At 40.2% G+C, this 121,896-nt stretch overlaps 4 protein-coding genes across 4 annotated transcripts; 3 read left to right on the top strand and 1 right to left on the bottom strand.

Annotated features, from left to right (window-relative positions):
- Positions 1-1,949: 1,949 nt before the first annotated feature.
- On the top strand, positions 1,950-62,415 carry angpt4 (angiopoietin 4; the record flags this gene model as incomplete). Its single annotated transcript, XM_084543463.1, is given in 12 exon segments — positions 1,950-1,997; positions 2,000-2,050; positions 2,056-2,463; positions 45,609-45,764; positions 45,847-45,968; positions 51,009-51,093; positions 51,334-51,481; positions 51,568-51,680; positions 52,257-52,358; positions 52,450-52,616; positions 53,155-53,288; positions 60,648-62,415. Coding segments are annotated over 12 exon segments (1,695 nt in total). The 3' UTR covers positions 60,809-62,415.
- Positions 62,416-65,962: 3,547 nt separating this feature from the next.
- Positions 65,963-69,559, top strand: cox6c (cytochrome c oxidase subunit 6C). The gene is made up of 4 exons (XM_084542183.1): positions 65,963-66,053; positions 68,679-68,793; positions 69,158-69,290; positions 69,417-69,559. The coding sequence occupies exons 2-3, from the start codon at positions 68,689-68,691 to the stop codon at positions 69,281-69,283; spliced, it is 231 nt and encodes a 76-aa protein (XP_084398309.1). The 5' UTR covers positions 65,963-66,053; positions 68,679-68,688; the 3' UTR covers positions 69,284-69,290; positions 69,417-69,559.
- Positions 69,560-71,301: 1,742 nt separating this feature from the next.
- Positions 71,302-100,026, top strand: LOC311486765 (serine/threonine-protein kinase 3/4-like). The gene is made up of 12 exons (XM_084542757.1): positions 71,302-71,387; positions 71,474-71,713; positions 75,091-75,171; positions 77,298-77,426; positions 78,484-78,598; positions 79,046-79,210; positions 80,164-80,331; positions 80,485-80,622; positions 80,846-80,971; positions 81,857-82,058; positions 90,921-91,072; positions 96,818-100,026. The coding sequence occupies exons 2-12, from the start codon at positions 71,670-71,672 to the stop codon at positions 96,974-96,976; spliced, it is 1,479 nt and encodes a 492-aa protein (XP_084398883.1). The 5' UTR covers positions 71,302-71,387; positions 71,474-71,669; the 3' UTR covers positions 96,977-100,026.
- Positions 100,027-102,874: 2,848 nt separating this feature from the next.
- Positions 102,875-112,928, bottom strand: LOC311486806 (delayed-rectifier potassium channel regulatory subunit KCNS2). The gene is made up of 9 exons (XM_084542817.1): positions 112,375-112,928; positions 112,149-112,282; positions 111,524-111,688; positions 111,266-111,437; positions 109,295-109,378; positions 109,048-109,209; positions 107,249-107,332; positions 104,733-104,825; positions 102,875-103,821 (listed from the first exon to the last, which is right to left on the bottom strand). Exons 1-9 carry the CDS (start codon positions 112,543-112,545, stop codon positions 103,369-103,371), a joined length of 1,518 nt encoding a protein of 505 aa, XP_084398943.1. The 5' UTR covers positions 112,546-112,928; the 3' UTR covers positions 102,875-103,368.
- Positions 112,929-121,896: the final 8,968 nt, after the last annotated feature.

The following is a 121,896-nucleotide window of genomic DNA, read 5'->3' as shown; positions in this document are numbered from 1 at the left end:
GCTCATCGTCTTGCTGCATGTCCCATTTGCTCTGAAGATGCAGCTCACAGACACTTTCTTCTTGAATTCGCTGGGATAATTCAGTGGCAAAACAGGCCCACACAAGGACATTACCACCCCCATGTTTCACATACAGGATGAGGTTCTGATGCAGGAATGAAGTGTCTTTGTTCTTGCCGCTCTCTGCCATGTACACCATGGTTGTTCAGTGTTCTCCTGATGGTGGATTCATGAACATTAACATTAGTCAATGTGAGAGAGGCCTTCAGTTGCTTAGAAGTTACCCTGAATTCCTGAAAATTAACTTGTGATCCAGAAATTATACAATGTGAGGATTTTGAGCAGGAACAGCCACTCTATGTGTCACAGCTCTGTGCACCAGACTCTCTCTCCACCCACGTTCCCATGAGAATGATCTCCAGTTGGGGCAGAAGCCATTCACTATGTAACCTCTCTGCTTTCCCCCAAAGGACCAACTGGCTCACATTAAGTGAGCAACCCAGCAAAAATGAAGACGTATGCCGCGGCAGAAACAGAAGGGTGAGACCAGGCCATGCTGAAAATAAGACTGTATCATGTCAAAATAAAGAAGATGTTGGAGGTTGAGAGCAGATTCTTATCTTAGATGGTGCAGAAACAAGAAATATATCCATTACTGCCTCTCTTGACATCATTTTATCATCTTTGTCTCTTATCTCCTGTCTGCATTTGCATCGGTCAACTTCTGCAGACCGGTTTATCACTGTGCAAAGAGACTCACTGACAAACTCACATTGTCCCTCCACATGTAGCGTTTCATAATCCTGGGACAAGGCCATCTGTCTGGAACTAATCTCTGTATATTGCTTCCATGCAGAGTGAAAAGCAGGACAGATGAGAGACAGTGAGGAGGTACATCCTGTGACAGTCTGAGGATTTTTTTTTTTTAAAGTCCATGGACCCTCTGATATCCCATGATGCCCCAGAACAAGTAAAATCTTCAGCCTCTATTGCCAACTCGGTCTGGATGACCATACAAGGCTTCAGAACTGAAAGAAGATTACAGCAGCTACTGGACTTCAGTTAGATTCTTATTCAGTTTCTCTCTGTCTTTCCTCTTTCTGTCAACATAGCAGTTTCTTTCTCTGCCCTCCCATTCTCAGCCTTTATCTCTTATCTTGCTGTCTCTTTTTACTGTCCCCCCTCTCTTCTCTTCCCCTTTTTCTTTTTCTGGCTACTTCTCATTCCTGCTGTTGCCTCGCCTCAGCCCACAAATAGAGAGGGTGCTCTAATAGACCTCCCTCAGCTCTCCTGTCCCTGCACTCCTCCCTCTCCTTCTTTCGTCTTTTCTCTCTCCTCCTCTTCCCTCCCTCCTCCTTCCTCCATCCCTCCCTCCCTCGCTCATTCCTTCTTTTCTCAGCCAGCCCCAGATAAGAAGAGGGCAGAAGTAATTCTCCCCAGCCACTTCTGAAAGTGGAGCCACCAGAGAAGGGTGGGAGATAAAAAAAAAAAAATATTCTTTTTAATTTTCTGTTTTCTTTTATTTTTGGATATTTGAAGATTATTTGTCTTATATTTTAACTTTTTTTTTCTATCTCTTTAATTCTCTCAATTTATTTGTACATCATTAATTCGCATCCTCACTTCTACTTTATTAATTTTCCTTTTTTTGTACACTTAACTTTCTCATCCATATTTTTGTCTTGGTTGGATTTGGATTTGTAGCTGATACATTAGGGCAGGAATTTCAACTAAACCACGAACTATCAGCCCAATGTCAAGCCAGTGGATCCATCCTGAAAAATCTTCATCATCAAAGAACACAATTAATAACGAGAAGACAAAGACGTGCTGAGGTGATCTGAGAGGACAGCGTGAGACCAAAGAACAGGTGTTGATGTTTAGGAGCTGAAGAAACTCGTTGCAGGATCTGCCCCCATGGATTAACTGTTAGATGTAGAGCCTTGTGCATGCATCCTGCGCACAGATGTTTCCCTAAGGTAAACTGGGGTCAAAGTGTGTGAACGAGTTTCTCTTGACCCTTGCCTCACTGAGAGAAAACACTTTCATATAGCTGAAGAGAGTGTCATGAAAGGCTTAAGTCTCCGCTGGGGGTTGCTGGTGCTTCTGCTGCTTTGGACCTTGTCAGTCATCACTGATGCAGCCGGCGTTGCGAATGCAGAGCGAGGACGAGCTGGAAGAAGCCAGAGAAGAGGAGGAAGTGGCGGCGGCGGGGTAGGAGGAGGTTCAGAGAAAAAGAGGAGGTTTCACCGCATCCAGCATGGCCAGTGTAGCTACACCTTCATCCTGCCGGAGCTGGACTCGTGCCAGGGCGGAGGATCACAGACGGAGCAATATGGCGGCTCTCGTGGCGGGGCAAGTGTCGTGCAGAGAGACTCGCCACCTGTAGATGCCGATTGGTCGACTCAGAAACTACAGCGCCTGGAGAACACGATGGAGAACAACACGCAGTGGTTACAGAAGGTAGGACACAAACTGATATCTTCTCTCTCTATTTGATGTGATGCACTAAACATAATCTGACTGGTGTGTAATAGAGGTAAACACGTGCTATTTATGTTCACCAAAAACTTTGTCAAACAAAGTAGTAGAATTCTGTCGTAATTATGTAAGAGCTTATGTTTTTATTCCCACATTTTTCACGTTATGAAAGAAAAGCCTCACCACTTTGTGATTTCATAATGGTGCAACCCAAATTACAGAGTGGGTTTGTCACCAAATGTTGTTGATGGATGCCATATTGTTGAACCCTTTAATCATTTGACAAATGAAAAAATACTACAAAAATATGAACTGAACTCCCGTCAAACAACTCAAGATGCCTTGAGTTCTTGAGTTGGCAGGTCGGTGATCTCTAGGACAGAGATCAGTGTTTCTGGTTGTGACTCTGGAGATGTGGCAGCTGATTTCAGTCAGGGCCATTGGCTGTATATACAGGACAGAAAAAATGACTGTGTTCCCTCCTATTATCCTGACGCACTGTAATGTTAACGTTTGAGCAATAGTGGGCCGCCAGGGCCAGCAAAGCCTTTTCTGCTGACCTTTATCAGTCACTGACTTATATTTTAATATTTTCCCATTAATCTTATTAAATTATTCCCAATAGCCTATTCTTTTCATGTTATGGCTTGTCTGTCTCTCAGCTGCGGTGCTTCTGGCAGTGTAACTATGCATTAGAGCTTTTGTCCAGTCATATTTCAGCCAACATGTGTTGCCGGAGTCAAAGGAATCTATCTGGGCCTTCACAATTAAAACTGCAGGTGGCTGAAACTTGAAATACATTGTAATGACGCTGATCCTTTAACCAGTCACATTTCAAGTACGCATTCCTAGGCCTTCTCTGTAGCCTACGGTAGCATCAGTGCTTTAACGTCCTCTGATTGGAGGGTTTAATCCTCTGTTTAAGCCAAGCTAGTGGTTCACGTTTATCAGTTGCGAGTTGCACAACCAAATCGTCCCTGTTAACTTTTTGATAGTTATTTTTTAATCCCGCCATGGTGGAAGGAGGAGAAGCCTTGTTGTAGGTCTTCTTAGAAAGCCATTTCACAGCAGACTTTGAAGGGAAAGTACGTCCAATCCCGGAGCTAGCTAGCCTGACCCAGCCGGGAAAAGGGTGTGTCCCCCACTTTCAGGAACTACGCATGCTACTGTTGGCTGACAGGCTCCGAGGAGAACTCAAAATTGTTTCTTAAGTTCTGGTGAGTAAAATGAATTATATTTACATCTTTAATGTATATTTTTGCCATTTTATTGGGTCGAAATGGATGCTTCTGCTGGATTTGATGTGTGTGGTGCTGCTGCACAGCTGTGGCTGCGGTGAGTGAGAGGAGACTACTTGAATTGTTCCAAGTGAGTTTCCTGCTTTAGTAATGGCATTCATCTGGCCATATGAGATACCTGTCTACGATTTTATTGAGTATCCGTATCGTGTTCATGGTTTCTAAAGCAGTGGCGTCATAAAGATCGTATTAAGAGGTGTTTTGAACAAGGTTGGAGGGCCTTGAAGGATTCAGACTTCTTGCACCTAAATGGATTTTGGTCATAATCGCTCAATTTCAGAGTTTTTTTGGTCAATTGGTCTTGAGTCTCTCCACTGGGAACTCATTCTGCTCCGACGAAGTTCTGCCGGGCCAATCAAATCATTTGGGCGGGGCTTCATGATGGACAGAATAGTAACAGTGAGGTCATATGAACGCTGTGGTGTTGAATTCCTTTACACCTAAATGACTCTTATTGGTTGAAGGACTATCTAACTGATGCAGAGGTATTTTTCTCTATATCAACTGAAACATGCCCCGTAATGAAATCCAGATGGAGCGTTACCAGACTCTGATAAGAGTTGAGGCTAGCTACGACAGCCTGGTATGTAATAGCAGCACTGATGTGGACATGCCCGACTCCGACACAACTAAATATCTCCTAAGATAACTTTCACTTGAAACTATGGTGGAACTAATTAGATGGGAAACACTGCAGCATTGTGTTAAAAGAAAACGTTTGCTTGTATGAGTGAACCTACAATTCAGTGGACAAACCCTTCATTCACTAGTATTTGCTTATGATTTTCAAAGTGAATAAACAGTGATAAGTTGAGAGCTATGCTAATTTGTGTGCAAACATGAGGAAATACAGAAGCCTCTGCAGACTGTACACATTCAGACCACACAGCGTCCTCCTGGATTTCATCATCTCCTGACCCTTCAGCCTTTAGTCAGACTCCTGCTAATGTGCAGATTGAAATGATTTGCGTGCATCAGGTGATTTTGATCCATTAAATCAAATTAGTGAATCATTTCTGAAAGGAATCTGTGTGCAGAGTCCCCATTCATCATCATTAGAATAATTTAAACCTTACGGAAGAATGAGAGCTTCTGCATGAAAAATCCAGTGGTTTTAGGATCATAATTTACCAAACGCACATTGACTTAGCAGCAGATTTACAGTATTTACCTCCCTGAAAATGTTGGCTAAATACTGTACATCATGGTTGACATACTACTTTCTTAACTAATCACATGGAAGATAAATGTTAATGACTTTTGTACACAGATCTGTAGGTCTGTAGTGTATTGGCTTTTTTTAGAAAAAGAGAAGCCTGCTGAGTCTTTCTTCAACTTCCCAAACATTTGCATCAGTTTCCCCTGGTTTCAGAAACACCCAGGGTGGCAACTCGAAATGAACAACCACAGCTCTTGGAGTTCATAAATAGTGACACCATTGCTTAGATGTGTTACTTTTAGGACTGATCACATCTCTTTACATACGCATAAAAGCTGACACACCAAGCTGATGGTTGTTCATCATGTTGAATCAGCGGTGGAACTTCAGTCAGAGAGAGATCATTCTGATTGGATGATCAGAGAACAAGAGCACGAGAAGAGAAACAGGAAGTAATGAAAGTAAAGCTAAAAGTTCACTCAGAAGACTTTATTTTTTCATCTTCTTCATTCTTCAACATTCAAATCAACAAATGCAGTATTTCCACAACATGATAATTAGCATAATTCAGGACAAGCCAACTCTGTATGACAGTTTGTAGCTCTTCCTAGCTTCCTAGCCTCCCAGCTAATAGTAGCTCATCCTAGTCTCCTAGCCTACCACCTAATAATAGTTCTTCCTAGCCTCCTTGCTAATAGCTCTTCCTAGCTTCCTAGCCTCCAGGTTAAAAGTAGCCCTTCCTTGCTTCCTAGCCTCCCAGCTAATAGTAGCTCTTCTTAGCCTCCCACATAAAAGTAGCTCTTCCTAGCTCTTCCTAGCTCTTCCTAGCCCCCTAGCCTCCCAGGTAATAGTAGTTCTTCCTAGCCTCTCAGCTAATAGTACCCTTTCGTAGCTTCATAGCCTCCCATTTTATAGTACTTCTTCCGAGTTATTTCATCCCAGGTGCAGAATGTACCAGCTGGTAGTTAGCTGCAGTCTTTGTGGTGTGTTCAAGTGCAACATTTTGGTCCAGACACAGGAGACGTCACAGTTGGCCTTTGCTGTCAGTAGTTACCTGATGTCAGTTTGATGTATCCAGGCCTTAAGTGTTAATACTTGTCAACTAAACAACTGCAATCTGACAAACACATTTATCAGTGGCACAGTAAATCTAACATTTAGTGTGTTATCACTCTCATCCTATGTAAATGTAATTTTATATATGGCGCCATTTTGTTGAACCTGTTTTTTGTACATAAGAAACTGAAACCTATAGATTAAATTTTTTTCATCACTGAGAAAGTACACTCACAATCGCTTGCAGGTCATTCATACACTGTCTCTAGTCTACTTACTAGTTCAGTTAGATGTTGTAATATCAAATCTCTAAGGTCCAAAGGTCATTTTGTTCCAATTTTATTCTGGTATCTAAATGAATCCACATTGTTTTAGTCTATTTATACAGACTTTTATATTTGTAGTTTTTCAAAGTCTGCACATTTACAACCAAAGAAATAAAATCTCCTCGTTGTTACAGTTTGATGGAGATCTGCTCAGATTACATAGATACATGGATTTAGATACATTCCAGAGTCAATGGAGCAAGTGAGAACTTCATTATTTCTGCTGCCCACCAGAGCTGATGTCTTTCTTCTAGTGGCTGAAGGAGGATTGAATTACTTTCTGTAAAGATGTTAATCTGGACAGAGTGTGAATTCAAAATGCTTCACTGGATTAGACCACAGGGACTTTTAACTTGTGTGAGGTCAATGTGTGTCTATAAACGCCTGAAGGCTTGTGTGTGTTTACCACCCACACTGTTAACCCTCAGAGGAGATGTGGGTCAAGTCCAGAGCTGAGGTCTGCAGCAGTCTGACAGGAGACAAGAGGGTGACCTTTCACCTTCAGGGTTCAGTGACGGCCCACCATCAATATCTGATCAGTCTCTCATTCTGAACATCAGTCATGTTTGTCACTGTTGTCTCATCAGAGATAAATCCATGTTCTTATCAGATATAACTACATCTCTTCTTACTTTCTTTGCCTTTCTGTCTCGGATTCTGTCCTTCCCTTTCTCCTCCTCCCTGATGAAAGTAAACCCCCTTACTCATAGATTTAACCCTTTAGAGAAAGAGAGCTCTTTCTGTTGTGTCTTTTATGCTCCCGTTAATAAGATATTCTGAGATTTCTTTTCTCTGTTTAGCCAGTTCAAAATCGAATTTATCTGAACTAGGGCAATAACATAAACTGTCGATTTTCTTAAAATGTCAATCCTCAAGAGACTGTTTCAGCAATAGATACACTTGTTAATTTTTATGCACACTATTTAACGGTGTAAAAATATTACAGAATAGGGTTAGGGCCACGGTTATGGCTGTTATGACTGTGTCTGAATAAGAGTTTAATTTGGGAATATTTCTGTGGCAAACCAAATTAATCAACAACTTGAGAAAATAGCTGATGGATTAATTAAAAAAACAGTAAAAAAGTAAATCAGTAGGTTCACTGACTAATTGAAAAAAAAATCAATAAAATTATCGAAAAAAATCTATAAATGAATCAACTGTAAAAATAAAAAAATAATCAACTAATTGATAAAACACTCAATAAATTGATCAACTAATTGAACAAATAATTAATTGATTAATCAATTATTAATACAAAAAAAACCCAATAAAAATTTAAAAACATCTATGTACCAGCATCAGTGAAGTGAAGATTTGTTTGTCTCAGGTTTTACCACTCACTTTAGTCTCTGTTTGGTTTCACGGGGAAGTGTGGCCTCTGCAGCGGTTTACAAGTTTTTGAGGGAGTGGGTCTGTAAACAGCAGTAAGTGAGGTAGTTAACAGGGGGCTTGTTTAGTTTTCTGCCAAATGACTGACTTCAAATGGACCCGTGCCTGAGAGACTGAGGGAAACAGGAAAGCTGGTTGGCTAGATCACAGGCCACCTATCAACTGCTGCTGCTACACTACACTTTGATGTAGTCAAAGGTTATACTGATGATAACCCTCTGCAGAGACAAAGACAGACTGCAAAAAAAAAACCTGATGGATAAGACAGAGGAAAGTAGGGAAACTGAGGTTTGTGAGTGTAGAATAATATTCATAAAGTCAGTCAGACGTCAGAATATTTTACAATTTATGGGAAATATCAATTCATATATTGTGAAAGTACTCCATATGGGCCTCATTATGAGCCCAGTTACAAGCATGTTTATGATCAAAACTGTTGCTAGTAAATGATTTCATTGTAATTTAACTGCTGCGGGTAAAATGTTTTGCTTAAAGCTAAATATCTACAGACAGAAGCATCTGTTCTGCATCTGTATGTTAAGAAAGGGTAAGGAAATACCAGAACAGATTCCACAAAATATGTAATAAGAAGCAGAAAAGACCAAAACTAAAAATTTAAATCAAATGCAGTTATAAATCTTTATCACAGTTTATATTTGGATGTCTTTAAATGTTTTACTCAGTGATCCACAACTGCGTCCATAGTTTTTATATATGTTTTAACACATGTGTAATGCTCAAAACAACACCTTATAATACCTTAAAACTACACAATGCTATTTTTTAATGTTAATAGTGAAATGTTTAGGAGATAACTTGCACTGGAAAACTGAACATGGAGATTAACATGCAGCTCAGTGGAGCTTTTTGTTTGACTCGCATTGGCTCAGAACTATTTTGAAGTAAAGAAACATTTACTCCTTGGTAAAAAAAAAAATTAAACAAAAAATGAAAACTCAAACTGGAATCCACTGCACAGCTTGACCTTGGTGGTAACTGATATGTGATATTTGTGCAGGTTTCAAAAATAACTAATGTCAAGGTAGGGAAAAATAAATAACGTGTGGGAACTCAGTGAGTGACAAAGACTACACAGCTCGTTCCAAAATGTGTATCATCTCCTTAAGTCATGACGCACACACCACAAATAGATGATTGTAGTTTTCATACAAGAAAGTGTATACAGTACATTTCTCTATTTTTGCAGGAGCTGGTGGAGACTAAAACGGATGTAAAATGAAACAGCTGGCTGTGAATTGGGAAATGTTGAGTGACATAACAAAAAGGGCATCTGTTTGTGCTGGAGTTCTTACGTCCCAGCTTTTTTGGTTTTATTCTTCCACTGTTTGGCGTGTACGTCAAATGTGAAGGAATTAGACAGGATCAGGAAACTCAAAGGGAACTTTAATGAAAACATATTATCATGATGAGCAGGTAATCCAAAAACTAAAAAAAAAAAGGCTAAAAATACAAAGAACTAAGAAACGCCTACTAGGAACAGAGAGCGAACACCGGTAAGGAAAACAAAAAAATATGTAAAAACATTCCAGGCCAGATATGAGCAGAATAATGACCAATTATACTGGAGAGTCTTTTGTAGATACAGTTTGACCTCCGTCTGGAGAAACACCTGGTCTGTGAGCTGCTGCTCTGTGCTCCATCATCCTTCACAGCCTCACATCAAACAGCTCTGAGCAGAGTCCACTGACAGCACTAATAACAGCCTAATGACGGCCATTATCTGCCAGGCAGCCTCCTTCAGTCTAAACACAACTGCTCACAATTCAGCTCTTATTCTGCTGCCACTGGCTCTCAAATACACTGTAAAAAGCTTGGTGTAGAAACTCAGTAGAACTACCGAGTGGAAGTAAAAGTAGTTAGTCAGAGGTTTTCTGTAATTGATCGTTTTTATAGTTTTTCTATTGGTTCAGCGGGGATGAGTTCGACTAGAAAACCACGAGCAGTGAAATGATCATAGTTTCACCGACAAACATAAAAAAAACCTTTCCACAATTTGTCAAAAGCCTTTTTTCCAGAATGATTCTTTATTCATATTTATTTAACATCCTGTTGAGTGTTTGTGTTTCTTTACCCATCGTATCTGACTGTTGACACTGTCTCCATCAATGGACCAGATGAACAGTGTTATGGTGCGTTCACGCTATGGGCAACTAGGCTACAACTCAGTGTCAGTGACACCGTCACATAGTCGCCATTGGAGTGACACTTGAGCAGTCGGCGACGTTGTCAGCTTTATATAACAAATGCATTACGTTGACTGAAAATATGTCGCACGTCCCCGAGTTATGGCCCACACACAACCAACAGCTGTTCATGGTTCTGAAACAACAGTAGGCAGAGCTCCATTAGAAACGGCAGCTGTAATATTCTTCAGCAGGCATTGACTGTAACTATAACACGGCAACAGGTAAAGCAAACACATTGGTTGACACGTCACCACGTCGGATGAGCGACAACAGAAGTTGAAGCCAGTTTATCAATCAATCAATCAATCAATCAATCTTTATTTATAAAGCACTTTAAAAACAACGAGGTTGGCCAAAGTGCTGGACACAGACATGAGAATATAAAAACACAAAGAAAGATTAAAACAGGATTTAAATCATAAAACCAATCAAACCACGTAAACAATAAGAACTAACATCTCATGCTGAGTTAAAAGCCAAAGAGAAAAAATGTGTTTTAAGGGAGGATTTAAAATGAGGAAGACAGTCGGCCTGTCTAATGTGCAATGGCAAGTTGTTCCACAGTTTGGGGCCAGCAACTGCAAAGGCCCGGTCACCTCTCATTTTCCTTTTTGTCTTTGGGACAACCAACAGTGACTGATCTGCCGACCTAAGAGAGCGTGAGGGAGTGTACGGCTGGAGCAGTTCGGACAGATACTGAGGAGCGAGGCCATGAATACATTTGAATACAAATAAAAGAATTTTAAAATCAATCCGGAAACGGACAGGGAGCCAATGAATTTCTGCTAAAATTGGGGTAATGTGATTGTGCTTTTTGGTACCAGTTAAAAGTCGAGCAGCAGCGTTTTGAATGAGCTGTAGTCGAGACAGTGACGCCTGGCTAAGTCCAACATAAAGTGCATTGCAGTAGTCTAAACGAGTTGTGATAAAAGCATGGATTAAAATCTCGAAGTGGTGGAGAGAAAGAAATGATCTTACTTTGGCCAGTTGTCTCAGTTGGAAGAAACTGGACTTAACCACTGTTTTTATCTGTGCATCCAGTTTCAGATCACTGTCAACTCGTACACCGAGGTTAGTTGCTGTCTGTGTTAAATGCTGATTTAAAGGCCCCAAATCAGCATGGACCTTGGAGGCCTCACTAGGCCCAAACAGCATGACCTCGGTCTTGTTACTGTTCAAGTGTAAGAAATTTACAGCCAGCCATGCTTTGATTTCTGCCAAGCACTCTAGCAGTTGATTTGCAGAGTAGTTGTCTGTTTGACGGAGGGGCATATAAATTTGGCTGTCATCAGCATAAAAGTGGAATGCAATGTCATGTTTTCTTAGAATTGATCCAAGAGGATCCAAGTAGAGGGAAAACAGAAGTGGGCCAAGAGTAGAGCCTTGGGGCACTCCTGAGCTAAGGGGCGCTACACTGGACTCAGCTGTTCCAACATGGACACAAAAACTTCTTTGGGTTAGGTAGGACCTAAACCAATCTAGGGCATGACCACGAATGCCCACCCAGTTCTCCAGGCGAGACAGGAGGATCTGATGGTCCACTGTGTCGAAGGCAGCTGTTAGGTCCAACAGAACCAGAACAACACAGTGACCAGAGTCGGTGGCCCAGTTTATATCATAGTCAAACAAATTTGTCCCGTTTGCTTTAGGAATCCTGAGTTTTTGGATTCAAAGATTTTGTGGTGAGAGTTGGTCAAAATATTTATCAGTGAGCAGATAGGACCAATATCATTTTGAAAAACATAAAACATTACAGTACTGATGTTTTTGGTTTGTTTTGCAAAGGACTATGACCTCAGTGCATTTTACGCTATAAAAGTTTTTCAGTGCTTCGATACGGAAACGACACCAACATGTCTGTACCAAGGTATCAGCTGATATGGTGACATGAACTATTTGTCATTCTGCTGTGAAATTAGTTTAAGTTCAAGATTTGCGTGAGTTAGAAATCTGAATGACTGAAGTAAAATGTCCGGAATCTTGAGTTCAAGAAACAAAATCCTGCATCTATTTTAGTAAATATTTGATCCAGGCTTCACATCCCAGTGGTGACTATTCAAAAAGCAGCTGCAGTATTTAAAATAAGCTGACAGACGAAGTAAGTAAGACACTGCAGCCTAAACCAACATATTACTAAAACAATAGAACTAATAGCTTGCAGTCTTGTCGTTAAGTCCTCCGCAAAGTCTGAATTAATAGTTGCAAGTTTTTGTTTCTGAGATCCTCTCAGAGTTTATTGCCCTGCTGGGAATAACTGGGAAATGATTATTGAGAATTGGAGGCAGCGATGGGAATGTTGGGGAACGGTTTTAACCCTTTATAGGGCACTCATTGAAATACTTGGAAATGTTAAATTTCATAAGGGCATAAGAAGACTTTTTCACTTTTGAAACATTTGTCAACATTCTTAATTTTGATGTAGAAAATCAAGGTCAATGAAATTACCACATATTTACCATACCATATACCTTTAGAAGTACTGATTCAGGTACTTGTCAACCTACACCTTATCACATTAGGCAACATTAGGCCACTTCTTCATGGTACCTAATAAATCACTTATGCTCAGCGTTCATGCAGAGGTAGACCTTGCAGCCCACATTTGACCCTGATTTGACCTGAGAATGATTCCTTGACCTTCTCTGACTGGCTGCTGGGAAACCCCACACTTCTAAACCTCACTGAGGGACACAGGGACACAATTTAAAGTGTGCGCTGAAGTTACCAAATATGTTTCCTCGCCCCATAAAATATGTTTTGTGCAGATCTACTGGGAGGTGATGGGAGTGTGTTGTGATCTGTTTTAAACCAGATCGCAAAGATGTTTGACCTCAATGGCTGGAGGAGCTGGTGGTTTATAATATGATAATGTAAAAGCCGGAGTCTCAGCCATGTGCTTCTGATACACAGTTTAGTGTTTGTGACATTGAAACAAGAATAAAATCAGCATTACAACTACGAAAACTGACCTCAAAACAAAACACATCATTATATGAGTCTTTTTCTGTTTCTGAGTATTTTTAAAATCATATTACAGGGATGAAGATTAAAAATGACACTGAATTGCACAACATAATAAAACAAGATCCACAAGCTTTGTAAGTAGAAATTAGAAACATGAAAATCAGGATATGAAATCGCAAGGGATATGACTGTGGACAGAGAATGTTTGTGTCAGTGTTAAAAGAACACAGTAGAAATGTAAAAACATCGTGTGCAACATGTCATTCTGCAAACTGGAGTAGATTTGCACATGTGGCTATTAAATTAAATCAGTCAATTAGAACTGGGGACAACTGTGTTCTGCTAAATTGGTTAACAAATTTGAATCCTGGGTGGGTTTGCAAATAGATACAGTACATCAAGATGCCTGACAATGAAAGAAAAAAACAACACAATGAGGCTGTACACAGAGGCAGAGTAGAACTTACCTCAACTTTGGGGCGATGACAAATGAGAGCGACTGTTACAGCTGACTGACATATGACACAAACACAGAGTTCCTCATATGATTAAATCAAGGAAACACCGTATGATATGAATATGATGGCAATCAGTGAACCCATTGGTCTGATAACTTAGATGAAGGCCTGTTGCATGTACTGATCATTGTTCAACGTCTGACCGGCAACTTCAGATGCAAGACTGGCACTGAAGTTGAGAGACGACGACAGTTTACTCATAAAAATTTCTACAGGTGCTCCATCTAAGGTGTAGTATTTGCTTGACAAACATTGCGTGTTAGCTTGTTTGCCATCATGGTATGACAGGGCTTACTGCCTCTTTTGCTGAACACAGGTAGGAAGGGAGCCAGACCAACCCCGAAAGGTGGTCTGGAGTCTCTCTGTTGGTAAGTGATTATGCTCCTGCAGAGATCTGCCGGACCAATCACCTCGTTTGGGCGAGGCTTTATGAGAGGATAGACAGAAGAGTAACAGCGACGTAGTCATATGCATCATCTGAAAGTTTTGTTAAAAATAAAATGGCTTGCACAGAGGTATTTAATCCTTTGTATCAGTTGAAACAGGCCCCATAATGAAATCTAGATAGTACCAGACTTACACAATGTAACCGGAAGAAATTAAACAAGAAATGAGTTGCCAGCATTAAAAGATATCATCAAAGTCCAAGTACTGCATTGGAATCTTTGGCTGCTACTATTTGCATCTCTTGTCAAGTTATCAACAGCATCAGTGCAAAATAACTGCAGCTGCTTTTTGGACCACATGTGGCTCATTTTCAGACCTGGTTACCGAAGGATTTTACTGCCCTGTGAAGAGGAAAAGGATGAAAAAGAAACACATCAGTTTACAGGAGTTTCCTTTTAGCGGGAGCCAGGTCAGCTTCTGCATCACTGCAGCTGATTGCGAGACTGTTATCAACACAGTGAATCTGACTGGAGGCACACTTCAAACAAGCTGGCGGAGGAGCACATGGATGGAAGGGAAGAAAGAAACAGAAAAGGAAGAAACTGTGGCTCCTTTAAAGGACTAGAGTCGCATCAGAAAGTTAATTCCCTTTCACCAAAAAGAATAGAGTTAAAACTCAGAGGTGATCTGTTAAAAAACTGCTGATTCAGCACTAAGTCTTCGTTGCATCTGAATCACAACAGATGAGGACACAATCACAACTCCCAGACTCTGACCACCAGCCAACAATCAGACTAAATTCAATTCTGCTGACTCATTGATCGCAATTAAATTTAATACAGTTCAATTTTATTTATATAGTGACAAAAACAATACAAATGGTCTCCAGACGCTTTACAAAACCTGGCCCGAAACTCCCAGAGATCAGATCTGAAGTCAGACAGCTGTTAGATTATCTCTGTTGAGATGCTTGTTCATAGCGGCTGCGGTGTTGTTGTTGGCTGCTTCATTTTCAGAGAGCATCCATTTTGGGAGCTTAACAATGCAATGGGCGGTTGCAGGAGCTGCCACTTCGGTATAAATGTAAACACTGGGAGGAATTACATTGTTAATGGTCCATGTAGCTCTAGTCTTTGCTTCTTGAACTGAAGTAACATGCTTGACAATATGTAAAACTCTGCTTTAAAACGTGGTAGAGTTAATTATCTTGGCATCTCCTTGTTACGTGATGTTCCTTCCCTGGAAGTCAGGCCAACTTCTTCTATCTACAATGTTTTTGTGGCTCCCATTTGGTCTGGAGTCTCTCAGTTAGGAGCTGATTATGCTCCAGCACAGATCTACTGGGCCAATCAAAACGTTTGGGTGGGGCTTTATGTGTTGACGGACAGAAGAGTAACAGAGACGTAGTCATACACGTCATCTGTGGGACATGAAGTTGAGTTTGTTTCCAACTAAATGGCTCTGATTGGTTGGAGGACTGTCTAACTGATGCAGAGGTGTTTTATTGGTTGAAATGTTCAAATGTTCAAAAAAGATGCAAAAACCTATTCTGATAAGACTTGAGTCTGGATACAACAGGCATTTTACTGAAAATTCATGTTCAGACTTTCTGAAATACGCATCAGCTTTTCTAATCAAGTCACTGACAATAATGATTCATATAGAAACTAGCCTGAAAGAGTCACAGGGAGAGGCTTGTTTCTAATAAGACTAAGCTGATAACAGGTTCTGCAGAAAGTGCTTAAGTATCACTGGGGCGTCTACATTTAGTTACTCTGAATTCAAGAGGAGAATAAGACGTGTTGCGACTCAGCTTTATGTCACAATGAAACTGCTGATTGTAGTTCAAAAGGGAAAGAGGCAAAGCAGGACAAATAGAGGAGAACAGTTAAAATATAGGATGAAGTGTCTGAGACAGAGAGAAAGCAAATAAAGGATGAAATAAGGAGGAAGACATAGTTCAGCACTTCCAGATTAGTTGACTCTTTACCCATAAATCACTGCACTGAAGATGGAGAGGAACAAAGAGGGTGGGAGAGATAAAGTTAACTTAGATAAATGGAGGGGAGGGAGGTGAAAGGAAACATAAGACAGAAACAAAGGGGAGAGGGAGTGAAAATAAAGAGAGTAGAGAAGTAGAGATTTTATTTACGACTGCAATGACCCAATTATAATTGTTTCCTAAAGGCAATTACATTTCTTTCCAGTTGTTTCATAGTGTGAAGTTCAGTCTGTACTTAATGTGTCTGTTAGATCAGTTAATCCTGCAGGGTGCTCTGAAGGCTTTGCTCTTTCGTTGTTCTGCCACAGAGGAAATAAATTCATGACAACTGGAATCTTCTGAAGTTAATGGCATTTTGCTCAGTCTTTAATGTCGATGATTAAATGATTATTCTTAAAATTAAGTTCAGTAGAGAAAGGGCCACACTGTGTTAATGACATGCTGTACAGTAGTAGCCGACAGATGATTAAATAGCAAGAGAGAAGAAAGTAGAGGACAGGTGCTCAGTGCATTATGGGAAGTCCCCCAACAGCTTAGACCTATAGCAGCATAACTAATGGATGGTTCAGGGTCGTTTGTCAAAAAAGAACTGAAACTGGGAGCAGGCTCCACGAGATAGGGGTCCTATAGCTGAACCGCTATCTCTAATTCTACATTAAACCACAAGTAAGCCTGAACTTTGAGAGCAAAGTGACCTATTGGGGTGATATTTCTATAAGGTGTTTAAAATAAGATGGTCTTTACAGGCCTTCATTTTAAATTCTCATCTGGATTTTACAGGGAGCCAATGAAGAGAAGCTAAAATTGGAGTAATACGGTCTTTCTTGGTTATTCCCGTCAATGCTCTCGCTGCAGCATCTTAAATCAGTCGGAGGCTTTTTAAAAACGGAGCCAAGAATTACATCCGTCACAGATCATAAGCTCAAATAGACAGACAGGACTAAATGTTTCTGACAGAGAGAATCTGTTCCTCTGTGGACAAGATTCACTAACGTGGGTTTTATGTGTTGCTGTATTTCATGTTTCACTGAACAAGAGCACGAGAGAAAAAGAAATGAGATCTCTATCAAAGTGTTTCCATCTGCTTCACAAAAGCAGATGTTGGAAAAGAAATGCTGTGTAATATCCACGCCAATACAGTGTATCAACGAAATATTAGCAAATACTGAAAGTTAAATCAGGAAAGCAGAAGAGACAGATATGGGGCCTTATCAGTTTATCCGATGGATAGTGATAGCAGCAGTTTACTGTAGAACATCACATGGGCCGCAGACTCTCCATCTACTGTCCACCAGCTGCTAAACATCTCAGCTGTAAGACAAACACACATATATATATGTTTCCACCTTTGTGAGGACCTTCAGTTGATAAAATGGATTCTCTAACCCCACAGCCCTAACTAAAATTTAACCTTAACCCTAAACCAAAAACCAAGCCTTAACATTTTTAAACCCTCAAAACATTGCGGGGCCTTTTTTTTTTTTTTTTGTACTATTTTCACTATTTTTATTTAACTTGTTCCTGACTTAGCAGATCTTCACATTTGTAGCTTAGGTGTAGTTTGTCTGTGAAGGTTCTCAGTCATTCAGCTCATGGTATATTCAAAAAACAGGCTGAAACAAGGGAAACTGGACTTGTTGGGTTTACTGAAGGCGTTTCATTCATGTAGCTTCTGCGTTTTAAAAGACTTGTGGGTAGTTGGGGTTTAAATAGGAACATGTGTTCCTATTGGGACATCTTGAGGCAGCGAGTTTGGAAATAAAGCACAACAATGCAACAACACAACTTATAAATACACACAGATCTATAACAACTTCCTCTACAGCAAGGTCCAAAATCACAGAGGCTTAAAACAAGGGCAGATGTCGCAGTTACTAGATCCTTTATTTGACTATAGACAAGGCACAACAACTACTGGAATAAAAATATCCTTTAGTCTGTTTGACATGCAACCAGTATAAAATGCACAGAGGACATGGGTGGGATCAATCATAATCTTATAGGTCTTCTTGAGGACATGTTTTAGTGTGTAAGGGCCCCAACTTCCTTTTGTGGACAGAAATCACCCATATTGTAAATTTTAAGATTGAGGTTATTATTAAAATAGATTAGTTTCCATAGAATTAATATATCTTCACGTCAGTGAAGATTCCCAGTTGCCCAGGTCATATATCCAAAAACAAAACTAAAAGAAAGGCAACCAGATACAGGCGAGTATCTGGTTGTTAATGTCATGCAATTTTCAGGTGGACAACACAGAAATGTTCCATGTAAACCCTAAACTCTCCGTCAGTCATTTAGAACCAAAGATTTGGATGAAACATCTTCTAGAAAAGTCAAACATTTCTTTTGTTTCAGCTGTTTATTTATTTATTTTTTTGTTGATAAATCAAGTTGATATAAAATCCTATGAAGTGATGCAAACACAACTGTGTGTGTGTGAGAGTGTAACATAACTTCTAATAATTTCTCCACGTTATGTTCTGCAGCTGCTTTTCGTCTTGCTGATTTTTAAAAAGCCTTTTTTTTCAACAAAGCCTAAGTAAACCCAGATACGGAGATACGTTACGTAAACACACTTTTCTTCTAATCAACTCATCTGTTGCACAAGGAACGACCATGATTACACCCATATATGAAAACACCGTTAAACACACCAATACGCTCCCTCTCCCTCTCACTAAACCATGTACGTACACATGAAGTACAGATGGACTGACATACAGTCACACATAAGTTTGTGAGAACAGAAAAACAAACACACAAAGAATGCTCGACGGATCAACACATACACACACACGCACTCACACACACGCACAGCCTCCGTCTCCAATCAGCTGTGGTGATTCCCTTTGGATGTCCATATTTACTGGGTTCATTTGTAACTTAGCTTTTCCCAGGGAAACACTGCTGTCAGCAGAACAGCTGGAACAGAAACAAACACACAGTCAGCAACTTTCCCATTACTGCCCTCCACTCTGTGGATGTGTGTGTGTGTGGGGGTGTGCACATAAAATACTATTTGCATGTGTAAAAAAAGCCTTAATATGGTCATGTGTTTGTTCTCAGTCATCCAGGTCATGGTGTATCCAAAAAAAAAAGATGAAACAAGAACAACTGGACCTGAAGACAAGTCTTTTAGTCAAGTCTTCAATTGTAAATGACTGGTGGGGAGTTGAGGTTTAAATAGGTGCATCTGTTGGTGTTTTCACACCTCTGGGGTATTTATATTAATGACCAGATACTCTTCTGGAATATGAGGAAACTATTTTCCAGTCTTAACATGTGAATGGGGATGAAACTTCTTGGGGACAGATGTTCAGATTGTGATGTTAATTGATGTCAGATTATATCTCAGTCCTCCTCCCCTGTTCAGAGCAGTCTTCCATTCTGACATCTCTTCCTTTACTCCCCTTTCAACCCATCTGTCTCTGGCTTAAATTTGGATGTTGTCTTCAAAGGAGTGTCTTCTGTCCTTCAGGTGTAGGTCGAATGATTTTATGTATGCCAGTTGACACTTACAGAAGTCCTGTTTGGAGTACATGCCAGTGTCTCTTGATTATCAATATAATCAGTCTCCATGGTGACATGGGCGTTAAGTGTATTTATAACATGACAACCGGTGAAACAATCGCACATGACTGGTTGATGCGTCACCACGTCAGATAAACAACAAATAGAGCCAACTCAACTTTCATGTTGCGCACCTTGCCCGTCATGTCGTAAGTGTTTGACGTCCACTTGTTGCTTCATATTCCCCGCCTTTCAGTGAAATGAGTTGTAGTCTGTTGCTCTCTCGCTGCGAGTGTGAACGTAGCATTAGCATGATGGCTTCGAGATGGAAACAGTTGCCTAGTAGCAATGTAGCCACGACTTTCAGCTTTAACGTCAGACATTCACATGTCTTGCCCAGTGACTGGGATGGACTGCAGCTTCCACACGACCCTCCAGAGGATAAGCGGTTGTCAATAATAAACGAATGAATGAAGAAGAATTTAGATTTTGAAAGTTTGATTATTTGATTATAGTTGCTAATTTACGAAAATAGTTCACGTTCTCGTCCTACTTTTGTTTTTGCTGCTTTATATTATTACATTGCAATGCCTCGCTTTATAACTTTCAGTCTCAGTGAGATTCTTTTTTTGGGTACATGGTATCTCTTTCCCATAATCCCCATTTGAGCCGCCTTGGTTCTGCCAGGTTTCCTTCTTCACAAACACTATTAAAGGTTTTATTGATTCTAGTTCAGTCTCATAGATGAACGGCAGAATGTAATAGAACCAACTGTGGCGCTTCAGGTAGCAGAGCTGTGAATTAAACTGCTCAGTTTAATTTCAAATTGGATCAAGAAGCCCTGCTGGGATAGAATCTGCCTCTGCTTCAGGGACAGGTGGCCAAATCAAACAAAGATATTATGTTATTTAATCAGGATTAAGAGCAGCACTAAGGGTGAAAGTGGTTTTATTTGATACCTCTGGCCAAATATGTGCTTAACTGAATACAAATGAATAGTGTACACATAAAATGCTATCCAATACACACTTAGACAAACAAACACAGCCTGCCAACTTTCAAGATAGACGCTGATATTTCACCGCTGACGTCTTTTGGAGAGTGTTTGTGTTGTTGGAGTAAAACAGTACGTGCCGTTTGTGTTTGTAATGATTATTCAACCTGTCACCAACTCCTTAAGCCATTAATTCAGGCCACTCTGCGCTACGTGACAATGCCAGCAGCAGAAGGCTCTCATTAAGCTTTCATTTGGTCTAATTATATAAACAGTTGATAAAAAAAGATAAGACTAATTTTTTTGATTCCCCTGAGGCAACCTAGGAGATTCTAAGCTGACGAGATGGGTTGGTTGGAGTTGGTAACGTCCGAACATTTAGTTCTGCTGGGAGCACAGCTTTATTTAAAACAGCTTCAAGGCTCCTTTTCATTGATGTTTGAAAGCGTCTTTCCCTAGAATGTTTTGGACTCTATACTCCACTTATATGACCCAATGAGGACCCACATGTTTCACTTACATTCTGACATAGGTTTTCATCTGTTTGTAACTGTTGTTTATCGTTGTGTTGTGTATTTCTACTTATTGTGTTTGGCCATTGAAGTGCAAAGCCGAGCTTTGTGAAAAAGACAATAAAGTAAAAACAACTAAGTAGCTACAGCTCAGATCTGGTAACAGCTTGATGAGCAGCATCCAAAGCTGTGAGCTGACTGGTGACAAGGGGTTGCACAACTCCAGATTTTTTAAAGTCAACTGTTATGTGACGACAGTCAAATCGACTACTGGCTGAGGACATCACTCATAAAAACAAAGAAGAAACAATGAAATAGGTTCTTGACCTGAATACATATGAATTCCAGTTCTTACTGTGTGCAGCAGATATGTATAGCTTATATGAAAACAGGCTGCAACTCAGCACCATCGCTGATTTACAACCTTCTTCTCTCTGTTGTTAATTGACTGCTGTTGAGAGGATATGGACCATTCCTCTGCTAGCGTTAGCAGATGCCTTGTCTTGATTAACAACTGCTAGTTTACTGCAATAACCCACTGGGCTCCTCACCGGTCTTCTCTGAGGCGTCCATGTTGTTACTGTCACATGATCAGTGGCTAGTCAACATGACAACATCGGTCAACATGTCGACAAACTGACTAGTCAACTAGTACAACCGCTACTAGTGACCGGTTGTGTGGGTTGTTCTCTACACTCATAACACAGAGTAAGTGGAGTATGGAGTCCAAAACACTTGGATATTGTTGGGCATACACACAGTCACAGTTTGTGACAGAGGGCATATTGGAGAAACAGGTGGAACAGGAGAGCCAGATTGGTTAAACAATACTTTCGTACACCAGAGGACAAGGTTTTCAGGTAATATGACAAATAGTCACATCCACTGGCCTATTTCACCCTCAAACTGATGTGTAGGTCCAAAATTTTTCATTGGTGTCCAACTGGGTTTAGTATGACTGTGAAGACCATAGCATACGATACATATCATTTTCATGCTCATTAGGCCATTTGACTCCATTGGCTTTAGTCTCTCCAGTGGGACATTGTTGGAGCCCAGACCTGAATCCTACAGAAAACCTGTGGGGGACCTGAAGAGAACCGTGTCCAGGAGATGCCCTCACTAGTTGACAGACCTGGAACGGTTTTGCAAAGAGTGGAAAAATATTCCCAAATCAAGATGTGCCAACCGATGGACACTTCACCAAACAGTGCTGCAATAAAATCAAAGTATTCGTTCAGGGGTGTGCACATTTAAGCAGTTACTTAATTTTTTTCTCTATGAAATGTTTCTTTGATTTTCAGTAGCATTGCATTGTAGGATGAAAAGTGCAGATATGTCTGATGTTTATACACATCTTATATCTACAGTACTGTATTTTGGCCCCAGTCAACAAAAAGGTCCTCTAGGAGTTAATCCTACAGACCTAAAATTAATCACTTAAACAGGGATGAATCTGTTTAGAGGACATGCTGAAGGCTGTTTTACTAATACAATAAGGGAAACAAGGTCCCAACATCTGCTCCATCTCAACAACAGATAAAGAGGTAATGCTGCCTGGTCAACATGCTAATCCATGGAAGGGTCTGGTTGAAGGTTAGAACACATTCTCAGTAATGGTGAGCAGACACACACATACTCAGAAACACATGCTCAGCCAACTCCTCACCCATAAACACACAACCATCCAAACACATTCGGGTGGAATTTGGAAAATCATTATTTGGTCATTAGTCTGGTGTTCTCAGGGGGCCAAGTGATAAACATTGGCTGCTTTAAAAACGTCTTCACCTCTCTGATCCAAAGAAAACCTTGTGTTGAGTTGACAATAGACAGAGTGCAAACTGCGCAACACAGTTAATCACATGTAAATATGTAAATGGGACATTTTGAAGACTTCAAATATACATATAAAATTATTTGTTTGGCGACCATGGGGAGGTTTAAGGTAGCTACAGAAATTAATTGCTGCTGCTAAAGCGGATGAAACTGTTGTAGTAATGCACTGTTGATATTTAATGGTGTAATACTTCCAGGAACAGGCGTTATTTCCCAACAGCTGTCGCTAAGATGTGTGACTTTAATCAGAGTTTAATCGAAGACAAAACACAGTTTAACTGGGGCGTGTGTTTATTCCTCTACAAACACTATACAGAGACTTCACAGTTGGATTTGTCTTGTTTTTGATGTGCCCCCACCCCAACGTATTCAGTTACCTCACGGTGCTGCATGGTCTACGTGCTTCGGTGGCCACCACTCTAGTAAATCTCATGTTTTACTTCCAAAGACTTGTTGGGGTTTATTGCAAATGTTTCTGCCACCAACAGATGTTTCTCTTGTCATCTTGTCCTCCAAAGGAAGTTTATGTGACTGTTACACCCCTCTCCACTGGTCTTGCAGAGGCAGTGGAAGTGTTTGACTTGTGCTTAATTACCCGAACCGGCTACACCTAAGAAGACTGAATACAGAGTATTGTTGCAGAGCATTAATGCGCAGTTTATGTTTCTGCATCAATTTGACACCGTAGCTGCTTCTCCATCTCCGCAGTTTTCGAACTGATTGTTTTGGATCAATAAAGATGGAACACATCGAGAAAAGGTTAACTGGGGAGGTTAGGAGATACAAACATTTGTATGACTCTTCTTCGGCGGCAAACAAAAATTAGTGGCAAAAAAGACACGGTGCCAACTAGTGTTTGGGAGGCATTTTTACAGAGCGAGCCAAACTGACGAGCGCACAAGTATAAATGGCTCGCATCGGCGTAGACTACGTGCGTAGGTTATGCCGTCTATGTCCCGCAGAGGCATAAACCGTGGTTAAGACACCACTTTTCAGCAGCAGAGGCTTAGCATGTCTCACCTGTCGCCTTTATGTTTTTCTTTTTGATGAAATAAACCCTTATTTTTTTTTAACTCTGTCATGTGTCTCTCTACTTCAGGTCATAACACTGAGTATTTTTACGTGTATTCCATATATGTATGTGTCTTGTTGTTGCACATATAAACATCTCAAGCTATAATTATGTTTCTGCATCAAACCTACACCGCAGGCTTCGGCGTAACTCCCTAAACTCTGGCATAGACGTTTGCATGTGTGTTGACATAGACCACCAACAACTGGGATCGGTCTGAACTGAATTTCCTCGTCCTCGTCTCTCAGCAGCAACAGAAAACTCTGCCTCCTACACAACATATATTCAGATGTCTACTTTCTTTTCTGGCTTGCAGTGATTTGCAGTGAGTAGCTGTTCAACATTTATTAACTTCATCTCCAACATGAGCTGCTCAGTTTGAAATGCACTGACCATTGCTGAAGGCTGCAAAATAGACTCTGTGCAGGTGCTTAGCTTGATTGCAGAAGCCTGGATATTGTAGCTGGATTAGTGTGGAGTTGTTTGGCTCAGGGGCGGTACAGTGGCGAGTTGGTTAGCGCTGATGCCTCACAGCGAGAAGGTCCCGGGTTCGAATCCATGGGCCGACTGGGCCTTTCTGTGTGGAGTTTGCATGTTCTCCCTGTGTCTGCGTGGGTTCTCTTCGGGTACTCCGGCTTCCTCCCACTGTCCAAAGACATGCTCATTAGGTTAATTGGTGATACGTGCGGCCGTAGGTGTGAATGTGAATGTGAGTGTGAATGGTTGTCTGTCTCTCTGTGTTAGCCCTGCAAAAGACTGGCAACCTGTCCAGGGTGTACCCCGCCTCTCGCCCGATGACAGCTGGGATAGGCTCCAGCAGACCCCGCGACCCTTCACAGGAATAAGCGGTTACAGGAGATGAATGAATGAATGTTTGGCTCAGTTTAAGATGGAAGTCATAGTCAATGTCTAGTCATATCTAGTCTGAGGTGACTGAATTGTGCAGGGAAAATGGAATGAGAAACACTTACATATACTGAAATGGTCTGTGGCTCAGATAAAGTTTTTTGTATCGTTAACTGGAGTGCCTCAGTGATGAGCTGATAAGATGGCCCACTGGGTTATTTGTATGTTTGTGGGCTGTGGAGAGGATATTTTATTGTTTTTTGTGCAGCAGGTTGGAAAGAGTATGTGAAATGAAAAGCAATTACTCTTGATCATGGATGAAGGACAGTACTGTATCACACACGCACAGACTCCACATTGTCAGCTAATGCATGCTTGTTTTTACAGTTTAACACACCAAGACCTATATAGCATCACAAATAAGCAATGTGGCACCCAACGACTGAGCAGGACGCAGGACTCACACTGAGGGAAGCATTTCTTTTGGAGAAACGAACACACAGCTGACTCACACTTACGCAACCTTTAAATAGATGCAACAACACATGACATGTGTGACTCTTACGTGTCTGTGAAGGTTCTCAGTCATCCAGGTCATGGTATATCAAAAAAAAAAACATGATGGTTTTCGTGAAGATGTTTCATTCAAGTTTTAACTTCTAAGTGACTGGGGGGAGTTTGTGTTTTGGGTGTGTTAGGGTGTGGGTTTAAACTCTTGTGCCTAGGGTCTGCTAATGATCAGTTACTCACTTGTAGTTGGAAGAGAATGTTTTGATCCTTGTTTTCAACGCCCACAGATGTTTCTGTGACGGAAAATAATGTAATTATTCCCTCTGTAGTTGTATTTTTTACAATAATGGTAATTGTTAAAAGTTATTTAACATCATTTTCTTTGTTAAAAAATAAGGTACATAACATGGATGCAGTAGGCTCCAAACCAATATACAATAAGTACAGAAGAGATCAATAAGTAAAAAAAAAACGGTCATCTTTACATAAAAAAACTAAACAAAATTAAGTAAAGGGCTGGGTTTAAGTAATTTTATTAATCGAATTTCCGAATGCTCGGACTGATCTTTAATCTCAGCATGTCATCTCCTGCATCATCTGAAATAAAATTTCTATGCAGTCTCAAAGGACAAATATCACAAGGCCAAGAAGCGAGATTAGTCTATGCGTGAGGGAGATCCAAAACATGACAGAAGCTCCAACTATGACAGAGAAGAGCTGCACAAAAGCAAAGAAAGATGTGAAACTACAGGGAAAATATTGTGGAAATACCACAAATCTCTGGAACCCATGATGACATCAGCTTTAGTTTTAAGTAAAATTGTTCCAAAACTGAAATCCAATCAGGACCTTGTGAATCAGATTTAAATTGATTCAGGAAATCAGTAATGATACCCAACCCTACGTCATATGCTCCTTATACGCTGAATGCAGCTTGCTTGTATGAATGGATTGTTTGGTTTAAAGGTAAAGAGCAAATCTCCTACTTGTTGAAAAGAAATCCATCTTAAAGACTCTTCTTCTATTTTCACATCCTGTTGCTTTCTGATGTGACATTACTTCTTTATTTCCAGTACTTTCTCCCAGTTCTCCCTCACTCTGCTGTTGACCAGTCACTGTTTGTTTATGCGAGTCCTAGAGAGGAGTCTCTCCTTCTGGCCCGCCGCTGCTCTTTCCCTCTGAGTCGCCGGGTCAAAGCACTCAGGCCCAGTTTGGGGGAAGCCAGCACCATCTGAATTGCAAAGAAAACAGAAAATCCACTTCAGGCTCGGTCCTAAATTTATGATAACACATAATTAATCGGCTGGAATCTGCTGGCGCAATCAACTGTAGCCTTAACCCTGCACCTCCATGTAATTACAAGTAAAGGACATGAGTATGAAGCGTGTTTTGGGGGGAAATCAGTTGCTCCACATGAACAAACAACGCAGAGGAAGTGTTTACAGCTCGTCTGGTAGAAAATCTTGAGTACTGAATTTCTGTGCGTATTGCAGGATGCTCGGTTTATTGATTTGCTCACGGCACTTTCTGCAATAAAGTGTTTGTCTTGAGGGTAAACAAACAGGACAGAGAGGTTTGGTGTCTGTGTTTCACTTTGTGAGGACCTCAGGGAAGGTTGCTTCTGGACAGTAAGTGTCAGTATCAAGTGGATGCTTAACCTACAGCAAAACCTCTAGAAGCCATGCAGCAGGCTTAAAGGATTAGTTCACACAAAATACAGAAATCTGTTTTACCTCATTGTGATGTCAACTGGGCATGTGCAGGGGGCAAACGATTCTGAGGGGGCCTCAGAATTTTCTACATTTCTGGATAGAAATTACTTAAAACATCAGTGGATTTTCAGCACTGAAAGTTGACAAAGAGAACCCAGTCAAACCAATGAAACAGTAATATTATACTTGTGTATTTGTTTATTCAGGAACATGAATCATTTGTTGTATCTGTGAGTTGCAGAAGTAAGTGAACGCTTGTTTTCAGTATCTGGTGTGACCCCCTTGTGTAGCAATAACAGCAACTTAATGTTTCCGGTAACTGCTGATCAGTCGTCTACAGCGGCTTGGAGGAATTTTAGCTCATTCCTGAGAACAGAACCACTTCAGTTCTGAGATGTTGGTGGGTTTCCTCAACATTTTTATTGGATTAAGATCAGGACTTTGCCTTGGCTGTTCCATTACATTCATTTTGTTCTTCTTTAACTGTTCTTTTGCAGCACGACTTGTGTGCTTGGGCTTATTGTCTTGCGGCATGGACCAGTTTCTCTCAATGTTCAGCTCACAGACAGATGTCCTGACATTTTCTATTAGAATTTGCTGGAATAATTCAGAACTCATTGATCCATCGTTCATGGCAAGTCATCCTTGCCCAGATGCAGCAAAACAGGCCCAAACAAGAACATTGTTTGAACAGGAATAGGTTCTGATGCTTGAATGCATCGAGGTCTCTTTGTCTACTTGAAGGACTTGTGTGAAAATCCGCTGATGTTTTGAGTTTATGCAGAAATGTAGAAAATTCCAAAGGGTGCAATACTGTATATGCTTGTAAAGAACGTAAAACAAAATAATCACTCAAGGTAAAACAATCTATCTATATTAGTCTCATAAGTTAGTTTAGAGACAGGAGCACCATCACAAACCCATAATATAAATATGACCTTTTAGGTTCTAGTTGAGTTTCATTTGGGCTTGAACATGATTCACTGAACTCCACACAGAATGCTAACCAACATGGACTCAGGAGGAAGCTTTGTTAAACTTATTACAAATGATGAGTTCAGACTCTGTGTTGTTTCAATTTTGTAATTTAGGCTGACAGGTGTATTTGTCCCGCACAACATCCTTCCTGCAAAATATCGTGCTGATTTGTTGTCTGATGGTATCAGCATCCTTGGAGCAGGTGGGGGTTCAGGAATGTGATAATTTCATTGACTGCTGTGGTAAAGCAAACAGAGCTGCTTCTCTACAGGCCACGAGACCACCAACATCTGAGGACTAAACAAGATGCTTCAAAACAAACAGGACAGCAGAACCATGAAAACCATGAAAAATAACAAAGGATCAGTTACTGTCACACTGTACTGTTGAGGTCTTGAGATGATGAAGTGATGAGTGCTGACTATTGTACTTTGCCCCAGTGTACCCAGCTCTGGCCGAGTTTCTTGAACATGTTTTATTCAAATTTTAAAAGATGTGGTGGAGATTTGGGATATAAACAGGAATATCCTATTTAACTACACATTGGTACATCAGCTACTCACCTGTACCTGGAGGAATCTGTTTTGTCCTGTTTCCAATGAACAGTTCTCTAACATTCATCAATGTACTGAGAGTCCAGTCTCAAGGTGTGACAGATGTTCAGACTGTGTTGAGAAGTTTTTCAATTTTTGGTTTCCTTTACTCTCTTTCAAACTATCGGACCACACAGACAAAACACAAGATTAGACAGGTGAAAGCTAAAGACAAAGATGGGAAGTAAAAGAGACACAGGGTAAAGGATCATTTTGAAAATAAAACAGGAAAACATATTTAATTAGAAAAACCTAGAAAACACAAAAACATTCCAAAATGGTGATCCTCAAACTCACTGGGAAAACATCTGTCGGCAGCCATAAAGATTTTATTTGATGTTTTAGAGCTGTGTAATTTTGCAAGAACATAAGAACCAATAAATACAGACACCATGACATGTGTAACTTGTGGATTAGATAAAATGTCTCTGATTAGTAGTTGGACCATCCAGGTAATGCAGAGGTATTTTTTTTCTCTGTACCGGTTGAAACACGCTCTATAGTGAAATCCAGATGATAAGAATAGCAGCTGCCTTTATGACCAATAAATGATGAACACAAATGATGATGTGACTGTAACAACAAAGGATAATGTTCCTGAATCTCCCCTGGAGGACTCATCTGCCCTCCAAATTGTTGACCTTATTTTTGATTCATCTCTGCCTCACCTGATCTTTCCGTCAGAGAAGCTTTCTTCATGCTGCTCATCACGAATAAAAGTTTAATAGTTTTATATCCAGAGTGGATCAACACATGTCCAGGGGTGAGTGTAAGCATTTAAAAACTTTAAAGCTCCCAGACTGTGAATAAATCTGCTGCTTTTCCTCTAAGAGTTTGATGAGTGAGCTTACGGCCATCAGTTTCTCTCTGATAACAGCTTCCATTAGACAAATATTGGACTCACATAACTCCGTGTTGTGGACCTCACAAGATTATAAGAGCAGCTGTCAACAAGATTTGCAGGATTTTGTTTAAAATGTCGTAAAAATTGATGTAAAAAGCTCCCTTTACTGATTCTGAGACTCAGTCGTTTCATGATCGTGATCTCAGCTGATGGTTTTATTTTTTCGTCTGCTCTGTGAAGGAAATCTGTGGCAGCAGGAGTTCAACGTATGATAAAACCATCAGTCAACACTGTGTGGTCTGAGCAAACATTATTCTTCTCCTCTTCCTTTTCCCACATAGTTTTCTAACATATTAGAGAAAATAAACAATATTATTGCCACATGAATTTAATTTAACTGTCAATTGTGGGCTTCAAGAATTCTGAATTTGTTCAGTGATTTGAAACAAAGGTTCCACCAATGTGTTTAGATGTTTGTAGCAGTTGTCAGGATATTTCTGGTCAAATGTAAAATATACTGCAGTTATTTGCAGTTCAATTCAATTGAATTTATGTCAGTGACAACCCGAATTGGGACAACATGCTTCAAAGAAGTGCTGATGCTGTGTTCACCCTACAAGCTACAGAAGATTAAAAACAAGCGTGGCCAGCCATGTGTCTGTGAAGGTTCTCAGTCATCCAGGTCAAAGTATATCCAAAAAACAAAGCTGAAACAAGGGAAACTCAACATGTAGAGTTTCTCGGAGGCATTTCACCACTTATCAAGAAGGATCATTATAATACTTATCATTAGGGGAAGGAAACAAGATGAAAACAACTACTTAAAACTACTGGTGAGTATCTGGTCCACCCAAGTAATAGAAGTTTGGACAGATGTTCCTGATTAAAACCCCAACTCTCCACCAGTCAGAAGAAGCTACTTGGATGAAATGTCTTCAAGAAAGTCCAATTTCTCTTGTTTCACCGTTGTTTTTTGGATATTTTGGCAACTCCATTGTAGTCAGTGTGCTAGGCTAAGTAAGTGATAACTGTTTCAACATCAACTGAACATGAAGGATTTAGGACTGTTATATTTGAATACATTTACTAGTGCACCTAATGAGCCGGGGCGGCACAGTGGTATGGTGGTTAGCACTGATGCTTCACAGCGAGAAGGTCCTGGGTTTGAATCCATGGGCCGACTGGGCCTTTCTGTGTGGATTTTGCATGTTCTCCCTGTGTCTGCGTGGGTTCTCTCCGGGTACTCCAGCTTCCTCCCACTGTCCAAAGACATGCTCGTTAAGTTAATTGATGATTCTAAATTGGTCGTGAGTGTAAATGGTTGTCTGTCTCTCTGTGTTAGCCCTGTGATAGACTGGCGACCTGTCCAGGGTGTACCCCGCCTCTTGCCCAATGACAGCTGGGATAGGCTCCAGCAGACCCCGCGACCCTTCACAGGAATAAGCGGTTACAGAAGATGAATGAATGAATGAACCTAATGAGCTGACAAGCGGGTGTAGCCTCCCTGTAGCTGTGTGACTCCTCTGTAAGTGTAGATTATTAATAATAAGTAGCTGAAAACAACACAGATGCCAAAACCAAATACAGATGTTCGTTTTCTGTTAGTGCAGTTTTACCAAGATGTATCTGAATATGTTTTCTTATGGAATCAGTTGTGTTAAAATACTCCCAGATTCAGATGAACTGCTGAAGTATTTTCAGTCTGGAAGCTAAGCGACATTTTTTTTCTCTCACTAGTATACCTAATGACAAGTGAGTTTACTTTTACTTTTTTACTTCATGTCATAAAGAGACAGTATTTATTTCTGCATTTTTGTGTTGCAGCATAAACTGTTTACTCTGAGGTTTTTGTTTCTTTCTTTATTTGCGTATATCTGTGGAAGTGATGCGCTCGGGTTTCTCCGGGAGGAAAATAACTGCACTGACTGAGCAAACAAGAGCGCCCACATTGTTTGACTGACATTTAATCACTAAGATGTGCAGCGCGACAACACCAGAGCAAGAACATTTACATGCTAAAATCTAAACTGAATCTCACCAGCAACAAGCTCTCATTTCTTAAAATATGTGCTGACCCCATTGCCCAGCTGCTGTGTCTCTGTGGGCCTTGTGGGGCCCCGAGCCAGACTTTGAGACCCACCACATGGGATGACAAACAGTCAAGAGGAGGACAGAGAGAGAGAGAGAGACTTTAAGTGAGATTCATCTTGTGTTCAAAAGGCCACTGAATTTGTTAGTGCAGCAGACAGGCTTTTATCAGCTGGACAGGGATGAAGAACTCCTCCTCCTCCTCTTCACTGTGTCACTTTGTTTTCCAATCCCATTTTAAAGAGTCATTTGTCTCCATACAGCTGTGAGTTGGCATTGTGGGGGATTTCAGTTGCCATGGAAGTCGACGAAGGGAGGACAGACAAATAGAGGGGTAAGAGAGACAAAGAAGATCATAGGAGAGGAGGGGGAGGAGGAGATGGAGAGGAAATAGTTGGTAGATGTGTGAAGGATTGGAAAGATGGTGGCTGAGATTTCAGACGAAAGTGAGGAGGTGTGAGGACTGGATGGAGAGATGGAGAGGAAGAAAGAGGGGGAGGAAAAGAGGGAGAGAGTCCCAGTGACTTATGGCCGAGTGCCAATCTGACCACAACCACCCAGAGCTCCCCTCCACCGCAACCAATAAAATACTCCCACAGCAAAGATCTCACACAAACCTGTACCTCTGCCTTTCTGAGGACTCTCGTTGGCATGATGTATTCCCTAGATGCTAATGCTAATCTTAAAGGTAAAGGAAGATAGTTCCATAGTGTGTTCAACTCCACTGTTGTCAAAGTACTGAGCTAAATGTAATACCCTGGTGCTTCCTCTTTGCCCTCTGAGTCATTGCTTACCAAGCCAACAGTAGAATGGTTTCCAGTTTTAAGACCTTCACAGGCCAGTGTGTCCCATGGGGCTGGCACTAGCTGGACATCTGCCAGTTTTGAGAACCACAGCACAAGAAGAGAAACAGGAAGTAATGAAAGAATAGAAAACCAACAAAGTTCAAAGGACGAACCCAAGGCTCTTCTCGTTCTTCATCTTCATATCGTCTGAACATTCACAAATATTTCCACAACAACTTGATGGTCTAGAATGAATTAACGTGTGAACCAACAGATCAGCATGATTCAGGAGAGGATGGCTATGTACAACGGTCTGTAGCTCTTCCTAGCTTCCTAGCCTCCCAACCAGTAGCTCTTACTAGCCTCCCAACTAATAATAGCTCTTGTTTCCCCCTTTAAATGATGTATATAGACTTGCTGGTAAGAAGAGTTATTTCCTCTCAGGGACAGAACATATGAACCAGCTGGTTATTGGCTGTAGTCTTTGTGGTGTGTTCTTGTGCAGCCTTTTGGTCCAGACACAGGCGACGTTGCCGATGGCTTTTGTTGCCAGATCTTTGTTGGAGCATAATCAGTTCCCAACGGAGAGACTCCAGTCCATCTTTCACCTGCAATAACTTTGTTGGTGGGAGAAGTCAGGAGAGCGGAGAACAATGTTAGTGGATCAGTAGTTGTTTTTGGTCTTGTCATGGACTAAGAAAAAACCCTTCGAACCAACTACAAAAGCCAAACCGTTATCCCAAAACTATATCCAACCTGAGATATTAATCCAAAACTTAAGCCAGGACCCTCAATAGCATAATAACACAATCACTCATGCTGGCGTGAGGGCAAGCACCACATCCACTGAGACTCAAACTTTCCCTTTTTATTCCCCTTAAAATTAGCCAACTCAGAACTTTCTCTCTCTTCTCCCCTTCCTCGGTTCTTTGGGGACTGCAGGTAGTCAAAACCAAAACCCTGATTGTAATCAGACATATGAAAATCATTTGCAGAGGATGTACGGCTTTTTCTCCTTTCTTAGTTTGACAGTGAAGAGAAACAGAAAGAATGGAGGAGGAGAGTGTGAGGGAGAAGACGTGTTAGACAAAAGTTTGGACCAGAGTCAAGCCCAGGACGCTGCAGTTACGTGATTAGAACAGGGGATCTTACACAATCTTTATCCGGCCAATTTGAACTTGAAATATAACTGTTTATAAAGTGGTCCTGTCATTTGTGAACTCCTCTTTGGGGTCTCTGTCCTACTGTATTAAGACCCAAATCTCTGTCTTCGATAAGAGGCTTCATTTTGACCATCATAAAACATGCATTTCTCCGATTTGTATGCTCTTCAACATCTCTGTGTTTCAGTGAAATTATACTCATCTGTCATTACTACTTGTTTTATTTCATCTGTCTGTGGGAGGGTTATGGGGAACCTCTTAAACTTTAGGGTGAGTGGAGGTGAAGCTCACAGAAAAAGACAAAATGAATCAGGAACACTTCATAAAGCATCAGGTCCATTTGCATGACCCTAGTCTCCATGGACAGGTAAGACTTAGGGGAGTTGATTTCCATTATTAGTAACACTGTGGCTGTTCCTATACCGGATTAATTTATGATAAACCAAGAGACAAAGGTACATTTTTTTTTACTGTAACCCAAAGTGTGCCACATTGAGTTTTTACGTCTTGAAAGTGAATCTGGCAACAAGATACTACTTGTTCCAACTACAAGAGGCAATGTACACACAATTCAACCTTTGGCCATTTTATTTAGCCTGGAATCATCAAATTCTACCACTGTGCACATTATAGAATCCATAAAAATACTGATATTTCCTGCTTCAAAGAAATAGGAAATGAAACATCTGCAACAACTTTAAGTCGTGTTGTTGTACCACTGGAGTATCTGTCTTTTTCTTCTATCTCCTCCTCTGAGAACATCTGCGGCCACAATCACTTTTTTCATCTTGCTTTACCAAACCAATTTCAACCACACTGTCTATCATCCAGAGAATGACTCCTTCATCGAGTGGCGTCCATCCAGCACACATCTGTTCATACACAACCGATCACGACAGCACCGGGCGTTAATATAAAACACCAGCTTTATTTATTGTCATAGTAAACGGATTAGGACATGCAGGTAATGTTACAGACTTATCTTTCAGCAGTGCCCTGCTCTGGACAGTGAGCGCGGAAACTACCGCTGCTTCTCTTCATTTATTTATTCACCCTACACCTTTCCTGCAGCCGTAATTCAGGGCTTAACTACATTTGTAATCCAATCAAACTGTTTCTCTGTTTTCATTCTTTTCCTTGTTTTGAAACCCACTTTTGACATGAGAGCATTAACCTCCTGTGGGTTTTTTCATACGCTTTCCTTGAAGCAGACGTCACACAGCAGGACAGGTTGTGGCCTTCATCCGTTGCAGTAACCTCTTTTCAATCAGCCATTCCTCTCCCCGCTGTGTGTTTGTCCTCAGATTCTCATGACTTTCATGAAGCGCAAGCCTCTGCAGACTCTGCAGTCATACTCACCCCTCTGTGAGGCTGTACTCTTCTCTCACATTTTAAAAACTTGCATTTGCGCACTTGCACAACTTCATACACACTCGCACACATACAGACACACAGCACAGTGTTGACTTAGTCCATCTGGTCCTGATTGTGGTGAGATGATTGAGATATTTGTCGTGGCTCGTTTGCGGGGGCGTAGTGGTGACCCGGCCAGCTAACTGAGACACACACAGGCATATATATACCGTAGATGGATTTACTCACATGCACTCACTCATTCATGTATAAACACACAGCTTTGACTGTTAGTTGTCAGCGTAGGAGATCCAGCATGTAGCAGACAGTAAGGAGGTCATTATACTGTAATATTTAAGTCAGTGACACAGGAGAGAACTATGTTGGACACATAAAGCTGTGATGAACTGTATCTGAAACACATTCAGGAAGCTTTTCTTTTGTTCTCTTTTTTTTCTTATCTTTTCCCGTCATGGGTTTCTTTATTTTACAGCCAGTGAGTTATCCTGGCTGTGACTTTATCTCCACTTACAGGAATTTTAAGTGAGTCACAGTCATGATCTAAACTTCTTTAGAAGACAAAGTATAAACTGTTATTTATTTCTGCCCCCTCCATGTATAAAGTACCTCTAAAGAATGACGACAAAAGGACAATTAGAGTCTGAGTTCTTAATTAAAACGACAACAGTTGTATTAAACATCATCTGCTGTACACACCAGAAACCAAAGATTGCCTCTTATTTTCCCCACCTTAAATGTTTTCAAATGAAACTAGCAGGATGTTAAACTATTGCTAGTGTATGGACGGAGCTTGCTCTTCCTCTATTTGAAAAGACAGCTCCAGCTGGGTTCACCCCATGCACCAAGCTGCTGATCATGGTGAATATGGTGGTAGGAACCAACGTGGTGGACGGTGCTTCCTTTAGGTAAATGTCTGTGTAGAACTCTGTGTTTGCACCATATGTCAAATCAATTTTACTTGATCGGTTGGCCTTTGGCTGCACCAAACCAGAAACACAGAAATGAAAATCTGAAAATGGACAAAACTGTTTGTTTTCTCTTTAACCCATTGAATGCTGACTGTGTTTCAGTTTGATGGATTATTTCTTTAATTACAACAAACGAGTCAACTCTCCACTTTTAATAAGAGGACATGCAGTAACACAGAAGATTCAGACTTCATTTGCGTAGTTCTGTGCATTTTATATGGAACTATGCGGTTTGTGTTTGTCCAGTGTTTGGTGCCTCATGTCCTCATGTTGGCATCCTTTGGGAACAAGATTTGAAACAAGGGGCCATACTTGGATCCTCTGCGCTGCTTTCCCACTACTGCCTCCTTTACAAGTTTAGCTTTCCCATAAAAACAATTAAAAGCTACTTAAGAAGTGAAAGTTGAATCTGCATCTGTTTGTCATTTCACTCTTCCTACAAACCAGAGAGGAACACTGGTACATGAGTTATGTGCTCAAACAGCTCCAGACCTCATTCTTACATTTAAGTGTTAAGACATTACCTCTGAGGGATCTTTGAAGGCTTGACAGTTTTTGCAGGCGGCCAACATAAACACATAGTGGTCTGTTAAAAAGCGGCTGAAGAGAATGTCGTCCCCTGGAGATTTTTCCATTGGACTCCTTGCGTGGTACCAAAACAAGCAGCTGTGAGCTCCATGAGGATTTAAAAGACCCCCAAGTGACCCTGAGGTCCCACTGACTGACTGACTGTCTGACTGAAAAAGACTAACTAATATCTTAGTCATGTTTCTTTGTGTCATAACTACAGTCTATTGTAATTAGTAAATTATCTGTGCAGCTAGGCGAGTCCAATCAGCATATCTGCAGCCAATCTAATCACAGGGTTTGACTGTAGCTTCAGAAAATACTTATTTTGACTCATTTCTATTCACAGTGTGTCTTTCAAGGCGTAACAAAAAATACCCTAATGTGTTTTTTCTCTATCAGTTCCTCAGGGTACACATTGAGAACAATGCAGAACTAAAATGGGCACAGAAAATAAATAATACCGAAGCCACAAAAATAAATTTCAGTAGCTGACAGAATAAACTAAAACCAGTCTTCTTGTCTTGTCCAGTCAGAGCTGCAGAGCTGAAAAGTCTCTCTCTATCTCCACTTGGTCACGTTGCTCAGACGTAGACTTGTGCTGCTTCTGATCAAAAACAAGTGTCTGTCCCCTCAACTGGCTCTGATAGGTCGATGTTCATCAGGGATGATTCTCGGCTGCTAATGCAGCATACAGAGCATGCAAGGAGCCAGTAGATGAGTCTTTCTCTGGGGGCCCGGGACAGCTATGATCCGGTCTAGCGGCCAAGACGTCACAAAGCATGCCATGTATCTGGGACTGTAGGATGTTTTGGGGAATTATCTCCTGAATCCTGTGATCATGTATTGATCAGAGCACCCTTAGGCGCAGCCACATCATAAATGGACAAAGTCCTGTATTCATTCATTCACTCTTTTACTGTAACCGCTTGTCCTCTGGAGGGTTGTGGGGTAGCTGGAGCCCATCCTAGCTGTCACTGGGCAAGAGGCAGGGTACACCCTGGACAGGTCTCCAGTCCATCGCAGGGCTAACACAGACAACCATAAGTCCTGTATTGAGAATTCACTAATTCCCTCCTGTAGAGTGCCTAAAAATTCCATCGTCTACACAGAAAGTGTTTTGTTGCATGTTTGACTGAACTGTAAACTATGTTTTTGGATACAGCTGTTGTTTAAAAATGTAAGTTTACTTTTCTGTCTTGTACATGAAGTACAGTCATAATAGTTTTGGCTCTCAAAACTTTCAAAGCTTCAGGTGAGTCTGAGTTTCATGGTTCCAAATGAAACATGTTCAGAGGATTTTTAAATTCTGACTGGGACAAGTTCAGTATATACAAGCGCGCAAAGTGGCTACTACTCCTATAAAAAGGTAAAAATCACACTTGGTGCATCCTCTGAACTAATCCTAAATTCTAAACGTGATGTTTTCCCAAAGAGGAACATGTGTAGAGTTTCTCCTCAGTTGGCTGACGTTTTAGAAAACACCTGTCAGGAGATGAGCTAAAGAGGGAGCAGATGAGGCACGAGGAATGAAAAACAGCAGGTCAGTTTCCCGATGTTAGGAACGTCAGAGTTAACGCTCACAGGTGAAAAAACATGGCAGCGCTTTCATATGATCAGTATCTGACACGAAGAGAGGAATGTATCGTGGTTATAGGAGACATGTGAGACATAAAAATTCACTGGAAAGAACATTAATGTGAATGTCTGAGGGTTTCAAGTTGGAAGTTTCCACAACTCGTGAAGGAACAGAAAGAAAAAAACACATACTCAGATGTCTGACTTTATTTTATTATGTACAACATTATTAGATTGTTTCATACAATGATGAAAACTGTTGTTTTGTTGTCACAGTTTACATCTGTTAGTGCTGAATGATGATGTACATATGTAGGGCTACAACAGTTGTTTTAATCCGTGGAGATTTTTTTAAATTTTATTATGGTTTATGTTTTGTATATATATTTTTATATAGTTCTAATTCAGCCAGCAGTTGACGATCCAAATATATTCAGTTTATTCAAGAAACCTGAAAAAAAAAATCACATTTATGAGATCAAAACCAGATGATTTTGGCTTTTAAAATATTATATTACAATAGTGTAACATTATTTACAATAATGTCTTAAAATTTTTGTTTAATTGCGACAGATAAGATATATGTTAGAAGGACAACTTTACGCTATGTCCTCTGACCGTATTCATTAAGTCAAAATACCATAACTGCTTTAATTTAAGGTAAGTTATTTTTTTAGCTGGCTCAACTCACTATCACGATCACATTCACTAACTTATAACCTATAACTATATAACCTTTATATATATTCTTTGCTTTTAAATAACCTAATACAATTTTGTTGGCAGAATAAACTTAATCAAAGTCAATGTTTCATTTTATGTAGTATGTAGTAGTGTAGTATTAGCGCATGGAGTCGTGGAACGGATATTTGTACCTCCTCCAAAGAATTACAGGGTTGATCTGAGCCTTTAGTTCATGAGAAAACAGAAGAGATTAAAAATATGAAAAATATCATGATTTTGGATCTTTTATTGATACTTGGATTGGCTCTTTGGGCTTTAAACAGATACTAAATGAAATCTTTTGGGGATTTGTTTGAACTGGGAGGAGTTATCACTTCTGTGATGACTTTTTCTCATTTTTGTCTCTTGTTTTGGCTGTGCATATAAATGTATTTGCACTTTTGGAGAGCACAGTGAACTATAACCATAACTCTTGCAGTGATGATGCTTGGCTCAAATGAAAGATGAGTTGGGACCCAGTCATAGTTTTACCGCCCTCTGAATTCAGTGACTGTTTTATAAATCTGCACAACAAACCAGAGGCTGTGCTGAATCGACCTGGAAAGAGTGTCTCAGTTATGTTTTAAAACAGCAGCTAAAATCCTTACTGTATACTGAGAATCTTTTTTTTTCCCAGTATACGAGTTGGTTAGTTTGAGGTCACGTCCTCACATTTGGCCTAAAAAAACCCAAACATTTTTGAGACAACTTAGTTTTAACGTAAGAGCTCCTTCCAGTCAGTCCTCATCTGAACGTTTCCTTATCTGCACTGTGTCTCTTTGAGCAACGATGCTGTGAAGCTTCACGAGGAAATGAAATCTGTCAGACTACAGTTAGGGATTCCTGTCTGAAGCTTCGGGCACACACAGAGAAAATCTTCACTCATCAGCTCATCGAGTAAAGATCCTCACTAATAAACACAGTACATTTATTTAAGTTGTCCAATCCAAAGATAGACATTAAGTAAATACTCAGACCTTCAAGTCGAGTTCATACATGAGGCAAAGAGAGGAAGAATGATGAAAGCTGGTGAGGGTTAAACTGAGAGAGTAAAGCTCTGGCACCACACAGGCAGATGTTTCCCTGTAGTGCATTGAGTGAAACAGAGCCTCAGGCTGTTTTCTTGTTCTGCTTCTTCATGACACTCTGATTTGCAGCCAATACATCTGCGTTCTCTGTTACTTAAAGAGACGCTGCTGTTACAGAACAAACTCTGCACGTATGCATTTTCATCCTCAGTTCAGTTTGAAGGAGGCTCAAGACGAAGGGACGCAATAAAAAGATGTGAATTAACAGAAGCAGGAGTGATGGCTAAAGGGGCTACGAGTTGCTTCCAGTTGTTTAGTTTTATAGGTCCATTTGTGAAACAAACTGCTCACAACTTGGAAATTCATTTTAAAAAAGCACTTTTGAAATTTCAGACAGGTGGTTGCAGCCCAGAAAAGACCTAAACCTGCTTTTAATAAGGTTCGCTCAGCTCCAGTTTCCTCTACAGACTCTATGGTCCCACACGGCCCTCTGTCCAACATCTGTCCCACTTTTCAGGGCAAAGGTACGGTGGCCTAGAGAGCTCAACTGCACTGCAGCTAAAGAAAACACATGCAAATAGACAAAACACAAGCAAACGAAGAAAACATCTCCATCAATGTGACGACACATGCTCTGCAAATACTCACAACAACAAAAAAACAGAAACGCTCTGCAAGAAGCAACAACAGAAATGCTTCCAGGGGAATACAAGAAGTGATGAAGAGGTTTAGAATAAATGTGCAGACATTATTAATGCTGTCGACCTGTAAATGAACTGTGTGTTGTCAGATTGATGGAATTGAGAAGTAAATAAAAAGCAAAGGCTGATAAGGAATCATGTGATCAGGATGTCTGTGAAGGTGTGAGAAAGTCTCCAAGTCTAGTTGCCTTTGTTTTAGCTTTTTTGGACGAATGATCTGGATGTTAAAACAAAAGCAATCATCAACAACTCCAAAAGACCCTGAGCCTCTACCAACATTTTTCTGGGTTCCCCTGGTAACATTCCTGTTGTCGTTTTTGCTTCTTGCTGTGCATTTATTGAGTATTTGCAGGACACAGCATGTATTTGCAGTTGCTGTGAGTTTTGCTTTTGTTTTATCTTTTTGCATGTGTTTTCCTGCGGGATTTCCAGAGTTAAACTCAGGAGGTTACTGAACGGTGTGTTGTCTGACGTATCTTTAATGAGCACCCGTTTCTTTCCGTAGGGTTTGTATGTTTCAGTCACACTGAGGTGAGAGGTTGAGAGATGATAAGATTTTCACGGAGTGTGACATTAACCGCTCAAGCTTGTGAAAAGATTGTGGTCATGGGGAAAGAAACTGTTCAGAAACAGGGAGGCGAGGCTATCTCTTTGTGCAGCCGACCACTCAACGGACCCCTGCACCTTACTCTCTCTAATGTCACTTTCTTCGCTGGCATTTAACATCAGTCGTTGAGTTCAGACCTTCACGTCCTCAGCTCAGATCCTGGCTCATTGGTACTTACAGACACTCTGTGGTAACAGAACAAGACAAAAGTGTGTCTGCATTTTTATCTTCAGTTCAGTTTGGCGAGGTTCAAGTCAAAGAAAGCAGGGAATGGTGGACATTTAGATATTAAGGAAATGTAAGTCCACTTTGTTTGGTCTTTGATGGTTTCAGCCTGTCTTTAGGTGTTTCCAAAGCATTAAAAAAAATGCTGCAAAAGATTACTGTTCTTTTAAATAAATCCATTTATTGATTTCCTGAGTAGTGGATTAATCCTTTAATTCCCTTGCCACTAAATAAAAACCCTAACTTCCACCATTAGAGATTTTCTCATGACGTATTTGAGCATGAAACCTCTTAGTGAAGATTCAAACTTTTACCTAATGAAACAGGACGGTGAGTTGGTCTCTTTGTGTAGCCGTCCACTCAGCCGCCCTCTGCACCTCTTACTCTCTGACATCATAGCGCTTCCTTCGCTGGCACTAAACATAAACCGCTGCGGTCAGACCTTCACGTCCTCAGCTCAGATCCCGACACACTCCAGCGTCTCACGGTGCACTTGTTACCCCAGATCGTTATCGGCGCTACTTGCCTCTGCGTCAGTCTCGTTATCAGGCCTATTTGGTGACTCCCCCTACTCCCCTCCACCCCGTCCCCCTGTGAAGTCCCCCAGAGGGCCAGATCACAGCAGAGCCAACATGTGGTTTGAGTTAGCATCTCAGAAACAAGCCATCCATACGCGGGCCTGTGCGCGTATCCCAAGAATTCAGTGGTGAGCCTCGGCTTGTGTTGGTCATAATCCTGAGTGTGTGTGTTTGGATGCCAGTTTGTGTGTCTTTGGTCCGAGAAAAGATGTTTTATGTGCTGTGTGTGTGGTTCTACAGAACAGGAAGTAAGGGTCAAATCAAAGGTTAGCACACTTTGTCTCTGGAGACTCAACAAAGAAGAACTTTAATTTTCTTGTTTGTTTCACTTTCTCATTTTAAACCTCAAATTTATTCACTCTCACAAAGAGACGGCATATTTCTGTTCAGCAGCTATTTTCTAGTTCTGTTCCTCTGTTCTCTCGCACAGCCGCCTGGACGGTGCAGCAGCCAGGTGGAGGTTTTGGCTCTCGTCAAAGTTTATCTGCGCAGCATCTCAGGAAGCAGAGCAGCAGGCAGAAACCAAGCGGCTCGTTCCATCTATTTTCCCCCTCGTTTGATTATTTCATTAACTTCTCCCTCTTTGTTCCAGGTTTGCTCAGGCCGCTCTGATACTCATCTCCCCACTAGTAAAATCATTTTCTGATTGAACAGAGCGATTCTTGTTTAATCTGAATCTCAATTGAAGCAGACTAAATATAATAGCACTTAAATGGCTTTAAGTGGTTAGTGAAAATGAGTAATAGTGGCGTCAGCATGCGTGAAGAACGATGAATGTGATAGGGTCCGTCAGAGTGGATAAGATCAGCAGCAGAAAGGAATAAAACCAAGAAATAATAACGTTGGTGGAGCTGAAGGTTTAGTCAGCACAAAAATGAATCAGACTGTCAGAGTTTAGCAGTCAAAACAAAAGAGATCAAGACAAACAAGGAGAGTTTTGGTCTTATATGTTGTAAATTCAGATTTTTTTTTATATTTGGAGCCAAGTTTGGCTGGAAATCCAGAAATAACAGTTGTTTTTGGTCCATATCCATATTTATTTAAAGGAATTATTGACATTATGAGGTCAATAGTTGGATAAATTCAGCATTTTGACATTAACCTCTTCAGACTTGCACTAATAGTAATAATTATTATAATAACAGTCATAATAATCTTTACTCCATTTTCAGACTCAGAAAACTTTATTTGGCAATTAAAGGCACATGTGACCACTGCAGCACGACGTGGAAAACAAGATACAAAAACAGCTCAAGCAACGGATTGATCAGTTTTAGAAACAGGCAGATAAAACGAAGATAATAAAAACTATTGAAACAATTAAATACACCAATCAATTGATAAAACTCAGTGAATACTCTTAAAACCTTAAACCAGGAAAGTCTCTCTGAAAACAAAATGAATGAGTTGAAGACAAACAGCCTGTCACATGACTGTCAAATTTGTATGTTGCATTATCATTTGACATTATGATATTAAAAGTTGGATTCTTATCACATTTTGCTGCACATCTGATATGTCATTAGTTGTACATTAAATACTGATATTAAACATTTTGACTTATTTTGACTTTACCCTCCTGGGGCAGATCATTCCACGGCCGTAGTGCCTTAACTGCCAATGCTTTAGTTTTCAGCTGGGCCTGTGGAACTGAAAGTAAATCTCTGCCTGAGGATCTCTAGGTACGTGATGGCCTGTGTGGTGCTAAAAGGTCAGTTACATAGCCAGCCTTGCTTCCGTGCGTGTGTCATTGAGCTCTTTAAATCAATTTTAAAAACATACTGGAAGCCAGTAGAGGCTAAAACTCCTCTGCAAAATTCTGCTGCTGTGCTTTAAACTAACTTCATGTATTATTATCACGCATCATTTGAAAGCTGCATTGTTTTCCTGACTTTGTTTTTGATGTCAACCTTACAGCTAAATTAAAATCTCACCTGTTTAAACTCAAAATGCGACCCCCCTCCCCACATCCATCAGTCAAATCAAGGGCAAATGTTTGAAAATTAAAAGCACAAATAAGTTTTCCATGGAAGAAAAGTGATATCAGATTCGACTGTGGTTTGGGCGTAGTGGGCTGAACTTTGCCTCACTGGTTGCTGGCTGTCCCACTGGGACCAATCTGTTTGTTGGTCCAGCGGTATATTTATCAACTCCCTTTGCTTCTCAGTGGCACTGATATCCTGAGGACGTGGTCCTGAGGCATGAATAGATGGCTGGATGGATGGATAGATTATTTATTTGTCAGAGGTTGAGGGTTGCAACGTGGCACTGCGAGCTGGCATCGGCTGACGTTCCCAGAGATGGAGAGACCTGCTTCTTTATATACCAGACCCTCTGACATGTTTCATTATACATGTCTGATTTGGTGAACTCGCTGGACTGAGCGGGTGATTGTTGCGCTCAGAATACAGCAACTCAGCACAGAGCTACTGGAGAGACTCAACAATCTCACTTTATTTTACTTCGTCTGTTTGTGTTAAATCCAAAAGACAAAACTGAAACATTCACCCATGTATATCTATATATTCGAGGATGATGGTATTAAGACTCTGTAGTGGTGCACACTGTTAGTTTTCATCAAAACTGGACTCAGATGCAGAGACTGACACACAGCCAGGCGATTGAACAGTTTAATAGCAAGAAAAAAAAACAAGAGGTTGAAAATGGTCAGAGATGGGCATCCCTGGGCAGCTGTAGGCAGGTAGTAGTTTCAGTGAGGTCTGGAGAGAGCAGGACTGAATACAGAGGTTGGAACAAGTTGATTTGACTCACCAAAGCAAACTGGAAACAAATAACAAAACAAAGGTCAAAAAGGTCAAGCAGCAGGAACTAGAAAAATCCTACAAATCTGAAAGGCACTGATGAGTAATTACCACTGAGTGAGAAGAGAAACCATGAATGTTAATGAAATTCAGAGTTGTAGCGATGAAAACCACTGCAGATGTGAAATGGGCAAAGTTGAACTCATCTCAATGGAGCACCTGATACGGCTGATCGACTCAAACACAAAGCTCTTCAAACTTTTACCGTAAGGAAACATCGTTCACAATTAATTTGATTCCTGCCATCAAATTCACAGACTTTTCTATACTAAATATCATGTACAATAACTTTACACTTTATATAAATTTATGTTATTCTTTATTCTTGTATGTGCAATATTTCAAATCTATTTTATATTACAACTTCTTTTGCGTTAAATTTACTGATATTTGTACTTATTTAATGTTCACTTCTATTTTTATCTCCTGTGCGCACTGTCCTTGTACTGTTTCCCAACTGTTGGATAAATAAAGCCTCATCGTATTGTATCGTGTCGTATCATGTTGTGCCGTGGCGTGTCCTGTCCTATCCTGTCCCGGCCTGTGGCAGCGTGTCGTGTCGTGTCTTGTCTTGTCTTATCTCATGCTGATAGAGGACTTGGAGCTTCAGGTGAACACAAATCAAGTGGTTGTGTCACTGACGGTAATTTCTTTTCAAATAGAAGAAGCGCTAGCTCAGTTTGACCAATGGAAGGAAGTGTGGAGGCGTTGTCCATATTGTATACAGTCTATGCTTCTACGGTGTAGCCTGACATGCACCTCCCCAGAAATGTAACTGCGCAATGCAGCGATGCAACCTGTGATTTGTCTGCAACGCATTTACTTGTTCTCTCAGGGGTCAGACAAGCACAGAAAGTTTTCCTTTGTATTGTGTTGAACCACATTTACTAACTTTAACTGCAACGTGAGCCACTCATTTCCACTCACCATTGTGTGAAGTACGGAGTGAAACTCAATCCATTTTGTAATGATTTGAGTAAAACAGGCTAAACGCACCTTTAAACACATCTGACTGCATTTTCTGAACATGTGTCACTCACTGTCCATAAATCGGACTGCATGTGACATACAGTAAAATTTATGATTTTATGATCATTGTTGGACGAAGTTTGGTTTGGTTTCTTTCGGCCTAAATCTTCCTCTCACATTCAAAGTCACTCCAAAGACTCACGCTGTGTTTATCACTTTTTCTCTGCAGCTGGAGAACTTCATTCAGAAGAACCTGAGGCGTGACGCCGCTAACATCCCGTCACACGTCGTTCACAACCAAACAGCCACGATGCTGGAGATCGGAACGAACCTCCTCACACACACTGCCGAACAGACACGCAAACTCAGCGTGGTCGAAGCCAAGGTAACGAGTTAGCCCTCTGCTAAATGTGTCACTTTAAAGCAGATGTTCTGGGTTTATTGTTCAAAGTTTTGTCTTCCACCAGGTGCTCAACCACACATCTCGGATTGAGATCCAGCTTCTGGAGAATTCTCTATCCACCAACAAGCTGGAGAAGGAGCTGTTACTGCAGACCACTGAGATCAGCCAGCTGAGAGACAAGAACAGGTAGACAACTCATTATCAGTATTGGTTAAACTGGAAAATTTATTAAATTTGTACGTTATTATTCAAAGTCCTAAAAAGATCCCAGACTCGAGAAAACGGTGGATTGGTCTCTTTGAGTTTCTGCCTAAAGCAAACCAGTTCAGTCCAGATACTCGGATGTATACTTGAACCACCCATTATATTGAGGACACGGGTGGAGGTAACTTGTGTGGACTTAGGACAACCAGGTATTCCAGAATGCATTTCACAGGCGTCATCATGTTCGTTGCTGGTCCATTTGCAGAATGACCATCCCATGATTCAGAGTCTGTACTTCATACTCTAACTTGTCAAGTCCAAACTACCACTGGTCTCCAGTTTCAGATAAGAGGATGAAAATGTATGGCCCCAGATGGACAATGATTTGATCCAAATCTAATAATTAATAATCACACCATCTAATATACAGTAGTGTTGGGTTCCAGATAAATATTATAGAAAATAGTTTTGTCTCCAAAATCCTTTGGTATGTGCTGACATTTCAGAAATCTCCTCTACTTCTGAAGCAATAGTCCAGATTTCACTGGACTATAGCTCAGCCCTGTTTGTGAAGCTCAGCCGCAGCAACATATTGCTGTTATTTTGTTTCCACAGAGAAAAATTAACATTGAAAACACGTTTCTTTATGTAATCCTCTGACCTAAATATGAGCCGGCTCTGAAGGAAGAAAAAAAGACAAGAAGCTTATCGGTGAGAACATGTGAATTACAAGCAAGTCATCACAGATGTCTGAGACACGTCCACAGCTGTTGCTGCGAGACACCAATATTTGGAATCACAATATTTTGACTATTTTTCATCGAGTGGTAAAGTTGGACGGTGACCCGTGTGGTGAAACATGCAGAGTAATTATCAACTGTGTTCTCGGTTTACATTAACAGATACAGGACAAACAGAGAGGCTCAGAGCGTGTGTGTGGCTGCGGTGTGTGATTTTCTGTGTGTTAATGCTTCTGTCTGACACTGGATCAAGTCAAAGTCAGTTCTGCTATATGTTATTCATACAGGACACATGGAGGATTGAACGTGTGTTGCTGGAAGCCACAACGAGGAAGACAAAATAAAAATAAATACAAAAATTACAAGTATGTACAAATAATGCACATGGGGTACAAAATACAAAAAGAAGGCACATGAAACGTTCTGCCTTCTGATTGTAGATAAGATGTATGAGGCCTTTAGTGGAGTAAGAGCTACTGCTGAAACAAAGTGCCATACGTTTCCATCGATTAAAGTGTCTGTAAACCACAGACTGTATAAAGATGGACGGTGGAACAGCCAAAGCAAGTAGAGCTCCCCCTGGTGTCTGGCTACAGTATAGATCATAAGCTCCACCTCTTCCATGTTAGTGGATGGGACTTGGGCCGAAATAAAAATAAAATACACGTGAAATAATTTTTTTTTTTCAAGGATGGTTTCTGGTAGTTAATATAATGTTGATGAATAATCAAGTGACAGTTTTTTGTGTAGGTTTAATTTTAGTTAGTTATTTGACGCTAGAAACAGGATGTGACATAATGGCGACCACCAGTTGCCATGCCAGCCGTGCCGTAAAGCAATCCCGTGGGACCGTGAGAGTCGTAAAAACAATTTTTAAAAAATAAGTACAGTGTATAATCCAACATTTCCGTGTAACTGGTGGAGGTAGAGCAGAGCGTAGTATTAATTAAATGAAAACGCAAGTGAGTCTGGCGAAAGTGTGGCCGGATCTTCGATATCGTGATTCCACCCACGTGGCTTCACCCTCGGACCGTACTGCTCAGACTCTGGCTCCAAGGTCACAAGATGGCGCTCCCCGTATCCCCAGTGCAAGGTGGTGACCATATACAGTCAAACACGCACTCCACATTTATACAGTGTATGCTTTAAACGAGTTTTGCCCGAACATGGATGTAGCAATTTACACGTGCATTCACACATGCCACAACTAACAGTATGCACCTTAACAGAGAGCCAGGAGCTGCTGCATCCGTACGCGCCGCCATCTTGGTACTTGCATATGGTCAGTTGCTATATGTAGATTAAATTTTAATGAGCAGGCAGTGCAAGCATGCTTGCAGACCGACGTTGTTGTTCTGAAACTGGGACAGAACTCTGGTACATGAACCACAAGACGGTAATAAATACCAGTGTGTGTATATGTTTTCACCTGTGGAAGGATTATTCTGTAAGAAATATGTGTCTTGTTGTCCCTGCAGCTGGCCTTAACATCCCTTCCCATAATGCTTTGCTGTTTGCTGTTTTTTAATCACATTTAAGAATATTAGATTCACATTTTTTGATGTTGTATTCATTTTACTCAGCCATCAATGTATAAAGGTATATACTATGCAATACAGGCAGCCGTACCAGATGCTTGAGGAGCAGTTTTAGTGGTTAGGGGTCTTGCTCAAGGGCCCTTCAGACAGAGGGGATTCAAATCAGTGACCCTACCGTCTGAAGTCCACATCTCCAACTGCTACTCCACAGCTCCCAGTCTGCAATATGAAGCTGCAAACACACACGCAAACGTACACACCGCACAAACCACAGCTCCACGACAATCAGTAGCTCCTCATCAGTCTGCACCACATTTAATAACGTTTCCTTGTTCACCTGCAGGTCAGCATGTTGAAGCGATCAGAACCAGGAGCTCACAACGTGCTGTGGCTTTTAATGTGACCAAAGTCTCACCTGCTAACGTCAAATAGCATCACTCACTGGTGTAAAAGAGCTGCTTGATACCCAGCGACGGAGGGTCACGTCCAACTCTTGTCAGCTACACTTCAGCAGAAACTGAACTGCTGGTGCTCCAGTTTGGTTACAAAATATCATTTTAGCAGATGTTCTATTCGTTGGGTGTTAAAATACTGATATTAGGAAAGTCTTAATCCGCCTGAATGAATTCTTATTTGCTATAAAAAAAATACTTCTTATTGGGTCAACATTTGTCTACAACATGGTGGTGAACATACACATGTTGCCATTGTGAAGACTTGCGTACGCCCCTATAGAGTCACTACTGTGGTCTGTCAGTCTGGATTTAGTATCAGAAGCTCATTTTTCACAGGGAACTTGTTGCATTGGGACCAGGTTTACAGTAAACTACATTAGTGTCTTCAAGCAGCAGGAAATAACAACTTTTGAATGTGTGTAAACATCAGCGTGAGACACCCTTTGAAAACTGACGACGAGCCTTAATCACTAAACACTAGAGAGGGTTTTCCCACCCGCCTACTGCAGACCGTCACTCTCTGTACTCCCAGAAATGTGTTAACTGGACATTTGGTCACGTCCTCATCCGAAGCCGCTGCCACTCCTTCATCAGGTTTCATTCATTTGGCTCGTACGGTGTTGATCTAACTGTGGGCCGGAGGCTATTTTCGGCGGCTGTACTGCTGGTTCAGCTGCAGAGATAACGGGAACTGGGGTACGATCTTGGCAGGAAGAATGACATCCAGTTATTAATCTTTATTTCAGTGTTTTCTAATATGATGGAGTAATTCAGCAGTTCATAAAGGACAGATTTGCTGTACAAATAATTTGGATTTGTGATTTCTCCATGTTTAACAGTCTTCTTTTTCTTCTTCTTCTTTGAGATATAGTCACTTACTACTTTGTTCAGAAAACCTATATCTTCGTCTGTATGTTTCCATGTGTGTGTGTAAAATCAGGAAGTACATTTTACAAGGTTAACAAAAGTCAGGGAGGAGGCTGGGATGGAATGATGGGTCAATAAAACATCAGACTTTAACATTAGAGAACACTTCTGACTTTCCACTGACCTTCTTTTTTCCAAAATAGCTATAAATCTTCTTGGTGATGCTCCACTAACCTCGATTAAATATTCATTTTAATTTAAACTTGTCATATCCAGCTCTGCAGCACCTGGACATGGTCAACTGTATCCTTGTTTTTTGGGGCATTTCCTGTTTTATTTTGAAAATTCCTTAACTCTCTCATTTCAGATTTCAGTTTCTGCTCCTGATTGTTTGCCCTGCTTTGATGTATCTCACCTGTGTCTCATTGTTCCTCTTGTATTTGGCCTCTGTGTTCCCTTCCCACTTCGCCAGTTTGTCTTTGTACTTGGTGCTGGAAACGAACCAGTCAGTTCCAAGTATGCTTAGTGCTTTCCATCTGTTCCTTGTGATTTTTGGACTTTGTTTTTTCAAGTAAAGCCTTTAATCCACCACCCATGTCTTGGGTTGTGCGTTTGAGTCCTCCTCTTCCAGTATGTTGTTTCAAAACTAGGGTCTGTTCCCAGTGAGTACTGTTTCTTATGTGAGGAAAAGTGGATAAAACCGCACAAAATCCACCTCAGTTGATCAGTGGGGTGCTCTGATCAGTATTATTGCAGCCGGTCACCGACAGCAAAAAGCTGGAGGCGCTATTGGCGGTCTCAAGGGTCTGTCTGAAGCTGCTGAAACAAAAAATACTACTTTTGACTCATTCATATTCAGAGTGTGGTTCCAATAAGTAATTTAAAAAATAAAAAATCAGTTCCACAGACATGCTGAACCTGGATAGTTGATGGAAAGTAGATCAGCATGCACATTTATAACCCATGAAAGCAGAACAAATAGAATCCTGCTTTCCATTACAATTTAAAGTAAAATGAACAGAACACCAAATTTTACTGAAACCACAAAAACAAATTCCAGTAGCTGATAGAAGAAACTAAAACCAGCCCTCTTGTCTTCTCAAGTCAGAGTTGCAGAACTGAGAAGTCTGTCTCTATCTCCACTTGGTCACGGTGCTCACGCGTAGACGTGCTGCTTTTGATCAAAAAGAATCTGTCCACTTTGAGGGACGACTGGCCCTGCAGTAGATGTTAATCTGTGATGATGCTCAGCTGCTGACACCAGCATACCTAACATGCAAGGAGCCAGTTGGTGGGACTTTCTCTGGGGTTTCTCTTAACTATACCTTTACCTTTCACAGTGGAAAGCTGCTCAGCTAAAAGTCTTGTCAATCTGCCACGAGTTGAGGGTTCAGCGTCTTTTGTCTTTTGTTTGTGTTTCAGCCGTTTGGAGAGTAAAGTTCAGCTGCTGGAGTCGCAGCAGAGAGGAGAGCTGGAAGGCATGAGGGTGGAGAAGAACAGGCTGCAGGTGATATGAAATGACTTCTAAAATGTTTTAAGACTTCTGTTATCTCATTATCTTAGCATCGGACAAGAGTGGTGTTGATGAAACTGAAGTGATTTTAACAGTGAGAAAGAGGAAGTGATGATGAGATTGGAGATGAAACTGACAGTGGAGGACCAGCTGACTGATCTTTCACCTGAGATTCATTCATTATCTCATGTGTTAGTTCAACGTGATTAAACAGGAGAAACCGTTCTGTCTCAGTCTGTCATCAGGACTCAGATGGCGGCCATCGAGTCTTTAGAGAGGCAGCTGAGAGTTGCCAGCAGCAACAACACGGCTCTGCAGAGGCAGCAGGCTCAGCTGATGGAGTCTGTCCACACTCTCATTAACATGGTGGCTACTACCACAGGTACAGGGTCAAACTTTTCACACTGCACGCTTACATGTAATGAGAAATGTGCAAACACGAGCTCTGCTGCACCGTCTGCTGCACAGGATCACCTCCCAGGAACCAGATGTGGAGGGACTGTGCGGATATTTACAAGGCCGGTCACTCTGTCAGCGGCCTGTATCAGATCTACATAGGCAACAGTACGGAGCCTGTGCAGGTAAATTCAACTGACCGGCAGCCATGATGTTTAAATATGTTCAGTTTGACTTATTTTAGACAAAAGTTCTGTTAACTGGTTCCTCCAGAAGAGCCAATAGAATTTATTGCCACATGGCCACACATACAAAGAATATCTCTTGAGTTTGGTGCAATAAAGAAAAGAAAAAGAGAACGTATTACAATTCCTGATCTCTTTCTAAAACCAAATGCATTACATTGACTGGAAAACTGTCTGAACGGATAGACTCTAATTTGATCTTGAAATGAACTTGTAATCCTAGAGGAGCACTTACTTTTGATCCTTACAAATATATAATATTGTCTAAGTTTCCTGAAAAAACAGATGCACAAGTCAAATATTTCTGTTTCATCCGCTGATGTCTTGAGTCATTTTTATACAGAAATGTAGAAATTTCTGAGGGATGCAAATACTTTTAAAGGACACTGAAAGTGTAGTTAGTTACTAAAGCTTGATGCAGCAACTGTAAATATTTCTAGTACCTTCAGTACTTTCATATAGTTTATTCCTGCCATATTCTATTTTTGATCTAAATTCTTTTCGTCTCATCTGAAGGTGTACTGCGACATGGAGACGAGTGGCGGAGGGTGGACGGTCTTCCAGCAGCGATTTAACGGCAGCCTAGACTTCCAGAAGAGCTGGATGGAGTACAAAATGGTTCGTTTGTCTCAGGAGAATCACAGCAAAGTTTAACGCGACAAATTCTTTGGTCCAGTCTGTTCACACCTCACCTGACCCCCCCCCACAGGGCTTTGGCGATGTGTCGGGAGAGCACTGGTTGGGTAATGAAGTTTTGTACCTGCTGACCTGTCAGGGCCAGTACTCTCTGAGGGTGGAGCTGAGGGACTGGGAGGGAAACTCGGCCTACGCCCAGTACGACCGGTTTACGCTGACCGGTGAGAGACAGCAGTACAGGTAACACCTGCAGTAAACGCACAAACTGACTCATGTGTGTCTTACGTTGAATAAAAGCAGGATCCTCTGCATATCTTGCAGTGGATTCATGGTTTTCTCAAAGACAGAAAACTTCCAAAGGAAAAGAGGACGCTGATTTACTGTAAATGTTGGTCCACTCTGATGAAGACACAGCAGCATTTAAGTATTAGACTGTTTTACACAATCAAATAACGGTATCAGAGTCAGTGTCCTCCAGGATTGGTTACTTCTCTGAATGCTTTATCTAAATCTTTACATCTGAAATCATGATTGTGATTTTGGACTTTCAAAATAAAGACAGGAAAAACAACAGAAACCTAACAGGGTTATAGTCATAACTCATGAAGAAAGGTTCTAAAGTCAATTTTATTGATTCTATTTAGGTACTGAACACCTTATTTATTTGTTTGTGCCCAGAAGGAGATAACATTCAGATGATGCATTAACTCCCTCATGCATTCTGTCCATAAGATTCAATCTTTTACATTCGGTTGATGGGTTGTCTTTGCTCACTCAGGTTGTATCTGAGAGGCTACAGCGGGACAGCAGGACGGCAGAGCAGCCTGACCACCCACGGGACCGGCTTCAGCACCCGAGACCAGGACAATGACAACTGTGACCACTGCAAATGTGCCCTGATGCTCACTGGAGGTGAACCTTCTCCCTATGTCCTTTACATTGAGCTGGGTAAAGCAAATAGATCAAAAAAAAAAAGGGAAATATTAGGAAAGACAAGCTGAACAAGATTCTGATAAAACAATTGAATTCAACTGGGAGGAACATTTCTAAATGTGATTTCAGGGGGCGGAATCCCACAGATAATGAGGGTTTGTTAAGGTTTATTAAATTCTCATCAGACAGTTTCTCTCTGCCATAAATCACGGCAAATATCAGTAAATACTTGATGAGTCCAGAAATACATATTTTGCTGCTGAGGATCAAAATAAGCGATATTTTCCCAAAAGCTTGGCCCTTCCAAACATGTCTCTGTCAGCCGTCAGTGCACTGCCCCTCACCTTGCGTCAACGCCAAGACAAACAGCTCTGTAGCCTCCCCTCAACGAGCCGGGAATCGACGATTAAGTTAATCGTTCCGGCAAAACCTCAAACTCTCTGGGGGAAAGACTCGGCCGGTTGCCATTACTCAGTGAGTCATTTAAAATCTCAGCATTTCACAGAGAAAGAGTGAATAAAAAAGAGTAGCGGAGATAAAAGTTTGCATGAAGGGAATGAAAGAAAAGAACAAACTCAACCACAGATTTTCTTCAAGTTTTACCAGAGCCGCTTCTTGCTATAGGCGAACTAGGTGAATGCTTAGGGCCCCCAAGCCACCAGAGGGGCCCCAAAGCTGCATGTTCATCCTCATCTGAGGAGAATTAAAATGTCCTGCCTTTTGACAGCTACTCATCATTCCCGTTGGCGTGAATATTAAACAAAACAAACACAATAATGGCATCAAAAAGAAGTTATCTCAGTGGCGCAGAAAAATGGTAAAAGGATAAAGGTAAGACATTTGTTGGTGATGTGGGCTGGATAGGTGTTTTTTTAGCAAGTTTGTTTATTTGTCCAGCTAGCCAGCCAGCTAGCCCTGCTTTGATCTGTAGAATGTTGCTGTGAGTTTAAATAGGGCTCAACTCCTGACAGCCACAAGTTTTTAATCGGTACCTACCACAAGACACACAGCGAACGAATGTGAAGATTATTTCATATTCAACACAGTGACAGTCAGAGAATCAAACAGTAAACACTACTCGATTTCAAACGGAGACCAGAGCTACAAACCCTAACCTCAACAAGGTTCATAGAGGTAAATTTAAAGTCATCCTGCGTGACTTTAAGCACCAAGTCTTCATTCCAATGAAGTCTGCCGCGACGTCTGCAGAGGAAAACCAGGAGATGTGTCAGCCAACAAACTCCAGGAAAAAACTTCTAACTTCCAGGAGGAGGTTGAGCAAAACTTCAGCATGCAGCTCAACAATGAAGACTTTCCAGTGCTCCAGACAGAGCAGACTCAACCCCCCGCACAGGAGGCACAGAAGAACACCAAGGCCGCTGACCTGAAAAGGGGACTCCGAAAACAAAAGGACAAGATGGCAGTCAAAATCACCTTCGCTTTGATTGCGCCAAACACACAGGCAACCAAACCTGCATGGCTTGTCACATCACCTTTACTGTCCCCCACAGCCGCCGAGATACCACCCACAGCAACTGAAGTACCTACCACAGCTCTCACAGTACCTGCTGCAGCTCCAGGGATTCCTGTCGAAGCTCCCACAGTACGTGAGTCAGCTACTGAAGTGCCTGCCGCATCTCCAGACATGCCTGACACATCTCCAGAAGTGAATGCCGCATCTCCAGAAGTGCCTGCCGTGTCTCCAGATATGCCCTCCCTATCTCCAGACATGCCTGCCGGCTCTCCAGAGGTGCCTGCCGTATCTCCAGATATGGCTGTCGCATCTCCAGAAGTGCCTGCCGCATCTTCAGAAGTGCCTGCCATATCTCCAGAAGTGCCAGCCGCATCATATATGGCCCTGATGGACATGAGACCTAAAGTCCAACCTCCCACGGGGTCATATAGGATGGACACGAGACATCAAGACCAACCTTCCACGCGGCCAAATAAGATGGACACAAGACCTAAAGTCCAACCACTACCAAAACTGATGGATTGGACACCTGACATGAGACCTAGAGTCCAAACACTACCAAAACTGATGGATTGGACACCTGACATGAGACCTAAAGTCCAACCACTACCAAAACTGATGGATTGGACACCTGACATGAGACTTAAAGTCCAACCACTATACCAAAACTGATGGATTGGACACCTGACATGAGACCTAAAGTCCAACCACTACCAAAACTGATGGATTGGACACCTGACATGAGACCTAAAGTCCAACCACTACCAAAACTGATGGATTGGACACCTGACATGAGACCAATCCAACCTTCCACACAGCCAAATAGGATGGACACGAGACATGAAGACCAACCTTCCATGTGGCTTAATAAGATGGACACAAGACCTAAAGACCAACCACTACCAAAAATGATGGATTGGACACCTAAATTACAGCAATTCACACCAAGAAAACGGGCTGAGACAACACCCAAAGTGGAGCTTACTACCATGCTCCAATGTGCATCTCCAAAAGTGCCCGCCACAGCCACCCTTTTACATGGGGCAGCTCCACAAATTCCTGTCGCTGCTCTCAACGTACCAGCTGCACTATCATAAGGATTGATTTGCAACCTTCAGCATTGCCAAAACTGTTGGAGTTGACACCTGAAGTGCCGTCGCCGATAAGGCCTCAAACTGCAGCTTCAGACATACCTGTCACTGCCAAACTGCCTCCCATGGCAGAGCCCACACAGCAGCCTGCAGCAGCAGCAGCAGCTTTTTTTTTATTTATTTATTTTTTTTTTTGCGGCGCCGCTGGCAGCTGCTTGCAACAGCTCTTACTCAATCTCTCTTTTTTTCGAATTCACTTCACTTTTTGCTTCCCTTTTTGTGGAGATTACTTTTGTATATACATTTTCAGATAGCATTGCACTCTTTTAGTTTTGTTTTTTATTGGGAGTCTCGCCATAGCCAATATTTTTAACAACATCCAGACCGGCCGGCATAACTATGCAAGAAGCGGCCAGCGTGTGCATTGTTTACAGGAGGGAGTGGCTGATCGCCCTGCGTAGCGCTGTAGTGTTCCCTAGGGACAGACATGAGATCCCCACGGAGATACTTCGTATGACCCGCCGTAGATTTAGAGCAGGAAAACAACATCAAGAAAAGAAGAGATGCTTCACTTCTCAGCGCTGTTCTCCCCTCCGTTACCATGATGTTCGAACTGGCCGCACTCTGCAGGCTCTGTGGTGGCATCGGTCATCCTGTGTGGAGTGGTCTGCTGGAGCTATGGCATAGCAGAGAGGGAAAGGAAGAAGCTGGATAAGATCATCAGGAAGTCCAGCTCTGTCCTGGGCTGCCCCTTGGACTCGGTGGGGGAGGTGGGTGACGGGAGAGTTCTGGCTGAACTGTCCTCCATGCTGGACGATGATTCCGGCCCCCTGCATGGTGGCCTGGCGGAGCTGAGGAGCAGCTTCAGTGACAGACTGCTTCACCCTCGATGTGTGAAGGAAAGATATAGGTCTTTCCTTCCTGCTGCTGTTAGGCTCCACAACAAGCACTCCTAATATGTGTCTGTGCAATATGTCTATCATCTATTCTGTCTCTGTCATTTCTGCATGCTGTTGCAAACTGCAATTTCCCCATTGTGGGACAAATAAAGGTTTTCTTATTCTTATTATTCTTATTAAAGAACATCCGATTCTCCAAATGCTGCACGAAAACACAGCTGAGACATTTCAGCCTGTCCAGCCTGAACCCACCAGTGCTGGGATCAAGAAAAACACTCTATTTCAGATCTCGGAACTGGAGTTTAACAAAATTCTGGCCGAAAGGACAGACAAGATCTCTTCACTGGAGCAAGAAAAGGCTGCTCTAAGAAAAGAGTTACAGTAGAGCAATTGAAAGAACAGCTCACAGCCCAAGGAAAAGAGGAAAAAGAGGAGATGGCTGTTCTTCATCAGGAGCTCAGCAAGAAGGCGAAGATGCATGAAAATGTGTCCCTGCATGGTAAACGGTTAGAAGAAGCTCTCAAGGCAGAAGAAAACAAAAGGAAGGAAGCAGAGGCCTGTCTTCAACAACAAGCGGAGGAGACTGCTAAAGTTAAAGCTTCACTGACTCTCATGCAGACTCAGATGGATGAGCAACAACGTCAGTGGAAGAGGAAAAGCTCCACTACGTTTCTGAGAACATAGCGACAACATCAACAATGACGGCTGCAGCCATCAAGATGCAGGAGGACCTGGAAAACGAAAAAAGACAGTGGGACCAGGAAAAGGCCGACCTCCAGCACCGCTTACAATCCATGACCGAGGCCATCAAGAAGTCAGAAAAGAGTCAATGGACAGACTGCAACACCTAGAACAGCAGATTGAGGAGGCGCCAAAAAAAGTGAAGAAGAAATCTCTGAAGAAGCGAATCCTCAAAAATTTCAAAAGAACTTGAGAGACCCAGCCTCAGCCTGACCTCAACCACAAGCCTATAACCCCTCTCCACCCCCGCCATCCGTTTCCCCTAACCCAAACCCCCATTTGTGTTTTTGTGTGTGTGAATGTGAGTGTAAATGGTTGTTTGTCCCTCTGTGTTTGTCCTGTGATGGCGAGGAGCCCCGTCCAGAGTGGCCTGGTGTCTCTCTGTGTTAATCCTGTGATGTACCTGCAGCTTGTCCTTACGGTATTGGACAAAAACACCTTTTGTCCATTTCCTGCTGGAATAAGCTCCAGACACCAATAGCAATATGCTCTAGCCATCTACGGACAATGAATGAATGAATGACTGAGTGAGTGAGTGAATGGTTGTTGTTTATTTGTCGGTGATGATGTGAAGATGATGAAGGAAAAGATCTCCGCTGACACTCTCTCCATTGCATATAAGAAAGGTTTATTACAAAAGATTACAGCGTCCAATACAAGCATTGCAACTGCTTGGAGAGCCCCTCTGCCAAATGGAGACTCTCCCGATCTCCTCCGGTCGTCTCCTTTTATACCCAACATGTTTATCTAGATACATAACATCAGGAAATAAGGTCATCGCTCCACCATATGGAAAACATACAGAATTCCTTACTCATGGAAAAGATATCTTTACACTCAACTTAATAGTTACTTTTCTAACTCCAAAGTTCCTGTCTCCAAACATTAACCTATACATTTGCCGTTTCCACACCTGACCTTTAATCGCTTGTTCTTCAACTGTACCTTATCTTTGCTTCTTCTTCTGTTCTTAATCTGTTGGACCGTCTATTTCCTAACCCTACCATACACACTGACTGCTTTATCCATTGCCTTGGTCCACATCTTATGAATGGTTAACTTCACAGAATGTTTCTTTTGAAATATACCTCATGGTTTCATTAACAGCACAAAAATAAAAAAAACAACAACATACACTAATGTTTACACATCTCTTCTCTAAGTTGAGTTATAAATTCTGAATATTTAAAGTAGCGTGACAGAATCTGAGTTTAAGAAAAAACAAAGCTGAAGTTGTTTTCATGCATTTGTGCAAATTATAATTCATAGGTTTATTCTTTTATGGTATGGTTTTGTTCTTTTTTGAAATCGGTAATCAAAGATGAACATGTAACTCACTCATGGCTGATTAAACCTTGCTATAGATTCATGAAGAGTACTTCGGATGTACAGTTCCTTCTGCACAGTGTTATTGCTAGTCTTATGTGTCTCTTTACTTTCTTATTAATGTGTTTGGACATAATGAGACCCCAATGTCTGAATTCAAATCACTCTTTTCTTAAAGATAACACTAAACCTGTTTGACTTCAACAACACATTGTGGTGGCTTTTGTTTCAGGCAAACTAAAAAACTAAATCCATTACACAGTCACAAAGACTGACGGTGACTAAATTGTCTGTGGGTGCTTAAAATGTCAAAGTAATACCATGGAAACATTGTTTTGACATATAGACAGAAAGTCATGTTGCTAAACATTTATTTTTCTCTGAGAACACAGAACGGTCTAAAATGATTTATAAACCATATTACAAAGTGTCTAAAAATCAGTCATGGTATATCCAAAAAGCATTTAAAAAATGCAACTGGCTTGTCTTCTCAAAAACTCTACAAGTCCTTTTTAGATAAATAGGGAATTAATGTTGAAAATGAAAATGAATGAAAAAATTTTAAAAAATATGCACAAACTAGTATGAATTTGACATAACAATGATATAAACACTCAGGGTTTTTATTTATTTTTGGTGCTGTCTGTTCTATTTGTGGTTAAAACAGATACATTCATCTTAGTTTGCATGGGTTTGATCTTTTTTCAATAATGGTTTTAAACATATCAATATTTCCTCAGTTTTCTTCTCATCAGAACCTTGAAGGTCATGAAACACTAACTACCGATCCTTATTTACATGGCCTACCATTTAATCAGGTGGTTGAGCAGTAGTGGCAGTTTTATCAATAGCAGTTGATGCAAAGAAAGAGCAGTGGCCAGGACCACAGATGAGAAACATACAGCTCTGCAGATAAGAGAGTCCATAAAGTCCATTAAGTCCATATGTATTGTATAGCTTTAATTTCAATATATTTTGGTAAACAGCTAAAATAAAAAAGTCTCCCAACCATTTATAGACCTATCTAGAACATGCAGTGGTTAGTATTTTCAATCTCCAGACAAATTAAAAAATATGGAGATTAATAAGAGTCAAATGATCAAAGTAAAGACTAATAGGGCAATAAAAATTCTTTGCTTGTAATGAATTTGTGGGGTTTTGGGATTTGGGTACTTCTATTCCATACTGGGTACAGATGTTCCTGTACTCTATTCCAGCCACTTGGTTGTGTCTCTCCATGTACGCTGACCCGGCTAGCATCTTACACCCTGCCACTATGTCCTGGACTTTCTCAGGGGCATCTTTGCATAGTCTGCACCTTGGGTCTCATCTATTCTTGTAGATCTTGGCCTCTATGGCTATTGTACCTAGGGCCTGTTCTTGTGCTGCCATGATTAGTGCCTCTGTGCTGTCTCTAAGTCCAGCCTTTTCCAGCCACTGGTAGGTTTTATCAAAAAATCAAAAAAATAAAAGGAGGGAAACAAAAGGTGAAGAAAAGAGTGCACGAAAATTGAGGGACAAGTGATTTCTTTTCTGATTTTCCACTTTGTCTCTTTGTCCTTTCATCCTTTACTCTCTCTTTTGGTGACACTCCTTCCCTTCCTTTACCCTCATCATCCCTTCCTCTTTCTCCTTTTCTTTTCACAAACCTGCAACAGTTCTTCTCCTCCATCCATCTCCTCTCAATTGTCTCTATTCCTTCCTGTTTCCAATTGTCTTACGCTCACCTCATTCTTCTCCTTCTCCTTCACTGAACACATATTCCCCTCCATCATCCTCTCTCCCTCTCTTTCTCTCCCTCCATCAGGTTGGTGGTTTGACGCCTGCGGTTTCTCCAACCTGAACGGCATCTACTACAACGTCGGCCACAACATCAGGAAGCTCAACGGCATCAAGTGGCACCACTTCCGAGGTCCCAGCTACTCCCTGCGCTCCACCTCCATGATGGTACGACCCTACGACTTCTAAAGTCTAACAGCAGCCCCTCCTCCTCCTTGGTAGTTCGACCCATCTGTCCTCTAAAGGCCTTCCTCAAGATGTGCACCATGCACCAGCACTGTGATGGTACAGTCCTAGAACACCCATTGGATCTAACATGGCACTTTCCTGACCTTAGCAAACTCTGCAACTCAAGAGATAACTGTAAAACATTAACTACTTCTTCTTCTGTCTGGGGCTTTGTTTTCATAACCCACCAAGGACGGATCACTCTAGAAAAGAAGTGGTTCTCATCTGAAGACATTTATAGAATCCAACACCGGAGAAGCTTCACGGTTTCTTCTTCTTCAGAGCCTCTCGTACATTAAAAATGTCATCATCAACAGACCTGATCAAAATGCCTTTTTTTAACATGACAGATTCCGTTACAAAACATATTCAGGTACACCCTGCAAAAACCGCGCTGACTAGACAGAAAACTAATCGACAACTACTTTTACACCAGCTGCTCAGATAATAATAAAGATTTACAATAATATTAATAATCTTCATGTACAGAAGATTCACATTGTTTGGCAAATTAAAACAAAGGAGTTACCCTCACAGTTAACTGACTGAGTGAAGTCCTAAAAGTTGGGATCTCCTGAAGTTGATGAAGAACTCGTTTGGTTTTCCAGTGTTCAGAGAGAGGTTGTTTTCTGAGCACCAGTCCACCAGGTTCTGTATCTCTTAGAAAATATGCTAAATACCAGAACATTCATGAAGACAGGATTTAGAGCAGGACTGTTATATTAATTCACTAGTGTACCTAATGAACTGGCAAGTGAGTGTATATTAACACTGGCTGTTAAAACAGATTTATAAAACATTATAATTCTCCATAAACATCTGTTTTTAAAAGAGATTTCAAAGATGTCCCCTCTAGTTTTCAACTACATTAAAGGAATCTAATTAATGAGCTCGTACTTTTTTGTACCGACCAGAAGGTTATGGATTAAGTGATCAAATAATTAGCTGCTGTCTTTAACAGTGCTGATTCTTGGCAGAAGGCACATCACACTGTCTTGTAGTTTTAAAATAAAAATGAAGAAGAACACAACAGACCAACAGCCCTGGACAGAAGAACTTAGATGTAGAGGTTATGAAATGATGAGGAGGGGCAGGACAGTCGGACAGTCTCTGTGGATTGTATGAGAATTGAAGAGGATGAGAACTGAAGAAAATGAGAACTGAAGTGTGAACTATGAACTTAATATAAACACAGCTCTATTCATCGATGAACAATGAATGGCTGACAGCTGACAACTGTCACCACAAGTTAGACAGAGGATTGATCTAATGAGCCTGGAAGCAACTTCCTCCACCCACAACATTTTTATGGTGGCAGAACTTGGTCTGGAGTCTCTCCATTGGGAACCGATTATGCTCCAGCAAAGTTCTACTGGGCCTGTCAAGTTTTTTTGGGCGGGGCTTTATGTGTTGATGGACAGAAGAACAACAAAGACGTCATGTGAACACCATGGAGTTGGATTAGTTGCCAAATAATTAGCTCTGATTGGTTGGAGGACTATCCAATTGCATGCAGAGGTATTTTTTTTTTCTCTGTTTAAAACACGCCCCGTAAGGAAATTCAGATGTTACCAAACTCATATTCTAATAAGCATATAAGAGTGGATGCGTCTGGCTACTGATAAACTGGAATATCATCAGGAGCAACGCGACATGACGTCCTGCAGGAAGAGCTGTCTCTCCCCTGAGCATCTCCTCCTGTGGTTTGGGTTTGTTGTAGAGCTCCTGGAGGGTCCACATATTAGACTGGACCACACCGTCTTCTCCATAGTCTTCTTCAGACACTAATGTTACATGGACATCAGAGATCATGAAACAGCTCACCAGCTAATCCCGAACTCTCTTTTCTGAGTAAAAGCAAAGCTTTGTGCCTAATAAACAGAAACTGGTGGATAGCTACTAAGAGACACACAACTGGAGAGAGATTGAACATTTTAAGATGAATTATTATTCAAGAAATAATGACTAACAGACTGAATACATTGATGGACGCAAAATAATGTTTTTGTTTATGGCAACGTTTCAAGAAGAAAGAAACAAATGAAATGGACAGAGAGGGAAATAGCACACACGAAAAGCTTTTCCCTGTTGTTTTATGTAGAAAATCTGGACAATGAGTAAAGAATTCTATGATTTATGAGTTCAGATCCTGACACAAAGAAATCTGGCTCTAATTCCCTTTCCAATCCAAACCACCTGGACTTGTTTGATTTTGGAGTCCAAATCAATCCTCCCTTCATCACATTTAAAGAGTTACAGGACACGTTTATGTTATCCAGTGGTTGGTTGTAATTTTCATCTGAACTTTTCTGTCTTTACACTTGCCCATGCGAGACATTGTAGAATAATATAGACAGACACCGATCACGTCTCCAGATGAATGGGCGATTGAGTCTAAAATTTATCTTATGACAAAGTGTCGTAAATTAAGCTAGACTTTATAATGCTGAGACAAATAAAGTTGACTCTCTAGAGGAAAAACTTCATAAAGATAAATTAAGCTTGTTTGAAAGGTGGTTTCCTGTCAACAGTTTACAGGCGCCTTATTTGTTCGGATGCAATACCACAATTGACCACAAGGGCAACTTAGCTACTAAAGCTTCTTATCTGCCCTTTTAATGTGTCCATGCACCAATATCAGAAAACTTTTTTCCCTTCATTCAAGAACGAGTAAACCAGGGAGCTTGATGAGAACATTGTGTCTCATTTATTATAATGCTAAGTTTCTCAAGTATCACACAGACTCCATAAATGTCTCGGCATATTTGAATAAAACATTAAAAAAAAAAAAAAAAAAAAAAAACTACGAAAACAAAGCTGAAGCAAAGCCAACTGTTACTTGGATGAATGGTAAAAGGTCTTCAAGAAACACAACAGTACCATCCACAAAGGAAAGAAAGCAGGCTCAAATCAAATTTATCCAGTTCCAGGAAAGTATCTGGACTCAGATGAATTTCAGGTGGATAACACCCACAGATGTCTTTATTTAAACTTAAACTCCTTATCTGTTAAATAACTTTTTTTGTTTGTCAATTATATTTATATAGCAAAGAAAACAAAACAAATAAAATAGCAGAAAACTAGAAGAGAAAGTGAATTCTTCCAAACCTTGTTTTCAGGTATCAGTTAAGCCTGATGTCCCTATAATATTTAAGGATTGTACGTTTTTCCAGATGTTCAAAAAGCAGCCTTTGGGTTTGCAAAATTTTAAAGGAATTATTCAACTCTTCAAAATCTTCTGGCTAAGACGTGGATGAAAATGTTGAACTGCAAACACGTAGCTGGTGCCAGCAGCCAGTTAGCTTAGCTTAGCATAACGACTGGGAACTAGGGGAAGTAGCTAACTCATAACTTTTCAAATTAACCAACATTTTACCTAACTGCACCTCTGGAGCTTACAGATTAACGTCTATTATCTCATTTTTCACATGCACATAAATGTGTTGGAAAAAAACAGCAGTCCTTGATGGTATGGGAGTTTAATTCTGTGTCTTGTCTTTACGCTAAGCTAACTGATGTTAACTGAGACTTGTATCTCTTCTTTCATCTCAATCTTTTCAGGAGCGCAAACAAAGGAATTTTCCTGCTGAACTGTTCCTTTAACAAAAAAAAGTATTTAGATAATCTTCATAGCTATGAGTTTCCTCACAAAATGTGGTGATTCAAAGTTTGCGTCTTCGTCCAGATTCATTCTCCTTGAAACTGTAGTAGATTAAGTTTGTTACATGACAACAAAACATTTCTGAGTGAAGTTATCATGTTTTATTTGTTTGCATTAACACTTTGCTCTTATTAAATTGCACTTTATGGAAGAGAAGATGAGGACAGATGGAGTGTGTGGTGTAACTGTCGCCCTCAGTGTTACTGGGTGTTGTTCTGTGTCCAGGCTGCTTCAAGATCATAACAACAGTTTTCACCTTTTCTGTGTTAACCTTGTTTTTTTTTATAGATATACGTGTGTGTAATGAAACTAAACAATTTTCAGTATTTTGTATAATAAAATCTGTTATAAAATCTGTTGTGTCCAATTTACTTTTGCATTTCAGAACATACAGGACGCAGCCAGTCAGTCTCATGACATGCGGAAGCTGCAGGTTGAATACAGGTTCCAGTATATTAGATTATACGACACATTCACTGATACATGATGATTTAAGCTTTTCCTGATGCACAACTATTCAGACTAATACCACAAATTTAAACAACCAGAGAGAGAAGAGAGATAAAAATAGTGAGAGGTTAAAAATGTGAAGCACAAAGGAAATTACGATACTTAATCCTACATGAACTGACTCTATAACAGTGCTTATGAAACTGCAGAGAAAAATCTATTAGTTCGAGAGATTTTCTTTTAGGTTTACAAGTAAATTACTGTAACCTTGTCTCTATTTCCATCTGTGGTAGATGTTGCTTCAGAATATTTGCATAAGTTATCATCTGAAGAGATGTAAAATTTAAAAAGTGTGCATCAGGTATTGATTAAGCCCAGAGGAGATCAATAAAACAGAGAAAATATCAGCAAAACTCTGCATAATGAATCTGTCCCAGGTTTGTTTTCAAAAGAAATCCACTGTTAAAAAAAATAAAATAAAAAAAAGTACACATACATGAAGTGCCAGCAATTTTTTTTTTACCCCTGTTATTTGTCACAGAAGACCAGGAAATACAATACTACACAATACAATATATATATATATATATATATTCCAAATTAAAATATAAAATTTAAACAGCAATCAAATAAACTATCAGAAAGCATGTACGCACATATATATAGTATGATGATACAAAACACAGCAGAGGTAGGAAAATTAAATAAAAAATTCTGAGTATTTTCATAAAGAGAACTTAGAGTAAAGCTTCCGTGTTTCTCTGTCTCCCTCTTGTGGTCAGAGTGTGTTACCACATGTTAATAATACACTGAAGTCAATATAAATTGTTACGCAGATTTATTGAGAAACACGTCAGAACCCAAACAAATATCTCGAGCACATCAAACAAAACAATTAACATGAATGTGTCAGGATTTTTTTATTTCTCTTGCCTGACTTCGTTCTCGGTGTCCCCCGTCCCCAACCGTCCTGATTGGACTTCGCTTTTACTCGATTAAATTTGTCCCTGTACAGCTCCTATAGAACCACTTCCGGTACAGAGAGAGGCAGCTGAATTGTGTTAGCGGTTTTTGTGAAGGTCGTAAGTCCAACTTGTGAGTATTTCGCAGAATGTAAACTGTTTAAATGTAGGATATAATGTCCTGCCATTTCAAATTAACAATGACTTCAGGATTTTTGTGTTTCCCCCTCATTTTGCCGCTTTTCTCCTCATTTGTAGCTAGCGACTTAGCGGTTAGTTGTTATCGACCTAGCGAACATTAGCTCTTCATGCTGCCCACGTTAGCAAATGCTAACAGGAAACTCGTTATGTTCGTTAACGTCAAGGCAGAATATTAATGTTACTTGTGCATATTGTGTAGTAGTATAGTTTATATCTCTCCCCTGTTATTGTTATAAGTCCCAACAGTAAGAATATAGACGTCGGTTTTGTGGTATTTTGTGTCAGGTGTTGTGCTAGCTACTATCACTTTGACCCTGCGCCTGGACTGCGTCTATTATACGTACGTTTTTTACATTTAATGGTCACCATTACTCTGTTGAGTGACATTCTTAATGTTAATATATTTAAATACTTGTAGCGTGTCTGTCGGTATGAAGCAGGACACACGTTTTTAGGCTGTTCTTTAGGTTACACTCTCACTGACAGGAGGTCATACGATCTGAGTGCTGACCTGACTTGGCAGCCGTGAATGATGGCGAACAGCCTTCACACATACACACATGATTATTACAAATGTGGCTCGTTATTGATATCAGTTTGTACCAATTGGTTCATTGTGTGATTCTCAAAACGTGCGGAGGAAGTGTTAAAATAAAAAGGCAGAATTCGTTGTGGCTAAGGTTAGTTGACCTTTAGATGACTGAATTTTTTTGTCACTTTTTTACAAACTGTATTTGACACAAAGATAGTCTGTAAATAATACATTGTATGAGTGATATTTTTTGGCAAAACTAACTTTGTAGATTCATCGTCCCAGATGAGAGGAGAGGATTTGTGGCTTTTCGTCTATTTTATGTCCTTGTAAAATGAATATTTGGCTCTGAGCAAAACTATATATTTGAAGGATTTGCCTTCACTACAAAAATACTTTTAAAAGTTATATCTGAAAACACCCCAACACTTACTCAGATTAATTTGGTGATCGATCTGTTTGAGGCCAGTATAGGAAATAAGAGTCACAGGAAGCAAAATCTGCCACAGTTGACAAATCTACACCTGACTGTTTTAAGACGGACTTGAAAAAATAAAACCATCATTTAAGGTCGACTCAGGAAATTATGCACGGGTGTTTTCTGAGGTTTGGACTCTGACCGTGAGCTGTTTTCTTTCTCTGTCTCTTCCTCCTCATTCTCTCTGCTTACTTTCTGTTGTCTAATAAAAAAGTACCCAAACTGCACCATGACCACACTGCTAAAGCGTTTGAAAATGAAAGCAATCATGATTATCAGTCTAAATGTGCAGAAACAAACTGCTGGAAAGCAGTGCTGTCATGCTAGCTCAATTCTCCTTCCAGCACTTATTTTAGGGTACTGTTCGAATCACTAAAGCGCCTTTATTTTGGACCATCAAATTCTTTCTGTTAGGGATGCACCAAAATGAAAATTCTTGGCCAAAACCGAAAATGACGTAACCAAGGCCGACAACCGAAACACCGAAAGAAATTATTATGACAGTTATTAGTACCATTGCATTTATGGCTATGACTGTGTACTAACCTCACTAAACTCAAGGCATTACAATTGCATAAATTAATAGTAAAGTTTCAAAGAATAAATCAGTTACAAAATTAGGAAAATATTTATTTAGCACATTCCAACAATGCACAATTCAAAATAAAATGTTTAACTTGACCCCACTCATGTGTACATTAAATAATAATGGAGCAGAAGCTTTTGCAGCTGGAAATCAGCATCGATCCACTGTGCAGTTAGACTGAGCATATTTGTTTTTTATTTTTATTAAGAAAAATTGGTGAAAAAAAATAGCGCTGTCCCTTTAAGAAACACGGTAGTCTTAATTGAAGCTGTGCATGGCTGTGGGTGTGTGCCACCAAATGGGCATGTTGCAATAAAAAGTGAAAAAGAAACAAAACAAAAAGATGAACGTTTGTCTTGCTGTTTGTTTTGGTGGTGCAACAGATAAATGATTAGACTAATATTTAAAACTTTTTTTTTTTTCAATGGCACGCGATCTACCCGCACGATCGCAATCGACGTATTGGGCTTGGATGTTTGGATTTCAGGTGATAAATTAAACCCGACATGGAGAAATTCTTTGCCGATGCACGCCTCTTGAAATTTTAGCATTACACGTTGCAAATTGCTATCAGTGGGTCTTTATATAATATTTATATAATACTTTATATATTGAACTACGTCCACACGGCAGACTGGCCCATGTTGGCTGCGGTTGTTGCTTGCGTCATCACAACATCCTATTTTGGCCGTGTCGTTTCGGTGATAAAAGTCTTTAGGCCGAAAACCGAAAATGCACTTTTGGGCCATTTTCGGTGGCCGAATTTGGTGCATCCCTACTTTCTGTCAATTTCTACCTCAGCTTCTCTCCATGGTTCACTTCATAAACTAACTGGCCCAGCTTTCATCATAAAAGATGTCAGCCTTTTGGGGCAGGTTAACATCTATGTTAGTTCATCTGGTTTTGTCGGAAGTAGGTTTCTCTTGGTTGTGTGCTAACACCTTTTGTCTTTTCTGTTCAGGACATCAGCCATGTCTCTGCCAAAGCCAGTGATGAGGGGGATGCTGGCAAAGCGTCTGAGGTTTCACCTGCCCCTTGCTTTTGCTTTGGCTATTTCTGCTGCAGTAGCCTTTAAGGTGAGAGGAAGACACAAACTATTAGTACACAAAAAAAGCTGAAACAGCACAAAACCGAAATTTCTAGTGCTAGGTGGAATTGTCTGTGGAGACACCTTTTAATGCAAGGTCTGACCACAGGCACATAGAGCTGGTTGCGTAAGGTCGGATTTTAATCCAAGGTCTGAACAGGACCTCAGTGTAGAAATCCGGGCCAACTTAAATCTCTGCGAACTGTGAAACCAAATAATCTATAAATGCTGTATTTACTACTTTTATTTTAGTCAAAAGCTTCTCTCTTGTTTCAGATCAGTGTTTGAAGCTTAACATTAGCATTTTCCCTGCTAGCTAACTGAACAAACCGATGTGTCTTTTGTTCCCACAGTACGGGGTGACAGAGCCAAGAAAACAGGCCTACGCCGACTTCTACAAGCAGTATGATTCTGTCAAAGACTTCAATGCCATGAGGGAAGCCGGCGTCTTCCAGAGCGTGCGGCCCTCTGGGGAGTAAAACCACCGTGAGTCTGATTAATGGACCACCAGGTCGTCTGTGAGGCCATGTGCATGTTAAATATTGTTCGATGTGAAACATTAAGAGAAAACCATTTAGATCTGTGTCTCATATCTCTCGTTCTTTCCTGCAGCTCTGGTTCTTTGTCATTCATTCCTGTCTGAAGATGGTTCCCTCTCATCCCCTCTGACATTATTTACCGATCAGACGTGAACATCGCTCTGATGCTCTGATGCTTTGTTGCTTTACGTGAAATAAACTATTCTATGAATGTGAGAGCCAACTTGTCTTTGTGTTAGCTCTATGAACATTAAGCTCCTAATCTCATCAAACATACTCCTGTCTTTTCTGCCTCAGCTTTTATAACAGTTAACTACCAATGAGTTTGGTTTGAGGAGCAGAAATTCAGACTTTGCAGTACTAAAATGTTTATGTGTACTACGAACCAACACTTATTATAAAAGTGAGAATATACTTAAAATGTTAATCATATCCTGAACATGTTGTCTTAACAGTCAAAATCCCCAAAATGTGGCACTTACTGTCACAGAAAAGTGAGAGAAAATCCACATTTGCTTTAAAATGTCTTAAAGTTTTGTAGTTTAATAAAAGATTTACTAACTAATCATTTCAGCTGCAGAGTGCTGAAATGCCCAGGTTTTAGTCCAGAACCAAAAACATAATTTAAAATACCACTGACTTTTTTCAACATTTAAAGTTAACTGAATGCTCTACCTTGGATCTGAACCTTGAGTGGTATGTGGTGTTCATTCGATATCCCATAGTTTATTTAGTAACTATCTCAACCACAGGAGGGGCATGTCAGCGACTGACTTGAAGGTTATATCAGCCCTGTCTGTAATCAGAGGAGGGAACTGTGTGGACAGTGTCAGACTTCAGAAATTAAAAGTTAAAAAAAATAAAAGAACCCGCTGGCTGTGTCTTCATGCACATAATCATTTGTGTACATGTAACATTTGATCTAAGTTAAAACAATTTAATGATGATGCAGCCAAATACTGACTAAATATATGCAAATGACCCACTGGGAATGGGATACATAAAAGTTGAAATAAGACTTAATTTATTATTAGTTATATTCTGACAGTCATCAGAAAAAGAAAAAGAAATAAGTGATCCTAACTGACCTAAGACAGGATTTGAGTCGTCTTGTCTTATCTGTCTTATTCTGGTTCTTAAGAGCAATATTAGAGTTGTCAATACTAATTATATTTATTTGTGTTTTCCCAATTTAGTTTAGTTATTAAACAATGACTGTTTTATATATTTTTTCTAACCTTATTTTATTTCTATCTTTCCACTACCGTAACCTGCAATTGTAACCCCTACATTTCCCCTTGGGGAGGGTCTTATTATGAATAGGGATGTAGTGCACTACTGTTATATTTGAATGCATTAGTTTTCTCTAGTGTACCTACTGTAACTGGTTCCAGTTTAATAGATTATCAAGATATTTTCCCATGTACTTTCCCATAGATAAATGGATAACATTACATAACCAGCTCTATATTAAACAGACTAACTGATAATTAATGTACAACATTAAGGAAACACATTCTCTGCAGCTCAGCTCAAGGGAACATTTTGGGTTTGTCATTTTTTGACTAAAATGGGTTGAAACAGGTAAATAAACTGCAATACATGAATCTTTTCTTGATGGTTATGCGAAAGTAACATCTTCATGATGTATATTTCCATAAACAGTCTATAAACCCAATGATATGTCATTAACTTCCTCATATATCAAAGAGAAAACACATTTTAAGAATCAGAACATGCGATAAATGTGCTAGTTAATAAATTATGAAGATATTTTATGTTTTGGCAAGTGAGTACGCGTCAGCCTTCAAATGCAGAAAGACAAATCTATTTACAGCTGCTTTTTTTTAAACAAAAAAAAATAAATATATGAGTGTTTGTGGCGCCCCTCTGGCACCGTCCGGCACAGCAGCCTTTGTTCGCGCCGCCTTCCTGCCCACTCTTCACTTCCTGGTTTCTTCTACTGGATGTCAGAGCGGCTGCCAAAGGGGTCTGTCAAACAAGCCTAAAGTTGTGCGGACACGGGAGGAGGATGAACCCAGCGGTGAGGATCCGTCATCCGAATGAATCCCGCACAACCTGTTAACCCCGAGCTACAAAATGATAAAGAGACGTTGTGTTTTTTCGCAGCTACCAGACAGCGGCGGCAGGAGCGTTAGCAGCCTGAGCGGCTAGCCGTCCCGCGAGCTGCTGCTAGCCAGTTAGCGCGCTAGCAGACGGAGCTAGTGTTAGCATCGAGTGTCTAGTTAGAAACGTTGACCACCGCGGCTAAAGTTTGACTGCAGCCCGGACTTAGAAGAGACCGGAATCTGCTGAGGAGGACAGCATGGAGAACAAGGACAAAGTTCAGATGAGGAATCACCCTCGCAGGTAAAGCTATGCTAAAAATGAAATCTCGTCTCATTGATTATATGTAACTGTTGGTGAAGTTTGGTGGTGGTCTGAGAATTTGCCAAATATCCAGCCTTTAACATCTTATTATCTAATAAAAACGTTAGCCAATATAACATGACCAGCTCTAAATTGAACAGATTCACTGGAAATTAATGTAAATGTTAAGAAAACATGTTTATAACAATCCAAAAACAAAGCAGAAACAAGGGAAACTGGAGTTGTTGGGTTTGTTGTGGGTTTGATGTTTCCTATAGTCTACAGTTCTAAATGACTGGTGGGGAGTTTAGCTTTTTATTAAGAATATCTGTAGGTGGTGCTCACTCGAAACTCTCATGACAAAATATACAAAATATCTGTCATTTTAGGAATTTGTTTTGATGCCATTTTCTTTCCCTAATGAGTGGTTCTCTACCAACCCATTAATGACCAGGGACTACAGTACCAAGGAGATGTGCATTAAACTCCAGATATTTAGCTCTGCAGACTCGGATGAAACTTCTTCCAGACGCTCTACAAGTCCAGTTTCCCTCTTTTCAGCTTTGTTTTTTGATTATACCATGAACTGGATGACTGGGAAGACATATGTTCATAATGTCTTTCTTTGGCATGTCCCCTTGAATAACAATTCAATCTTATTTGCTCTTCTGTAAATGAAATACATTTTATTATAAGTGGATAACATTACACAACCAGTTCTAAATTAAACAGACTCACTGACTATTAATGTAAAACATTAAGAAAACACATTTTCTGCAGCTCAGCTCAAGAGAACATTTTGGGCTTGTCAACGGAACATGAGGGTTTAGAAAACTTTAATTTCCCATGACAATCTGGTCTTTTTCTTATTGGAGTTTTAGACTGAAAGAAATGAAATGAGTATTATGATATTCCCAAAGTAACTCCTCAGAATGTCTGTTTCCACTAACTATGGCATGATATTTACTTATCTTCCACAAAAGTCAAAGAAACAATTCTAGATGAAATGATTATCAAGATATCGGCCCATAAATTTCACATGAGTTTATCTCTTATTAAATTAGCGGAGACTTTGTCACAAACAGAGCCGTGGAGATCTGTCTTTATTCTGTTTATAGGTCTCGTCTTTTAATCTCAGCCCCTTTATTTGAATCAGCTCAGAGCAGCTACAGAAAGGTTGGTGTGTAAAACCAGATTAGAACACACCTCTGGTGTGGCAGAGAAATTAGGCCACTGGAACGATTTATGTCAGTTAAAATACGAGATACACCTGAATCTAAATGAGAAAGAAGTGTATGTGTGTGAGGTCAGTCCTGTCAATTTGTTCGCAAATAATCGGATTCAAAACTAAAGACAAGGCATAGACATACAACAATCTGCCATTAGATCAGTCATAAAGATGGAAGGCTTTAGCGTAGGTACCTAATATTTTGACCAGTGAGCGTATTTATTTTTTTGGCCTCATTTATCTAAAATGTTGAAGTGGTCTTCTTCCGGACATAACGGACGTAAATAAGGTGTTCAATACCTAAATCAAGTCACGCAAAATTGCCGCTCTCATCTCAGAAGTGACCACATTAGTTTATGTAATTTAACCTAAATCCTAACTTGTTCTTGCTTCAGTAAAAAGGGATCAAATTAAAACCACCACTCTCATGTCAACTCGATGAGGAAACAGTGGACGAGTGAGTGGACACGATAACAACCGAGCGACGTGGTTTACTGACATCCTCTTGATAAGTGGACAGAAAAGGAACTCCTCAGTTCCTACTGTCAAACACACTGAGCTCGCGAACAGCTTCCTTCAATAAACAATAAAGCAGCATGATATTCTATTAATGAGCTTCTCAACAGGCACACACACACATTTGATTTGTTTGACTTCCATAAACAGTGGGTTTGTTCTTAAAGACAGAGGAAAACAAACACATATTTAATAAGTTTGAATTAGGTGTGGATTAAATTAGTTTTTTGTTTTATTTTAGACAAATGCGTTCCCAATAAATAACAATTCATTATCAATTAATCTCTAAACTCAACTTGTTTGTTCTGTAATACGTCACCTAGTTAAATGTTTTGTTTTTGTTTGATAAATTCTTTCAAACTGAATACAATTTATTTTATTCGTAGTCTTGATAAATGTTTTAAAAAATATTTTATGCAGAGCAATTATCGATGAATGATTAAAAGAGCTTTAAACCAACAGTTGGCAGGATTTTTAATTAAATATGTATAGGGAATAGAGAGAGGATCTATGACCTAACTGTCTGTGATCAGGTTGCATTCTGGGTAATGTAGGTGCCAGATTTTTAGAAGGGAAGGCAATACTTGGAATAAAAGATGACACCGCAGTAGGGCTGCAAGAACTTGTCAACGTCATCCACGACTTAAATACATCAGTGAGTGGCAATGCCTGCTGAAAAAACCTGAACCCAAATGATCAAAACAATAAATTAATAAAAAAATGAATTAAACAGAGACCCTGACACTCAAGAGACACTTATGACTGGTTGTCAAAACAATAGGCTCTCTTAATTATTTGAAACTAATGCTGAATACCAGAACCTTCATAAAGACAAGATTAATGCAAGACTGTTTTATTTGAACGTTTTCACTGGTGTACACAATAAACTTCACAAGAATTGTGAATCTATATTTATGCTTTATTTTCTTCGTGCTAACTTGATATTTAGTAGATGTTATTTACTTGTCACTAAACAGCTGAGACTGACTGTAATTGTTTTTTTTTTTTTTACGGTGGTGGTCCGACTGACTGTACGCAGCAGTTTAGACTTAATTTGATATTTCCTCCCTCCTTCCTGCAGCCATCCTAAGTCATCCTCGCCTTTCATGGGTTTCATCTAGGACACATTTGGACCTATTCCTGTTTTTATACCAAAACTATTTTTGTCTCTTCACTTCAAACATCCATCAGTTGTTTGCTAGTACTACTGACATCTCAGCAGCAAGCAAAAGTGATCAGTAACATCTAAAAATAAAAGAGGAATTAAATATAAAATATGTAAGAAAGAAGAATACTGACCGTCTAATTCTTTCATTTACGGCCTTTAAATGTTGGCTCTGAGATTTCAGAGTATTTTTACTGTTTAATTAATATATATTTGTATATTGAAGTTAATGAATATGTGTGTATCAAGTTGTTGAAGTTTTATTTTGGATAAAAAGGATTCAGATAGTAATAATTACTGTCACTCATGTAGAGAAGATGATTTTTTTTGTAGACTTATAACTGGATTAAGGACGTTATTGTTGCTTTTTATCGGTAATGAATTAATTATTAGCTGATCTCCTGTCACTTCTTGGTCATTCCCCACCACTGAGACCTTCTCCTCACTGACGTCTTTCTGTCATTGCAGACAGCTGAAGAAGCTGAGCGAGGACAGTCTCACCAAGCAGCCAGAGGAAGTCTTTGATGTCCTGGAGAAGCTGGGTGAAGGGTGGGTCATTTACTCACACATCCGTAAACTCAGTCAGTCCTGATGGGAGGCACAGCCCGAGTTTCCAAATGTCTGTGTTTGTGCATTTAAACAGGACCTTAGTTTTTGCATTAATCATCTTTTTTTTCCCCGTCTTATTCTGTTAGTCACGACATCTAATTTCTTCTCCCCTCCCCGTTCAACATTAAGCTCCTCCCGTCTCTGGGGCCTGTCAACGTAAACACTTCTTCTTCATATCCTGTTTCTCAACTCTTCCTGTTCTGAGCGGCCGATTGACTCTGTGCTCGATGCCAGTCATTTCAACAACAAATAAAGCAACATAATGACCTTCCAGTAAATCCATCTTCATTTTCCACCAGCAGCCCCAGTGTTCACGAGACTCTGTAGTGTTTCCACTTATCTGTAAATTTATTTATTGGAACTTGGACACTTTCTCTTTGTGGGTTCATTTATGTAGGTGAGAAGAGACTCTGAACAAGTGTGAAAATAAAATATCCAACGTAGGTGTGAGAAACTCATCAGATAAAACATTAAAATGACAAACGGCTGAGAGATTTTACTTCCTCATATTTAGAAGGCCTAGCATAACAAAATACAGTATCATAACACAGGGCTCCACACATTTATTTAATTTTTTTACTTGGAGCACTGTGGCCCTTCACTGAACATTTTCAGGAGCGCTTAGAGTCGCACCTTAAATCGACCTGCAACGCAATTATTCATGTTTCATCTTTTTAACTGAGCTTTGGGCTTCATGTTTAAACTGTGCCTTAGCGGCTGACAGACACGGGTTTTGCCTCTAATGGTTTCAATCATGAACAACGCGCTAAAGCGTACGTCTGTGGCAGTTTATGTTCAATAAATTGGCACAGAAGTTAGACAACTTTTTCCAATAACTTTCCACAATGAAACAAATGAATGACAAGTTCCAACTTATTCACCATTTGACAGTTTGAACTAGAGTTGTCACGATACCAAAATGAGTAACCACGATACTATACCAGACAAAGTATCACGGTTCCGGGTATTATCGCGATACTGCAGCCTTTTTTTATTATTATTATTATTTCTATGAACTGCAATGTATTTGTACAAGTTATAAATACTTATTAATTACTTATAATGTTGAGCAAAATTAGTGGTGCCACTGACGATGCCGGCCCGGTGCTTCTGCCGTGGTGAGTGTGTTGTCTCGTGTTTGTGACTGTTAGCCGCGCGCGCGTCTGGGCGAGACAGAACTTTAGCTTGTTGTTTGTTTTGAAGCGAATTTCTATCTAAGCGGAGCTGTCTTCATGGAGTTCGTTCGTGCCGGCAGAAACACACGAACAGCCAATCAGCTAACAGACTAACAGACGGGCGGACCCAGCGTGCGGAAACAACCTATCATATCCCTGGACGTCACCAATAACAGGCAAACTGCCAATCATTCAGCAGCTGTGTAGTTCGGTTGCATGGTCGCGATGTGGGTTTGTTTACAAGGGAGTAGCATGCGTTGAGAAGCCGGGAGGTGAGTAGAGCCGGCCACTATGTAGCAGAAACTGGCACCGGTACTATAGTAATCCACGGTAGTACCGTCGTGTAGAATTTCTAGTATAGTAGGAACCGTTACGATTTGGTACCGTGGGTACCGTGCAACTCTAGTTTGAACACCAGCTTCAAACTGCAATTCAACCCAGAAGAAACACAGTTCTTTCTAATATTTACAGTTTTTTTTAATGCATAAAAAATGCTCTCTGTTTGTTTTCCCTGCGTTTCACACTCCTCTTCACAATAGGTCTCTGATCCTTCACTACAGTATAACACAACTTCCACTTTTTCAGACAGGATGTCCAGAAAAAACATCACGTTATCGATTGTTCTATAATAATAATAATAATGTTTTCCATACAGTGTATGATAACTGTCACTTTGGTTTGTGTAAAATTGCAGAAATGCAAAAAGACTTCTAACGTAAAATGATCCTGCTTTTAAGTTGGAGAATACAGGATTAGTGAACACCAACATCACTTAGTGTTTTACTATGAAAAAAGTAGTGATTGATTGATTGATTGATTGTTATCATTGATTTACTGGTCAGAAACTCTGTAGTGAATAACCCTAATTTTTCTTTCTCTTTGTGTTTACAGGTCTTATGGCTGTGTGTTTAAGGCCAATTATAAAGAAACGGGGGAGATTGTTGCCATCAAACAAGTTCCGGTGGAGTCCGATCTTCAAGAGATCATCAAGGAAATCTCCATTATGCAGCAGTGTAACAGGTACTCCTGTGCATCTCATGTGAGATTAAATAGGATTACAATTCTGACAGCATCACCGGTGTGACATGAAACCATCTCAGGCTCATCTCCTGTAGATTGTTTACCTTCACTGAATTGTAGATTAGTTTAGTTGTTATTGAAGTGTACGGTTAATGCACTTACAATTATCTGTCAGGTGTTTGACCTGTCAGACTTTGATCAGGTTTTTGGGGGGGTTTTCCAGAAGCTAATCCTTCCACCCCTTAGAAAAGATAGCTGTTGACAAAAAAAAACCACTAACTCTGCTTGCCTGTGGTAAACACACACAGCTACCACACGCTCATTTGTGACTTTAAAAAAGTTTCCCCTGAATGCCGCTGCTACTAAGCAAAAGACCGGTAGTTCCACAAAGTGTGAGTAAAAGCGGTCTACACAGATGTTTTGACCAAGGCCAGCTTTAAATTGAAACCCACACTTTGTTTATTAAGTGTTGATGGATATCATGTCATTTTAACCATTATATCCTCACTTGCCAGTTCATTAGGTACACTAGTTAATTCATTCTAATGTCACAGTCCTGCACTGAATTCTCCTTCATGCTTCATGTTCAGTTGATGTTGAAACAGTCTCAGAAAGGTGGTAATTAAGCTGGATGATCATTTTGGAGGATGTAGTTTGTGTTGCTGTTAAATTGGATTGAATTAAACACTAAAGTGTTTCTGTTATTTAGCCTAGCCCTATGACTATAATGGGGATGTCACAATAATAGTACTACTAGTATAGTACTACCATCCACAGTTGAATCAACAGCTCTCTGTTATTTGAAGCAAATGCTGAATACCAGATCCTTCATGAAGAGAAGATTTAGAACAGGGCTGTTATAGTAAAATGTTTTATCTTGTGTACCTAATGAACTGGCAAGTGAGCGTATTTTTTATCAGGTATGTCCTTTTGTTGCGTTTTTAAATCACAACTGAAAGCTTGATTATTTGGAAAAGCATTTTGTTTGATTATGACAAGAACTGACTGCATCACTGTCAATGTGTCTTTATAAATCTGTGGTTATTTCTCTGTTCAGTCCCCATGTAGTGCGGTACTACGGCAGCTACTTCAAAAACAGTGACCTGTGGATCGTCATGGAATATTGCGGTGCCGGATCAGTGTCTGATATCATCCGAATACGGAACAAGACGGTAACGTGATGCTCAAACACACACAGACACTCTCTTACTGTCCATGAGATTTTGAGTATGTGTGTTAATGGTGTGTATCGAGTAGCAAAGAAAATAATGAGCAGGGATGAGGTTCTTCTTTATTTTGATCTCAATACTTTAAGTCCATGTTGCATGTTTTATTTAAACATTTTTTTATTTAAACTTAAAAATAATGCATTTTCTTCTTCTTTTGTAAATGTTGGACCCTTTCTATTAAAGCCGCTGAGTTATTATGCATTTTTTAAGCCTTTTTTTTCTTAAATGCAACTGTAACATCCTTTTTTAGTCAGTCTAGTGCAAACTAAATAATGCGATTTAATCTGAGTATTTTACAAACTTGAATCTAAGACAAATGGAACCGGCTGTTTTACAGTGTTCCAAGATCTCTCCTTATCTCTCTCTCTGTGTTTCGTGTGAACCTTGTAGCTGACGGAGGAGGAGATAGCCACCATCGTGCAGTCGACTCTGAAGGGTCTGGAGTATCTCCACTTCATGAGGAAAATCCACCGAGACATCAAAGCAGGCAACATCCTGCTGAACTCAGAGGGTCAGGCCAAACTGGCTGACTTTGGAGTCGCTGGACAGCTCACTGTGAGGAAAAAAAAAAAAATTATACCTTTGTTTATGTGCTTTTTTTTTTTTTTTTTTATAACATCTCTTTTGACTAGGGCTGGGTATCCCTAACGGTTTCCTGAATTGATTTGATTCTGATTCACAAGTTACTCGTTTGACTAGATTCATTAAAATCCATTCATTTAGAGAGGTTCCGGTTTTGAAACAATTTTCATCGGTTCCAGATACAGTTGTCCCTCGCTATAACGCGGTTCACCTTTCGCGGCCTCGCAGTTTCGCGGATTTTTTAGTGCAATTTTGCATGCTTTTTTTTTTTTTTTACAGCGCATTGTTTTCTGCGTCCTGCTTGGCTAAGGGACTGTAGACCATTGTCAATCAATCTCCTCCGTACGGTGTCTCTTGTACAGTACAGAATGCGTTCAGCTAGCCAAATTTGCATATACAGTATAATCATTGTAAAAAATAAAGCTGACTACGTCGGATTTCGCCTATTGCAGGTTATTTTTAGAACGTAACTCCCGCCATTAACGAGGGACCACTGTATTTATATTGTTTCCCCAATATTTTCACTCCACATCTTAATTGGTTTATGTCACACTATGAACTATTTGAACAGTAGTCATGTTAACACCAGTTCTCTAGGTCCATAACTGTAGAGACTTTTCTTTAATATACTTTATTATCACTTAGGGATAGTCCTATTTATAGTTCAATTTGTCTTGGACTCCAGTGCTTTCTGCATAGACGCCTCCACAGTCGCAACTAACCACCCAGTCCCAACAGTAATTAAGTTAAATCTTGCACAGCCCCCTAGGCCACACATTCAGCAACACATTTTGCACGCACCCCTTAATAAAACACAGTTAATGCACAATCCCTGTAGCTCAGCCAGCAGTACCAAAAGACATTGTTTCAAATTTCTGTCATGGTCACCCTTTATTATTTCATGTGTGTCTTTCTCTCTACACCAGGACACCATGGCAAAGAGAAACACCGTCATTGGCACGCCGTTCTGGATGGCTCCAGAGGTCATACAGGAGATCGGTTACAACTGTGTGGCTGACATCTGGTCTCTGGGCATTACAGCTATAGAAATGGCCGAGGGAAAGCCACCCTATGCCGACATCCACCCAATGAGGGTGAGGAAGAGTGTCACGGTGTATTTATGTGTGTAAAGTAGGACAGGAAGGAAGTGTGTTTTATTGCTGCTTTGGCCTGAATACAAGACAAGATTCAGATTTTATGTTTTTTTGTATGCCTTTGTTCTGATTCTGTACGGCATCCTCTTCCAGGCCATCTTCATGATTCCCACCAACCCTCCACCAACGTTTCGGAACCCAGATCTGTGGTCTCCGTCGTTTCAAGAGTTCGTCAGCCAGTGTTTGGTGAAAAACCCAGAGAACAGGGCGACAGCCACGCAGCTGTTGCAGGTAAAATCCAGTTACTCAACATGTTTTACTGACTGTAAATGAAACCAAACCAGTGTTTGGTCAGAGAGTCCACCAAATCAAATTAAATAACTTTAATTACATTCTTAATAATATTTGGGCTATTATAGTACATGTTTATATGCATTTTTAAAATTAGCTGGTATTTGTGCTTGTCAGGAAAAAAGGAAAAAATATGTCATGTCTCTGCCTCTCTCTCCTTTAGCATCCATTTATCAAGTCGGCCAAGCCCAACTCCATCCTCAGAACCCTGATCACAGACGCCATGGAGATCAAACTGAAGCAGCTAGAGGAGCAGAGGGAACAAGATGAAAATGATGATGACAATTCGGTACAGAGTTAAAGAATCATAAACAGAAAGCTTGAAAATGAAGAGAGTGTCATGTTGAAGTATTGCACTAAAGATGAGACTTTCTCTGAGGCTGGAGACTGATTTACACCCAAACTAAAGCTGGGTTTATACTCCTACAACAAATCTACACAAAGCCTACGCCGAAACGTTCTGCACTGGTGTAAGGTTGTGGTTCTGTAATTAAGCCGCTGAAACACTAGATGCGACCAGTCAGCTGTGTTGAGCTTCTCTGATTGTTTCAACTATGTTAACTGAGCGGCTCATGTTTGAGTTTGTAGCTAATAAATGTAGAGCGACTAGCATGGAAATCAGACCTCCTCGCAGACCTCCTCCACCCATAAGAGTTTTGTGGGGGAAAGTTGGTCTGAAGTCGCTATGTTGGAAACAAATTATGCGCGGGCCAATCAAATAGTTTGATGTAGTCATACACGTCACCTGAGCGGCGTGGAGTTGAATTTGTTTACAGCTAAAAGGCTCTGATTGGTATTTTTTATCTCTGTTTCAGTTGAAACACATCTCATAATGAAATCCAGATGGAGTGTTACCAGACTTGGATTGTGATAAGAACTGAATAAATACGAGTTGGCTACTCGAGGCTGTTGAACAGGAAATTTTGCTGATATCACTGTAATAGGAAAAAGAGTAGAGACGTGTAGTTACAACAACAGAGTGACCTGTGACCACATTCCTGATTAAACTTTTACAAAACATGGACCTGGAACTGAAAAAGACACAAACTTAACAGACGATTTGTTATTTTATTAACCTGGTTTGGATTTTTAACCTTTCAGGCATAAACCATGTAATAAATTTATACTTGCAGCTGGAGTAGAGTTAAGTCACTTAACTCTTTGTGTGTTGCAGGATGAGGATGAGGTCGACCAGGGGACGATGGTGCGGGCAGGAACAGAGGACTCAGGAACCATCCGGGCTGCTGGTTCATCAGCGAGTGGTACAGCACGGACTATGATTGAACACGAAGACATGGGAACCATGCAGTCACAGCTGGGCACCATGGTCATCAACTCTGACGACGAGGATGAGGAAGAAGCTGGTACTATGAAAAGTAAGTCCCCATACCCGGCAGTTATCAGTTAGGTCTCTGTTGATTAATCAAATTAAATTTAAAAAAAATCTTGAGGAATTTAGGCAACAAAGCCAGAGTGAGAATGGTTCTGTACATGATGCCATGAAAAACTTTTTTAGTCAACTAACTTCAGACAAAGTGTAGTGAAAAACACAGGACTCATTATTCTAGGGCTTGTTGTCACATTATACAGGATGAGTTTGGGATCAGTCAGATATTTCCACAGGATGATGTTCATCTGAATTTCAATCTCAGCACTTTAAGTCCCTGTTTCATGTTAGATTGATATTTAGACATAAAAATAATGCATTTTGTTCTTTTGTAAACTTTAGAACATTTTAAGCTGTTTCTGATAGCGTTGCATGGTCTCTATAAACATTTGTTCTAAAGAGAAACATTTGGCTGTTAATTTAAAATAGATTTTTAACTTCTCCGTCACTGTAAATCCAACCTCGGACAATTTAAATTTGCATAGTTTCAGCTTTATTTTGTTTATAACCCCCCCAGAGCAAGCCTGAAGGCAACGGTGGCATTATGTTGATCGAATGCATGTTACGTGGAGTATTTTTACTGTCAACAGAGAAAGAGCAGCTGTAGATATTCTTTTATCCACGAGGGGGAGCAGTGTAACCATCACCTGCCTCACGTGGCCACTGAAAGATCACTGTGTTGTTGTTTGCGTTGCATCCTACTTTATTTTCTTACACAGGAAATGAATGTACTCATCCAGCAATAACGGAGGTTAATGGCTTTCAAAGTCTGTTCTGACATTTTAATAGCAGCATAATGGTTTTCTGAGCCTGTTCATCCTCAGCACCAGAGCTCTGCTGGGTCCCTGCTGTGTTGTTTAGGTGAGAATTGTCCCCTTTGATTGGGGCCTGAATTTTACTGGATTTTTATACATAATTCTCAGAGACAGATGTGTGTTTGTATCACTGCAATTACTAAAATTATAAAATTATAATGAGCTGAACCCCACTGGTTAATTATTGCAATCTGCAGCAGTAAATGTCTGTTTCTACTGTTTGATTTAGTAGCGCAGGTTGACGGAAGCAAACGTACCCAGAAGTTAAAATGACATACAACTTCAGACAGAATCGGAGTTGTTGCAATGAATGCATTAACTTCTGCTGGATTGTCATTTATTGAGCAAATATGTTAATGCAGCGAGCGTCTGTTGGAGTCTATTTGCGATGTGGGAGTTAGAAGCGTTGGATGTATCGGGTGCCTTTGGAAGTGAGTTTCAGTAAGAGTTGGAATCAGTTCATCAGTGCTGGCATTCTGTGGGTGTGTTTTTATGTGTTTGTTTGTGTAAGCAAAGAATTAACCCCAGTGAGACACTAAAGCCCAGCGAGTTTGGATGTGTGAGTTTATCTGCCTTTTGCTCTGTGTGACTCCTGTAATTCACACACTGCAAGTGTCTGAACGCCACCAGGATACTTCCTGATGAAAACACAGCCATTGTGCCTTGTCATAATATCAGGGCTACACTGCATCTAATGAGGTGAGCTCTGTAACGTTTACTGCCCCTAAAGGCCCTGACTAAACCAGCATCAGACTAAATACCGTCGGCTAATTACCACCAACAAAGCTTGACTGCCACATCGCCTTGTCTAAACCAATAAATAGCACTTAAACACACCACAAAGACTGCAGACAACCACCACCCGGTACATACCTGACTACAGAGAAAATGGATGATGCACATGGTAAACATGCATCAGCAATATATTAACTACCTCAAATGACAGAAACTATCTTTGAAAAACAAATATTTGATGTGTACTTTAGTCTTGTAGTTTGGCCCATGTCTCATCCACTAATATGACCTACGCTGCAGCCAGCCCCAGGAGGAGGTCCACATGCTTTGGCTGTATTTAAAAAGTGTGACATAAATATTGTGGAAATAATACAAATCTCTAGAACCGATGCCAACATTAGTTTAAGTTTTAAGTAAAATAGTTTAGAAACCGATATATCTCTAAATAAAACGACATTGAATCAAAATGAATCCATTCAGGAGATCAGTAACGATACCCAGCCCTACAATTAAACCAAAACTAGAGCCATGGATGCTCCTCAACTTCCCAACACTGGTTAGCGGCCAACTGTCTGCATGGTGTGTCTCTGCCTTCCAAGGAACACATGAATGCTGATCATTGCTTTGAGTCACTCTGCTGAGTCAGTTAAAAAGCTCTGAAATCATCGGGAACCATCTCAAACAGCTGGACTCAACTTAAAGATGACCACAGTTAATATGAATGCATGCACAGCCACAGTTAAAAAACTTGATCACACGCTCATAAATACACACTCACATTGTCTCCTGTCTGATGTCCCATTATTGTGTTAGTATGGATCTCCACTGGCAGCAGCTTAAACTGCATTAACACAGGAGCATTTGAGTTCTTAATTTCATTAGAACCCCAGTATCCTTCAGTTCTTGTGGCGCGTCTGTGTTTCTCTGTTGTGTCTTTTACCGTTTGTGCGTTTTTGTTTAAAGTTGTGTGTCCCAACCTAATGACCATGGTCTGAAGCTGAAGGAGCCCTGAGGATCAGGGTATTAGATCACATATTGATCCTCCCTAATGGTAGAGAAAAATAAAAAGCCTTTTAATTTACACTGATTAACCACCAACCCTGTCTCACAAGAATCCACAGTAGAAACCTCCAGTCTCTCTTGTTCTCCAGCTCTATCACAGTCAGGATGGGTTTGTTAAATGACAAAGATACAAATGTACCCAGAACGATTTATATATTGAAAACCTATTCAGAAAAAAATGGTTGAATAAAAATATTATTTCCACACTTTGGATTTCCTGGCGAATGGAGTTTTAAGGTTTATTTTTCCAACAGACTAATGAGACATTTATCTTTCTGTAAGGTTTCAGCTGTTTTGAGTCATTTTTTTTTTAGAAGTAAATTCCAAACATTTATCGGTTCCAACTTCTCGAACATAAACAGTTTTGGGAAATTGGGACAGTTAGCCATTAAACAAACAATCTAAACGTCAGTGCTGGGTTTGGGACATTATAAAAGACATATTTTTTACAGGCCAAGTGATTAAGTGATAAATTTGTAGGGCTGGGTTTAAATTGATGTTCCGATCCAAATCGATCTTGATTTGAAAGATCCCATATTGATTTATAATACCCTGGGATGGATTTTTAAAATACACACCATTTCCTGCATCCTCTTGCTAGAATTTGATTTCACGTGACAAATCTTGCAAGACCACGCAGCGAAATTAGTCCACGTGTGAGCGAGATCCAAAACATCATGTAAACTCCAACATGAGAGCACTGTCAGGACTGAAAGATGACTGGATTTAAAAAGTACGAAGACATATGAAAGATGTGCAACTAGAGGGAAAATAATGAGGAAATCCCACAAATCTGTGGAATTAATGACATTAGTTTTGTGAAATATTTTAAAAACTGAAATATTTCCAAATGCACTCTTGACTATTCTCATGTTTAGTTTATGTTGATTGGTAGGTGGTAATTCATCTGTAACATTTCTGTTGTTTAGCCTAGCCCACTGGCTGAAACGGAATTGTCAAAATAATAGGAACATATGTCCGTACAACACATGTCAAAATAATAGGGACATATGTCCGTACAACACATGTCAAAATAATAGGGACATATGTCCGTACAACACATGTCAAAATAATAGGAACATATGTCCGTACAACACAATACGTCAACAACTCGCTAAGTTATTTTAAAGAAATGCTAAATAAAAGCTGAACATTTAGTGCAGGACTGTTATATAATGTTTTCACTAGTGTACCTAATGAACTGGCAAATTAGTTCACATACAGTATATAAGCATCTGCCTTTGTTAGAAAGCTGATAGCAGACAGATGGCAGAAAGTAACTAAAGATACAGATGTGAAATAAATAAATGTCTCCAGGAGCTTTATGAAAACAGACTGGTGTATTAACCTGACCTAAGTTAATAATTGCAGTTCTTCATGGTAATTTTGATCTCTAGAGTAGAGTGATGTTTTTTTCTGAGTCGTACTGTAATTTTTCGTTTAATGAGATGTTGGTGTTTTACAACTACAATTCAGACATTAATCAGAGCCAAGCTGATAAGAAGTGTTATTTCAACATGTAGATTGTTCTTCTGTTATTACTCCCTCCAGGAATTAGACGAAGGCCGTGATGAACACAAAATGGGTAGACGCAGTTACTACACTGGTCACTTTTGTTCTCTCAAATCTTACATGAACATGAGCTGGCAGCATGAAGTGAGAGTGGTTCGAACTTTCCATTTGTTGTTTGAGATGCATCCAGCTGGAACATTATGTTTACAAAATTAATTATTTAAATGGAGTTTCCCATCTCTCTTAGCTACAACAGTGGTCTCTAATACTCAAATTGCTTTAGGTAGTGTGTTTGTTCTTATTTAGTGCGGACAACACAGAGAACTTTGTGCTGTCTTCAAATTAAAACAGTATTTTGGGTGCTCATTTAAAAAGCTTGAATAGCTGCTCATCTGACACAGCTTTTTACTTAACATTTAATTTTGCATTTTGCAGGAGGAGATGAATGTCCTAAAGACTCCAGTCAGTGTTGTCTTCACTTTAAGTTCAAACTGTTCAAACTCAGTCGTTTGGTTTATGTTCGAGTTTTAGAGACAGCAGCATTTTGTGGGTAGAACAAAGAAGTAACACTGCCAGAGAGCGCGTTTAATCTACCAAGGCCTGTACCAAAATAACATTTGAATTGAACAAACCCACTGTGACATTGCCCATAGGTGTCCTGAGCTTTGAAGCTCAGTGTGACGTTCTCCCTGTACAGTTGGAATGAATGGGGAAATTAGCTTTAAAGACCAAAACACATATTTCTGCTAGGCTGTAAACATATATTGACACATATTGATCAGTCTGTGGGAATGGATTTTCAGTCCGAGGCTGTCTCTAGTGGACAGTAGAGGAACTGCAATTTTTTTAGACGTCCACGTGAATTTGAAAATTGCCCCCGGAGTTGAACATGTCATCTGCCCGATTTCTGCGCTTCCTTTAACTGAAATAAGCAAATTAAAACTTGCAAACTTCTGCCAAGTTCTACTTTTTAACTCAAAGTAAACACCACCACAGTTTCACCGTCCTGCTCCAGTGTGCCTGCTGTGGTCGGACAGCAGAGCAGATTAGTGCTCAGAAATAATGGGCTTGTCAGTGGGTGAGGAAATGGTAATAGCCGAAAGTTTTTTGCTGCTCCTATTTTTATTTCTGTCCCTATGGCTTGGACCTCATCAGCAGAGAGAGTCAGGCAGTCTGGCCAAACCGTCCAGTGCCACAATTTAATGTTACAATTATCTGCCCAGTTGCAGCTGCAAGTTTTCTGGTGCCTGTTGTTTGTCGTAGTAAAGTTCTGAACACCGTCGTCTTTTCCCTGACCTCTCTGTCTGCAGCCTGATTGTCACAAGAATATTTTATTGAAGGTGCGGCTGTGGCAGAATTGGTCAAATTATCACATGAATTTTTGTTGCATTGCATCAGTTTTGTTTTCTTTGCCTTGACTGTCTACTGGTCAAACATGTATAATTGCTCACTCATTGCTGGCTGTCGCACACACAGCTGATGTGGTATACCCCAAAAAAGTCTTTATTTCATATTATTATTTATCTATTTTATAGTTAGATTTATGTTTTTTGGCATTCATTGTGGACAGCAAAGGAAGAATTATATACAGTATATGGAAACATGTTTCCTTACTTGAACAAATGCTGAGGAAAAAATAGAATAGTGCATGTCCTCCTTTGGTCGCCTAGTAGTCTGAGTTTTTGTTTTGTTTCTAGTTTGCTTCATAGATAGATCTCTCAGCTACACAGAGATGGGATTTGGACCAAGATGTGGCTCAGTGTGTGCTTGAGTATCAGCTCTAAAGTCTGATTTATTTAAAGTGTGCATAATGGATGTTATAAAACTTTTATACTGGGCTCCATAAAAGTTTGACTATTACATTTTTCCCCCTCCTCTGAGCTCTCAGGCTCAAGTTTATAGTGAAAACTCATGTTTAAAAACCTCCTGTGGTTTGTTAGCACATTTAAATACTTAGACTCTAACACTTAGGTCGCATGGTTTTTGGAAGAAACTTGTTGGAGTAGAAGCCCCAAAACACTTCTTAAACTGGTTTACATAAAAGCCGGAACAGCTGAAGGACAGGAGGGAAAAGCCGCTCTGGGTAAAGAAAGGGATGAGCAGGGATGTAGCAACAAGAGGCCGTGGATGTTAATGAAATTCAGACAGTTGTAGCAAATATAGAGGAAAAAAACTTTTGAGACGTGAAGTGGGCGAAGTTCAATTTATCTCAACTCTGACTGATTTAGTTGATCGACATATGATTCAAACACAGAGTTCTGCAAACCTTTAAGGAAACCTTGTGCATTACTTTAGTTCCTATCACTGAATTCACCATGCTGGCAGCGGGCTTAGAGTGTCAGGTGAACCCAGATGGAGCGATAGTGGTGTTGGCTGTACGCTACTGGTTTCTTGATCGATAAGATTACGATTCACAGGGTTTAGAGATTTAGAGATATTTCAGTTCCAAAACAGTTTTACTTAAAAGTAATGTTGTTTTTGGTTCCAGAGATTTGTGGTGTTTCCACTGTATTTTTCCCTCTAGTTTTACATCTTTCATGTGAATTTTTCATCAGACTTTTTAAATCAATCAGCTCTCAGGTTGGACAGTGCTCTCAGAGTTGGAACTTCTGTCATGTTTTGGATCTCCCTCACACATGGATGGTTATCTTGGCAACTGGAGTCTGGAACATCCACTATTGTAGCAATGGGCAATGAGCGAATCATTTTGTATTTGGACATTTACTATGGGATGGTAAAAGTATTAAATGGGGAATGGTCTTGGTTACACAAACAACATCAATAGACACAAACACTGCTCACTAACGTCCTTGCCTCCACAGGGAGTCAGCATAGCAACCCCCCCCCCCCAAAAAAAAGCACAGCAGGTCACAGCTTCCAACAATGTGAAGCACAGTTGGAATGAGTCTTTGACCAGTCAAATAATTGCTCAAGTTACCAAACAACACTAGATGCCAAAGTGGAATCAAAGATACATTAGATCATGGATGTTTATGGGCCTGACCTCCCGTCATCTGATAATGTCGAAAAAAAATCTCCATATTGGGAAAACTCAGGCTTCCATTGTTTAAACAATGACTTTTCCAACGTCTGCTCTTTGGCAGCCTGATTCACCGTGGAGGCCCCTGGCAGCACAAATGAAGAATAAACAGTCGTTAATTCTTTTCAGAGGCGTCACCAGACTCTAAATTGATTTTGTGCTTGAATGGAAACAAATCTCAGAGCCACAAGTGAGATCGCCAATGAGATGTTAGGCATTAGTCATCGTTACCAAGCCAGGCGCACAAATGAATGGAATGAAGGAATGGAAATATTCATCAGATGTCTTTCTGACATAAACGACTGATGGCTTTCTTGTTTAGTGGTGTGGTATAATGATGGATCTTTAGGAGGCAGACACACAATGAAACAAACTCACAGTAAGAAACTTCGTCACCTGTTCATTTTTTGTGGAATTTATTTTGCTTTGTGGTTCATGGGCAAGATTGCTTTTGTTGACCGTTACTCCAAAACTATAGGATTAAAATCACTGCATAATTCAACACTGCATAAAGAATGTTTTAAAAGGTTGAAATTCAATGAAGTCTGAAATTAATCGATCTGAGTCTCGACCCAATCTTAAATAAACAAAAATTTCCTGCCCTGGAGATTCATAAAGACTTTCCTTCTCTTCCTTGTATTCTCCTAGATGCTCCCCCGCCCCTCAAGTGTTTATTTTATTGTGATGTAAAATCAAGAAGTACAGCCATTTAATTCAACTAATCAATGATTTATACATTTTTATAGCTTTCGTCCAAATATAGCACAAATCACTGCATGTTTCCATCCACTATAGTTAATAATGAATGTAGATGCTACTAAAAAATAATTTAAAGCTTAAAAAAACTGTGTTCATCTCCTTGAGTTCCAAAATACATTAAGGCCCTCATGGCATCTCACAGTGACTCAGTGGCTTTAAAAGACACATTAAGGTAATTAACTGCGTCATTTTTACATGCATTTACATTCTACAGCTTCACTCAAGGTATCAGCAACATTTACATCTGAGATATAATCTGTCCGTCCAGGTCACTCAGAAATATCTTTATATTGCTATATTACAATTATACTGACTTTTCCTATTTTCAAAATTGAGTTTTGTCAAGCGTCTATTTTGTTTACGGTCAGCTATAAATATGAGTGTCTTGGTGACACTTCAGCAAGGTCTTTTAATCATGTCAGATAACAACTATCAGTAAAATAAATACCTAATTACATCTGCAACACATGTGCTCAGCTGCATGTTGCGTAGTTGCTTCAACATGCATTATTTGTTGCATGTATTTGTGTTGTTTTTGTCCACTGGTACACTGAAGCCTCTGTTGTCTGTACCACATTATTGCAGATATGTTATAGTAATCTTGTTCCGTGCTTATTGCCGCTTTAATAATGCAATGCTTCACTGGTCGTTTGTAGCAACACTAGATGCCTTACATGTCTAAACACTTAGAGCTTTTCATTGTATTCTCCAGAAATATTAAAGTGAACCAACCCAATATGCTAGCCAAGCCTAAATCCTCCTGTAGGTGGGGTTTGTGTACTAGCAATTATGTTTAGTCGACTGTTGTATCAGTTCCTATAAATCTTTCTTGCTTGTGTCTTTGTGTTTTAACTGCACACGTGGTTTACGACTCCTGTGCATATTCTGTAGTTGTGTGACTGTTGAACTGATTGGTTGTGTTTTACAGGGAGAGATGAGACGATGCAGCCAGCCAAGCCGTCCTTCCTGGAGTACTTTGAGCAGAAAGAGAAGGAGGCCAACAGTCACAACGATGGAGGAGGGAGAGGAGAAAACAACGCAGACAACCGCAAACTGCCCAGCGAGGGAGATCTTGAAGTGGTGAGTTGGTAGCTGCTCGTCAGCAGTAAAGGTCTACATTCATCTGTGTGCTGGTATCCTGGTGTTATTATATACTAAAAGGACACATTCTCATGGTAACAGTGTGCTTTAGGGGTGGGCCAAAAAAACGGTTCCAACTCTGAACTGGGTCAAATTTTTACAACCCATCAGAATTGTACACTTTTAACGTTATCACTTCCATTAAATGATGCTCTTGACATGACGTCACACTCTGTGACTTTGAGGGGATTCAACAAGGAAGGTAGAGAGAAAGGTATCGGCTTGGGTATCGACTTGGGCATCGCCTCCGACTTCCTGAATTAATTTGAGTCCAATTCTCAAGATTCTGATTTGATTTCATATCATTTCATTTAGAGATATTTCAGTTACAAAACTATTTTACTTAAAACTAATGTTGTCTTTGGTTCCAGAGATTTCTGCTAAAACCCAACCCTAGACCTAATGCTTGGCAACATCTGACTTAACAAGATGAGCATTATATCATTTGCCATCAGTGCAAGGCTGTGATTTCATTCAAACCATCGATAAGGGAATCGATAAAGAATTGGATTGATAAACAGAATTGACAATGACACTGACAATGATCAAATCTAATGACGTCCAATCCATAAATATGCCTCACATTTTCAATGTACTGTTGACCTAATTAGCTTTTTTATTTTTATTACTCACCATGTCGCTGATTTTTTTAGCAGGTTTTATGCTTTATCCAAAATGACCAGATAGCATCAGAAACTCCCTCCACGCTCTTCTTTCTGACGTCAGAAAGGGGACTGAGGGTTTAACTGTTTCCAGTTCTGTGGATCCTCTGACTGTGTTCACATGGACAATATTTCTTCAGTCAAATTCAGAAGTTTATTGGTCACATGTTTTGATCAATCATTCTGATCAGAGATTTACATTAAGACTAAATAAAACGTTCTGGTCAGATATGTGTTCACAGTAGAACGTCAATCACTTTAGAGTGTTATTGACAAAGAGGTTCAGAACATTTTTTTTTTTTTTCCTCCATCTTTGTCTCCAAGCCTGAATTGATACAGTAGAAAACCAAGATGTCTCCATGTCTCCAGTGTTGCTGTCCACATGGATTCCAGCTTCGTTCATATTTTCAAAGACTTGCTCACACCACTGGTAGTTTTTCTACCTCCATGTTTCTGTTCCTCCTGGAAACTGGTCACCTGATCAGTTGATCAAGTGTTTACATGGTTATTTGGAGATTAGATTTTCCTTTTGAAATTATTAAAAAGAGACACAGACACTGTGATAGTTTTCATGTAGTAACTCTAAACAACCATCCTGCTGATATTTAAGCTTTGATTTATCTCACTTACATAGTTGTCTTGTGTAGAGGTAAATATCTTTCTGAGAAAGCATTAAATAATTCAAATTTAACATTTCACCTTCTTGAGCCTTGCCTTTACATTTAGGGGCAGTCAGCTGATAGAAATCGTACCAGAGTGAATGAAACATGCACATCTCAGAGACATCTAAACAGGACAAATGGCTGCTGCCAGAATTAAATATTAAATATGTGACCTTTAAATACTCTTAGCAGACTCAGCTGCCTGCTCAGCTTCAGATATTCAGGAGATACCTCGTCGTTCTGCTTAAAATCACAAAAGAAAAGAAAAACTATAAATAAATATTTGAGTAGGAGCAGACTTCATGATCATTTTGATTGTTGTTGATCAGTGTGCTTTTTACTTCAGTTAGAGCAACATCAAATAGGCTTTACTTCAAGACACAAATCCAACTTGGGGTATTTATTGTTCCATTAGACTTGCAAATGTGAGGATAAAAAGAAAGTTTCTTTTGGCATCTTTAAGTTGCGGCAGCGAGTTGACAGCTGCTTGCTGACTGTGTTTAATTTTAGATATGTCTACTCTATTTTTGTCCTTTGCTATCAGAAGTAGTTATTCAGGATTAGCTTGTTGTTTATACTCTTATATTTCTAATAAGAACAAGTGTTGGTACAAAACAATACAATTAAATAGTACTGCAAACCACAGCCTCCACAATGAAAACACAGTTGAATCAACAGCTCTCTCAGTTATTTGTAACTAATGCTGAATACCAGAACCTTCATGACAACCAGCTTTAGAGCAGGACTGTTGCATTACAATTAGGGCTGAGTTTTGAAAAATAGATTTTCCAGTTCAAATCAATATTTATTTATTTATTTATTTATTTATTTAAATTACTCGCCATTTCCTGCATCCCCTCATTAGAAATCTTGCTGCGATCTTGTGAGACTGGCTTCACTCAACATTGAACTGAACTACTGAACTGAAACTGAAAACGAGATTAGTCCCTCTGTGAGGGAGATCCAAAACATGACTGAAGCTCCAACTCTGAGCGCACCGTCACGACTGAGAGCTGATTGGATTTGAAAAGTATGACGACAGAGAAGAGGTGCACAAAAGCAAAGACACATGAAAGATGTGAAACTAGAGAAAAAATATCTCTGGAAAAACCACAAATCTCTGGAACCAATGACAATGTTATGAATGTCTCTTTCATAACCAAGCAAAATAGCTTTGGAACTAAAATATCTCTAAATATATTGATATTGAATCAAACTGAATCAGGACCATTCAGGATATCAGGATCACTACCTTCTTTATTGTACCTAATGAGCTGGTAAGTGAGATGTTAGTGTAGATTTAGCTTTAAAACACATTTATTTTTGGTATCTGTAGATGATTTATCATTGAATCTCTTTGAGCGTAACCACTCTTTCATGTCTACATTAGGACATGTTCTTACAGTATATCATATAGTGTTTGAAGCTAATTTAGCTGCTTTGACGTAATATGTTTCATTTTCATTCAGGGCTTTATCTTCAGCCAGTTCAGTGTAGTGACAATGCACCTAGACCATGTGGTGGGAAAGCACTAACCTCCATTATTTATGAGACGCAGACGTAGAACAACCAGTCTCCCAATACAATATGTCCTTTCCTCTTTTCTCTATTTCATCTTCCTCTGTCTATTTTTATTCTTCACTTTTAATGGTTTCCTTTCATTTGAGCTCTCAGCCCCCCCCCCCCCCCCCCCCCCCCACACACACACACACACACACACACTCACTGCTTTTTATCCACAGTTGTCTCCTACAAACCACTGTAGAAAGTCACATCTCAGTGTGTGGGTTCAGATTCAGTTAATGAATCAGTCATCAGTCGGGTGTTCCTCAACCTCCACCTGACATGTGGACAGGTCGTTTACTGGGGACTCTGCTGGTTCAAGTTTGATTAAAATGGACATGATATCCTGGGGTCTAAATCATGTGTGAGCCACCAAGGAAGATTTTTAGACTGTTGGAATGTAGCGTTTTAAACCTCAAACTTAAACATTATTGCTTGAGGTGTGTATATAGGTAGCTTATAAACCTATTTTGTTTGACATTGCCAAAGCTGACATCTTCTAAATTTTCCTCTTATATTAAATCATCAATATGATTAATCATCTTTATCAGCTCCAAGTGTATTAACTGTAGAAATCTCTGACATGGCTCCACTGTAGATCTGAAAACAACTGATTAATCGTGACTGTAAATCAGTTGTCTGTTTTAATAATCAGTTATTTCAATTAATCTTTTTTTTTTTTTTTATTATTTTGCAAGAAGTTGTCATTGCTAAATGATTATAAAATCTGTAATATCTTTGTTCCATTAACTATTTCTGCAGTAAACGGTAATCTTCATTGATTACATACAAATTAACAGTGAATTTTTCCGTGGCCTCAAAAACTTTAAAGCTCTAGTAATGATTTAAAGGTTTCATCCCATGGCATCTGTTTTACCTTGACCCTGGTGTCGTCCAGCTTCCTCTGCTCCTGGTTATATCAGGTCGTCTAGTGGACTAGGACGGCCGTGTTATTTTAGCTCTATTGATTGTGGGTAATAAATAGCTTGAGAGCTTAGTGCTGCTGGTAAAAGCTGAGAGGGGGAATCCCCCGGGGAGAAGCTAAAGCAGGCAGCAGGTCCCTATCTGAGGCTACAAACGAGAGGGAGATTGAATAAATGTCAATAGATGGAGCCCTTGAAAGCTGCTGACATAGATTCTCTTATCAGACACCGTGCTCCTTACTATCATGTGTGAGATATTTTGAGGTTGTGGTTAAGATTTTTGTAAGTGTTCTTTAATGGACTTGGTGCCTATAGATGTTTGAACTTAAAGTCTTCAGATCTTCAGCTCATAACAACAGCAGAAATGAACTCCAGGTCCAGTTATTTACAAGTCAAGGTTTGACAAGGAGAGTTGGACTTGTCTTTTAAGGTTTAGACTTTAAACTTTAATGCAGCGAATCTGAAATATTTTTATGGCTGAAAATTTAAATGAGTGACTTCAGATTAAAGAGACAACAGAGATTGTTAAGCCATTTTTGTAGAAGTTCATTCTTCAGGATTCAAGTATTTTATTGCCACACTCAGTATGGTAATAAAAACATACAGAGGTGTGAAATACTGTCAACACACACACACAATAACTACTATAACTGCAACTGCTGCTGCACTACTCTATAGAGAGCTGAAGTCCCGCCCCTTCTACTTCCGGGTTATGGGACCTATCTTTCGCAAAAAAAAATATGAACGGCAGTCTATGGCGAAAGATAAATTATTTTCTGGTCCCAATCGACTTGTGCCTTGGATTATACATATGTTGTTTTTCAGAATAAAAAATGATTTTACATGTCAAGAATGTCACAGTTTGTCGCAAGATAGTTAAGTAAAACGCTATGGAAAATACGTAATTAAACGAACTACAAGTCCCGTATGCTGGCGCGTACAGAACCGACCAAAACTCCCTTCGTGTAACTACAGCTCTCGACATGACCCGATTTATAATGATTTTCACCTCGTTTGATGCTTCTGCCTTCGTCCTGGAAGAAGACGGTAAAGCTCAACAAGGAGACAGCCATAGTTCTCAGACGAGAGATGTAGTTCACTAAGCGATCTCATACAAAACCTAATGTTGTTCAGCTTATTTACGTCAAATAATTTATCTCTTGACGTGAAAAATTATCTTTTAAATTCACACACATCATATGTGAAATTCATGCCACAATTTGAACGGGACCAAAAAATAATTCTGATCTCTCCATAGACTGCCATTCATATTTTTCCGAAAGATGGGTCCCATGACCCGGAAGTAGAGGGGTGGGACTTCGGCTCTCTGTCTACTACATTACACCATATTACAACACAATACAAAAAGCTTTAATAAACAGAATCTACAAATGGAACTTTTAACTATACAATGAATGTACACATTTACTGATATATACAACTGTACACTATATATAAAAACTGTACATGGTCACACACACTAATATTTCGTTGGACCGCCCTTAGCTTTGACTTTTACCAAGCTCTTGTATTGATGATGATGATAGAGTCTGACCAATGCACAAAGCCTTCTCCAGCACATTCCAAAGATTGGACTCTGTAGTGGCTAATCCATGTGTGACAATGATGTCTCATGCTGTTACGATTATGTAACATCCTGCAGTGAGTTCATAAATGTTCTCCGTTGTGCAGGTCATAGTATATCCAAAAAACAAAGCTGAAGCTAGTGAACTGGACTTGATGGGTTTCTTGAAGATGTCCCACCGCTCATCCAAGTGTTGATGTTTTATGTGGAACAGTTGAGTGTAGTGTCCAGCTGAAACCCACATTACTAGGAAATAAAAATGTTTCAAACTTGGTTGTGTCCTTGTTTAGGTGAGCACGTGGACAGTGGAGGAGCTCCGGGGGAGACTGGCCTCTCTGGACCCTCAGATGGAGCAGGAGATCGAGGAGATCCGCCAGCGTTACCACGCCAAGAGGCAGCCCATCATGGACGCCATCGAGGCCAAAAAGCGACGGCAGCAGAACTTCTGAGAAGGATCTGCTGAGTGGCGACAACTGAAAGTTTCATCTCATGTTTCCTACAGCGTCTCTGAGACGTGCTGAAGTTTCTAATAATTGATCAAGAGATGATACAGCTGGAAGTGACATTTTAATGATCGTCACTCTGGATGTCAGACTGCTTGTTTGCCTTTCTGAACGAAGGGCTCAGTCCGACAGGAAGTTCTAGAGATTCCTTCTATTCGTCTGTCTTCTGGAGATAATCTGGAGTTTCTTCGTCGCTTTTCTGCTTTTAACAATTTATGGAACAACAATTAAGAGGGCTTCATCTTGATATCATCAGCAGCTTTCTTCTTATTTCATGCTTGCACACAGATGTCTTGTCCACACTGAAAAGTCAGATCTCTTAAAGTTGATTTTTTTTACACAGTCATGAGGTACAGTTTTGTTTTAACTGCTGACTAATTACATTTAGGTACTTGTCTATTCATTTAGTGTTTTCCTGTCACTGTTGGTAAACAGCGATGCTGGTGAATGTCTCCGTGTTTCTTTTCCAGACTGTGAAAAAATACACATTCTCAAAAAGAAAAATGCACAAAAGGCTGAAAATGCAAAATTACTGATATGCTCCAACACATGAGCTCCTCTCTTAACTCATGTATTTTCACCCTGCAGGTTGCTTCTGAAAACCTTTCTGGTTTGGCTCATGTTTTAGTTCGGCAGATGTCTTTGATGTTACATAGGAAACCCTGTTTGTGTCTCAGTTTTTCTCATGTTTTCTGCCTCGACATCGAGTCAAACTGCATAAAAACGTCAGTAAAGAGGCAGAAAAAGGCAGTTATTCAGAGTAGGGTCTAGTTTCTGTTTTTCCTCCACAGAGCTCCTTGTTTACTCAAGTTACACTTCATGTCTGAATTATCATGAAACTTCTTTAAACATCTCTAAAAAAAAAGTTTGTTTTTAAGGGCATCTGGTGGAGATTAATATAAAATCTTTTAAGTGCTATTCATTCCTTTTTAACCAACAGGACTAATTACAGAAGAATATTTACAATCTACAGATTATTAATGAGAATAATGATGATAATGCATGTCTCTGAACCTGAGTTAAAAGATTCAGTTCAGTGACAGCAAAAGTAAATTTCTATATCATATCTGTTCAGTAAATGGTTTCTAACACACTATAAAGACACAGTATCTCTCTATTTGTCCACTAATAACTTTAGGACAGATTTCATATCAGGGCTGCACATCACTTTGATTTCTTGATTCGATTCAGTATCATTTAATTTAGAGATATTTCAGTTTTGAAGTAGTTTTACTATTTAAATCCAATCATCTCAGAGTTGGAGCTTCTGTCACGTTTAAGATCTCCCTCACACTTGGGACTAATCCCGGTGAATATCGTGTAATATCGTGACAGTTGACCGCAGAAAGATTTCTAACGAGAGACTGCAGTAAATAGTGTGAACTTAGGATTTAATGAATTGATATCAGATCTTTCAAATGAAGATCAATTCATAATCACAAAAATCCCAGCTCTATTTCGAATCATGTATTTTACTATCATTTCACTCAGTCTGTTTATACTGCAGCCCCTACTTACTCACAGGTGAACGTGACGTCATTTGATGCACCGCAAACCAAAATGTTTAGGATCTGCTGGCGCTAAAATAGAGACCTGCATCTTGATGTCTGATCGTAAATTTTAATACATAATATATAAAAATGTTTAAAGGGAATTTAGTGATTTTTGCCTTCTTTTTTTTTTTTTTCAACCACCAGTGCTCTTTTTTAGACTTTTTATTTTAAATCTATTTTTCTTCCTAATCAAGCTCAGTTTTGACAAATGTCTGGAACAGATCCAACGAAGCTTTTATTTTCTGGATGCATTAGTTTGATCTGGCACTGCGGACTCGGTGAGACCGCCCCTCCCCCCCTCCTGACAAAAAGTGCCAAGAGCTGGCGTCTGCCCAGACCCCGGTCCACTTCTGACATTCCTCATCTGTTCCAGCACCACCCAGAGTAATGGATTTATATTTTTATACGTAGGGCTTTAGTGGAGACGCAGTCAGAAAAGCTTCTCAGGTCATCAAACTCCTCAGGGGTGTAAAATGAGACATTACTGTAGATATTTCACGTCTGTATATACGAGAACACTGGGCCGCATGTTTGGATGTTGTGATTCATCTGATGAGCTGAGGGTTCGATCAAGAAACAACGAGACCCCGGAGAGAAAAACCTTAAGCTGCATCTGAAAATTAAACACTGTAAAATTTGTTTCTCAGTTAGGTAACGACTCATGAGCACAATTTATTTCCCGTCCTGTGTTACAAGCAAAGCTAAAGGGATTATTTCTGCCTTAATGTTGGAAGCACTGTTTGTTTTTTAAGCTGCTTTTGTTCACTTTACTTCTGTTTGATGGGGAGAAAAGGGCAAGTATTAGCTGCCAGAAGTCGAAATCACTGGAGAAAAGAGAAATTGTCTTCTTTGCCTTTTATTTGAACGACCGTCTAAACTTTTAATGCAGTGGTCTGTTTTTTTATAAACCGCGGATTCATTCCTCTTAATAGTACGTATCTGGATTGTTGGTGTATCTGGTGTTTAATTCCTCTGTGATTTAATTTATTTTTGCTGGAAAAGAATGAACGTGATCAATATTTCTGCTGCACAACCAGTTTATTTAAGGAGTGAATCAGTTACTGTGTCAGACCTGCTGAAACATATGCAGCGCGAGGACTGTTGACGCTGCTCCGGCGTTACATTTATTCATTCTCATCTTCAGGGAACCTTGAGTTTCTTTTTAGTTTTGTTCTTGTGTTTATAAAATGTTCATTTTAAGATTGCAAGAAGCAATAAAAAGAACTTCAGGAGTCTGTGATAACTTCAAGTGAAGAGTCACAGCAGACCATCCAGGCATCCAGAGGCAAACTCTCCCTCATTTATTTCTCTCCACTTGTCTGTCTGAGATCACTGCTGTTTGGTTTGTGCGTTTTATTTTTGTTTGCTAATCTGATAAAGAAGATAATAAAAACTGAGGAAACACAAGCAACTTGTCTTTGTGATTTTTGCTGCTGATTATTTTGTATTTTATTCATTCCTTTTCTCTGTAGCTGCCTGTGTAAAACCAGTGTTCAGAACTTCTGCTTAAACTAAAAGCCTGATTTAAGGACAGAATGAACATTTACTGTGAAAACATACGTTGATATGTGTGGAAGAAATATTCTGGTGGCAGAAATTTACTTTCTTCCTTATATTTTGTCAACAGATGGTTGTGGATCTGGATCTGTCGGACAGAACACGTTCTAAACTCAGGTTTTAAGCTTTTTAGCGTTTAACAGATTTCTCTTGCACCTTGTTGAATTGTTTTGTGGAGGGCCTCCTCTCAGCTGCATGGGTATAATCATTTTCTGGGTATTTTTGAGATCATCATACGTACATAAGGAAAGATGCTCCACAGCAGCAGAACCATATTGTCAGTAACGCTCTATAGGGATTGATATCTTGATGTAAACACATATCTGATTAGATCATTTTAGTTGGCATCAGGTTGATTGATCAGCTTGAAAAAATACTCATAAAGGTTTTTGAACGCCTCCAAATTGTTTACATTTCCACATAAAATTATTCAAAATATACTTTTAATGAAGAAGTAAGTGAACCACTGTTTTCAGTAAATTGGTGTAACCTCCTTGTGCCACAGCTCAGTCACCTATCTTGCTCTCAGTATTTTTCCTTTGACCCTGCCTCTCCTTCACTCAGCCTGCCAGCCACTCTCGCCTCATCAGTCACCTTAGCTCACCTGTGCACACAGCTGCTCACTATCATCTGTAATAAGGCCAGCGTATATTCACCAGTTCCAGATTCACTCCTTGGCCAGATTGTTCTTTGCCAGGCCAGACTTTCCAGCAGTCCTCTGCCTGACTTCCCAGTTCTGACCATGCCTGTCTCCAACTCACCTTGTCCGTCTGCCTCCCGCTAAACCGTCTTAGCTTTCTGTTCACGACCAAGAGTTTTGCCATCGTCCTCCTGGGTCTTGTTTGCCTGCCTGTGGCTGCCTGATTAAACAGTTGAACGCTGCCATTCGGTTTATACACCACCTGTTTCACCTTGTGCAGCAATAAACGTTTCCGGCAACTGCTGGTCTGTCGTCTACAGCGAAGAAGAAGAATTTAGAAGAATTGTGGCTCATTCCTGCTGATCCTGTAACATGTCAGCAGAGTTGTCAGCCTGTTGTCTGTGAAGGAATCCCATGAAATGATCAGAAGATGAGGTTAGTGGAGCGCCAGCTTTACGCCTCCTTTGTTCTAGAGAATATTGATGTTTTTAAGAACTAATCCGGTAGTTCATTTTAAAGACGCCTCAGGGGTTGAAAAGATTATCACCAGCACCGTGGATACCTGCAGCTGATGTTGAGCTATTTGACATGATAAGTGAAAGTTTTGACCAGCTGGTAGGGACAATGACTTTCTGTGAATAGTTTTGGCAGCCCATCTACTGTAATAGTTGATTTTTAAGTTAAAAACTAATTAAAACTATTTTTTCATTAAAATTACAATTAAACATTAAAAAAAGAGAAAAGTTTACCTTTTAATAAAACCACCTTCAGCTTTACCTTGTCCAACAGATAACTCAGCTTTCAGTCCGATTCATCCTTGAAGAGCTTCACTGCGTTAACATCATCTCTCTGCTGTAATGCTTTTCGATAGGAAAGAAACTGCCGGAAGACTCGTCCTCTCTACACAAACATCCATTAAGTGAAACACAAGCTGCGCTGCAGAACAGTCCTAATGTCATTGCTCTGGCTGAGACTCACAAACTTTTCTTCCTGCTCGTCTTTGAGAACAAAAGGTTGGAAGGAGGGGATCTGGACCTAAAGGGTCGATTCATCTATAGAAAATCATGCAGACAGTTTAGTTTTCATTGGATTTCCGTCAGTTTCTGAACAGTTTTTTTTTTTTAGATCTCTACAACCACCATAGTTTTCTGTGGATTATAATGAGCAAAATCTTCAGCAACTGCTCAGTATAAAGTCTTTCAGCATCAGTTTGATACTGAACATACACCGACTACAATGCTTTTTACTAAATTGAAACAACAGTTTAATTGCGCTGTGTGAGATTGTGGCCAATAAAGCTCAACAATTCGCAACACGTGCGCTGCAAATACTCACGACGGCAGCAAATACTCACGACGGCAGCAAATACAGAAAGTCCATGAGACCCCAAGAGGTGGTGAAAAGGCTCAGAATTGTCATAATATTGTGTTTTTAGTACCTTTTGTTATCCAGTTTTTGGTTTTCTGTTTAATTTTTTGTAATCAGGTTTCTCTTTCCATTTAAGTCTTGCAGTAGTGCACACTGTACAACAAATACATTAATCACTTTGTTCATCCGTTTCCATCCACTTATTAACAATTTGTTGGTGAATTTCATTGTCGAAGTTATTAGACCTTTAGCTGCAGTACACAGAGAGGGATTCAGAGAAATACTGCATGTTTTTAACCCGGCTACACTATCCCATCTTACAACATGCTGTGGAGTACTGTTAAATGCGATTGATGGAGCTGAGTTGCAGCCTGTTTTTATACAGGCTATACATATCTACACTGCACAGTATGTAGTAAATGAGCTGTCTGTTCTCAGCATATGTATTCAGGTCAAGAATATAGATTTCATCGTTGCAAAGCATTACTTCCTACTGTGTTTGTATTAGTGACGTCATCAACGACTAGTCTGTGTCAACTTGAAAAAGTATGCGCAACCCCTAGTACCCACATTCAAAGTATATCTGCAGCTGGCGGACAGACTTAGTTTTGTTTGGATCGATTAGGCTAGCCTCTGTTCCCAGTCTTAATTGCTAAGCTAAGCTAACCAGCCTTCTATTTAACAAACAGATCTCTGGGATGTTTCCTTTAAACATGTCATCATTGTGGGTCCACAAAAGTACGATTCACAGTTTTGTTTGATTGCTTTTTATTTAGCTGCATTTCATACTTGTGCATGCTACTTCACTCCAGTCCAGTGCAGTTCAGGTTGTTCAGTTAATAGTTCGACAAGTCCAACATCAGAATGAGCAAACTTCTATCCTGGAAACAGCCAACATGCACAATGAATCATGTCGGAGCAGTCGGTCATGGAAGCCCAGATTTTACAGACGTTACAGCACAGTCTCTCCAGCTCTGACATTTTTAAGGAGCATCTACTCAAAGCCTGATCAAGCTGCAGCCCTCTCAGGTCTTTGTCCTCCAGGTTTGTTCAGTGAGTTTCAATAACAGCGGTCGGTCATGGACACTTTTCTCACAATTCACACTACACTGAAGTCATGCTCAAATATGAAAATGACCCAAATCAACTTGCTGATTGAAAAAGATCATGGAGGTGAATGTGATCAGGGTCAGATTTGCAATATGAACTCCGTCTTCTCTTCACAGCTGATGCAGCTCCTTCTTCCTCATCATCGACGTATAGGACGGATGCTCCACATAACTATAGTTTATCACTCCTCCGTCATCCTCACAATCTATATCATCCTCCTCAAAGTTGTCAATATCATCGTCGTCCAGACAGCGGCTGTCCCCGTCCGACCCCTCGTCCTCCTCGTCCTCCTCCTCTGGCTTGCTCTCGCAGCTCATCTTCATCTTCCTGCGGTGGTTGTTCCTCACCGACGCCTCTAGGGCTTTCTGCCGGCGGTAGAAGTGGGAGAACTTGTTGAAGATGATGGTGATGGGTAGCGCCACCACCAGGGTGCCGCCCAGGATGCAGCCGCTGGCCGCCAGCTTCCCCGCCACTGTGACGGGCACGACGTCCCCGTAACCCACAGTAGTCATGCTCACCGTGCCCCACCACCAGCAGGCCGGGATGGTGTCCAGACCCACATCCTGAGGACACAGACAGAGAGGAGGGGAATTTTATATTAGATAATGTGAGATAAAATATAAAAACACAATATTACATGACTACGTCCCTCTAGATCTTTGCTAGAGCATAATCGGCTCCCAACAGAGTGACTCCAGACTGACAGCTCTTTTTTAAAATCAGACTTTTGCTTTTCCAGGCAGTTATTTTTATCTCTACAAGCTAAACCACTGGTATGTGGACTTAATGGCTTTGAAGACGTTTCGTCCAAGTAGCTCCTTCACTTCTAAAAGCTGGGGTTTTATCTGGAACATCTATCGGCGGTGCACACCTGAAACTTTCATGACCCGATACTCGCCTGTAATTGGAGGAGTTTGTCCACATTCACCTGGGTGGTCCTCTCATGACCCATTAAAGGCATGTAGGCCCAGACTTGAAGTGTGAATGGAGGTGAAACTTTTTGGGGCTGGATGTTAACATGAGGGTCGATGTCTTCCTTTTAATCCTCTTTCAAACCATCTGTCCTCTCTGGATAAAATGTGGACCGTGTCGTCCTCCAAAAAATGTCAAACATTTAATTTCTGTAGGAGCTGGCGTGTTTACCATGTTCACCATGTTGGTTTAGCATGTTAGCCTGCTAACACTTATTATTTGAACTAAACCAAGAGCACAGCTGAGACTGAGGGAAAGGTCAGACATCTGGTTGTTAAGCAAAGTCATGAAGATATTAATATTTTGACCCAGCTACTGCAGTAGATCAAAGTCAGAGGTTAATAACAGTTTATACTCTGCACACAGATTCATAGCAATCATGGTGATGGGTAGCGCCATCACCATGACTGCAGTGGCCGAGCAACTGAGCATCCTGCTCACACGGCCAAAATTTGGGTAATCAAGACATAAAGTAAAGAAACAAACATCCCTCTAACTCTACCTCTTCATATTCAGCGGTGTAGGCGATACCGGAGAAGACGGACACTCCGACAGCCAGGTAGAGCAGCAGTATGCCGACCTCACGGTAACTGTGCTGCAGAGACAAGACAGAGGACAACTGGTTAGACACCATCATCCCCAGGTTGAGGACGAAAGAATAGGCGGGAGGTATCATTTTTAATGTGATCCAACGGTTGCAAACATCAACAGAGCACTGACAAATCCATGAAACACAATAATACACTCCACTACAGGACGGGAACTATTTCGAAAATGTCCTGTAATCCGGTCTCTCTCCTGGGACGCTGGAGACACCAGAGAAGAAGAAAATAAAACTAAAAATAAAACACAGGCTAGACCTCTAAAGCACATTAATTTAATGCTGCACTGTGAAACCCAAAATTAAATCCCTTACTTAGTTTAATGTGATGTGAAAAGACGATTGAATTAATTAAACACATTCATAAATAATTAATATACCAATATACTGTGCTTTTACTCTATGAAGTTTCTTTAAGGACTATCTCCTAGTAAATTAACAAATTATCAAAGTAAAAATGGTCGTATTTAATCAGTATGACATTCCTTTAAGGCAGAACTTGACTTATAATTAAAATGAAACAACAGGGTGCATTGGCACATTCAGTGTGGGTCAACACTAGTGCCCAAAATTTAAGATAACTATACAATAATTTAGTAAAGATATTTATTTAATAGAACCCAGCAGATTTTTTATTTTATTTTCAGGAGATAGAGCACATACATTTACAAAGCACAGCAAATTACTGAGGACAGTGTTTAGGTTACATCTGATGCATAAAGATGTTTTACACGCTGATGATCCTCTCCTCTTCCTTCTGCTGGACAGAGCAAACCTGCGAGACTGTAACACGACCTGCTGTTGTAATGAAAGCCAGGAGGAGCTGCTCAGTCGTAAGTTGTGGAAACTGATTCTGGTGTAACCGATACACTTCACAAGAGAACGTAGGCAATGATTTAGTCTTTGTGTCATGAGATTGAGTTTTGAACATTTATTGTAATCCTTTTTGGATTTCGTCTTGTGTTTCCTGTTTTTATTTCCGGTCTTGCTTCGTGCCTTGCTTTACTTCCTGTCTGTGTGTTTTTCCTCTCCTGTCTGATGAGGTGACTGGTTTCTCCTTGTGTGCTCCTCCCTCTGTACTCTCACCTGTGTCTCATTAGCCTTTGTGTTCATATAGTCCTTGTATAGTCCTATGTCTGTTCATGTGTTGTGCTTCTCTGTCGCTCACTGTGTTTCTCTTTATTTTTTTCCCCTTTTGGCTTTTCAAAGGATTTTTTTTTTTTGTATTCTTCTTTTGGATCACTCTTTAGTTGGACTGATTTATCCAGCCTCGGGTAAAGGTCTACTGTCTGTTCCAGAGGCCCGGCGGAAAACATAGGGCGTTCTCAGTTAGGGCCCCACAGCTGAGGAATGCCTTCCTGGATTTTTTCTTGATTCTTAAGTGAGTTTTAATTGAGATTTGAATTAAGTTCTTAAGTGTATTTTTATATTTTGTTTTATGTGCCTGTTTTTAAAATTGCAGATTTTTATGTTGCTGTTAAGTACTTTGTAATATTGATTTGAAAAGTGCTATACAGATAATGATGATGATGATGATAATGATGATGATGATGATGATGATGATTCTGCCTCTTCTTCTTCTCTGCTTCTGCACATTTCATTTAATAGACTTTTACTGTCTTCTGCTTCTCCTTAAGTTTAAAATAACCCGTTTCTTTCACTGCCGGTAAGGTTGAACCGTGCCAAGCTCATTTACAGGACCCTAACCTGTAATAACACCTAACGTGTGTGCTTCACAGAACGAGCTAGAGCTGATTAAATGGTTTAATACACCTAAAGAAAGAGAGAAAATTTAAGCTACGGGATAAAACTGATGCAGAAGCACAACCCTGTTGAGATTTTGACCAGTTGTTGCACCACAGAGCAAAGCTTTAACAAGTGGCTCCTGGTTTTCTTTGTAGTGTTCACATGCATCTAATGATCAGTCCTGCTGTTCCCCTGACAGATGATCACCGCAGTGCACTTTAGTCAAGAGAAACTTTAGCTTGTTTATTATAATAAGACTCTCTAAAAACCTGTGAGTAAAATGGACGTTTTAATTCCCTTTATTTGTTCGTTTTGATGACGTTCATCAGTTGTCAACCTCTTTATTTTTAGATTCCTGTATTATGCGAAGATTAAGAAGAAAATGGATACATTAGTGAGTTGTCAGCTTTTCATTTAGTTGCCCATTTAAAATAGTGACCTTTGGGTTGCCTTAAATTATATTTAATTTATGTATTTTTATATTTAGAAATCATGCAAAATCCACCTGTCCATCCAAACACCTATCACCATTCATCTCTTTGCCCTTCTTTAAATAAATTTTTGATCTTGTGTTGAAATGTTAACACCATCCTAGATGTTCTGCAATAACACAGCCTCATCCAGTACAGTTTCTTTTTTTTTCTTTTTTTTTTGCACACGTTCTGACTCACCCTCAGTGTCGCTCCCAGGGACCGCAGGCCTGTCGAGTGTCGGGCCAACTTCAAAACTCTGAAAATTCTCATTAACCTGAATACCTGAGAGAATGACAGGTGGAGGATGAGTCTCAGAAACGTCTGGAACAGCAGCTATGATCATAAACAGTAAGGAGCAATTTCCCATATTTAGTCAGCTTGTGATGTCCACACTTGATGCATTTTCATAGATACAAAGATACAAGTGTACACAGAACAAAGTTTTGTTGCACTGGCTCAGCACAGTTTAAAAATATGCAGCAGCAGACTGGTTATGTATAAATGGTGATGGCAAATACTAGTTCAGTTATTTCAGTAGCTTATTAAATAAAATCAAATGAACAAATTCAGCAGTGCAAGAGTGATCCGTAGTACTGGTAATAATGCAAATAGTCTGTAAATTGTGAAGTGGCACAACAGTTGTTTAGTCAGTGTGCAGAATACAAGTGTTTCCCCTTACTTGTCGCTGTCTCTTGTGCAACTGTAGCAGCAACTTTCAAGATTGAAAAATTAAGCTTTGTTTCAAGCAGCTAAAAAACATGATTTTTGTTGGGATGTAACCCTGATGATGACGACGCTTGCAGTCCAAAAAACAGGCAGCTGACATGTTCAACTCGAACAGCAATTGAGGGGCGTGGCTGCTTTCAGTGACAGGTGGGCGTCTTTAGCTTCAGCTCCACTCATGCTGCGCCTCATTTTGAATTAGCTGAATTAGCTGTTAGGTGGGGCGTTTATAAAGTCTGAAGTTCACATCACACTTGATAGTTCGTACTTGACAAGTTTGATTCTGGAGGATGTAGGAAGGTCATTCTGTAATTTGGAACAGCAACGTACCTGATGACACCTGCAAAATGTGTTTCTGACCTGCAGAGCTCCATGCTACTCATTTGTGGTCCTGATCTGGTCAAACTGCCCTGTCTATATAACCTGTAGTAATCCACGCCTTCCTGAATGCATCATTCTCCAACTCCTATGATACCTCTTATATTCAATCATTATAAAAGCTAATTCACCTGTAATAGAAGAACCGCTTCTCTTACAGTTTTATGGTTCTATGATCTGGTTTATTTTCATTTTCAGTCTTTCATGTTACATGCATCAGCTATATCGCACGCTGTATAAATGAAATCGTTTTTTTATTATACTTAACGCTGGATTCAGTGTGAATATTTACAAGACTGTCTTAACATGTTTAGACTATCTGAACATCCTGAGCTGGTTTATGCAACAACAATCTGCTCGTCTTGATGAGATATTAACTATCACGACCATTTATCAATGGACATAAGACTTTTTTACTTTTGTCACATTTTTCAAAAACTTTCATTTTCATGTAGAAAATCAACGTCAATGAAATTATCATATATGGTTCCTTGTCCTTTAGTGGTAAACAAATGTAAACATGTATTTTAGACCATTAGAACATAAGTGCTGATTCAGGCACTTGTCAGCCTACACATGATCACATTAGACAACATTAGGCCACTTCTTCATGGTACCTAATAGAGCAGCTATACTCAGTGTTCATGCAGAGGTGGACCTTGCAGACCACATTTGACCCTGATTTGACCTCAGAATGTTTCCTTGATCTTCACTGATTGGCTGGGGGAAAATCATGGCTTCTAAACCTCACTGAGAGGCACAGGGAAGCAATTTAAAATGAAGTTACCAAATATGGTTCCTCGCCCCATAAAGGGTTGTAGATGTTATTAGACAGAAACAAGTCGCAGTGGTGTAACATGCATATTCACATACAGAATACAGACAGTAGCTTTGACCTGTATGAGTCGTCCCAGGTCTCCCAACTCCGACTCCGACCCCACAGTCATGTCAAAGAGCAGCGTGATGTAGATGGGAACGACAGATACCAGGTCAATGATGTTCAGAGGGTGACGAAAGAACTTCTTCGTGTTCGGCGCGAGCAGCAGCCGCGTCACAACCTCAAAGAGATCAGAAATAGTCAGAACCTTCTGTCTTTGCTGATACCAATCAACCATGAACCGGCTTTGTTTTTTCTCTCCTCACCTCGAAAGTGAACCAACAGGTGCAGAACACTTCCAGAGCCTGCATGGTCGGGTCCTCGATCAACTTTCCATCAGAATCAAAAGTCTGAGAGACAAAAGGAGAGTGATTAAGGGTCCCATATGCAGGCGTTTTCGGTAATACATTTAGTTTATTGACATTTATTCAACGTTTATATCATTCTACTTGATAATGATATATTCGCTACATTAAAATATCTGGGATGTACAGTGGCCACTCAAAACACAAATCTCAAAACACATGCAACGTAAGAAACTTTCTCCTCCTTTGATTCTTGTACCTCTCTCAGGGTTGGTATTGGTTCTGCTTCATTATAAATTTTGGGGTAAATAGTTGAGTTTTGGGGGAATTTGGCACAAATAAATGTGGAGAATACAATGTCGACAAAACTATTTGAGCACGCGTGTTAATTGTTGAATTCGGAAGTTTCGGTCAGACCCGTTGTCACAGGTGTATAAAACCAAGCAGTCTGCCCATGCATGGGTGACTTCCAAGCATGGCACTGTGATAGGATGCCACCTTTCAAATAAGACGGTTTGTGAAATTTCCTCTCTGCTGGATGCCAGCTGTAAGTGACATGATTAGAAAATGGAAGAATTGGAACAACAGCAACTCAGCCATGAAGCGGAAGGCCACGTAAAATCAAAGAGTGGGGTCAACAACTGCTAAGACGCATGGTGCAGCAGGAGCTACATGGAATGGGTTTGCATGGCCGAGCAGCTGCATGCAAGCCTCATATCACCAAGTCCAATGCCAAGCATCGGATGCAGTGGAGTAAAGCACTGGACTGTGGAAACGTTTTCTGTGGAGTGATGCATCGCTCTTCTCTGTTTGACAGTCAGATGGGCGAAGTTCGGTGGATGCTGGGAGAACCTTACTGCCTGATTGCATTTTGCCCACTGTGAAGTTTGGTGAAGTAGGGATAATGGCGGTATGGGTTCTGTTTTTCAAGGTTTGGTTTTGGCCCCTTATCTCCAATGAAGGTCAATCTTAAAGCTTCAGCATACCAAGACATTTCGGACAATGCTATGCTTCCAACTTTGTATTTCGGGGAAGGCCCTTTTCTATTCCAGCATGACTGTCCCAGTGCACAAAGCAAGGACTATAAAGATATAGTCTGATGAGTTTGTGTGGAAGAACTTAACCTCATAAGGCACCTTTGGGATGAACTGGAATGTCCAACATCAGTGCCTGACCTCATACATGCTCTACAGAATGATAATCCTTCCAAGAAGAATAGAAGCTATTATAGGTACAAACTCCATATTAAAGTACAGGATCATCAATTCAATCATGGACAACCCCTCTCACCCACTGCATCAGACTGTTTCACACCTAAGCAGCTCCTTCAGCAGGAGACTGCAACATCCACGCTGTAAGAAGGAACGCTACCGCAGGTCCTTCATTCCAACTGCCATCAGGCTGAATCAGCAATAACCCGCATGTTAGACCTGGCTTTGTTTTTGGCTTTTACAGTCGTTATTGCAGAAATAAATCTGCTTTTCTGCACTGCCTTATTTTGCACGAACCACTACCTCACCATCTTATAGTTTTTAAAGTTTTAGCAATTATTTATTTGTAAAGTTATTCCACCACCACACTGTATATACAGAATGTCTTTATATTTCTATTTTTCTCTATATATTTTTCAGTGTTGTTATTTTTTTGTGTTTTTTTTTTTGGTAATTCTCCTGTCGAAGTGTTTGTATATATTTTTTCCAAATTCCACGCTACAGTGACAAGGTAATTTCCAATACGTGGGATAAACAAACATGCATTATGTCTTATGTCTTATAGGTGTTTGAACACAACATTGTTACAGTCCCTGAGGACGCAAACAGTGCTTTAAGTGCTTTAAGTAACTCCATGAGCTCCAGGAACTAGAACCTCCCGTCCATTAACTGGCTCCCTGTTAAAAGCTTGGCTTCAGTTTTTTGAGCTCGCCGGACCAACCTGATACTCTGGGATGCTGTTAATGCACATGGTGGCGATGGATGTGAGCACCACTCCGATGGAGAGCAGGCTGAAGAGCTTGCTGGGGATGGAGTATCCAGGGTTCTCCAGCGTCAGCCAAAGACACTTCTTGATGTTCCCGTATCGAACCTCCTGGAAATGCTGCATGTCCCTGAGAGGATGGAGGACGAAGGTTACCGATCGACAGAGCGAAGCAGAAACAGAGCCACAGATACGAAGTGCCTCGGACTCTTTCACCTGTTTAAGTCGGATATCTCGTCCACAGACGTGTCTATGCTGCTGACGTCGCTCTCGTCGTCCCAGCTGCGATGCCGGCTGCTCTCCAGCTTGCGGTCGTGGTAACGGTAACTACAGCAACTGTCCAGGAAGAACTCATTGATGCCCCAGTACTCTATCTCCTGACTGTATGGGAAACAGGAGCCAAATCAAGTTAGTCTGAGCACCAGCTACACTCTGATAGGACTTTAAATGACAGAGCTCCATCCCAAATCCTGTCAAAATTATTACATAGAAAAACAAGGAAAGGGATTGAATTTCGTTTGTTCCCTCTTCTTCTGGACAAGGATCAGTAAAAGTTCATTTATCTCTGTTTTAACCAGGTCTCTGTTATAGAAAATCAAACAGCAGCTGCTGTATCTGTTTACAGTGAACACATTTATGTGAAAGAGTCTTTGTTTTAAGTCAAATTAGTCACTTCAGACACATTCAACTATCTGCTTTTCTGCTTCTATTCACACCTAAGCTGTACAAGAAGGATGCTGAAACAACTCCTGGTCTTTGTTAAATTAAAAACATGATAAATTATGTCAATGTGCTGTTTGATGTCCGGTTTGATGATGCAGGAAGGCGGCGTTGGTCAGACCTGAAGGAGAAGACGCACAGCTCCTCCATGATGTGAAGTTTTCCCGTCTGATAGAAGTGGAGGACATATGGGAACAGGCCGGGATTCCTGTCGAAATAAAACTCCTTCTGCTGCACGTCATAATCGTCACACACCTACAGCAGGGAGGTGGACAGGAAAAATGAGACGAGTGAAGAAGATTAAAGTTAGGATGGAGAACAGAGAGACGTTCAAGCAGCTGACCCACCTGCAGTATATCTTCCTCTGAATCACACGCCAGCAGCTTTCCCAGTCTGGTGTCTGGGAACTTCTTCAGAGTGCTGGAACAGAGGCTCCTCTTCAGACCTCCAACATTCACGTGGACCAGACCCTCGTCGGGGTCCTGGTTGATCCAGCTGGGCAGACTCTCCTTCACCATGGTTATATCCGCTGAGACACAACAGTGACAAGCTTAAAAAACAAAGGTGGTGCAGAAGAAATCCCTGTGCAGTGATTTTACAGAAATGTTTGCAGAATCCAGATCTTCCAGATAGCATTTCCAAAGGTTTACGGCAACAATTAGAAGTTGCATCTTGCAGTTGAGAGCAATGGTTGAGACATGCAGCAGTCTCCTGCTGGACTCAGGGGTGCTGCAGATCATGGTTGCCCAGAACATTTTTTCTTCTTTCAAACGATAATCAGGTGCTCTTGTAAACAATGAAACTGTTCTAAACTTGCTGGTTCATCCTGTTCATCCTGGCAATTTAATTAATCTTTCAAATGTGTTTCCAGTGGAAGTGATAGGACCAGTTTGAGTTAGACAAATTAAAATGAATATCTTCCAAAGTTACAGCAGTGGTCGTTACTGTTCCTCTGCTTCATCTCAGTAAGAAACACAAAGAGAGAACTTCACAGTAAAAACTTTGGAAGAAACCAAACTAGCACTGGGGGCGGCACTGTTAGCACTGATGCTTCACGACAAGAAGGCTCTGGGTTCAAATCCAGGCCTTTCTGTGTGGAGTTTGCATGTTCTCCCTGTGTCTGCGTGGGTTCTCTCCGGGTACTCCGGCTTCCTCCCACTGTCCAAAGACATGCTCATTAGGTTAACTGGTGATTTTAAATTGGCCGTAGGTGTGCATGTGAGTGTGAATGGTTGTCTGTCTCTCTGTGTTAGCCCTGTGACTAGTGACCTGTCCAGGGTGTACCCCGCCTCTCGCCTGATGGCAGCTGGGATAGGCTCCAGGCCACTCACAGGACAAGCGGTTACAGAAGATGAATGAATGAATGAATGAAACACTGATCTCTGCTGTCCAAACAATAACATAATCACAGCAGGACGATGTCACATTGATACCAGCAACACAAGCTGATTAAAGATCTTCAATCATGACAACTGTACGGGGAGAAATGAGTTTAAATGATATCAAAGCTTTAAGTTATGTATGATTAAGGGCATGGCTTGGTTGCTAGCTGCCTTTAGCCTCCACTCAGCTGTAGACATTGGTTGGAGGGCTATGTAATTGATACAGAGGTATTTTTTTTCTCTGTATCGGTTGAAACACGCTCCATCTGGCTACTCCAAGTTATACCTGATTTACAGTCCCATTAACAATGTGTGACACCTACCCAGTTATTCATTTGTAACACAAATGGATAATTCTCCAGTTTCATGGTGTGTAGTCCCATTGAAACATGATCTGTCTACTGTATATCATATCTGTGTAAAACCTAGCCTGTGCCTCTTTACATATTCACCACATGCCAAGATATGGAGCCACGTCTCTGTTCTAGCAGTTCACAAAGTGTGAGTCACTCACAAATTGCTGCTTAATTTATAAAACTGCGAAGTACAGTCAAAATGATTAAATCCAGGGGACATAAATACCCTATCTTTGTTTAGCTCTTCAGTAGAGTTTACACCATTAGAAGAATAATGCTGCTGGATGCAGAAGCAGAGTAAAACAAAAACTGAAAAATGGCTCCTCCTATTTAGACGTAATACCTTAGTCCCAGAACAAACAATGAAACAGAGAGGTGGATGTTAATGTGGTGTTTTTGTCTTCTGCAACTGAATCTGTGACTCAAAGAATTAAATAATAACTGGAAATAAACAAGAAGCATTAAAATGTAATTATGTCCTGCTTCAGAAGGGTATTTATCGACGTATGATTTCCAGAGTACATGTGATCTTTCTCATGCAGATTCAGTTACATGAGAGTGGCATTATATACAATAACCACAGTCTGATAGGAGCAATGCTGAAATGTAAGAGAATCCCTTCTTTATTGTGCAACAGCATAGATCATTCAATCTTTGTCTCATATCTTACATTTATTCTTAAACTACATGTATTTATTTTGCAGCATTTTGTGTCCTAGTATTTACCCTATTCTTTTATTTTTGTAGTGTTATTCATTGTGCGTTTGCTGACTCAGCTCCTGCCACGCATCAATAAAATTTCATCGATTTAATCATTTTAATAAAAACAAGATTAACATTTTGAAGCCCTGCCAACCTGTAAAATTCTCATGGCTGGAGAGGCTGAAGAAAGAGCCCAGCTCGCAGGTGCAGAGGCTCACTGTGTGGCCTTTTTAATGCTTTAGTCATGTCTCCATTTTATGTTGTTTTGCAACATAAACTGGGGCTTGCCTAGGATTTCATTTGGAGACTGGATGTCTTCTGCTGAGAATGGGGGCTGTTCAAAAGTTAGTTTGCAGTTTTGTACCCCTAGACTTTTGTAGTTCAAGCTTGCTACATCTGCAAGGCCAGTGGGGGTGCAGAAACCCAGTCCAAAGTGTCTTTTAGTGGCTTAATTGTCCTAGTCAGTGACACTTAAGTAGGTGTGACTGGGAAGACATAAGATGACACCACTTTCCAGCTGAGTCTCACCTGTTCAGTCTTTCAACCTGATGTTGCCACATGAGATAAGTTTCGCTTTTTTTTTTAGAACTTGCTTGGTTTAGAAAGCCTCTGAGTGTTGGTTTGACCATCACCACTTTATTGTTTTCTGTATGATAACACTGGGGTGGCCCCTGGTGTGGCTGGGAAAACTGTAGCTGAGGTGTAGTCAGTAGGAAATTAATTAGACACAGACCTAGACATTTCTCATCGTTAAGACTTATCTTGCAGACTGTAGTAATACGACCGGAGACTCAAACCTGCCAGAACTCAGACCTGCCAGAATATAAAGTGGTTGTACACTTACTGATTTTGAAACTATGACTCTGTGACTCATGACTCAACAGAGACTCAAGAGCACATGCTAATGGGAATGCTAAATACTAGCATGGCACCAGTGCTTCCCAGCACATTTAAAAGTTGTAAACTGTTTGTTTCTGCACATATAGATCTATAGAACTAAACCAGGTAGATTTCCGTGCTCTAAGTGAGTGTTAGCAACCTTTAGCAGTGGTTAGCATCACAGCAGGAAGGTTGTGGGTTCCAACCCTGCTGGTCTCTCCCTGTGTCTGCTGTGTTTCCTCTCACATAGACAAGACTGTTACTGATAGTGAACTTCTACAGGATAACATATACAGGCCTCTGGAAGTAGTCCCTAGGAGATGTACATTTTCATCTTTTACAACTTCAGTGTTTAGCTGTTTAATGAAAATACAGCTCTAAAAACTGAGTTAAATGTCTGTAGAAATGTAGTAGTCATTTTCTATCTTTGTGTGGGATTTGTTATAATTATTAACAGAATACAGAGTCAGCTTTATCCTTTAATTGCAGATATGTATTTTTGACAGGAGCAGTAAACACTGTGACATTAAACGTGCAGCTTCACAGGACCTTTCTGAATTACAGCCAGTGTGAGATCCAGCTCTTGCTGCTCTGTCATCTTCTTTTCAAGCTGAGTCAGCAATCACTAAAACCCACATGGAGAGTTTCTGAAGAGGAGGAGGCTCCGTTGTAGCTGGAGCTTCTTTTCTGTAGCGTGGGCACTCTAATTCCATCTGCTCTGCTAAATGCACTTCTACAACCAGACGGCCAGACACTAATTTGATGTACTAGACTTTTTAATGTTGACTACACAATTGGTTCTGAGCCAAAAGGCTTTTTCAGGATTTTAAGTTTTCCCAAACTGAGGCCATAAAGTCCATCCCTAAAGTTTTACTTTAACTTTAAGGTTTCGCTCAAACCTTTTCATTTTCTTTCTATCCACTATTTATTAACTGTGATTAGAAACAAGTTTCTCCAAGTGATCGGTATAAAAAAACAACACACAGAGAGGTGTCCAAAACTCCCACACATGTTCATTTACTGTACTCCCAGTACGGATCTCCCATATGGTGCACACGCTGCTGCAAGAAAAACTACACAAAGAATGAATAAACAGATGAATAAATAACAAAGATCACAGTGAACTCTAAAACTGCAGAAAGTCTTGTTTTCAGTCACTCTCAAACGCCCATCCTGTTGCCTAAAATATATTTCATATATTCATGGTACAATGTTAATATTATTGCCAGGAAAAAACAATTCAGCTCAGCTGGCAAAGGTTGGTTTATTATTGCTTAGCAACAAGTCAAGTTTCAGGGAATGAAGATAATATCTCGATCATTATTTTGGATATTTGTGTGTGTTTGTGTTTTTTTTTTTTATAGCGTCTTCTTATGTCAGTGACTGCTTTCAACTTTCAAAAGTTTCTCATATTATCAAGTGTTATTATTACTGTTATAGCTGTCTTTTATTCCTGATCAGAGTGATTCCTCCTGCTGGAAAAATCCAAACAGCTGCCCTCTCTCTGCACAGGACTGATATTCTCTCTCCTGCAGTAAGTGCCTCTCTTCAGATAAAGTGAAGCTGTAATGTAATGTAATGACGTTATATAGTCTCTGATTGCAGAATGTAGGAAATGGCCGGAGGAATCACGGGCAGGTGTTAACCTAATGTGGACGTAATGGAGTTTTAGGCAGAGCAGTCTGACTTCATCTGTTCCCCAATCTTTCTCTCTCTTCCTGCTGGTATTTTATCTGTCACTTCTTCATGCCCCTACTGACGGTCGATGGCGGGCGTATTTTAAAGGACGCATGTTAACATTTAGTCGATTCACAACTAAATTTCTTATTGTTAAAGTATAATATTTCTCAATTTAATATAGCACGTGTTGTTTTGCATCTCTTTGTGTGGCCCGTTTCTTTTTCCTTGTTGCTGTATTTTGTTTTTTAGTTGAGTTTAATGTTCTTATTCTTAATGTTTTTGTGTCTCTTTTTAGTGATTTTTATCTTATGTTCATTTTGTCTCTTGTAATGAATTGTGGTTTCTTTGCGAACGTTTTTGTCTGTTTTTGGATGTGTTTGTGTCCTTTGTGGCTATTTGTCTCTTTGTGGTCTTTTTGTGTCCTTGTAATATTTTTGCTTGCTTGTAGTCAGTGTCTTTGTCTGTCTGTAGTCATCTTGTTTTACCCCTGGTATTGTCTTCCCGTCGAGCATGCCACCTTTGTCCTTCCAGTCAAAACTGACCTTGGTCTGTTTGACTATTTATAGTAAGCCTAAAATCAAATACGTGTATCAACTAATTCTATGTTACATATTTTTAGCCAACTTCTTCTCAACTAATTACTGTACAGTTTGTTGTACACCTGTTTTCAGAATCCATGTGCAGTAGACCACATTTATATCAAATTATGTGCTATAGAAACATTCAAATTTGACCTGGAGGACAATAGAAAGGTTGAGTGAGTTTTATTTTCTTATTGTCAATTGTTCTCCTATATCTTCATTTCGTCTATTGTGGGCAATTGTGGTGTCTTTGTAAATGTTCTTGTTTCTTTTTGTTGTTATTTTTCTCTCTGTGTGGATGCTTTTGTCTTTTTGTTGTCAACTTTATCCCAGCTGACTCCTGTTGAAGAGGAAACTAAAGCTCAAAGGAGTAATTATCTGAACTCTCAGCCCCATTCATTCTACAGTTTTCATTCATCCTTAGAGCTAACCTGGCACGGTCTGGATTTGGATTTTATTACATGATGTGTTTCAACCTAAAGAGGAAGGGAAAATACCATTGCATGCATTTGGACAGTCCTCCAACCAATCAGAACTAAAAAACTATGTGACATTATGCAGCTGAGGCCTTCTCAACACAGAATCTACACAGCTCGCTTCTTTCACAGTAGCCATTTTGCTGAAAACAAATTCCAACTCCACGTCTCTCAGATGACTACGTCGCTGTTACTCTTCTCTTCTGTCCATCACCACATAAAGCCCCACGTAAACAACATAAATTTGACTGGACTGGCAAATCTTTGCTGGAGCATAATCCGTTCCCAGCAGTAAGACTTCAGACTAACTTTCCCAACCAAAAAAAAAAGGAAGAGGAAGGGCAGAGGAAGGTGGTCTGACTCCCAGGCTTCCTTAAACAAAATGTACCATTGAAATAATAATAATTTTTGGGAAAAAAAACAAACATTCAAACTGTTTTGCCCTGAATCTGGACTCTTAGAACTATCTTGTGTCAATTGAATCTCTGAGCGTCTGATGAGATTAAATTAAAGTCCTTACACTATTGGAACTACTAGGTGTGGGGACCAAACCACAGACCTTGCGATGCTGGTTCAGTCACGCTACAGTTATTTTTCTGTCAAAGACAGAAGGCAGAGCATATATTCGGCTAACAGATGATGCTTTGATCTCTGGGACTGAGGTCTAAAAAAACACCCCTGCTGTTACCACTTCTTGCCAAAGTTGGCGCCAAAAACACAAAACGAGATCTGCAAAATTTCGCTTTAACCAATGTCTCGATTGACTGTAACCAGTCATTTGAAATCATGTATAAGAGACAGTAGTTAATACAATATTAATAAAAATGTCACTTGAGTTAAGTAGTCAATATAAACAGAAATGTGAGTTCTGCATTAAATTTGTTGTTAAAGATGTACTCAGAATGGTTGCTTTTTGTCTCTAATATTAACTTTTTATACAAGCACCAGACAAAAGGAGAAGACGTGACAGTGTGACTCTCTCTGTGTGCCAGTGATCACATGGATGGCCATGCTGAGCTCTCATGGGAACCGCCATGCTGCACATACAGAAATAAAGTTGATCTATAATTCAACACTGCTGCTTGAAATCACAGCGGTGGAAGAATGCAGCTTCCAACTCCATCAAACACAAACAATTCACACAGAAAAGTCAGGGAGTGAAACTTCACATGATGTGAAACAAACTCAGAGTAAAACTGAGCCCAAGTAATTAATTTATTAGTTAATTCCACTACACGAAACTACAAGCTTCAGTGTAAGCACAGGGAGTGCCGTTTATCATGTCTTACCTCTGAGTCCTGTCACGATACTCTCTCATCACTGGATCAGCATCCTCCTCACGTGTCTCACTCATCCCATGATGCGCTGATAAGTTTTACTCTTCCGCTTCTAAAACTGATTAAACTGTCTCCGAGCTTCCCCTGATGAAGACCTCTAACGCAGCCTTCCCTCCGCCTCCAACAACAAAGTGTTTGGCGGAGATAACAGCTGTGGGAGCGCAGCTTCCCTCCATCCGAACCTCTCTCTGTCCGTCCTCCAGCTCGGAGGAGGTCTTCGGCTTTCTCCGTCTCATTCCGGAAGCAGGCTCGCATCTCGGAACGAGGAGCAGATATAATAAACGCCCACTTGCCAAAATAGTTGGTACATTTGTAAACACGAATTCCTTCTGATACAACAGTCCTGCAGTAAATCCTCCTTCATGACTGGTCTAATGTTCAGTTGATGTTGAAACAGATTCAGAAAGGTGGTCATTCAGATGGATGATCATTTTGAAGAGTTTGTGGTGCTGTCAAAGTGGTTTGAAGTGTTTCTGTTATTTAGCCTAACCCGCTGACTACAATGTCAAAATAATAGGAACACGTGCCAATACTAGAAACCACAGCCTCCACAATGGAAACATTTGTGGTAATTTTGTCTCTTTGTTGTCGTTTTATCTCTTTATGGTATCATTTGTGTCTTTGTGGTATTTATTATATCTTTGTGGTAATGTCTGTTTCTTTGTGGTCTTATTTATTTCTTTGTGGTATTTTTTCTCTTTATGGTTGTTTTGTTTCCTTGTTGTCGTCTAGTCTCTTTTTGTGGTTGTTTCTGCCTGCCACTTTGTTTGTAGTCATTTTGATCATTTTGTGGTCAGTTCTTTGTGGTTGTTTCTGTCTCTTCGTAGTCATATTTATATCTTTATGGTCAGTTTTGTCTTTTTGTGGTTGTTTTGTTTCCTTCATGAATACAAGATTTAGTGCAGGACTTTCATGTTAAAATGTTTTCACTAGTGTACCAAATGAACTGGCCAAGTGAGTGTACTGTACCTGTTCTCATGGTGTTTAATCGTAGAGTTTTCATTTTTATATCTCCTCAGGGACTGAGTCTCCAGACGTCAACAATATTTAAGTGATCTTTATGTTCTTAATCCAGTTTCCTATAATTTTGCATGATTGTAATATTCCTGTTATCTCACTACTGGGACTTTAATGCAGTTTAGTCCTTGATGAAATTTAGTGAAATCTCAGGTGTCATTAAATGAACTCCTAAATTTTTAATCACAGCGTTATTCCTCTGTAGAGACACATTCCTTGAGTTTCCCACTAACTTCCCACTGACGTTTCATTTTTATCCTCATTAAGATAAACTTACTACAGAACATAAACACCTCCTCCCTAACACCCACAATGCATGACATTTTAAAAAGGAAACAGGCTGCAAAAGGTCCTATTGATTTCATGAAAAATGGATGAAGGTTTTATTTATTAAAACGGTCCACACTGCATGGGATTACATGACCCAAGGCAATGGGAAATATAAACAACAACTTCTGTCAACTGATAAGTCATTCATAAGCCAACAGAACATTTTTATTCATCAGACATTGTTCAGATATTTATTTATATTAGTTCTTACATGAGACATTTTTTTTTTTATTCTACTTGAGTTACAGAACAAACACAATAAAGTGTATTTAATTTTTTGTTTTATTTACCTGGTATAAATATACATAACTGAGCCAACCTAAGTTCCTTTTTCCAAATTGTGAGTTAAAACATCTCAACTATACACAGAGCTTTTATGTTTTTGGAGATAACTTCACTCTGGAGACAAACCAGATCTCATTAGTACATTTTATGTTGATTGATTTGCAACAATTGTTGTAACAGGATCTTCCTGATCATTGGCACAGGACAAGGATTTAACATATGCTATCTGTTTATTTCATTTATTTCCATTTCTTGGGAAGTGGAACGTCACACACTGCTGCTTGTCTGTGATGATGGATCCATCTAGTGTTCAGACTCCGGTTTTGCACCTTAGACTGGAAAAGTCAGCATTCATTCATACATACTGTTAGGACAATATGTCTATGTCCTAGGGGAGAACATTTTGTTTAAAACATGAAAAAAATAAATCAAATTAAAAAATGGGTTAGACTCCAGCTTAACTCCCACCGTCCAAAGACATGCTTGTTAGGTTCATTGGTGATTCTAAATTGGCCATAGGTGTGAGTGTGAGTGTGAATGGTTGTCTGTCTCTCTGTGTTAGCCCTGCGACAGACTGGCGACCTGTACCCCGCCTCTCGCCCAATGACAGGTGGAATAGGCTCCAGCCCCCCCGCGACCCTTCACAGGACAGGCAGTTACAGAAGATGAATGAATGAATGAAAATGGGTCAGGATTCATATTGGCTGCTACTCAAATGTACCTAATTAACTTGCAGGTTTAATTTTATATCTTAACAAGATTACATGGTCAGTGGATAAGGAGCCATAACATGAAAAAATACAAGTATAGTCTGTTAAAAGTCAGTGCAGCACATGTTTGGAGC

This window comes from Chelon labrosus, assembly GCF_963514085.1.
Source record: "Chelon labrosus genome assembly, chromosome: 4".
NCBI lineage: Eukaryota > Metazoa > Chordata > Actinopteri > Mugiliformes > Mugilidae > Chelon > Chelon labrosus.
The sequence above is the reverse complement of the archived record's forward strand: the minus strand, read 5'-3'. Positions and strand labels throughout refer to the sequence as shown.

Coding starts and splice junctions, on each gene's coding strand:
- cox6c (XM_084542183.1), top strand. CDS start 68,689: ATGTCTCTGCCAAAGCCAGTGATGAGGGGGATGCTGGCAAAGCGTCTG. Junction 68,794..69,157: donor CTGCTGCAGTAGCCTTTAAG/GTGAGAGGAAGA, acceptor TTGTTCCCACAG/TACGGGGTGACAGAGCCAAG.
- LOC311486806 (XM_084542817.1), bottom strand. CDS start 112,545: ATGGTGAAGGAGAGTCTGCCCAGCTGGATCAACCAGGACCCCGACGAG. Junction 112,283..112,374: donor CAGAGGAAGATATACTGCAG/GTGGGTCAGCTG, acceptor TCCCTGCTGTAG/GTGTGTGACGATTATGACGT. Junction 107,333..109,047: donor ACCTGGGACGACTCATACAG/GTCAAAGCTACT, acceptor TCATTCTCTCAG/GTATTCAGGTTAATGAGAAT.
- LOC311486765 (XM_084542757.1), top strand. CDS start 71,670: ATGGAGAACAAGGACAAAGTTCAGATGAGGAATCACCCTCGCAG. Junction 80,332..80,484: donor CCGACATCCACCCAATGAGG/GTGAGGAAGAGT, acceptor ATCCTCTTCCAG/GCCATCTTCATGATTCCCAC. Junction 80,623..80,845: donor CAGCCACGCAGCTGTTGCAG/GTAAAATCCAGT, acceptor TCTCTCCTTTAG/CATCCATTTATCAAGTCGGC.